Source organism: Bactrocera dorsalis, chromosome 2, assembly GCF_023373825.1.
Source record: "Bactrocera dorsalis isolate Fly_Bdor chromosome 2, ASM2337382v1, whole genome shotgun sequence".
Classification (NCBI taxonomy): domain Eukaryota; kingdom Metazoa; phylum Arthropoda; class Insecta; order Diptera; family Tephritidae; genus Bactrocera; species Bactrocera dorsalis.
In genome coordinates, this window is record NC_064304.1 from 68,137,361 (window position 1) to 68,281,539 (window position 144,179).

The 144,179-nt window shown below is 37.2% G+C and overlaps 2 protein-coding genes and 3 pseudogenes across 2 annotated transcripts; all 5 read left to right on the forward strand.

Moving 5' to 3' along the window:
* Positions 1-16,090: 16,090 nt before the first annotated feature.
* Positions 16,091-95,125, forward strand: LOC105226328 (fork head domain-containing protein FD4). Its single transcript, XM_049450162.1, has 2 exons — positions 16,091-21,585; positions 95,051-95,125. The coding sequence occupies exon 1, from the start codon at positions 16,357-16,359 to the stop codon at positions 17,458-17,460; it is 1,104 nt and encodes a 367-aa protein (XP_049306119.1). The 5' UTR covers positions 16,091-16,356; the 3' UTR covers positions 17,461-21,585; positions 95,051-95,125.
* On the forward strand, positions 45,639-45,780 carry LOC125776892 (small nucleolar RNA U3; annotated as a pseudogene).
* On the forward strand, positions 45,793-45,968 carry LOC125776971 (small nucleolar RNA U3; annotated as a pseudogene).
* LOC125776144 (uncharacterized) lies at positions 88,086-90,227 on the forward strand (annotated as a pseudogene).
* A 6,427-nt stretch (positions 95,126-101,552) lies between the features above and the next one.
* On the forward strand, positions 101,553-110,788 carry LOC125776622 (uncharacterized). The gene is made up of 2 exons (XM_049450027.1): positions 101,553-109,256; positions 109,319-110,788. The coding sequence occupies exon 1, from the start codon at positions 105,895-105,897 to the stop codon at positions 107,515-107,517; it is 1,623 nt and encodes a 540-aa protein (XP_049305984.1). The 5' UTR covers positions 101,553-105,894; the 3' UTR covers positions 107,518-109,256; positions 109,319-110,788.
* Positions 110,789-144,179: the final 33,391 nt, after the last annotated feature.

A 144,179-nucleotide genomic window follows, 5' to 3' on the forward strand; every position in this document is an offset into this window, starting at 1 on the left:
GCTACATATTATAATATGCACAATTTTAAGTAGAAACTTTTTTTTTCAGATGGGCAGCTAGCTTCACGTTGAGGTCGGTTATTTATCAGACAGCCCTCGTAATATACCCTGTTCAGGGTGTAAAAATTTGTTGACAAATTTTACAGAATCAGTTTAGTTATGACTATATCGATGGTGGTAACGACAGGACCAATTATTACTTTGACGCAAATTACATTCCGGCAATAAACGGGAACGTCATAATCTGGAAAAACTTTGGACATATGAAACTAATTCAGCCTCGAATTACATATGAGAAAACGTATAAACGCTAACATAAATCAGATAAATAAATTAATACACGATGAATACCCTGTAAAGACAGGCCAGAATCCTAGACCCACCAGGCACTTGGTAGCAACACAGAGAGAACTCAGACTACTTTTTCGATAAACTTTCATCAAGAAATACGACAATGATAACAGATCTTAATAATATTATCACATCTATAACATTTGCAAAAATTGGAATATTAAATCCTGTCTTACAAGACAGTAATGAATTAAAATTAATAAATAACAATAAACCTTTATCTGATGTAATAGCGACAGCTTAATGTTCCCACGTGACAGCAAAACTTCTTACAGGATCATCAAAAGAAAACAGAAAAAATAGTTCATGAGAAACCCTGACAACCAAATTTGAAAACACAGGTTAACGAAAAACACGCTTAAAGTTTTAAATGACTACAAGTTTATAGCTGGAAGTATTCTATAGGTATTTTAGAATTAAATAATAATATAAGCTTTTTTTGAAGCCGTAAAACCAATGCTTCAATTTCGCAAATAAGCGATGGTGTAGCCGTCATCAATGACCAACTGGCTGTTACACAGTACAACAGCTAATCAACAGCTAATCTGGGGGGCGAGAAATTCCAAGTCAATGTGATGGTACTAGGTCAGTATAGTAAAACCCTCAAAGGGTTTGGCGTTTGTATGTGTCAGTTTTTTTTTATGACCTTTTAAATTTTTTCCTTATCTTGATGTTTTTTCGTGAACCACTTGTCCGATTTTGATGAAACAAATTTAGAAAAATTAAGAATTACAATTTCTATTTGTTTTTATTTGTTTTTATTAAAAAAAGTGTCATTTATCGCCTTAAAAAAAAAAAATTAAAAAAAAACTACATGAACTACTAAAAAAATAAAGTAAACATTTTTATAATTTTTATTTTATTTATTTATTTTTATTTATTTTAATAAATATTGCTAAAAAAAATTTATAAAAAAGGCGATAAATGACACCTTTTTGAATAAAGACAAATAAAAACAAATATAAATTATAATTCTTAATTTTTCTAAATTTGTTTCATCAAAATCGGACAAGTGGTTCGCGAAAAAACATCAAGATAAGGAAAAAATTTAAAAGGTCATAAAAAAAACTGACACATACAAACGACAAACCCTTTGAGGGTTTTACTATACTGACCTAGTACCATCACATTGACTCCCCAGACAATAATCCCAAAAATGTTCCACAGTGTTATTGAGGGATGCAAAAAGGTACTTACCTGATGGTTTTCAATGACAGTGAAAATCAATGATATAATTGCTTTGATTAAATTAGACGAAGCTTCTAAACTCGAAAGAAATATTAAGCGCCCTATATCTCCACCACGTGAATCTACAACACATCAATCGTTTGCAACGATCAATGCAATAGGGTTGTATTGCAAAATTTATGGCTGTTACCGTTTCATTAATTATGGGACCTATATTTTACGAAAGACCTTTTTATTATATTTAAGGAAGGCCTTTATAACTGTCCATTGATATGGTAATTAGGAACGCTTGTGCGAGGATTGGGGACGTTAAATTTTAAATGCCGGGAAATAGGCGTTATTGTAGCCGGATTTTGCTCATTTTCGCACAGGAACTGGAATGTCAAGAAAATATTACATACTGAATTTGGTCGAGTAGGTCTTGAGATATCCATCGCCCAATTTTCGCCCCGCTTCCTGTAATGTCCTCTCTTGTGGTGAAAAATTTAATATATCTGACACATTTACTTTTTGATTTATCGCACATTCAATAGCTTTTTAGAAAACCGTTATATCCACTCCGCCCAACGAAAACCTTTATAGTATCATAACTAAGCACAAAATTAAGATATAGAAATGTAATTTTGCATAGGAGTTCCCAGTGGCGAATGACAACTATGGGAAAACTTTTTGAGAAAGTGGGCGTGGCTCCGCCCTCTTATAAGTTTAATGTACATAAATATCTCCTAAACCAATAAATCTACAATAACTATATTCGCCCAACACAAATATATGAACTCCTACCGTCTGAAAACGAATGAAATCGGAAGATAACCCCGCTCACTCCCTATATAACGTTACTGTTTAAAACTATTTAAACCGCAATAAATCAATAGCTAAATACACCAGAGATATTAAATTTTATATCCGAGATGGTATGAGAGGAAGTCGGTGTGAAAAGTGGACACTGGGTGTGGCACTGCTTAGTGAAATCCCATGTCCTGGGACTCGAGCGACCGATTTCAACAAAATTTAGCACGCGGTATTCTTCTCATATTCCTATGTTATAGTACGAAAATGGTGAAATCGGACTACAACCACCAACATATCCCACATAGCGTATTTTTAATTTTATTTGAACCTTTCAATTTCCAGTACACAAATCAAGAAACAATTAGTATAACGAATATAACTTTTCTCGAATAAAAAAATGACCAAAACTTGTACAAATCCAACAGAAAATCTTGAAGTCCCTATGTACCGAATATTTGGTCCCCAGTAAAATATTAATCAATGTGTGAGCTATATAATTGAAATTCAGAGATAATCCTTCTCAGACAATGGTGTATCTGCATGTTAAAAATGGGTTGCCTCAGAACAATACTGCCCTTATCCCCCATCTTCCTAATATAAAGATTTTAGAATTTCCGTATTACTTGTTCCGCAATTGTCGGCCAAAATGAGAGTTATATCAATGAAAATGAGCTCTCTCAAAACGCATCTTACTCATAGCAATGTAACTTTGTGTCTAAAATATATAAATTTGAACGAAAACTTGACCTAGTTCCTATGTAACTAATATCAGGAACATTTCGAACATCCGGCTGTCTTTACTTTTAGGTTTTTACGTTTTTAGTGTGGCATGTTAATAGTAGGTGGTAGTAATAATTGGGTCAATACTACCCCAACTCCCATATACTGTACATAATGATTTTTGTTTTTCTAACAAACTTTATGCCGAATAAGCCGGTCAATGTATGAGTTATATTTATAAACTTACTTGGATTTTGATCCTTTGGTTGACGTTTTACACCTGAAAGTATTTCCTTGTCTTTGATTATTGCAAGTTGCAAGAGTAGCATTCCTTACTTGTTTAATATAAAGTTTTAGCACCGCAAGAGTATGAAATGTTAATCTTAACTTAGCCCCTCCGGACATGTTCATAACCGTTTTTATTACCTTCATCTATATGCATGTATGTACATACTATATGTTACTTTTGTTTGTGCAACCGATAATTTAAGTAAAAGTTTAGATACATATATTGATGAACTAATGCGTATGTACCTGTATATTCCTTGACAAACAAGGGCGGTCGCTGTTGAAGATGGGTGTTATCGGACTCATGTCACGCTCACAAAACGCTATTAACTGAATTAAGATACCGAACTATAATTTGCTACAGGCGATCCCGGTAACAAGTTACACCTGTTGGCTGAAATATTGTTTAATGTGGGGGTGGTCCCACACTGAACTTAAAAAAACTTGCTAAGAAGAAGTATTTTCGGTACTTCGGAAGACCTCCACTCCGATGAAAAGACCAAGTGGAGAAAGACTTGGCTTCGCTTGGAATCTTCAATTGACGTCACATTGCAAAAAGAAGAAAAAAACGCGCGCCTAAATTAAACTTCAAGCCATTTTGGATAAAACCGCTAAACGTTTAATTGAAGCGCAAAGTGAAGTTTTCAAAGAAAATATATCTCCTAAGTCGTCATTCACATTAATCAGCAAATGGGGATGTAACGGAAGCTCCGGCCATAGCGCTTATCGTTTGGATATAAAAAAGTGGCAAGCTAAAAGCGATATAGAAAAGACTAGTAAAACAGCTTTCGGAAGAAGTAGGACAAAGGTTTAAAAACCAGATGGGACTTATAGTAGACATACCGAAACCTGGATATGGGAACTCTAATGATGGAAATACGGCCCGCAGGTTCTTTATGAATCTGGAACTGAGTGGGCAGATTACCGGATTGGATATTAAGCAATTATCATTTTATTGAGAATGCTAGTCTCCGGCTACGATATTGATTGCAATAAATTCGAAAATCTTTGTTCCAAAACCAGAACCTTTTATCTTAATTTATATTCGTGGTACTATATGCCAGTCACCGTGCATAAAATCCTGGTACATAGTACGGAGGTAATTAGAACTTGTATTCTTCCAATCGGACAACTTTTGGAGGAAGCTAAAGAGGCCCGTAAAAAGGACTGCCGTAGATTTCGTGAACACCATATCAGAAAGCTGTCACGTATAGCCACGAATATAAATTTACTACATATGCTTTTAATAACATCCGATCCGGTAATCAACTCACTCAGAGAAGTTCCTAAAAATAGAATAGATAAATTACCGGAGGAAGTTCTAAATTTAATTGTCCCGCCTTCAATACCATCAAAAGTACCTCGTCAGGTAACATGTGACCATGACGATAAAGATTATCTAGTATCTGATTCTGATTAATGATATCGTAGTATTAACATTTTGTTGTTGTGTGTTAATGTTATTTTTATGTTATTGTTATTATTAGGTCTGTTGGTAAAAATTCCCTTACTAATCATCGCGTTTTTCATTAGTTGAAATGTAATGGACTTATGTATTAGTACGTATTTTATACATTTAAGTAAATGTTATTGTATGTTCTGAAATTTAAAAAAATAATTAAATATATTTTTTACACAATTTTTTGTTTTCTATTCGTAAATCTAAAAAAATATATTAATTTTTCATTGAAACTTAAAATCATTAATCAACACGACCAAAAAAAATAAATTTCAAACTAAAATATTTTTGTCCTCCTAACTTGTATTAAACGATACACTGTGCTACCGTGTGATAGACCTATTCTTCATCACATATAAAAAAATGTGAAAAATCAGTGTGGCTTTAGGCTACAAAAATCAACAATTTACCAGATATTCACCATGCGCCAACTTTTGGAAAAGACCTGACTTTCCTTGGAATCTCGAATTGGGGCCACGTAGCAAAAAGTAGAAACGGCTGGCACGCCGCTGGTAACTCGGCTATAACCGCGTGAGCGGTGTCTACGTAAAGAAGAAGATGAACTTTCATATATGTTATAATGGCGACATAATTAAAGGTAATTAAAGCTAAGGTCAGGCCTCTTTTCAGGGTCGCGTTCACTCAGTTCTGCATTATGGAGCCTCAACGTGAACTTTTGGCATTCTCCTCTTCCATACTGTTGATGCTTTCAATGTTTCTTCATGGATTGTAACACCTCTTTGTTACAAAACGAGTTTGGCGGTAGCCCTGCCCTTCAACGTTGGTCGCCTTGCCGTGGAGAAGAAGTTCAAGTAATAGTAATGGGCGCATCCCATATGGGAATGCTCATTACTCTTACGAGGTAAGAGGGATACGTCCTAATTCGGACAATATGAAGAATGATTGAGTCGGTTTTACATCAATCCACCTATTGTGGGAAGCGTGAGTACACACCAATAGTGACAGAAATAAAAACAGAGAGTAACAGCCAAAGTACCGTGAACTTAAATATGTATCAATATACACTAGTTGCCAAAGTAAAGAAAGCGTAAAAGCGCAAAAAATTTCAAAATCAACTGAGGGAAAGCAGGTATCAAACTACACTTTATGCACTCGGGAAAATAGTCAAAAATCAGGTTGCGGGCACCTCGGTTGATGTCGAGGAGATAAAACGCTTAACGCAATTTGTGGAGAAGTACGAAAGCTTCCTCAAAAGAAAGCCATCGCAATCTCCTGCGGTAACCATAAAACAGAGCAGCTCGCAGAAGAGAAACGGGTTCCCACAACGACTCGCTGGAAACCCTGCGACAGCCTTTAAGTAACCATCATAGACAAGCCCTGGTCCTGGTCCAGTAAGGGGGATGGAGTCATTTGTAGAAGTTCACGCAAGTGAGGAAAGTTCTCTGATCGCCATTCACTTGGGAGTGGCCAGAAACGATTCTTCTACATATGACTCAAGCAGCTCACGACTTCCGGTCTTTGACCAAGTATCCTCTGGGTAACCTAAGAACATCCGTTTGAAGGCGAGCTAAAGTGAGAAGGCGAAACATCTCCTACATAGGGTTGTGCGCTGGGTTTGGGGCCCGCCACGTAAAAAAACACCCCCAATGAAAAAGCACGTCGCCGTACTACTGAATAATAATTTACCGCATATAATTCTACTGTCCCATCATAAAAATAACATTACGGCTACCGTCAAGCTGATAACAATACAGGGATGCCATCCACGGTCCTGTTAACATTCGATAAATAAGACGAAATAAATGGGGCTCTGTTCTCGAAAATCGCGTGACGACACACCAACGACCAAAATCTGAGTCTACCATACCCGCAAAGGCTGAGAGTAAAGAAAACATTGATGACATAAAGAGAAAGCTGACAAAAGACCTGCAACGTCCGTTATGTATCCTCCTCTTTAAAGGTTTAATATTCTCTATTTTAAAGATTCATCAAAAATTCAAAGAAACCAGACGCTGTTCTTTCCTACAGATTGTAATTGACAGCTGCAAAAAGTCAAAAATGGGGGAGTTGACTCCTACAAAGCCTGAAAGCTTGTACATGACCTCAGTCAACGAATTTTCGTCCTCTTGTTAGCCGCAATTTTCCGAGAGATTTCTGAATATTCTATATTGTGCTTACTGTTCTTGGAAACTAGGAACTTGTTTACTATATACTTTGCATTAAATTAATTTATGTTTTCGGGGCGTAGACAAAGTATCTTACGATGCCATTATTAATTTAACTTGAATTTAACTGAACTGAAATTTTTGTCTAATTTCAAAGATCTTTCTTCATTTAAAAAATTAAATACATATACATATTATTCAAACTTTTTATTAATCCAATGATTTTGTGAATTCTTAAAAAGAAAATATTCCAAACTCTGCTATTACGATGTCATTTCCGGCAGAGCATCGGAAAATGGGTACCTTTGCGTTGACAGCAGAACTTCTTATTTGTTATAGAATTAAATAAGACAATAATTTTTTGAAGCCATGAAACCCATGTAATCTCTTGGAAAATTTGTCATTCTTGTTTTACATTCGGGAATTCTATACCCTTGAAGCGTTACACTGTTAAGCTTCTCCCATTCCGTCATTACTTAAGCCACCACTACTGTTATTATTTATGTGGCTGCAAGCTATTAATTTGGTGAAGATTAGAGATTGCGTTTCCGTTTAGCTAACGTCCAACCGACGATCAATTTCAAAAAAGGGCGATCCATTTACGAATTCGAAAAATTACTCTCTGGCATTAATTTTATGAAGATTATCTCTTTCAAATGTTGGCCGCGTCTTTGTCTCAGATGGTCCATTGAGTCCAATTTTTGATGACTCGTTTCGAGCATTACAACTGGCAACTAGTGATGTTCTGTTCCATGACCATGCGTGATGTTTTGCTCCATGACCTGAATTGCAGCGGGATTGTCCGCATAGACTTTAAACTTTACATATCCGCACAGGGAAAAAAGTCTAGCACTGTAATATCGTAGCGAAAAGAAAAAAAAAATCGTGTAAGCGGTGTCTCCACCAGTAAAGAAGAAAAAGAAGCTGCTTAATTCGGTACACCTCAGTAGTATGTTGCGATTTTTACAATGAATAAAAATATCGAACAAAAAATTTGTCTCAATTTTTTTTTTTTTTTTATCAAATTTCGAGTGCGTACTCGTTGCAATTGTTGGAAGAGACTTACGATGGTTCAGTTTTATCAAAAACACAAGCTTATGAGTGATTTAAGGCTTTCAAAGACGGTCGAGAGGTCGTTGAAGACCTACCTCGTTCTGGGCGACCTTCGACCTCTTCAACTGGTGAAAATATTAAAAAAGTGGAGGATATGGTGCTTGAAAATCGTCAGTATTATAGAGGTGGCAAGAGAGCTCGGTATCTCTCGCGAATCCCTTCATTGATTTTTGAGGAAATTTTGGGTATGAAACGTTCCAATGAAGCTAATAACGGGTGATTTTTTTGAGGTTAGGATTTTCATGCATTAGTATTTGACAGATCACGTGGGATTTCAGACATGGTGTCAAAGAGAAAGATGCTCAGTATGCTTTGACATTTCATCATGAATAGACTTACTAACGAGCAACGCTTGCAAATCATTGAATTTTATTACCAAAATCAGTGTTCGGTTCGAAATGTGTTTTATCGACAAATTTTGTTCAGCGATGAGGCTCATTTCTGGTTGAATGGCTACGTAAATAAGCAAAATTGCCGCATTTGGGGTGAAGAGCAACCAGAAGCCGTTCAAGAACTGCCCATGCATCCCGAAAAAATGCACTGTTTGGTGTGGTTTGTACGCTGGTGGAATCATTGGACCGCATTTTTTCAAAGATGCTGTTGGACGCAACGTTACGGTGAATGGCGATCGCTATCGTTCGATGCTAACAAACTTTTTGTTGCCAAAAATGGAAGAACTGAACTTGGTTGACATGTGGTTTCAACAAGATGGCGCTACATGCCACACAGCTCGCGATTCTATGGCCATTTTGAGGGAAAAACTTCGGACAACAATTCATCTCAAGAAATGGACCCGTAAGTTGGCCACCAAGATCATGCGATTTAACGCCTTTAGACTATTTTTTGTGGGGCTACGTCAAGTCTAAAGTCTACAGAAATAAGCCAGCAACTATTCCAGCTTTGGAAGACAACATTTCCGAAGAAATTCGGGCTATTCCGGCCGAAATGCTCGAAAAAGTTGCCCAAAATTGGACTTTCCGAATGGACCACCTAAGACGCAGCCGCGGTCAACATTTAAATGAAATTATCTTCAAAAAGTAAATGTCATGAACCAATCTAACGTTTCAAATAAAGAACCGATGAGATTTTGCAAATTTTATGCGTTTTTTTTTTAAAAAAAGTTATCAAGCTCTTAAAAAATCACCCTTTATATTCACAAGGGTCTCTTTGAAAAAAAAAAAACGAGAACATCGTTCGAAAACGGCTGGAATTGTGGTAAAACAATTCATGGATTTTATACGATGATAATGCACCATAGCCATGAGCCGCGAGCTACGATTAATACCATCGATCAATCACAGTATTCACCAAATTTGGCTCTATGTGATATTTTTTGTTCCCAAAACTAAAATTGCCGCCCCATGGAATCCGTTTTCAATCGATGGAAGAGAGAAATTTTCATAAATGAAATCAACAAAATTGTTTCGTATTTATTAAATAGATCCTTAAGTTTATTGTCATTTATTAATTATAAATTCGTAGCTAAAAAAATATTGCGTAGAAAATGAGTTACAAGCCGTTCGCGCAGATGTCGTACTGGAATCATCTGTTTATAAATTTGCTGAATGGCAGTTCAGAGTATTGTTCACAAGTGTACAAAAGCGTTTTGCCAAAAGTGAACGCAAAAAAAAGTGAACACCGAAGCAGCAACAAGTAAGACTTGAGAGAGCGAAACAGTTGCTTCGCTTGGCCGAAAGCGGTCAAATTCTGAACATTGTGTTTTCTGACGAAAAAATTTTTCAAATTTAGCAATTCGTAAACTCTCAAAACGATCGGGTTTACTTGACCGACCGTTCATACAAGAATTTAAGCCATCGGTTGGCCACCAGGAAGTAGCACCCGCCAATAATAATGGTTTGGTCACCGCAGATGGACCCTCTCCAATATTATCGGGGAAGTGTGGAGGCTGCTTTGAAGCCGTGGGCAAACAAACATTTCGGTCGCAAACCAGGACGTTTCAACAAGACTCGGCACCGTCTTACGTTCCGAACTTCATTACGACCACACAATGGCTCCCGAATTCACCAGATGCGAATCCAATGGATTATTCTCTCCGGGCCATTTTTGAGAGCAAGGTCCGAAGTAAAAAATAACCCAGTCTCGAGATGCTGAAGAAAGCCATTGTCCGTGATTGGCCAAAATACCGGCAAGTCACATTCGGGCACCTTGCGATTCGTTTTTTGACCGTCTCAAGACCATAGTTAAGGCAAAAGGTCGTCATATCTAGCAAAAGTGAATTGGTCCTAAATTTATGCTTATTTTCACACATCTTTTACTTTGCAATAAATAAAAATAATTTTCCAAACCGAATTTATGGCTTTTTTAATTTGTTACACTTCAAGTATCGGGCCCTGTAGAGTGTTTTGAACACCCACGTCTCGGCGAATTTTAATTTGTAATTTTTTTTAAATTATTTTATTTATTGAATCTGCTTTTTTTTAAATCCAAACAATAAGTTATAAAATCTCAAATCTATTTAAAAACTAGACAGGCACGAGCAAGTGATTGAGCTGTTTTGATGATACGTTGCTCTTTAGTACACAGGCATATCTCTTCTTTTAAGGCGTCGGAGCTTAAATATATATTTAATTCTGCTGTATTCTACTTCTTTCGATACATAGGAATACCAAGGTCGGTATTACGCATTGCCATGGTGAACACGTGATTGTCCTAAGCATTTTCGATTAAAACCTTTGTATTATATCAATATTAGTTGCACAGGTCGTTCCCCACAGTTGAATGCCATACATCCAAATCGGATTTATGACCGAATTATATAAAAGCACTTTGTTGTCTAGGGTAAGTTCAGATTTTTCATTTAAAACAAAATTTAAATTTGCTGCTCTAATCTTCATGTATGTTATTTTATTAGAGATGTGTTTTCTGCAAATGAGCCTTCTATCTACCAAGATATGTTACTTCTTTCGCTTGGTTTACTAAAATGTTGTTTATTTTTACTGCCGGGCACATGTTTGGCCTTAGCGGAAACGTAACATGCTTACACTTTTTTATTCATTTTTATACACCAGTTCACTAGCCATTCTTCGACAGACCTTATATGCTCCGCTAATATTCTTGATGCTAAAATGTGGCAATTGTTACGGCTCACTATAGCTGTGTCATCCGAAAAAGTTGAAGTTAATACAGTGTTAGCTGTTGGAAGATCTGCTATATGTATATAATATATGATGTATAGAGTCTTTCATCATATATGACATTTCTTACTTTCACCATAAATTGTCTGTTATTTAAATAAGACTACAATGTTTTATACAATTCTAAATGTAGAATTTTTGTAATCTTATATAAAAGGCCTTCATGCCACACCTTATTAAACGCCTGAGCCACATCTAGAAATATTGCTGAACAGTGTTTCCTGTGCTCAAATGCTTTCATTTTTTTCGTTAGTAATTCTATTTACTTACTCTATTTAGCCATGTTTCGCACGAAATCCGAATTGATGGGTTGGTATTGTATTATTTTCGTGGAGGAAAGGAGACATCTTTGATAGTAATACTTTTTCAAATATTTTAGGAAGACAGGGTAGACTCATTGATCTGTATGAAGGTGGTTGTGGATCTGTAAGCTAAGTGCACGAAGTGGACTACTATCAAATGAAAATACAAAAAGTTGTAGTCCGGTAGATATAATATTTGAAAAAAGTTCCGAATTTTGCCTATTGTGTTTTTTGCTATAAAAAAATCGAGATATTCGAATTTTTTACTTTGATTTTGATCATTCCATGCGTTACTGAGAAATTTCATGTCATTCGGTCAAACCGTTTTTAGATACGATGGAGGAAAGTTTGAAAAAAATATTTAAAGTTTCAAGTCCGCCACTCAGCGCTTCACACAGCTCCTGTTTCTAATTCATGTATCTTTGAAACGACTTTGAATTTTAAAAAATCCTTCCACCTTATTCTAGACTTGTCAAAAAATAATTTTATGAAAAAAATAAAATTGATATTTTGGGCCTATGGCATTGGATGACCCTCTTAATATTTAGAGGAATTAAACTAGTGAAAAAACAAAAACATGGAATTACATTCGAAAAAAGTAAAGAATCAGCTCCCATTTTCTTGGCCCATAACGGCCAATGTCGATGCCGATAAATCAAGCAGACACTACGCGTAGCTACTATCCATTTCAACATAGCCTCATCAGCAATTTTGTAAAAACGTAAAAACAGGTGCGAATCCTTTTACATTTAGAAAACATACAAGTGGTTTTTGGAAAACTGCATGCAATACTAATCTATGTAGCTTCTGGATTTTTTATAATGCTAACAATCCTCTTGTTACTATAATAACTTCACGCCGGAAGGTTTCCGCCTACTGATATTAAAAATCTTCCAGTAAATTAAAGATTGACAAAGCTGGCTTCTATTTTTTTATCATTAGATAATAATAACTAAGTACATGCACCGAATATGCAAACATCAAGTTGGATATTATAATTGGCGAAAACTGAAAAACTATTGATGGCAATAGTACAGATGTTGAGAGTATAACAGAAGAAATTAATTAAATTTTCTAATATGGAACTGCTTTGATTGCTATATCAAATTTAAAGATTTTTCAGCGACTCTTCAATCTGTTACAAAAATTGGAGATCCATTTGCAGTTGTTCGCTTAAAAAAAATCAATTAAACTTGCCGCAATCGTCAATTCCCAAGTTTTTTGAGCAATAAGTTAAACATTTTTAGTTTTACGATATATGTATATATTTTCAATAAAATATTTATTTCTTTTCCTGTTATTGGATATGTAAATGGATCTGTCGATGTAGTACGTATTTAAATAGATCATTGACCTTTGTTGCAGCGATATAAAGCAATTTTTTATTTGGATGATAAAATATTTTAAATGAGCTATTTATTCACTCGACGGCAAGTTTTTGCCTAAAGTGGGTTTCACTGTATATGGTAGAAAGCATGTGGGATATATTCAACCTATTAATTAAGATGGCAGTAAGTCGAACACTTATAAATAACATTGAAACACTAAAGTCATAAAAAGCCTTTGAAATGATAAAATGAAATCCTTAGTAGTATAAAACTAATTGGAAACGAAAGGTAAAATAGCAAGAATTAAAGGTTAAATAATTTTTAGTGAAAGTTAAAATTTTTCGGTTTTAACCCGAAATAAGGTTTCCTGCATAAGATTTTAAATTTAAAAAATGCAGAGTATTTGGGTCAGTAAGTTCACTCCAAATTTTGTCAATAAATTTATTTTTTGCAAATAAAAATAAAAACCTAAAACTTTAAATAATACTTTCAATTTCCACATATACACATAAATTTTAAATTTATTTCAAAAAGGTATTAATGCAATAGTCGTTTATGTTTTTATTACCTTTGAAAACGATCTTAATTTTTGATACTTTATGTTTCCAATGGAATTCATCCCACATTGATTGTTTTTACTTTAAGAAATTATCTATTTTGGTCTATTAGAATAATGTTTTAGTTCAGTTTTACAATCTCAAATGTCAAGGTACAAAAGTAAGAAAATATATATAATTTTTACCATTTTAATTTATATGGAAAAAAGTTAGGACAGGCGCCACTAATATAAATAGACCCAATATTGTCGAATGCACCCCTCAGAAAGCCAAACGGATCCTGGGAAGAAGCGAAAGTATTCTCAGAGAAACTAACTAAAACATTAAGTCCTTTTGCGGTCAATGGTACTCTACCACAACTGGAAAAATCGCAATAAGTGGGTGAAATCCAACCAACAACAAATAAAGAAGTAGAAAATATTATTAAAAGTAGATTTAAACCAAAAAAGGCTCCCGGCTTCGATTTGGTGACTGCTGATGTACTAAAAAATCTAACCGGAAAGCAATAGCAAAACTTTCGACAATAATAAACGCTTCCACAATAGATCAAGTTCATCGAATAACGAGCATAATTAAAGATGCGATGAAAAAAAAGCACAATTGCACAGCTGTTTTCCTTGACGTATCGCAGGCGTTCGATAGAGTATGACCCCTTACTTCTTAAATTAGGACTTCACTTTCTACAGTACCTAACCGATCTAGTTGACTCTTACCTCAACAACCGCTACTTCAGAATCAAGCAGGGAAAATCATATACTACGTTACGGCCGATAAAAACAGGTGTACCCCAAGGAAGTGTCCTGGGTCCACTCTTATACATTTTATTTACTAGCGACATGCCTACGCCGCCAAACTGCGCAATCGCCACATTTGCAGATGATACCTGCATCATTACGACCGGCAAACATGAAGTTAAGTCGTCGCACAGAATGCAATCTTCACTAAATTAAATTGTAGAATGGACACGGAAATGGTACATAACTTTAAACGAGTTGAAGTCTATCCATATAAACTTCACTAACAAAAGTGCTACATACATCCCCTTACATATTGGAAATGAAGTAATCCCGTATTCAACCTCGGTGAAATATCTTGGTATGACGTTGGATGCAAAGTTGAATTGGAAGGAGCATATACAAAAAAAAAGTTTCAGAACTAAAACTAAAATACCACAAAATAAACTGGTTGATCGGCAAGAAATCACCCTTAACAACATGAAATAAACTCCTAGTCTACAATGAAATTGAAACCTATTTGGGCATATGGAATTCAACTATGGGGATGCGCCGCCCCGTTATACATCGAAGTAGTTCAAAGATTCCAAAACAAAGTTCTGCGAAAAATTGTAAATGCCCCGTGGTACATACGCAATTCGGATTTGCATCGTGATCTTCATTTAAAAATGGTTCGGGAAGTCAACATGATATATTACGAATCTAAGAAATTTAATATAAAGTTTAAGTGTTCAAATTTTTAGAGACTTAATTGAAACATAAAAACTTCCCAATATAACTCACTTAAATCTATACATGTAATATGCATATATTACATATATTGGTTTATCAAAAAAGTCTTGCGGTATTTTTATTGAATTTTATTTATTTTGATTTTATTTTATTTTTTTCTACTATGCCGGTCTCTTTCGACCAATTCAGCGATTTTATCGCAATTTCGACGGCAGGCCTTCCGGAGCTTGGCGCATCTTCGACTACCTCTACACCAGAACGAAAACGTTGAAACCATCGTTGTGCGGTGGAAATGGAAACTGTATCGGGTCCATAAACTGCACAAATTTTATTGGCGGCTTGAGATGCATTTTTGCCTTTATCGTAGTAGTGCTGTAAAATATGCCGTATTTTCTCTTTATTTTGCTCCATGTTTGCGACGCTATAACTCACGAACGACTTAAAAGAAACGACAATCATGACCCGATGCGACGGATAAAACTAGAACTACGCGCTTTCAGCGCCAACTAGCGAAAATACCGCAAGACTTTTTTGACAACCCATTATTTCGCAAAATATTTATTATTTTTAACGTGCCGGTTTTAATTTTTAAATTCTCATTTTACTACAGCGGATAATATCGATCAATTGGCCATAACATTAGTGTTTTCAAAGTATTCTGCCTTTTTGGTACTTTAAGGTTACCCATACTAAAACGTTTTCAGGATTCCCCTAAAACAGTTCATTAACTTCTCTTTGATTTCTAAGAATTATACATTCGACAGACAACCGAAGCCAGCTGTTACCTCTGTAATCAAACTATGTTGAAGTAACTATAATCATAACATCTACATTCTACTAAATATTTTGTTTTTACTAAATAAAAACTCCATTAAAAATTATTCAATAGAAAAATAATGAAGAAGCCATGCCAAAGAAGAAAATGTTTACTAATAATTTCTAAGCTAGTGAAACTCCTCCCTTGAACATGTTAAAGGGTGGAATAAAACTATCCATTTGCCTGTCACATAAATGAATACAACCTTATTTATAGAGGACTTGTTTTGCTTATTGTACATAAATAAAAACATATGCAGAGGGGGTGTGAATAAGAACCCATAGAAAAACGAGTATTGTGATACATCGAACTTTGTGCGTTTCTGGTTGGTTGCGTGGAATCGTTTTTGAATAGTTGCATTGGCGTTACACATAACTGTGTATGTGTGTTTGCTTCTTCTCGCTGTCGTCAATGTGTCTGAGATTTTGTTTTCGTTAACAGTTCGGCTTCGTTGCTCTTAGTGATATTCGTACAATCGTTTGAATTTCCGCGCACAATGAATGTTAAGAGATAAACGTTGTTTAAACGTGTTGTTGTTAAAATTAAATTTGATATTTCACCGTCGGAGAACAAGTGTAAATTATAATACACAACCAATAAAACAAGTGGATGTTTTTGTTGTCAATAAAATGTATTTTCAATCGAAATAAGCGAAACCGTGTTGTATTAATGTTCAGTTTTCTATTACTGAATTATGCCAAGACCACCGAGAGAATCATATGGCGATCAAAAGCCCCCATATTCATATATTTCCTTAACGGCTATGGCTATTTGGAATTCACCCGAAAAAATGTTACCTCTGAGTGATATTTATAAATTTATAATTGATCGTTTTCCTTATTATCGGAAAAACACACAACGCTGGCAAAACTCCTTACGGCATAACCTCAGTTTTAATGATTGCTTTATAAAGGTTCCTCGAAGACCAGAACGGCCAGGCAAAGGTGCTTACTGGGCTCTTCACCCACAAGCAATTGATATGTTTGAAAATGGTAGCTTACTACGGCGTCGGAAACGCTTCAAACTACACAAACACGATAAGGATTATTTGAAAGAAGAACTAGCTACATGGGCAAATCTTAATCGTTTCTTTTTTACTCCACAAAATACGTCAACATCAGCAGAATTACCATTAATTAATGACTCTTCGCTATATTTAACTAATGTAGCAAATATAGCTAAATTAACACAATGTTCTGTTGGAAACACGCATCCTATCACAAATTTTGCATCTACTGCTATATCATTAGGATATCCACAAGTAACAGTGTCAACAAATAGTGATACAACATTCTCAAATATATTACATAGTTCCCAAGTAATATCATCAATGGATGGATCAACCCTTATTAACAAATCTCGACAAAAACGTTCTTTTACTATTGAAAGTCTAATAACGCCCGATAAACTTGATTCAAAGTCTATAAAAGGCATTAACAGTTACGATAAATCTATTACCGAAAGACTGGAAACAGAAACACTAAAACAGAATAGTGCCACCTTACACAGTCCTATATTCAGTGCTGAAATGAACCATCAACCCCTTCCTCCGCTGCACACGATTACTGCAAGTACCCACATGCCCCTTCTGCATTATAATAGGTCAGAAGCTAATTGTATCAATTTGGATCCTTGCTTAAATTCAACAACAGTTTACGATATTCCGCTGCATCCAATATTAATGATGAAATCTCCGCTTGGAAATTTACAACCGTTATATTTTGCAAATGTTGAAATACCAACAGACCAACACACGTCATCTAATTCACGACAGAGTTCCAGCCTGCGAACTGCATGACATCATTAGTTGTAATCGCCTGTAATTGAAATAAACTGGAGTCATCTTCTTTAGTTCCTAATGGCTGTTATGCACATATGTAATGTATTATTTTTAAAACAATTTTTAATATATTTCGCTCTGTATATAATATTTAATACTAAAAAACCAATCATTAAAAAAACATGATTTTAAGAAACAAATACTCGCTAATTAAAATTTAATTAAAGCATTTCTAGTCTACAAACATATTAGTTATGTGAGTATATTAAAAATTGTAATGTTTCTAATGTTTTTGATACGAAATTCGAATATATTAATTAATCCCATTTTTGAAATAGTAAAATAATTTCTGTCTAAAATACTGATTATTTAGCCGACGGCAAATCAAAATATCAGCATTAACAGGCGTAATTAAAAACTACAGTATTATTTTATGAAGATTAGCAAATATGTTAAATATTGTACATCTTAAAGTTATATTGCGGATTTTGAAAATATAGGCGCCTTTAACGGCTTGTTTAATTCTTCAATATTGTAAAATCTCAGATAAAAATTGACTAAAATTATATACAACACGCGAATATATTCTCATAAATTCAGATAATAAATACTATTAATTTGATTGCTGATTAAATGTTTGCAACGTTTTTTAAATCAGAATAAGAACACTACGTTTCATTAAGAACTGTATTTTAAAATTAGAATTTAAAGTACATCTTTTTTAAAAGTACATATTTTATATAAGTGTATATTTCTTCTGGTGCTGTTTCACTAAATTTTTTAAGGTTCGTAGATTGTCTACCATTAAGTTAACTTTGTCCTTATTATTTATTTATTTTTTATTAGTCCAACTAATTGGGTGAACTTAATATGAATATCAAACTTTCTAAGGATCCGGGAATTTGTACTTTTTTTATTTATAATTAAAAAAATATTAATACATACATATATATTTAGGAGAAAAAATTTATCATTTATAAATACCTCTAAAACTAGATAATTGCTAGCAATTACTTGTTTTACTTAATATTGAAGCGAATAAAATTATTTTTGGTCATACTAACGTAATATGAAAACTTGAAGCAATGAACTCCATCGTTTTCTGAAGTTTCTCCCTAGTAAAAATCCCCACTTTTTGCAAGTTCAAAATTATGTAGAGTCATCATTTTTTCAAATCTTTTCCAGAATAACATTTAAAACATATAAATAGTTATACAAATATCACATAATATAGTGCTGAAAATGTTTGTTAAGCTCTTTTTTCAAGTTAAAATAATTTGTATTTATAAGACTGTCCCTTGAAATTGCTTTTCATTAAGCCCTTCAAATTTTCAGCAAACTTGTAAGTCGTAAAAATTATAAAATTTGCTGTTAACACTTAATGCCTCTTTTTTAAAATCATATATGCTCTTGCGACATGTTGCTACAGAGTATCTTAATTTTGTTAACCTTATGGTTGAATGTATCACCTAAAACAAATCGAGATAGATATGGGGCTATATATACATATAAATGATCAGGATGACGAGCCGAATTGAAATCCAGGTAACTGCCTCTCTGTCCGTCCGTACGTTCAAGCTCTAACTTGCATAAAAATTAAGATATCTTGATGAAATGGTTCTTTGACACCATAAGAAGTTTGCTATTGTAAATAGGCGTCATCGGATCACTGCCATGCCCATCAAAAACCATTATGAAGTATGAATTGTCATAACTAAGAAAATTAAGATAACTCAAATTTGGCAATACAGTGAGATACCTGTGGTTTGAAAACCTTTGAAAAGTGGGCCTGTCCCTGCCCCTAGTAAGTTTAAGGCATATGTAGTATATTTTCCAAGCCGGTTTTCTTAAAAACTCCTAAAAGTGCAATAAATCAATAACAAAATTCGTCAGAGGCGTTAATTTTTACACTTTAGATAGTACGACAAGGCTTTATTGAGCTCAAACTACATGTGGATGAAAATACATATCTCGAGATATATATTTAGTACTCTACCAAATTCGGTATATTACATTCTTCTGACATTCCTGCGTTATAATACAATAATGACTACAAAGAAAGCATCAATTAATATAATGGGATAAAATTTTGCATGAATAATGCCTTTAAAGTTAGCAATTTCATAAGCAAAAAATTTTCAAATCGATCTGAAACTGTTTAAGTTCGAAAATACCGTATATGTGTTTATAGTCGATTTATTACCGAAAATATCGATCAATGTACCAGATTGTCTTATATATCTCGATTCGTTTTAGATGATACATACAACCGTTAGGTAAACAAAACTATTAATCTCGGTAGCAACATGTTGCAAAAATATAAAAACGTATTAAGTTTAATTTTTTTCAACGGCCTAAACTTATAACAGAACTTACTAAGAAGGAGAAGATCGAATTTCAAAGTTTCAATAGCATTTTGTTTTATAATTTTAACCCCATAAACCTCATACCAGTTTCTTGTAACTCCAACTTTCGATGGTTCAGTAGTACTTTAGGAATATACCATATATGTATGTATGTTGCTAAGTAATCACAAACTAAAACATTAACAAGTAAGGAAGAGCTAAATTCGGGGCCCTCTCGTAAGGTACAATTCCGAGGAAATTCTTTCAGGTGTTGGCAAAACTTTACAAGTATATTAAACAACGTTGCGTATAATTCAAAATTCATTATTCTACGATAGGGTGGATCGATTCCGGACTTTTTTCGATTCGGGATTTCTAATAGTGCGGAAAAGTTGCCTTAGTACTTCCTGATTCCAATGCAACTTTTTGTTTTGAGATCGGATTGCATCTTCAACCCCAACTACGGCCTTGAAATTTCGGAAATTCGCCTAAAATCGTGAAATTGTCTACCTAGCGCCTGAAATACGCATCTCATGGCAAAATGTATAAAACAAAAGTTATTTGTCACGTCATTTGCTACCGAAATGGTATCATGGCCGTAGGACGAACCGTTCCCGAGATACGAGCGAAAATGCGGCGCGCCACCGCGCAAGGTGAAAATCGGCTTGCGGCCACACTTCTTGACGTTGATTTCGCCGAGTGCTATCACTCACATTCATTCTCCTACGCCAAAGGACACGTTCGGATAGGTCTCCACACAAATATTTTTTCATCGAGTACCTTCACTCTTGTCGGGGATTTCGCCGAGTTCTATCACTTACATTCATTTCCCTGCGCCATACGACACGTTCGGACTGGTCTCCACATAAATATTTTTTCATCGAGTTCCTTCACTCTTGTCGTTGATTTCGCCGAGTGCTATCACTTATATTCTCTCAACAGAACACAGAACTCAAAATGTCTGTATCTAAATTAAAATTTAGACAGAAATGTCCTGTGTTTGGCATATATCCGTACAATCTCTCTGAGTCCCATTTACCTACTTACCAGGATGTTCTTTTGTGTTATCAGTTTGAAAGATTTCGTATAGGGCGACTCCGAGGCGACAACTATGAACCTAGGAGTAAAGAGGTTAAAGAAATAGTTGCAAAAAAGGTTGAAAATAAAGTAATAAAGTAAAACGTAAAAAAAGTAAGTAGTCGATTTCACTTATAATTTTTTTTTTTTAATTTATTTTAGATATTTTATAATTTTGGTAGCTAGAAATATTAACAGTGATAATTTTTTTTACATTAGAGAAATGATTTTATAGTTTTAGTTAAAAGAAATATTAATCTATACAAACACATTCCTTTTAGTATTTTGTCAAACCTCCTTTGCTTTTTATAACGGTTTTTATACGCTCGGGCATTGAATTTATGAGGTTTTTTTTATTGTTACTGCTCCAATACCGTTATACCATGTTTCTTCGAGAATTCTATCCAACTCTGTTAAATTCTTTGGTCTCTTCTGTGCTACCTGAGCATTCATTATAAACAAAAGGTTCTCAATGGGATTGAGATACGGACTGTTACCTGGCCACTCCAAAGTCGAGACCCCGATTTTTGATAAATAATTCTTCACCTTAAAGAAAAAGGAATAAGTATAAAGTTTGTAATTAAAATTATAGCATTAAACTCTTCTTCTTCTTTACTGGCGTAGACACCGCTTACGCGATTATAGCCGAGTCAACAACAGCGCGCCAATCGTTTCTTCTCTTCGCTACGTGGCGCCAATTGGATATTCCAAGCGAGGCCAGGTCCTTCTCCACTTGGTCCTTCCATCGGAGTGGAGGTCTTCCTCTTCCTCTGCTTCCCGCGGCGGGTACTGCGTCGAATACTTTCAGAGCTGGAGTGTTTTCATCCATCCGGACAACATGACCTAGCCAGCGTAGCCGCTGTCTTTTAATTCGCTGAACTATGTCGATGTCGTCGTATATCTCGTACAGCTCATCGTTCCATCGGATGCGGTATTCGCCGTGGCCAACGCGCAAAGGACCATAAATCTTCATTAAACTCTAGTTGTACAAAAAAATGGATACTTACTATTTGGCACTATGGCAGAGCGCAGAGTCATAATGAAAAATAAGGACATCCGCTTGTGAAACATGGTTTTCAATTGAAGGTATAAAATTTGATTCAATTATCTCCTGATACTTATTCATATTGACGGGTCCTCGTGTTAGGGCTAGTTGCCCAAGGTCATAGTAAAAAAGCAACTCCAAACCATTCGGCTGTTTCCCTGCTTAACAGTTCTTTGAACACATTCGTCCTTGAACCGCTCACCAGTTCGCCTTCTCACGTAGGACATACCGTCGCTGCAGAAAAGGATAAATTTGTACTCATCTGAGAAGATTACATTTCGCCAATCAAGTTGAGTACAATTTTGATGTTCTTTTGCCCATGGTAAACAGGTTTGACGAATTTTTGAGGTTAAAAGTGGTTTTTGGCCGTCCGACAAGCGTTCAAACCAACCTCCTGAAGCCTTCGACGAACAGTTGTTGCGCTAACTTCCATACCAACACCTGCAAATAACTCTACTTTAATGTCCTCAGCAGTTTTGAAGCGATCCCTCAAGCTGATGCCTTCTATAACCCGATCTCCTCCAGAACTTGTCTCCTTCATTGCTCCAGAGCCAGTTTTTCTCTTTTCGAAACTTTTTTAAAATTCTCCGATGGAAGACTTGCTGAAGCCAAATCTATCACTAATTTCACGAATGGTCAGATTTTCTTTACGCAAAATCAAAATATTACCTTTTTGCAATTCGAACATTTTTTTTTTAAATTTGGAATATTTAAGCTTTAACGAAGCAAGAGCACAAAAAAAACTTTGAAACTATTGAAACAAAAACTAAAAGTTGTTATGAAACGGGTACAGAACATAAATTTATGTGAACGAATAAACCTTTCGGTAGAAAATTACACTTGTCGGTTACAATCGTGCTTTAAATAAAAACCGAAAGGTTGTCCGGATTTCACTGTCCGCTACTGTATAGTATATAGTAAATGAAAAACAAGCAATTTAAAATTCATACAGTGAATTCCAATAGCTTTTAGATGATACGTATGGAGACTCTGCTCCGTCCGGGCGGCCGTCAAAAATACGCGAGTTTAACGTAACAACTAACGACTACCATTTGTTCCATGCGATGAAGAACCAAGCCGGCGGCATTTGGAATGGAATCCACAAATTGTCAGAAAGAAGGGGTAAATGTTATAACTACAGAAGGGTTTTTAATTATACTATTATTCGTGTTCTTTTTAAATAAAATGTTGAAGTTTTGAAAAAAACGGGCAGTTATAACCTCCCCATGGAAATTACCATTATTGATATATGTTAGTTATGTTAGTTATGAAATAATTACAATAGGACAATAAAAAACGAAGATAATAAAGATGTCATCTATAGTAATGTAACTTTTATATTTTCGAAATATATTTTGACCTCATGCCGAAAGTCAAAGCCTTGAATGAAGTAAAAGCGGCACAATAATTGCGGGATTATATTTTGATCGTAAGCGTTCGAAGCAAATTTGAATATGAATAGGAAAAACAGTGATTACCACTGACTGTTTTGTTTAATATCACTATCATTTCTTTCAACACGATTTTTGGGTCTGACATCTACATGTTAAATTTTAGTTTCTCCTATGACAAAAATAAAAAAAAAAGTTTTTTTCCGGTTAAAGTTGGCTTTCGTAGAAATTAGAGCAATTTTTCGATTTTTTTCTTACGTTTTAAAGTATTTTTACAATTAACGCAGGCGAAGTGAGGTACCCAATTTTCATTTTGATTACTGACTTTTAGGTTAAAATAGGCTTCATAGGCTTCGCAAAGTTTCAAATTTGTTGGGAAAGCAAATTTTTTACTTCTATCTTTAATAAATTCACCGCAAATAAAACAGAATAAATCAACATCATTTTTACATTGACTTGATGCCATTTTTTAACTGAGTAATACACTAATATTTTTGTTACAGCTATAATAAACAGGTTAACATTCACTACTGTGCCTCTTACAAATAATAAAACTTAAAGAACTAAAGATTAATATTTAAGTGTTTTTCAATGTCTAGAATCAGAATTCAAACATGAGAACAGAAACCCCAAAAAAAATATTTTTTTTGTTGACCGGTGTAAAAAGTGTAAAACTCGCAAAATCATCGAAACTAGAAACTTGACATTACAATATAAAAATAACAATAAAACCCCACTCCAGGGACAGAAAATAACAGTTATATAACAGGTATAATTTTTACTAAAAAAAATTATGAACTAAGGGTCGGATATACATATGTATATGATGTAAAAACAGAAGTTTTTTTTGAAGTCAATACAAATATGTCAAAACTTCTAAAATTTTATTTTTTTATTTTTGCCCACGATATATTTTGATTTCTATTTTTCACTTACATAATAAGAGTTATTTGATAACAGTAATAAATCACTCAATAATCATATAATAATAGTTATGCAATATGGTAGCAAAAATCCATTGAGTTATGTCTAGTGAGAGATAAATTAAAATCATCTTGTAACTAACTAAGAGCACAAAAATTTTACTCAAATTCTTACTTTGCGATCTGAAAGTAATACGAGTACTCATCACACAGCTGTTATTCGTTGATGGAAAATATAAGTTAGCGTCAAAGTATTATTGGCGAAGGCAAGCTTACTCTTCAACTCTTCACAAGAGTTAAATAAAACTCACTGCATAACTGTGAGCAATAAATAACTGTTATTAAATAACTCTTATTAAATTGAACAATTGTAAAGAATGGGTTAGTGACACATTTTTGCGATTTGCAGGAATCAAAGATTCCTTCGGTGCTGACAAAACTGTATATTAAAAAGTTTTGCGAAAGAATTAAACAACCATTGTTCGATGAAATACATGATGATACACGACCAACATTTTCGGCATAAATTTTGCTAGAAAAGCTAAATTCATTATACATACATAAATAACATATGAAAGTTGGGGGTAGTATCAACCCGATTTTAATCAATTTCCGCTAATTACCACTAAGATACCACATACTAAAAAAATTTCCCTGGATTTCATTAAGGTCCCTCTCATACCCACACCAATTACATGAGCCGTACATTCGTGAATCGTGATATTAGTTATATTGGAGCTAGTCAAGTTTTCGAACAATTTCATCCATTTGTGGCACAAAGATATTCAGCCCTATCACGCAATCCATCGTAGAGTGTTTTTTCGGGAAAGTTACGAAACTGCTATCATGCAATTCGAACAGTTCCGAAAGTAAGTTCGAAATTCGTAGAGTTGCGTTCACTGAATTCACTCGGAACGGAAAATTTTTAAGTTTAGCGGAATTTTTGTACGACAGGTTTGTGCTAACGGAGAAATAAATTTCCATATGTGAGAGTCATGATTGCTGCCAGGAAACTGAACATTCACATAACGTATTTTCATTTTATTGTCAGATATCTGCAAAACATTGATTAAGATGTTTGAAATGCGAATTTGTCACCAAACTTGCAATCATGGCATTGATACTAAAGTATCCTTTGCGGTTATAATAGAGAAACTTATCTTTAGTTGGGGCAACGATTTTAATATGTGTCTACACATAAAATCGCGCCTGGAAATCCGTATTTCTGAAAAAATCCTTTTTCGCTTCCCTTTTTTCAACATCACTTAAATCGAGGTTTATCCACTGAGGGCACAACTGGGACTGAAGAAATCCAATACTTCTTTTAAGATGCAACAAAATGTTGACTGAGCCATTGGAATATCGAAGTCTTTAGCCACTCCATCCTGATAGCCTCCTTCAGCTAAAAACCGTAAAACTGAAGACAATCGACGAAGTAAAGATATAGACGACGATCTTGAAGAACTTGCAATTCCTCTAGAACATCGAGGACATACGTAAAGGCCGCCTTATTTAAGCGATAGTTTTTAATAAACCTGTGTTAGAAAAATAATTTTAATAAAATTTAACAATGAATTTTTATGGATTTATGAACTGTACATTGTTTCGTTCACATCGAAAGGGTTACTTCTGTCCCTCAGTGATTTTCGGTGAATTTTTATATCACGCCGACTTCTCTCACGTTCTTCCTCAAGCAACATAAATGAAAACGTTAGCGAATACATATTTTTTGTTCGTAAAATCAATTTGAATATAAACGTTTCCACTTTTATTAATCCTAATTTTTATTTTTTCTTCTACACAGCTGATTTCGAAATGCAAAAATTCAAAATTAAGTCTGGCAACAAAAGTTTCGAATTCACATGAATTCAATGATAGCAAATTGTTCGTATTCGTAGCGGGCATTCGTATTCGTAGCTTTGCTACGATGGATTGCGTGATAGGGCTGATTATTATGTTAACTCAGATGTTGACCGTTACATGCGTTACGGCACGATATTTTCGGTGAAAATTTAACAATAGATACAGAGGACCTTACATTCAGTTTTGGTTGGACTTGAACAATTTTTGCTCATAAGGTGGCATACTATATTTCAAACATATCATTCGTGCACACTTGTATCAAGTAATATATCTAAGCTATCCCCCGACTTCGCCAAGTTCAAATTTTGTTGACATCAGTTGGGAGGGTCTGGTGATTTCACCGAAATCGGGCTGCTGCGCTCATTGTTCAATTTTTACCTCGACTCCTATAAATACGTATCATATTATCTCGAGTGTAAGTTTGTATGTCTATGCAACATGTTATTGAGTTATTGCACTTTTAGTAAATTTAATAATGCCGTTATATGGGAGGTGAATGGGTTATCTTCCGATTTCATCCATTTTTACACAGTCGGTAGGGTGCTTAAGAGATTTGTCCTGAGTGAATTTGGTTATTGTAGCTTAAACAGTTTAGGAGATAACTCTTTCTTCTCTACTGGCGTAGACATCGCTTACGCGATTATAGCCGAGTTAACAACTGCTCGCCAGTCATTTCCTCTTTTCGCTACGTGACGGCAATAAGAGATTCACCTGGTCTTTCTACCAGAGTGGAGGTCTTCCTCTTTCGATATTCGCAGTGGCCAACGCGCAAATGACCATAAATCTTTCGCAGAACCTTTCTCTCGATAACTCGTAACGCTGACTTATTAGATGTTGTCATCGTCCATGCCTCTGCACCATATAGCGGGACGGGAATAATGAGTGACTTATAGAGTTTGGTTTTTGTTCTGCGAGAGAGGACTTTACTTCCTTATTGTCTACTCACTCCAAATTAGTACCTGCTGGCACGAGTTATTCTGCGTTGGAATTCGAGACTGACCTTATTGTAGCTGTTAATGTCGGTTCCAAGATAGACGAAATTATCTACAACTTCAAAGTTATGACTGTTAACAAGGACGTAGGCGCCTAGTCGCAAATTTGAGGGCTGTGTGTTTTATGACATGAGATATTTTGTGTTGCCCTCGTTCACTACCAGACCCATTTGCTTTGCTTCCTTATCCAGTCTGGAGAAAGCAGATCTATCATCAACTTACGCCAGCAGCTGTACACTCTTATAGAAGATTATACCTGCTCAATTAATTTGCGTTTCTTTATATGGCCACTGTAGTGAATACCACAAGGACCTACTCGCCTGGTCCATTCCCTCAAATCGTAATCTTTAATTCGTTTGTCATGTTCGTCATCAAAGTCTGAGTCTTTCATCCGAGACTGATTGTTAGTTAGAAGATAACTATGTTAATTAAATTAGAAGACTGAACTATGCCCACCTTTTTTCAAAATTTTTAGCACAAGTGCTATTGCAATGCCTTGTGCCAAATTACAGTGCTGTATGTTAATATTTAATGGCGTTTTGAGGGAGGTGCGGTAGTGTCCGCTTATGGTCATTTACAAACTTATACTCTGCAAACGAAGAAGTGAATAAAGTTTCATTACAAGATCTTAATTTTTATTAAAGTTGCAGCTTGCACAGAGATACGAACGGATAAACAGATATGCTGTTTCAACTCAGCTCATCATCCTGATCCTTTATATATTTATACATTAGCTTACATCTACCTCGTAAAGTTTTCAGTGATGCAAACAACCGTTAGGTGAACAAAACTATTATACTCTGTAACTACATGTTTTTCTGCCCATTTACTCATAACTTTCGCGGTCTTTGACCCATTCAAGTAATATTTGTACAACCTTATACAACAACGCCCGAGTCACCAACTTCGCCGGACATGGCTCGGTATGGCTTTTTCCTGTTTCTAAAAAATTGAGTTTGAGAAGTGTTTCGACAATTGGAAGAAGCGCTGGTACATAATATCGAATAAGGACTACATTGAAAGCGACAACATAAATGTAAATGAATCTATAATGTTTTTTAGTAAAGAAATTTACATTATTTTGATATCGAGTCATACATTTTAAGCTTGCGCGTCTCAAACATATAGAAGGCTAGCCCTTGGAAACAAGGGTGGTTTAAGAGGATCTAGCCTCACTGGTGTAAGCGATAATGGCTTGAAGCGTAAAATATTTAACGAGTACGATCGGTGTCAAAACTTATTTAAAGATATTAAATGGTCCACCTACAAAGAGTAAAATAGATGATTGCCCCGAACAGAAAAATTCCAAAGTAAATAAATACTCGCTTGCTCTCAACTCGAGGGTTATATACGTATATATTTTTGTACACTGGACCTTCGGATTTTTATTTTTTTAAGAGATATTTCATTACAGTGATTTATTGATCTCAGAATAACACTTACTCGCTTAGTCTTACTTAGCCCTTAAGCAATAAAAGTTAAAGAGTAAGCTCTTCACACTAAGTTATATTTTTTCATTAACGCACAACAAATGAATATTTTTTTCATATCGCAAAGTAAGAATTAAATTGTTAGTAAAAGTTTGCGCTCTTACTTAACATCTAGTTATAAGATAATTTTAATTTATTGTAAACTAAATATAACTCATTGGGCTTTTTGCTACCATAACGCATTTTTATATGGGTTGATAAATGAGAGGGTGTAAATGGAATTGCTTATTGTAAAAGTTTGATATTGATTAACATTTTTTAATAATTGGTAGGTACAAAAGCGAGGTGCGTAAGTAAAGTGCGGTTTACTAAATTTAATTGGAAGTCCGAAACTTGTTTTTATATGGAAAAGTTCACTCAGTTTCTAAAATCTGTAAAAAAATGTTTGAAGGTAATTATATCACCATTTTAATAAATCATGTAAAAACTGAGGACAGTGATGTATAAGAATTTCAGCGAAATAAAAATATAAAAAACTAAGTGCCAAGAAAAATAATAAACTTTTGCGATAAAAACTTTTAAAAGTGAATTGCAAGATACATTACACATGTAACAACGGAAAAGTTACCATTTTGTTTTCTGGACTCCAAGCCATTAAAAATAAATATTAACAGAATACAATGCAGCCAATATAATACATATAAAGACATAAGTTTTTGAAATTAAATTAAAAATAAAAGCCTTACTCTCCAGCGAATCGTTTGTGGTGCATTCCTGCACTAACATGTTTTCTGACGCATGCGCAATATTTCTACAATTATTGGTAAGAGCCTTTAAAAATCTAATCTTCTAATATATCCAAAAGAAAACTTGGTAGCTCTGAAGATACTTTAATGAGGTATTTGTATTTTCTCTTGCACGAATTCAACTCGATAACCTTGTTAACGTACTTTTACTTGTCATTCTTTTGACATGAGACCAGAAGCTAGCAAAGACATTGCGATTCCACAACTTCTTCTTCTTCTTTACTGCCGTAGAAACCGCTTACGCGGTTATAGCTAAGTTAACAACAGCGCGCCAGTCGTTTCTTCAAAATCAGGTTCTTCCAATGGAGTAGAGGCCTTCCTCTTTCTATGCTTTAGCCGCTGGACCATAAATCTTTCGCAGAACTTTTCTCTCGAAAACTCACAACGTCGACTCATGATGTTGACATCGTCCATGCATCTGCACCATATGGCAGGACGGGAGTAATGAGAGTTTTGTTTTTTTTTGTCGAGAGAGGACTTTACTTTTCAATTGTCTACTTAGCCCGAAGTAGCACCTGTTAGTAGGAGATATTTTGCGTTAGATTTCGAGGCTGCCGTTGTTGTAGATGTTAATGCTGGTTCCAAGATAGACGAAATTATCTACGACTTCAAAATGATGACTGTCAACAGTGACGTGAGAGCCAAGTCGCGAATGTGAGGGCCGTTTGTTCGATGACAGGTGATATTTCGTCTTGCCCTCGTTCACTGCCAGACCCATTTGTCTTGCTTCCTGGTCCAGTCTGGAGAAAGCAGAACTAACGGCGGGGGTGTTGAGCCCGACGATATCAATATCATTAGCTTATGCCAGCAGTTGCACACTCTTATAGAAGATTGTACCTTCTCGATTTAGTTCTGCACATCAATCTATTTTCTCCAGAAGTAGGTTAAAGAAGTTATACGACAGAAGGTCGCCTTGTATGAAACCTCGTTTGGTATCAAATGTATCGGATAGGTCCTTTTCGATTTTGACGGAGCTTTTGGTGTTGCTCGACGTCAGTTTACACAAGCGTATTAGTTTTTCGGGGATACCAAATTCAGACATCGCGGCATAAAGACGACTCCTTTTCATGCTGTCAAAGGCAGCTTTGAAATCGACGAAGAGATGATGAGTGTCGATTCTCTTTTAACAGGTGAATATCTGGTCAGATGTTGATGATGCAGGTCTAGAGACACCAATAAAGTCTAATCAATTTGTTGACGGTGGGTTTTGATCTTTCACACAATACTTTCGATTAAACCTTATACGCGATGATGAGGACGCTTATGTTATCCAACGGTAGTTAGCGCAGATTCTGAGGTCTCCCTTCTTGTGGATTGGGCAGAGCACATTTAAATTCCAACCGTTGGGTATGCTTTCGTCCGACAATATTTTACAAAGAAGCTGATGCATGCTCCTTATCAGTTTTTTGCCACCGTGTTGGAATACCTCGGCCAGCAATCCATTGGCACCTCCGCTTTGTTGTTCTTTAGGCGGTTAATTACTGTTTAAATTTCTTCTTGGTCGGGCAATCAGCTCATCGTCACTGATTGGGGAATCGAGTTCGTCTTCTCCCGTGTTATGCTTGCACTGCCATTCAGCAGGCTGGAGGAGTGTTCCCTTAATAATTTTAGTATGCTCTGGGCATTACAAGATCACCTCCTTGGGTTCTACAAGAGTATGCTCCGGTCCTGAATCTTTCTGTTAGTTGCTGCATTTTTTCGAAGAATTTCCAAGTCGATCAGCCTCAACCAATTTGGAAATGTTTTCTTGTGAAAGCTGAATTTACCGACTGTTGTGCCAAAGATACCATCCTTGTCCACCCTGGCGTTAAAGTAGATGTTCATCTTCCGGGGTGAATGCTAGAGTTCGGCGTCGGAGTCTATCTCTCACTACGAATCCCATACCGAATTTGCGTGGCCATAGCCATTGTAGTGAATGCCAAAAATACTACTCGCCTCAGTCCTTGTCCTGTCTATCGCATTTCTTGGACGGCGGTGATGACAGTCTTCAATCTAACGAGGACATCAACCGTGTCCTCAAATCGTAATTCTTTTTTCGTTTTCTATGGTCGTCATCAAAAGGGCGGTCTCTCATCCGAGGCTGATTGTTAGATTCCATTGGATGCCTTTTTAACGTGACGGACCTCAAACCCAGCGCACAACCCTGTGAAGGGGATGCTATCGAGAGGATATCGAGAGGATACTTGGTCAAAGACCGGAAGTCGTGAGCTGCTTGAGTCATATGTAGAAGAATCGTTTCTGGTCACTCCCAAGTGAATGGCGATCAGAGAACTTTCCTCACTTGCGTGAACTTCTACACATGACTCTTTTCTCCAATGATAATGACAAAAACACTTCAATCACGAGTTACGTTATCAAACGATTCTGCCATTCCTACACTATTACAACCTATTAAAATAATATAATTTTTAAGTAGCATAATTTATATAAGTTTTAAGTTATAAAATGTATCATTACAACTTGTATATGCACTATACATTGTATGGTAATATGATATTTGGTTACTCAGCCAAAGGCGCGAGCGAAGACTATTGCTTGCAGTAAGGACAATGTGAAAAATGAGCACTTTAGCACCAATAGCAGTATTACGCCGGATGCGCGTGTGACTGTTTTGTACTTACGAATTATTTATGGTTCAAATTATGGCGCTGATTCCACGAATCGTATTCAACTGTTTTATTTATGTGAAATATTAAAATGTTGAATTGGCTGAGCAGATTCCCGGAATCTGATTTGACTTTAATTATTGAAACTTTATTAATTTATTATGTCTTAACTCCTCGTCCATTAAATTCCAGCATCCTAGTTCGATGGAGTTGAGCAAAATTTTGGTAAATTTTTTTATCCCAATTTCATTAGTGTCTTGGTTAAGGTTTGTTTCTTTATTTATTTTTAGTTTCTTTTGCTTAAGTTTAGTTACAATTACCACAGTTCTCAATCGACTACCGAACAGTAAACACGTTCTTAGTGATTGTTTTTCTCCTATTTCGTTCGCCCTCAACAATTTTGTTCTTTTCAAGTGTCAATTTTATAAGATAGTGACTTTCTCTTAATAATTAAACTTATAATTAATCAATGAATTTTGTGTAATTTAAAAAAAAAAATATTTGTGAATCAATCATGGCCTCCGATCCTGGAGGTGGTGACCAAAACTACTTTGCAATCTTGGGAGCAGAGCCATCACCCAAACGTAAAACTCCAAACCTCAATAACCCACTTGACTTCCCACATTTAAAGAAAAACAACAAAACCCTGAACCTCTCCCTTCCTCTTGTCCCAAATTCGTAATAATTAAAAACAAAGACAGTCAAAAACCTTTAAAATCCATTAACATATTCCTTCTCCAAAAAGTACTAGAATCGATTACTTATGAACCACCGAGTTCTGTCTCATTTACCAGAGACGGAGATCTCCTCATCCTCACCAAAAATAACCAACAAACAAACAAATTCCTCAAAGCAACAAAATTGTCAAACATTTGTGAAATTTTCGTTAATTTACACCCAACACTAAACACGGTGAAAGGCGTTATATATGCAAGCTATCTTGCTGGCCTTACTGAAAACGAAATAGTGGACGGTCTACGCCAACAGGGTGCAACAGAGTGCAAAATAATTACGAAAATTATAGATGGTAAAACTATAAACACCCCTCTTCACATAATCTCCTTTAACGCATATGAATTACCCAAAGAAGTTAATGTCGCTTGGCTTAAAGTTAAAGTTGAACCTTATATTCCATCCCCAATGCAGTGTAAAAACTGCTTTGTTTTGGGCCATACAGCCAAACATTGCAAATCCGATCCGAAGTGTAACGTTTGCTCCTCCTCAACCCATAACACCACTCCATGTAGTAAAGTAGAATGCATTAACTGTAGACAACAACATCGATCAGACCACAAACTATGTCCCACCCTACTTAAAAGGAAAAACATTCTAACATATAAAACACTAAATAAATGTAGTTACAAAGAAGCAACTGAAAAAATAAACAACAAACGCAAATAATACGTCTCACCAACAGAAAATTTAGAAGAAGCAATAAGTAAAAATATCAGAAAACCAATAGAACAAAAAACAAGCAACAGCCAACAATTCCCATCATCTGATACTTCTCTTACTATTAACTATAGCAACAATAACATCAATACTCCTTACCAACAATACACCCAACAATCCAACTACACAACTGATTCAAATAAACACCCACATAACATATCCTCTTCCAATTCTTCTTTACCAAACAACAACAATAACCCAATCTCCCTTTTAAACGCACGCACTCTTCTCACACAACACTTAAGCAATAATACAGTACTACAAAACACCGAAGACAGAACTGCTATCCATAATACTCTTCTAGCTCTCTCAACAGATTCTCTTAGCTCAGAAACTGTTGACGATATAGTTCTATAAACAACTCTTACTATTAAATATTTCTTTAATAGTGAAGTTTCCTCTCACCTAACACTCATTGATTCTTTATGGTACTTAAGATTCTGCAGTGGAATCTTAATGATTACTACAACAATTACAATGAGCTCATTTTACTTCTAAAAGAAAATCTGTTTCATATAGTTGCTCTCCAAGAAACTCATTTATTTAATAACCCACCAAACAGTATGATACCGGCAAATTTTTCTATTTACACAAATAACGACATAGAGCGCGATACATTTGCCAAAAGGGGAGTAGCTTTATTAATTCATAACTCAATTGAACATTCCAATCTTAACATAAATACTAATATTCTTTCAGTGGCTGCTAATATTAAATCCACCACTACTTTCACAATAATTAACGCTTATATATCGCCAACCGACAATCTAATAGAAGCCGATTTATCAAATCTCATTAACACTTCATCACATCCTATTCCACTTCTTGGCGACTTTAACGGGTGGAGTCCTCTATGGGGTTCCCCTAATTATAACAAAAGAGGTAAAATCATTTCCAGCTTCATACAAAATAATAATCTAATACTACTTAACGACAAATCCCCTACCCATTTTCAACACGATCTACACAAACACACATTGATCTTAGCATCTGCAATCCGCCTCTCAATATTGCTGCCACTTGGAAGACCTTTGACCAACCACATGGCAGCGATCATCAACCCATCTTCATATCCCTATTTGGGCTTAACCGATGTCAGAATATGAACCTCAATAGGGGGTACAATCTAAAATTTGCTGATTGGATATTATATCAAAAAACTATGGTGAGACTTTTAGCTGACTTAACCTTCAACATTAACAATAGTAACCAGGCAGCAGCAGCTATGTTAAGAAATATAAAACAAGCTGCTCACTTGTCCATACCAGTTAACAAGCCCAGGTTTTGCAAACGCTCAACTTACTGGTGGAATGAGCAACTTACTTCCCTCAGGCTTCAGAAAGTGGATTTATGGAAAATTACTAAGCGTAATCCCACAAATTAAAATATTTTAAATTATAAAAAAGCCAATGCAAAATTTAAAAGAGAAGTTAAAATCTCAAAACCGACCGTATTTATAGAATTTACGAGGGATATTATTTAATTACCAAAGCAGTTCCCAAATTCTCTGGAGAAAAATAAATATCATCCATGGAAATTTCCTTTCAAAAAATATCCACACAATTAAAAATTTTGAAAATTTAAGCACATCCACTCCAATAGAAATAGCACAGGTTTTTGCCAAAACCTGGTCGAACTATTTAAAAAATAGCAATTTTAGCGATGAATACGTAATTAGAAAAAGTCGATATATTAATTCTGTCCATATTAATTACCACTTAAGTCAAAAAGCAAAGCAAATAGATCTTCCTTTCTCTACACTTGAACTCAATTCTTGTCTCTCTACACTGAAAGGTAAACTCCAGGCCTATTTACAAATAGCGTAGTTCCTCAATTTTGGAAAACAAGTCTCACTATCCCCATACCAAAACCCAATAAACCAAAAAACACCACTGAAGGTTATCGCCCAATTTCACTTATTTCGTGTCTATCAAAAGTAATGGAAAAAAAATGGTAGCAAGGAGATTAATGTGGTACCTCCTAAATAATAATCTACTTTCTAATCGGCAAACAGCATTTAAGCCTGGTCGCGGTACAATTGATGCTCTTCTTACCTTAGAAAACCATTTTTCAATTATTTCAATTGACATGGAAAAAGCTTTCGACCGAGTAGGTCCATACTATATTAGCACAACTAACCATTTGGAAACTCGGTCCAAAAATAATTAACTATATACGGCACTACCTTCTCAATCGAAAAATTCGCGTAAAAGTTAACGGTGTTATAAGTGAGCAATGTCCAATTGAAAACGGTATTCCACAAGGCTCTCCTTTGTCCGTAACACTTTTCCTTATAGCTTTCGATCATTTAAGCCGTATAATAAATGAGCATAAATACTTTAAACATTTACTATATTTATAGTAAATCTAAACACCTACACATATGTAACAAACGAAATTGTAATAATATCTCATTAAGCATCAACAACTGTAATATTTTAGATGTAAATAAACTTAAAATCTTAGGCTTAATATTTAATCATAAGTACACATGGAATGATCACGTAACACAGTTCATCAATGCATAATTGATTAAACATAATCAAGTGCCTCAGCAATATAAAATTAGAAAGTAATTCCAACACACTCACTGAAATAGTTAACCTTTTCGGGACGGAGTTTTATTTGGAAAATGGGAATAGCCACAACCAAAATTTATGCTTATATCTATATATTGGGCTAAAAAATTATGTTCTGCATACTCAAAATTCCCAAAATCGTCCTTTTATGCTGGGACATATAATCCCAATAAGCATTTTCTGTGGGATATAAAATCCCAATCATTTTTTTATCCGGCTTTAAAACTTCATAAAAGGAATAGATAAAAGTTGTATTTATAAAATATAAAAATAATAATTTTACAGAACCAACAACGTGCATAGTAAAGAAAATACAGAAGTTCGAAATTTGCTGAGATGTATTATCCCAGTAGTCCCGAAAGGGTTAAAGCAATAATTCTGTCAAAAATTGATTATGGGTTCCCTATATTCTGCAAAACATCAAAAAGAAACTAGTCAAAGATGGCGTCAGCATACCACACTGCAGCCCGACTCGCCATTGGAGCTTTCCGTACTACCGCTATAACAAACATTTTAGCCGAAGCCGGGTTACCTACCATCACCAGAAGCATGATTACGAAATTGATGGATACCGAAGGTTCTCCTGTTAAAGCCGTACTAACAAACAGGCTACGCCGGAAAAGAAAAACCAGGAAAACCTCAGCCTTGCAAATGCTAATTCATGCTGCAAAGAAAATGAACGTTCTTTTAAAGAATCCATAAAGAATGCGTTATTCTGGATTTGGCTAAATTTAAAAAAGAAATTACACCACCAGGCGTTTACTTAAAATACTTCTCAGAAATAATAAGTTCTCACAAATATTGGGATACACTCTACACAGATGGATCAAAGGATTATAATAATGTGGTCTTCAGTGTCGTTAAGGATAACTCTGTAATCATGTCAGCCATACTACCTCCTTTGCTTCAATTTTCACGGCAGAAGCAACAGCCATCCTGCACGCTTGCCTAATAGCGAAAAAGAGTAGACGTAAGCATCTCATCTTCAGCGATTCTTTATCGTCGCTCCAAGCCATACTAAACGTAAATTATGCTGATCCAACTGTTTCTCAAATTAGAGATATCCTCATCAACAATATTAGTAAAATTAAGTTATCGTGGATACCCAGCCACATTGGTATACAAGGCAATACTCTAGCCGACTCCCAAGCCAAATATGCGAAATGAGCTCCCTTAAAACTTATAAATACCAACAATTAAAAAGACATTAAAAATCTTGCTAAAAAGTACAGGGTAGGCCATTTAAAGTTGACCCATCTGGCAACGCTGTAACTTTTAACAGCGCTGACAAATCGGCTAATGTCATACCGCGTTAGAAGCGTCATTCGAAGACAATTTATACCATGGAACAGTACACTCCAAAAGAACGCGCTGAAATTGTTCAGCTTTATATTTAAAATAACTTTTCAATTGTGTTAACTCAACGTGCGTTTCGCAAAAAAAATAAAGTGAAAAGTGCTCCAGTTAAGAACACAATTAAGTCTTTATACGCAAAATTTGTGAACACCGGTAATCTCAGTAATGCCAGTCATGCATCCAGACAACGCACAAGACGTTCTGATGAAAATATCGAAGCTGTACGAGCCAGTATTGAGGAGACTCCATCGACATCGAGTTATCGCCGCTCTCAGGAATTAGACATCTCTCGCACCACTCTCCGACGCATAATTCATAAAGATTTGAAGATGTTTCCATATAAAATTCAAATGGCACAAAAACTAAACCCAGCTGATTATCCGTGACGCCTTAATTTTGGCAAATGGGCCATCGAAATGGCTGAAAACGAACTTGACGAAAAATGGTGATGTTGACTGGCCACCGAGATCACCAGATTTGACGCCGCCAGACTTTTATTTGTGGGGTTATTTGAAATCCAAGGTATACGCTAATAAGCCAAAGACCTTAGCTCAACTGAAAGCCAACATTCGGCGTGAAACAGCCGCCATATCATCCGAAACATTGGCCAAAGTCATGGAAAATGTCGAAAAAAGAGTGCATTTAGCTGGCAAAGCTAAAGGTGCCCATTTACGCGATCTAATTTTTAAATATTAGCTGAAACAAATCCCCTTGGACCAAAATAAATTATTTTTGAAATGAACAAAAAACATTGTTTTCTTTTGTTCTTTTTTTTTAGAAACAAATGGGTCAACTTTAAATGGCCTACCCTGTACTATCGTGAGGCCGAAAATGAACACTGGAACCGATACTCCCACTATTACAAAATAATAAATCCTCAACGAAGATCGCCTCTTTTCCCTACAACTATATCCAGAAGTCATTGCATTGTATATACTCGCTTTCGGTTGGGTCACACCAAATTAACACACAAACCTATATTGGAAAACTCCCAAACACCAGTTTGCCCATATTGTAATACCGAGAATCTCACAACTCAACATTTAATACAAAACTGCACATCATTGGAACACAACCGTCTCAACTTAAACTTAACAGAATTACTAACAAACGTAACATATACTAACATAAAACAGTTCATTAAATTTATATGTACACTAGATATCTATTTTGAAGTGTGATACTCCAAAATAACTAAACCATTATATATTAGTTTATCAATATTTAATATTAAGAAGCTGATGGCCTTAGTCGCTAATGCTGTAAAGTTTTTAGAATGTTAAGGTGTAATTGTATTATCCTTTTCAATAAAATAATAATAATAATAATAAAGGGTGATTTTTTAAGAGCTTGATAACTTTTTAAAAAAAAAAAACGCATAAAATTTGCAAAATCTCATCGGTTCTTTATTTGAAACGTTAGATTGGTTCATGACATTTACTTTTTGAAGATAATTTCATTTAAATGTTGACCGCGGCTGCGTCTTAGGTGGTCCATTCGGAAAGTCCAATTTTGGGCAACTTTTTCGAGCATTTCGGCCGGAATAGCCCGAATTTCTTCGGAAATGTTGTCTTCCAAAGCTGGAATAGTTGCTGGCTTATTTCTGTAGACTTTAGACTTGACGTAGCCCCACAAAAAATAGTCTAAAGGCGTTAAATCGCATGATCTTGGTGGCCAACTTACGGGTCCATTTCTTGAGATGAATTGTTGTCCGAAGTTTTCCCTCAAAATGGCCATAGAATCGCGAGCTGTGTGGCATGTAGCGCCATCTTGTTGAAACCACATGTCAACCAAGTTCAGTTCTTCCATTTTTGGCAACAAAAAGTTTGTTAGCATCGAACGATAGCGATCGCCATTCACCGTAACGTTGCGTCCAACAGCATCTTTGAAAAAATACGGTCCAATGATTCCACCAGCGTACAAACCACACCAAACAGTGCATTTTTCGGGATGCATGGGCAGTTCTTGAACGGCTTCTGGTTGCTCTTCACCCCAAATGCGGCAATTTTGCTTATTTACGTAGCCATTCAACCAGAAATGAGCCTCATCGCTGAACAAAACACGCGCGCGAAACACATTTCGAACCGAACACTGATTTTGGTAATAAAATTCAATGATTTGCAAGCGTTGCTCGTTAGTAAGTCTATTCATGATGAAATGTCAAAGCATACTGAGCATCTTTCTCTTTGACACCATGTCTGAAATCCCACGTGATCTGTCAAATACTAATGCATGAAAATCCTAACCTCAAAAAAATCACCCGTTATTTACAATTACAGTTATGATTACAGACTTTACAATCAATACAGATGACTTCTGCTACTCTGATGGGGCATTTGTTACTGCTAACGAGAGCTGTGTCATCCGCGAAAGTGGATGTCAATACGTTAGTAGCTGTTGGAGTATGTGCTGTATATATTATGTACAGAGTTGAGCCTAGCGCGCTACACTGAGGTACACCAGCCCTTATTACTCGTTCTTCTGATATGAAGTCTGCTACTTAAACTGTAAATTTCCTGTTACTTAAATATGACTCCAAAGTTTTATGCAATTTGTAAAGCCTTTTTTGAATTTCCATAAAAGGCCTTCATGCCAGACCTTATCGAACGGCTGTGCTAAATCTAGAAAAATAGCTGAACAGCACTCTCTATGCCTGAATTCTTTCCTGATTTCGTTCGTTATTCTATTTACTTGCTCTACAGTGCCATGTTGAGCACGAAAACCAAACTGGTGCGTTGATATTATATTAGTTTCGTGGAGGAAAGGAGTCATCCTTGATAAGAGGACTTTTTCAAATATTTTAGAAATACAGGATAAGAGACATATTGGTCTGTAGGAAAACGGCTGTATTAGGTCTTTACCAGGTTTATCTATCATGATGATCTGCGACTTTTGCCAAGAAGTTGGATAGTATCCGAAACCAAGAATTGCATTAACCCCTTCAAGATCAAGAAGAGTACTTTTATAGCAACATTTGGAAACTCAGTTATCATTTTTGGAGTAATATTATCGTGTCCTGATGCCTTTTCCGGATTTAGCTCTAATATACATAAGCGCCTCGTTAGCGGTATTGGGGAAGGTTAGCAACTTAAAGTTGTTCTTTGGGCAATTGGGTTGAAATACCTTTTCTAGGTTATTAGCTAAGCAATTTGTCTTTTCCTCATCTGTCTTAGAGATATGGTGGAATCTACTGGTGGCTTGAAAGACTTTTGGGCTTTCCAAAGGGAGTTTTGCTTGCTAGAATTTGGACACAAAATTTTTCAGTGTTGCGTTCTTCCTCACAGCGCTTTTTTAACTTACATACAGCAGATTTCAGTTGAAGCAGAGTTGAAGGAGAGCGATTTAACTGCCATTCACGTCTAGTTCGCCTTTTCTCATTTACAAGGTTTTCTATTTCATTATTAGTAATCTTCCTAAAATGCTGCTGATATATTTTGTACGGAAAAAAACGTCCGCGAGTTGAACTCGGTCGATTTTTGGAACGCAACCATGAATGATATGGTTCAAGTAAATGCATTATACGCGTGGCGCGCAAATTCAAAACGCTCAAGTAGACTAAAACGCTGTGATGCTCACATTTTTTCAGCGCTCGCTCAAAAAAAAAAAATAATTAAAAAAAATCGCCGATTGAGGTGGAAACTAAGGAAACAGTGCAGAGAAAATCAGGGAACTTTCACGAAAATCAGGGAATCAGTGAGAAGGTCAAAATCAAGGAATATGGTAACCCTACGTATTACAATGTTTGATCAAATATGATTCATTTAATTTTATATTTTCCTTTTCAAATTTAACATATCCATTAAACTCATTTACAAATATTATATTGTTTGTTATTTGTTCGATTCTTTAACAGATGTGCTATGCAAGTGTCATTCGTAATGTCAACCATTATACTCCTTGGACAAATAGACAAATTATTAAACGATTTGCAATTGTGGATTTTTGCATAAATTTTATTTTCCTATACTAATAGAATTGTTTTGTACTCAATTTTATTTATTAACCCAGCAGGGCCGATAACTATTTTTTTTTAGTAGGAAGGTGAAATTTTGAGGGCTTGTTAATGTTGTTAGAATGTATTAAGAAAATTAATTTTTGTGGTCATACTTTATCAGATAACGGTACAATGACCTGTGACCATATGGTAACGCTAGGACCTACAGCGTACAGGTTTACATTTACCTTAAAAATGTAATGTGCTATAAGAAAATAAGTTAATTAAGCCAAGTAATGTGAATTAAATAATGAACTTTATTGAAATAGTTAAAAAACATATTTATTTTTGGTTTTCGTTGTCAATATGGTACTGAGCGAAGCACTTGACGCATAAACCTACATTGCATTTAATGCATCGAGTTCTCACAACACTTTTACAAGTTTCACCTAAGCAGCGACTAAAAGCGAATAAAATACTGCAATTTCACATCTAAACTCTGATTGCGAAAGCTTCTTCGAATTCTGCAACGTCAATAAGCCAAGTAAATATTGAAGACCACCACATCTTTCCCCGGTATGCTATTCGGTACATATTTGCGTTTTGATCAACACCGCACATGTATTTATTATACTCCGTTATCACGCATGGACGTGGAATGGCTATCTTTTTCCCAGCTTTTTTGCAGTATCGCGAAGCTGATGAAATTGGCGAGCTACCGTAACAAGTTGAAGCGGCACACACAACGGAGTTATCAACCCACTTAGTTAGCTTTATTCCAATATTTTCTATTGTAGCAGTTTCGAATGAACTTCTATTAAACATTTTCATTGCCACTTTTGTTTTCAAAGGGCAGCTGGAAGGAATACGATTTTCTCTAACCGTTCCTGTTCCATTGCACCCCATCAACTTCAGATATGTCAGTAATGGAAAACTTGTAAAAAGGTTGGCGAAATAGAAAGAAAATGATAAACTCCTTGTGTTTTCGTAAAAATCATTTATCATGTTTATGAGAGGTGCTGCACACTTTCCAAAGCACTGTTCGTATTCCGTGTTTGAACGTGGATTTCTTCCTTGGTATATGTCGAAATTGACTAGGTATCCGGACGGAGTGCATAAAGACCAAACTTTGTAGCCGAAACGGATAGGTTTGCTTTTTAGAAACTGCTGGCATCCGTGGCGACCGTAGTACGCAATCATACTCTCATCGAAAGACAGTTGTTGGCATGGATAGAAGTGCTTCAACATATTGGCCTTTAAATGGTCTGTCATAGGTCTCAACTTCCAAAATTTGTCTTCATTATCATTAGGCGCAACCAGGTTAGGTTCAAAATGTAAGCACCTACAAATTTCTTTAAAACGGTCTCGACGCATTGCTTGTACAATTAGTTCGTTGCGTAAGTCCTCTGAGCTGTTCCAATACATCTTCACATTAGCAGCGGTGTTGTAGCCGGTTATTAAAAGTATACCAATGAATCTACGCAATTCTGTAAAAATGTAAATATGTATTAAAGGTCAAGAGGAAAAGGTGTATACAGTTACTAACTCACCACGAATATTGATATTCAACACAGGTTTTTCAAATTTCTTTGTGGCATACAATGATGAACATTGCACGATATTCTCTAATAAAGCGTCATCAAAAAAAAATTCAAACAACTCGTGAGGCTGCAAGCCACGACAATCATTGTAGTTTGCTTCCGGAAATAAAGGCATTGGATCATTTCTCCAATCCTTTGACCAATTAAACACAGTGTCTTTATTTGCTAACGGGAGAGGTTTTTCAGACGGGGTACCTTCTACTCTTCTTAACCTGCTGGATACAGGCGCTATGGGAATATTTTCATCTGATAGCTGTCGTTGTTTTCCTTCTGTACTTTCCTTGGTGGTCTGTGCGCTTATGGACTGTGGGCAGATTGATTACACATACTAGCATACATACATAGCTAGAGCTGCTTCAATATTTCCCTCTACGTCATATGAGTCCACCATTGAAGCAGAATCTACATGCGCACCATTTTTAAACACAAGTTCACACCCTTCGTTCAATTGATTTCGACACACATTGTCAATAATTCCACCGTCATCTTCGTTAGCATCGTCTTCGCCACTTAGTTCTCCATCTTCATTAGGTGGCTCAATATAAATTCCGTCTATTTGTTGGCCAAATGATGTGTAATCGTCGTCTAACTCATCCAAATAGTCTGCAATATCTTTTAGCGTGAATTTTCTACAACAAAATGGCGAATTACTCAAAATTTTTCTCAAAATTGATTTGAAACTCATTGCAAACCTGTACCCTGTAGGTCCTGACGTGACCATATGGTAACACATTTATTAAACCACCAAAAAATAAGACAAAAAGTGCATAAATCTTTAAAACTAATTACTGAGGGTGAAATGTGGTAATTTGACTTCAGATTTTGTGATTATTTATGGAATATATTTACAAATAAATACATAGCAATGAAACTTACTTTCTCCCAGATGCCATTTTGTAACTTTTTGCTCCGTAAATAAAAATGCACTTCTGAACGACCTCTCACAACAAATTGCGTTTAACAACTGAACAGCAATCGTTGCGAATTTCAAATTTGGAGCTTTAAGCTTCTAATAAAAGCTGGTTGCGCAACCTTCCATATAAATGTAACGCAAGGTTGCGCAACCTCGCTCCATCCATATGAATGTAACGCAACCTTGTCTGCATAACCAAATCATACTTAAGTCAGCGCAACCTAAGGGTCAATGGTGGTGTTGGTGTTAAGCGCCTAGAATGTCACGATGTGAACGCTAGTTCGAATCTCAACAGAATTAATTTTTAAATTTTTGCTTTTTAACATCGTATACTATACTAATAAATATTTTTCTTACTAATAGAAATTAAATTTATCACAGCAATATTATGTATATGTATATACATATTATCTCCCCTATTCTGTGCACTTGACAAATTCAACATATTTATAATTTGTCAAAATTTGAAATTTATCAAGCATTTCGTATTCTGTGTCTGAAATAAAAAGCTCTTTTCTTTATAAGTTGTTAAGATGTCATATGCTCTTGACAGTGCTCGTTATGAATTAAATATCTGTTTGTGCATCTTGTTGTGAAAATGGAAGATATGTTATTATTGTTAAACGAAGATGAAAATTGTGAGAATGGGAATCGCGCGCGGCATTTAAAATGTTTACATGATGATAGCAATCCATTTTCTTTGAGTTCTTTTCGATTAACTTGTGAAATTTGCCGTCACTACCTTTAACTGTAAGAGTTCTAGCAGCTTTGAACTTCTTTGGACACGGCTCATACCAGTAATGTGTAGGTAACAAGGCAAGTTGACGTGCCCATGAGTCAGTCGTCCATTTCGAGAAGTGTGCGGGCTGTAGCAAAACTTATTGTGAAAGTGAGGAAGAAAATTTTATAAAATCGGGGAAAGTATTAATAACATACTAATTTAAGTAAATTTATTTGAAATATATTCCAGATTATTTAGAAAATTTGGAATAAAAAGCATCATAGGAGCAATTAACTGCTATCAATATAATTTGAATAGAAATCAGCTGTTGTTATTTACATTATTTTGTTCACCACACGTGTGGGGAGAAGCTTTGCGAATTGAAGCTTTTACTCTTATCAGGATTGTCACAGAATACCTAAATATTTCTCGCTTGATAAATATTTCAGTTAATTGTCAATATTTTATTAATTTGTCAAATGCACAGAATAGGGGTGTATGTATATGTATATTGCTGTGATAAATTTATTGCGAAAGCAAATGTTCTACAAATGTATATGTATATTCTATACTTAAACCAAATTATTAGAACCATCGTATGTTTCTTGCATGCATAACCAAATCATACTTAAGTCAGCGCAACCTAAGTGTCAATGGTGGTGTTGGTGGTAAGCGCCTAGAATGTCACGATGTGAACACTGGTTCGAAGCTCAACAGAATTTATTTTTAATTTTTTTGAAGATATACTTCTTATACGACGCCGGAAAAGGTTGCGATAGATTCTGGTTGCGCAACCTTCCATATAAAAGTAACGCAAGGTTGCGCAACCTCGCTCCATCCATATGAATGTAACGCAACCTTGTCTGCGAAGATGTGCGAGCAGCAAGCGAAGCGGTGACAATCGGCGATCGTTTGCTCGTTTCTTTCGGCACAGCTCGGCCGACACAATAACACAACACAATGTTGCCATGCTTATGCTGTTGTTGTTTTTGTAGAACAATGTTTCAATTTTTGGTTGGTGACATATTCACATGTGTGCGCATATGTATGTTTGTATGCTTGTGCATTATTGAAGTAATACTTCTTTTTCTTTCGTTTGCCTTTCTGCGAATTCTCAACTATTTTGTGTGACTTTTAATTGAAATACTCTGCGTTGGCCTTTTAGAATCACACAGAATCATTTCTGTGGTTTTTGAAATCGACCCACGAGGACGAGGCATATCGTTTTATCTGGGAGCGTGAGATTTAAGAAAATCGCTCGCTTACAAGGGATAAAACAAGGGATAAAACGACTTCTGAGTGGCGATTTTAATGAATAAATTCACAGAATCATTTCTGTGCTTTTGGAAATCGACCCACGAGGACGAGGTATATCGTTTTATCTGGGAGCGTGAGATTTAAGAAATTCATTTCTAATTTTGTCTTTTGGCATATTAGAAATGTTTCTTCGAAAATCGCTCGCTTACAAGGGATAAAACGACTTCTGAGTGGTGATTTTAATGAATAAATTTCTTTTGGTTGAAAATACTCTGCGTTGGCCGTTAAGAAGTTAAGACTATACTTCTAAGGGATCACAGCAATATTATATATATGTTTATACATATTATGTATATGTATGTAAAGGGTGATTTTTTAAGAGCTTGATAACTTTTTAAAAAAAAAAAACGCATAAAATTTGCAAAATCTCATCGGTTCTTTATTTGAAACGTTAGATTGGTTCATGACATTTACTTTTTGAAGATAATTTCATTTAAATGTTGACCGCGGCTGCGTCTTAGGTGGTCCATTCGGAAAGTCCAATTTTGGGCAACTTTTTCGAGCATTTCGGCCGGAATAGCCCGAATTTCTTCGGAAATGTTGTCTTCCAAAGCTGGAATAGTTGCTGGCTTATTTCTGTAGACTTTAGACTTGACGTAGCCCCACAAAAAATAGTCTAAAGGCGTTAAATCGCATGATCTTGGTGGCCAACTTACGGGTCCATTTCTTGAGATGAATTGTTGTCCGAAGTTTTCCCTCAAAATGGCCATAGAATCGCGAGCTGTGTGGCATGTAGCGCCATCTTGTTGAAACCACATGTCAACCAAGTTCAGTTCTTCCATTTTTGGCAACAAAAAGTTTGTTAGCATCGAACGATAGCGATCGCCATTCACCGTAACGTTGCGTCCAACAGCATCTTTGAAAAAATACGGTCCAATGATTCCACCAGCGTACAAACCACACCAAACAGTGCATTTTTCGGGATGCATGGGCAGTTCTTGAACGGCTTCTGGTTGCTCTTCACCCCAAATGCGGCAATTTTGCTTATTTACGTAGCCATTCAACCAGAAATGAGCCTCATCGCTGAACAAAATTTGTCGATAAACACATTTCGAACCGAACACTGATTTTGGTAATAAAATTCAATGATTTGCAAGCGTTGCTCGTTAGTAAGTCTATTCATGATGAAATGTCAAAGCATACTGAGCATCTTTCTCTTTGACACCATGTCTAAAATCCCACGTGATCTGTCAAATACTAATGCATGAAAATCCTAACCTCAAAAAAATCACCCGTTATATTGCTCAACAGGATTTATTTTTAATTTTTTTTTTTAATTTTTTGCTTTTTAACGTCGTATACTGAACTAAAAAATATTTTTCTTACTAATAGAAATTAAATTTATCACAGCAATATTATGTATATGTATATACATATTATGTATATGTATATTGCTGTGATAAATTTATTGCGAAAGCAAATGTTCTACAAATGTATATGTATATTCTATACTTAAACAAAATTATTAGAAAGCGAATGTTCTACAAAGTATGTATATTTCTATACTTAAACAAAATTATTAGAACCATCGTATGTTTCTTACATGCATAGCCAAATCATACTTAAGTCAGCGCAACCTAAGTGTCAATGGTGGTGTTGGTGGTAAGCGCCTAGAATGTCACGATGTGAACACTGGTTCGAATCTCAACAGAATTTATTTCTAAATTTTTGCTTTTTAACATCGTATACTATACTAATAAATATTTTTTTTTCTTACTAATAGAAAATAAATTTATCACAGCAATATACAAATACATAATATTGCTGTGATAAATTTAATTTCTATTAGTAAGCAAAAAATTAAAAATAAATTCTGTTGAGATTGTAGCCCGTGTTTTAAAAGGAGGGAAAACAGTACAATATTATCGTGAATACCGAGCACGGAAGAAAGCAGAGCGGGAAAAGGAGAAATTGGAAATGATAGCTGGCAGCCAACCGAGGAAGAGGAAAACAGCTGAGGAATATCAGAGAGCGCGTAAAAAGATTCAACGTCTGCTGTTTCATCAATCTCTGCGGGAGCATCTATAACTACTGATGAATCAACGATCGTCAATTCACCGATAACTGTTCTGTGTTCATGTTCTGTGTTACCACACGGTAACGTCAGTCCCTCCTGGGTTAATTGTCTTTTCTCTATCGCCCTTACTTCTACGATCGTTTTTTTCGTTTGTTGGCAGACTTATTATATTAATTATGTTTTCGCTATTGGAAGCAATTTTAATTTCGGCAAACTCTAAAGCTTCGTCTACGTTTATAAATGGTATGTTTTTATTTCTTAAACATTATTTTGTAATTTCAATTTCTTTGTCTGCTAAAAGTAAAGAATTTATTATATTCGATTTTGCCCAATGGATGGCATAAGCTATGTTAATTAATTCTTCCTTTATTATTTCTAATTTGTACAATATTTAATTTGAAATATTAAATAGATTGCAACTTCTCTTTCTTCTATTACTAATTTCAATATTTTATTGATATTTTGTATTATTTCCTTAAGTTTTTCGTTTGCTAATTTATTAATAACAACTTGTTTCTTGCTATTTTCTAAAACTTTATTTATCTTTTCTATCCAAATATTGTAATCGCTATGATCAGGATTTCCTGCAATTCATTTCCAATCTGATCCTATGAAATCGAATGATATTTTTTTAATGTTTTTATTTATACCATTTGAATAATATTTTGCCTGACTGAGAAGGGTTGAAAGTATGGTTTTGTTTATTTTGTTGATTTGTTTTATTTTAAATTTATTGTTTATTATTATTTTTTTTTATTATCACTTTATAAGACTTTTGTAAACCACTCTGCTGATTCCGTTTTAGCTGTTGATGATTTGTTCTCGTTAACTATTTCTTTTTTGTAACGAGAAGTCGATTTTGTGCTATATCTTTTGTTAGTTTTTATATATGTAAACTGTCTGCCCTGAGGAGTAGTCTTTGAAACTCGATCTGTTTTTATTATGTAATTCCAAGTCTTGTTCGTGTTTGAGCTTCAGTCTTTGTATGTTGTTTTTTCTCATTTTTTTCGGTGTTTATGTAAACTTTGCGTCTGAAGTGGTTTTTGTTCAGTTGTGGAGTGGATTGTAAAATTGTATTCACAAACTGCTCTATCTAGTAATTATTCAAAATTTCTATCCATGTCTTCGGTCTTTAAGCATCTTAAAATTTTTGCAAGAGTTGAGTGAAACCGTTCATTTTGTCCATTCGCTTTGCTTGTGTGTGGTGGTGTTCTTTAGACTTTAATCCTTAATTGGTCCTCTAGCATGAAAAGTATGGAGTGAGAATTTAGTTATTTTTCGTTGTCAATAATAACAGTTTCTGGTATTGCAAATGTGAAGAGTGTTTAACTGAGCCCTTCCCGTATAGCTTCTGTTGATCTGGATTTAATTATTTTTGCCTGAGTGTATTTGGAATATTTATCTATGGCTGTTAGTATTAACTTTTTCTCTGCTATAAATATGTCGATATGAAGAATTTGTCCGTGATATACAGGAATTGGGGTAGGTTTTACCTTTGGTTTCTTTGGATGTCTCTCATACTTATTTTCTGAAAATAGTCTACATTCCTTGATTATTTTGTAAATTTAAGACTGCATTTGGGGAAGGAGAGTATTTCGATGATCTGTTTTTTATTTTCTATTGCATTTCTATGGGCTCTTCTATGTTCACTTGCTGTTCGTATGATTCTAAGCCCTCAACTGTTGATACAATTTCTGGATTTGGCTAATTATGTCTTCAGAAGTAAGTATTCCATTAGTTAGAGAAGGGTTTAAATGGCGTTTTAAAAGGTTATGAGGTCATCAGTAGATAAATGTAATTTATTGATTATATGTCTTCGGTATGTCGAAAGGGCTATTTTGATAGAATTCTCTTCTCCTGTAAGTAACTATATTCGGTTTTTAAATACATTGCTCTATCAGATTGTGTCCTAAACTTACATCGCAGAGCGTTAGTATTGTTAATGAGTTGAGTTCGGGTGGTCGGGATAAGCAGTCGGCTACTACGTCAGTTCTGCCTGGTTTGTATCTGATTTCATGATCATATTCCTCTAAGCTAGCCGTTTATCTTTTAAATATTGAATTGTCATTTTTGTTTCTTCATTCGTACGTTAGGGGTTGATGATCTGTAAATATTTTAATTTTAGCTGTGCCATATAAGTAGTTACGTAATGATTTAAGTGACCAAGTAATCGCTAGCATCTCTTTCTCGTTTTCTGCATAGTTCTCCTCTGTTTTCGTTAATGTTCTTGAAAGTGATTGGACTTTGGAAGTTGCTCATATAGTTATCTTTGATAATGACGTGAGTTACGTCTTGTGACAATAGTTGTTTTAGTTTTATTCGATATGAGTTGTTTATGGTCATGAAATTATCTTTGGTATGAATGATTGCGGATAGTTCTTTAAGAGTATCATTGCCAAGTATTGCATGAAAAGATGTGAGAGAAGAGAGAAGGTAAAACTTTATATTTATATCTGGTAGATTAAACAGGTTGGCGTACGTATGATGAGTGATTTCTATTCTTCCACCTACTGAATTTGAGTGTGAAAAAGTTCTTGTCATTTTCGATTTTCTTTTTAGCCAAATCTGGCTGTATGTTGTTTTTTGTTAGAGTCAATATCCATTAAAATTTGAATCATGTCACCACTGTACGTTCCACAATTAAAGTAAGGCAACGAAAATATTTTAAACCTTGTTGTTCTGATGATCGTATTCGTTAGTTTGGTATTCAGGATTTTCAACACAGTGACAGGAGGATGGAGTCATGTGTAGAAGTTCACGCAAGTGAGGAAAGTTCTCTGATCGTCATTCACTTGGGAGTGGCCAGAAACGATTCTTTTACATATGACTCAAGCAGCTCACGACTTCCGGTCTTTGACCAAGTATCCTCTGGGTAACCTAAGAACATCCGTTTGAAGGTGAGCTTAAGTGAGAAGGCGAAATATCCCCTACTTAGGGTTGTGCGCTGGGTTTGGGACCCGCCACGTAAAAAAACACCCCGATGAAAAAAAAAGAAGTCTCGGATGAGAGACCCCCCTTTTGATGACGACCATGGCAAAGGAAATAAGGACTACGAATTGAGGGCATGCACCTGGAATGTCCGGTCCCTTAATTGGGAAGGTGCCGCTGCCCAGCTGGTTGATGTCCTCGTGAAAATAAAGGCTGACATCACCGCCGTCCAAGAAATGCGATGGACGGGACAAGAACAGAGACGAGTAGGTCCTTGTGACATCTACTACAGTGGCCATATAAAGGAGCGCATGTTTGGTGTTGGATTCGTGGTGGGAGAGAGACTCCGTCGCCGAGTACTATCATTCACTCCGGAGAATGAACGTCTAGCCACAATCCGCATCAAAGCGAGATTCTTCAACATATCGCTGATTTGCGCCCACGCCCCGACGGAAGAGAAGGACGATGTGACCAAAGATGCCTTTTATGAGTGCTTGGAGCGCACTTATGAGAGATGCTTCCGCCACGATGTCAAAATCGTGCTTGGCGGCTTCAACGCCAGGGTGGGCACAGAAGGTATCTTTGGCACTACGGTCGGTAAATTCAGCCTCCACGAGGAAAAATCACCAAATGGGTTGAGGCTGATCGACTTCGCCGGGGCCCGAAATATGGTTATTTGTAGTACTAGATTCCAGCATAGGAAGATACATCAAGCTACCTGGCTGTCTCCGGATCAAAAAACCACCAACCAGATCGATCATGTTGTGATAGATGGAAGACACGCCTCCAGTGTTTTAGTTGTGCGTGCGCTCCGAGGTCCTAACATCGACTCGGACTACTATATTGTTGCAGCAAAAAACGCACGCCAACAAACACAAGGAAGGTTCGACGCGAGAAGCTGCAATCACAACAGACAGCCGAACGATTTTCTGCTCGGCTTGCATTCTTGCTTTCTGAGAGCACTCGTCAACAACTCGGTATAAGGGAACTGTGGGACGGCATTTCAAACTCCTTACGTACAGCTGCAACCGAAACCATTGGTTTTCGGAAAGTGCAAAAGAACAGCTGGTACGACGAGGAGTGCCGTGTCGCAGCGGAGAGAAAAAAGGCTGCCTATCTCGCAACATTACGATCGACCACAACACGTGCGGGATGGGATAGATACCGAGAGTTGAGGAGGGAATCGAGACGCATTTGTAGACAGAAAAAGAAAGAGTCCGAAATGCGTGAGTACGAAGAGCTTGATAAGCTGGTCGACAGCGGTAATGCTCGAAAATTCTACGAGAAGGTGCGGCGGCTTACCGACCGGAGCATACTCTTGTAAAACCCCCCAAGGTGATCTAGCCACCGATGCCCAGAGCATACTTAAATTATGGAGGGAACACTTCTCCAGCCTGCTGAATGGCAGTGAACGCACAACACCGGGAGAAGGCGAACCCGATACCCCAATCGATGACGATGGAGCAGACGTTCCATTGCCCGACCATGAAGAAGTTCGAATAGCAATTGCCCGCCTGAAAAACAACAAAGCGGCAGGGGCCGATGGATTGCCGGCCGAGATATTCAAACACGGCGGCGAAGAACTGATAAAGAGCATGCATCAGCATGTGTGGCTTCAGACCTGGTAAATAAACAACCGACCAGATATTCACCATGCACCAAATCTTGGAAAAAACCCGTGAAAGGAGAGTCGACACTCATTACCTATTTGTCGAATTCAAAGCTGCTTTCGACAGCACGAAAAGCAGCTATCTTTATGCCGCGATGTCTGAATTTGGTATCCCCGCAAAACTAATACGGCTATGTAAACTGACGTTGAGCAACACGAAAAGCTCCGGAAGGACTTCTCCGAGCCGTTCGATACCAAACGAGGTTTCAGACAAGGCGACTCCCTATCGTGCGACGTTTTCAATTTGCTGCTGGAGAAAATTATTCGAGCCGCAGAACTTAATCGAGCAGATATGTACAATCTTTTATAAGAGTGTACAGCTGCTGGCATATGCCGATGATATTGATATCATCGGTCTCAACACCCGTGCCGTTAGTTCTGCTTTCTCCAGACTGAAGAAGGAAGCAACGCGAATGGGTTGGAATATCCAATTGGCGCCACGTAGCGAAGAGGAGAAACGACTGGCGCGGTGTTGTTGACTCGGCTATAATCGCGTAAGCGGTGTCTACGCCAGTAAAGAAGAAGAGGAATATTCATTGTAATACGTTTCTGGATAAGGGTTTTCGGCGCGCTCTTCGCGCGTAGTTACATGAAGATTTCTTTGTTGTTTAGTTGGTGGGCTTGTTAGGTTAGATTTTTCCTGTATTTTCACTGCATATTGAAAATTCGACCTATTTGCGGGGTTACTGCTTCGTCCTTATGCTAAGATCGGTATCCATTGGCTTCGGTTTCGGTTGAGGTTTTGGTGGTGTTGGTCGTGGAGGCTTATTATAATATGGGCTTTGTTGTTGTGTTTGCTTAGGAGGGTAATCAAATTTTGTGTTTTGCGTTTGTGAGCTTTGCTGTGATCTCATAAAAGGATTTACACTGTGGAGGTATTTTTGGGGTATTGAGTGTATTTCAGTGGATCTATATGATTGAGCCGATTGCAGATATGCCAACTCCGGGAAGAATTGATGTGGTTTAGTATAATTCTTTTGTGGTAGTGGTGGCTTAAGGTTATAGACGTTAAACGTTTTCTGACTTGAGGCATAAGTGGAGTGCCTCTGGAAAGTCTCTTTGTTCCTTCATATCCAATAGTCGTAATATTTCAAGGGCTTTTCTTCTGTAAGAATCGGAAAGTGATCGGACGGACTGATTGTCGATCCTGAATTAGTCCAGTCATTTGGTATTCTAGAGTTCCTAAATATCTTTTGTCAGCGCAATGTATCGTCAAACAAATTGTAATCGCTTTCCAATTGAGAGGGGTATTGTCAGATTGCCTTGTTCCTTATGACGTTTAAGATTCCAAAATAGTTAGGGGTACCTTTAGTGTGCTCGTAAATTTGCAATATCCTTTGGACACTCTTTCTTCATGAACTAGACTCAGATGGTTTGCCTGAAAATTCCCTTAGAGATCTCACTACGTCCGGGATGTTGTCAATTTCTGATAAATTATTTATATTATTTCATCAAGGATTGGGTCTACTACCGATATTTGTTTTGTGTTAGTCCTAATTATATTCTATATTATGTCACGTCCTTCTGAGTTTAGCACTTAAGTGACAACATTTCTTATCATACTTGCTAACTTTTCGTTCGGTTTTAAAGCAGGTGATCTGTATAAGGATTGAGATCTGGAAGGTTGATGTTTCCTAACCTGGGTAGTTTTATTAAGTTATGTTAGTTTGCCATTTCTATGTTTTATTTTTAATTATCATTATTTCTACTTTTCAAAACTTATTTTTAATTATTTGGTTTGAAACACAGTGTCCATTTGTTGCTTTCAGTTTTTTTGACTTGCAATTATGTTACCACGTTAGTGTAGTGCTTCTCAGGTCCAACAATTTAACTTTGAAAACTTTTCTTTATACTGAGGAACCCACACACCAAGTTTCATTGAGATATGGCAATCGGAACAATAACAGCAAGATACAGCATAAGCACAAATATATATATAAAGGAGGCTTGTATAAAAATACAAAAAAAAAATCATAATTTTCCGGGTAAAATAAAAAACCGAGTAAAAGCAAAAAAAAATGCAGAACAAATAGTAACTCCATACTTGGCATCTTTAACGCAGATAACTGTATAAAATGTTGCAAATAATCAATAGAAACCCAACTCAATATTTGGGCAATTGTAAAACTAAACTAACCGTGCGATTCTGTACTGCGATACAGTCTCAAGTCTCTAAATTTGAGATTTTAAGTTAGAGACAATTTTTGAGACGATTTTGCTATTCTGTAAGTGGCAGTCACTAAGTACTTATTACATTTCATTATTCAGAGATGTTTTTTCACTTGAATGAAAATAAATATGTCGATAACAAATATACAATTTTCTATAACATAGTCAAAAAACATAATTATTAATAAAAATATATGTTGACTTTGTTTCATAATATTTACGAAATTTATGTAAAATAGATTTATTTTTAACCTTTTCGTGTTTGAGTTGATTAATATCTATGATAATCTCTATTCAGTTATTCAAAATGGCAGACAAGAGTTATTTTTTTTTTTAGTTTTAGTTTTGTGGCCTGCTAACTATCAGGTCTCAAATTTTGAGGCAATATTTTGAGACTAGCGCTAGAGACTGTTTAGTGAATAGCAACTAGTCACAAATTGAGACTTCACCTCAAAATGTCGCAAATAGAGACTCGAGACTGGTTACAGAATCCCGCTATAAGGCAGCATTACAGACCCACTAAAGATCAAAACATGATCACGAAAGAAGTTTCGCTACTGGTAGTAAATACTATAGCGAAATGAGGTAAAAAATAGTGCACTATGAAAATGGTTACACGATGAGAGAAATTTTATCGGGGATGCTTATTCAGTGAATAAAACAATTAGCATCAAAAACATTTGCATATATAAATAAAATATATAAAGCTATTTAATTTCTTTAAACAGCAGTATCGTCCAATAACAATTTGGTGAACGTCAAATAAATTGTTATGGACAACAATCGAATCAACAAGACAGCCATCGAGGTAAAGTCGTCCAAACTATTCAGGAGAGCTTCAAACAAATCAAAATGATTCTAATTTCTTAAGATCACATGGACCTGGACACAATGAGAAGAAGAGGTTTTCCACAAGAACCAAATACGATTCAAGAAATTTTTACAAAGTAGCCCCGAAATCTTGGGAACGTAAAATAAAAATAATATTAACATTTTTATGCCTCAGACTAAATCATAAGGGTAATGAAAAAATCTCACTTTGAACAAATTTTAATTCCACTACTTAAGGGTGAAAGCACTAAGTTGTATACTTTAAACGGAATAATAAAAACATCAATTATTAAATAAAAAGGTCTTGTTCAAAAGAATTCAAATATACGGATTACGCCAAAATGAGTTATTAATTGATTTTAATAAACCATATATAAAAAATATACAAACAACTGATGTCAGAAATTTGGCAATAATTTGAAAAATGGTGTGTATTTTCCATTTCACATGAAGACGATATAGGAGCAGTTCATTGGATACAAGTGAAATAAAGAACATAAACATTTATCATTTAAAATCAAATGAAAGAAAGAAAATTGAACAAGAAAGAAAGGGCTAAGTTCTATTGCAACCGGGATAAAACGTCAACCAGAGGATCGAAACCACAACAATTTTACTTTTACATACGATTATACTATGTATAACAAATACATAGACCGACATATTCGGCATAAGGTTTGTTAGAAAAACGAAAATCATTATACGAGGTGTGTTCAAAAAGTACAGCGAAAGTTTTGCTGACAGTTTTCTTCGATTGCAGGGGCGTGGTGCATCATGAGGTCTTGCCACAGGGAAGAACGGTCAATAAGGAATATTAGCTGCAAGTTATGCGCAATTTTTCGCAAAGCAATCCGCCAGAAACGCCCGGATTTGTGGAAGAACAAAAATTGGCTTTTGCACCACGATAACGCTCCTGCTCACACACATCGTTGCTTGTGCGCGACTTTTTGGCCAAAAACAACACACTAATGATGCCGCAGCCACCGTATTCCCCAGATCTGGCCCCCTGTGACTTTTTCTTGTTCCCTAAACTGAAGAGGCCCATGAAAGGACGACGTTACGCTTCTCTTAACGAGATAAAGACGGTATCGAAGGAGGAGCTGAAGAAGATAAAAAAAAATGATTTTTTGAAGTGTTTCGAAGATTGGAAAAACCGTTGGCACAAATGTATAATATCTCATGGGGATTACTTTGAAGGGGACAAAATAGATATTCATGAATAAATAAATAATTTTTGAAAAAAACACAAAATTCGCGATACTTTTTGAACACACCCCGTATGTAGTAAATGGGAATCCGTTTTTTATATATGTTTCCCAATACCAATACTTTTACCACGCCACTTACTAAAAAACCAATCATATACTTGTAGATTAACGTTAGCCGGAAATCGAAAATCCTGATATTAGTTATATGGGGGTAAATAAAGTTTTCGATAAAATTTATCTATTTTAGCCACAAAGATATACTTTTGTGAGTAAAGCACGCTAGCTATATGCGGTACAAAGTCACCCGGAAGTCCAAAAATCGTTATTTTAGGTATATGGGGACTAAAAGAAATATTGACCGGATTCAACCTATTTTTGACATAAAGACATACAATTGTCGGGGAAGGATTATCTCTGCAATTCAATTAACTTTTACACCGGCTCCCTCTCATACCATCTCGATGGTAAAATTTTATGGCTCTGGCATATTAAGTTATTGATTAATTGTGCTTTTAGTAGTTTTCAAAAATAAAGAAAGTTTGTATAATGAAATAAAATATATTCAAGAAAAAATCATATCTTTAACACCGTATATCAAAGGAAGAAAGAAAGAAAAGCGACTTGATGAATAATGGGGAACAGCCTACAAATGGATGTTTGGAGTTAGGGTTGATGATGACAGGAAATACATTGTGAAACATTATTGAAGAAAATAACCATAATGCAATTGTAATTTCAAATAAAGAAATAGTAATTAATGAACATTTTAATAGATCAATAAAACTGTTGAAAGGGACTATAGAATCAGATAGAAAGCAAATAATTTAAGCTCTAATCAAAGTAGAAAATATAATTGTAATATAATTTTTATACTCTCGCAACAAAGTTGCTAAAGAGAGTATTATAGTTTTGTTCACATAACGGTTGTTTGTAAGTCCTAAAACTAAAAGAGTCAGATATAGGGTTATATATACCAAAGTGATCAGGGTGACGAGTAGAGTTGAAATCCAGATGTCTGTCCGTCCGTCCGTCCGTCCGTCCGTGCAAGCTGTAACTTGAGTAAAAATTGAGATGTCATGATGAAACTTGGTACACGTATTTCTTGGCTCCATAAGAAGGTTAAGTTCGAAGATGGGCAAAATCGGCCCACTGCCACGCCCACAAAATGGCGGAAACCGAAATCCTATAAAGTGTCATAACTAAGCCATAAATAAAGATATTAAAGTGAAATTTGGCACAAAGGATCGCATTAGGGAGGAGCATATTTGGACGTAATTTTTTTGGAAAAGTGGGCGTGGCCCCGCCCCCTGCTAAGTTTTTTGTACATATCTCGGACACTACTATAGCTATGTCAACCAAACTCTATAGAGTCGTTTCCTTCAGACATTTCCACATACAGTTCAAAAATTGAAGAAATCGGATAATAACCACGCCCACCTCCCATACAAAGGTTATGTTAAAAATCACTAAAAGTGCGTTAACCGACTAACAGAAAACGTCAGAAACACTAAATTTTACGGAAGAAATGGCAGAAGGAAGCTGCACCCAGCCTGTTTTTAAAAATTGAAAATGGGCGTGGCGTCGCCCACTTATGGACCAAAAACCATATCTCAGGAACTGCTCGACCGATTTCAATGAAATTCGGTATATAATATTTTCTTAACACCCTGATGCCATGTACGAAATATGGGTGAAATCGGTTCACAACGACGCCTTTTTCCAATATAACGATATTTTGAATTCCATATGATGCCTTCTCTGTATGATATATACATTAGGAACCAATGATGATAGCGGAATGAAACTTTATACAAATACTGCATTTGAGCAGAGGTATCCCTTGTGGAAAAATTGTCGTGATCGGACTATAACTTTTCAAGGTCCCTGATATCGAACTCGAAGAACTCAGTGCCTAACCTAACCTAACCTAATTTTTGACCGAAAATATCGGTAAATCTCCCAGATAATGAAATCTCGATTATCACTTTATCATGCGAGAGTATAAAATGTTCGGTGACACCCGAACTTAGCCCTTCCTTACTTGTTTTATAATAACTAAGTGAAGAAACTAAAGTTCATATACAATGAAGTTCAAGAAAAAAAAGACAATATAGCGGCGGATAAGTTCAATATGATACTTCCAAGTATGTTATTGATCTGTGGCAAGAAAAGAAAATGGTGAAAAATATTTGAAAATGAACTACTTTTGAAATAAAATTAATTAGGAAAGCTTACCTGCATTGCTAGACGTGAGCTTGCTACTGTAGGAATCCGTTTGAAATTTATCAAGTCTGCAATTTCGTAGAATATTTTTTTTTTTTTTGGCATCGGTTTTGTAATCGCTTCTGCGCTAGCTCCAACATCAAAATATTTTGCGCTTTTCAGACTTATTTATGTTCCATATAGGATCCGCATAGTCCAGCAATATCCAGCATTTCATAAAGTAATGCCATGGGCCAACGGTTTTTTTAAGGATTTACATCTGCGTTGGCATAAGCAGTTGAAAGCACTAGCACATTTTTCTTCGAATGTGTTGGAAAGCTTACTAATTGCAAATTTAAGAAACAAAATACTGATACTAACACACTAATTGTCTTGCTTCTTCAGAGGATGTAAATAATTTTGGCAGTTGCGGCTTATTGCCCCTTATTGTGCCTATCAAGGGGGTATTCCGCACAAGCAAATCTTCATCGTGATATTCACATCCCTGTCTAAATATCGTTTGCTGATTCGCATAACAAGGTTGCGCGCAATACCAGACTACCGCAGTTCATTAATATATGTACATATGTACTTACTTCGCCTGCAAGTGGATAGTTGGTTTTTGCGTCAACAAGTGAAAATATTTGTATGCCATATATTCCAGGGTTAGAGGGAAGGCATAGATGGAAACAGCATCAGTTTCTTATTGAAAGTACTACTCATCAACTGTCAACTCTTTACTTGGGACGAATGGTATCATTCGCCAAGAATAATGTCCATGCATTACAAATAGGCACAGATTTATCGTGTTGTAATTTCTCAGCGCGAGTCCAGGAATCGTTAAAGCGTATAAAACGAAAAAGATTTTTAGCTTTAACTTAGTTTGCCTTCTCAGACCGGAGTATAAAGTTATTGCAATAAAAACATATAGTTCATCCCCATTTGTGTCTTGCCAATATATTTTTTTTGCAACTGATTGATGAACTTTTAGCATTCAATATTTCGTGTCAAGGGCAATATCTTTCGCAAGAAACGCTGCGAAAACGCGTATGAAGGCCCCTTTTTTAGATTCAAAACTTTCCGTGCATTGTGACGTTGGTTGTCTACGCATTTTCAATGCCAGTGCCGATCGCTATTTTTTAGTTTGGCTTGGCTTTGACCACCATACAGTTTGATTGTTTTTTCCCTGACCACAATATTTTCTCCACCATTAACCGTATTTGACAAATCATTCATATCTATAGCAACCTTCGTGTGGATATTGTCTTCGAAAAGTGGATTCCTAATGTGCTGAGTATTATCATCTCCGAAGGTCGATTGGTCACTGGGTATATATTCGTGGTCACCACCAAATTTCTTCCACCATCATCATCATCGCTATCATTAGCATTCAAATTATTTGAAATATTCTTCCCTTCTTCTTCTGTCAATTATCGCCGTAATTAGGTCAAATAAATCACTAATATTTCACTAATTTCAAAAACTTATGTTTCTAAAAACTAAAAATTAACTAATCACTTGACAATTTTACGTGAAAGTAATTAGAAATGCCCAATAATCACCCAAACCGTTAGAAAATAACGCTTCCCTATACAAAATACGAGGGCTGTCCTATAAATAACCGACCTAACCATGATGCACGCGATTTTTGTTTTTATTTTTCTACATAGTCTCCTTGTAACTCCACACACTTCTTCAAGCGATGTTCCCATCTCTGCAACCCTTCCAAATAGTACTTGGCGTCTTTGTCTGCAAAATACGAGTTCACGAAAGAGATTGCCTCCTCATTTGACGAAAATCTCTGGCCGCCGAGCGCAGTTTTAAGTTGAGGAAACAAAAAAAAGTCGCTTGGTGCTAGATCCGGTGAATAAGGTGGATGCTCAAGCAGTTCGAACCGCAATTCGTGGATTTTCGCCATGGCGACTGTTGAGGTGTGAGATGGTGCGTTGTCTTGGTGGAACAAGACTTTCTTTTTTTGCAAATGTGGCCGATTTTTCGAAATTTCTTCCTTTAGCTTGTCCAATAATGATGCGTAGTATGCTCCTGTTATAGTTTTTCCTTTTTCAAGATAGTCGATAAAAATAATTCCATGGCTGTCCCAAAAAACACTCGCCATCACTTTCCCAGCGGAATACACAGCTTTAGGTTTTTTTGGGGCTGGTTCCCCCTTTTTTAATCCACTGTTTAGATTGGATTTTTGTTTCGGGCGTATAATGATGAATCCAAGTTTCGTCTACAGTTATCAATCGGCGCCAAAACTCGGTCTTATTGCCTCTAAACTGAGCCAACAGAACGCTGGAAATGTTCATGCGCGCACGTTTGTGGTCTAGCGTAAGCAAACGCGGCACCCAACGCGCGGACAGCTTTCTCATGCCCAAATCTTGGTTTAATATGTGACAAACAGTTTCTTTTGACATCTTCATAATCTCAGCGATTTCCCTAACTTTAATCCGGCGGTCGTCTAGTACCAATTGATGAACTTTAGCGATGTTATCATTAGTGGTTAAAGTTTTTGGACGCCCAGGACGTTCATCATCTTCCAAGCTCCTGCGACCACGTTTAAATTCAGCTGCCCAAAATTTTACTTGGTCACCATACACAGAGTCCAACTCATCTTTGATTTGTGAAGGCGTATTGAGTTTCAAAAATAAAAATTTAATTACAGCTCGATATTCAATTTTTTCCATTTTGGAGAAATCACCGAAATAGACTCACAAAAACGACTGTCAACAGATAATTGCGCAAGATAAATTGCTGAAATTTTGGCGAGTAGCTATTATAATATGCACAATTTGAAGTAGAAACTTTTTTTTCAGATGTGCCGCTAGCTTCACGTTGAGGTCGGTTATTTATCGGACAGCCCTCGTACATGAAGAAATATTATGGGCACTGAGTGCCCCAAGTCACGTACAACGTACTCTCCATATGAAACGCCGTTACTTTCTTATTATAAGAGCTACATAACCTATATATACCTAAAATTTTCTCAACTTATGACTAAAATTATAGTTTATAGATGTGTTGAAGAAAGGTGAATTGGGCACTAAGTTCCAAACCGTTATATGGGAAGTGAGCGGGGTTATCATCCGATTTCATCCATTTTCACACTGTCGCAAAGTGGTCGGTGTCGGGGCACTCGACGTTGTGTTTGCCGGTGTGCCAAATGAAATAAAATTATTATATTTTAATATCAATACAAATTTGTTTATTTGAGTAAATATAAGATGTGTATGGGTTAAGAAATACAATTGGTAATTATGTGTGGGTGTGTACACAAGTAATTGTTATTTAACTTAAGGGTTATTTATAAATATAATACAAATTTTAAATAAAACCTGATGTGATTAATTTTTCTCGCATTGATGAGCTGATGAATCTTTCGGGTCGGGTTATTTATGGCTCGTATTTTGTTTCATTTGCCATCGTGTTTCACTTTGATCACGACTGTCGGTAGCCAAGCAATTGACGCAGAACTTATACTTAATGACTGCGGCAAACTTTTCGTTAATGTTCAGTTGCGTAAATATTGAACATGTTACCAGTCGATGATCTTTTTTGCACAATCCACAGCCGACGTGTTTGTGTGTGCGTTTTGCTGAACGGCTGATAGTACGCCGCGTGCGATGGGTACTTCCTCGCTTCTCTCAAATGGCGGAAAGGGTCGCTTTAAAGCGATATAGCGGTCTTGCCAAAGTCCCTTCGTCGGAGATTGAGCTGATGCTTCGGGTCACGCTGAGTGATCGCACGGTGAATGTGGGGCTACTTTGGCGGCTGCAAATTCGCTTCATACTGGTTTGAGGGGCCATATTACTATAAGGAAATAAGATTAGTTATTTGGTAAAGTGTTTATTTTGGTTATTGGACGGGTAATTGTTTCCCGAGAGGTACGTATGCCAACTACTCTTGTTTTATTGTCTGCACCGAGATATGTTTTTTCGATGCCACCACATCTTCACTCATTTGGGGGTAGTGTTTCTTGGCGTATAACTACCACATCGTGGACGTCTGTCGTTAAGATATTTCCACTTATATCTTTTATGGAGTTCTTTCTTCTTTTTCTTCTTATTTTTCTTTCCATCATTTGCAGAAGTGTTGATGGAGTATATTCAGTTTTTACCATCTTTTTGCGATACTTAACTGTGCATCTTCTAAGGTGGGTTCCGCTGGGATTAGTAAGGGATACCTATTAAGAAATGAACTGGAGTTAACGGTACTGAATTCATTGGGTATTCAGTTAATGGGCTTAAAGGTGTCGAGAATTCAAGCAATTTTCCATTCGGAATAAGAGGGTACCTAATTCTTCGAAAGTGAATCTCTGGTTCTGAGACACCTTTTTTAAGAGGCTCTTCAAACTTTTTAATATTGCTTCTCAGAGTCCACCCATGTGTGGAGCTCCTGGAGGATTAAAGTGCCAGTTGATGTTTTGGTGTACTTCACTAGTTGCTAATTGAGTTTTCAATAACTTCATGAATTCTCGCCGATCTTCAATTAAAAGCTTAGACGCTCCAACGAAATACTAGTGCCATTGTCCGAATAGAGATCGGCGGGACATCCGCGCCTGGAAAAGAAACGTGCGAATGCGGCCATGAATGCGTTGGTTGTGAGATCACTTACTGGCTCTAGATGTATTGCTTTGGTTGCAAAACAAACAAATCCGCATACATAACCTTTTGTGATCAAACACGCTCTGCCGGTGTAATTTTTTATGTCGTAGGCACCGGCGAAAGCAATTCCTGTTGCTCCGAATGGACGGGTAAAGGTGGTACGTCCGCGGCTGCCATAATCTGAGTAGTGTTGCGCTTTTGTGCAAAACGCAAGGTTTGAACTGGTGAATGGTAGAGTTGATAAGGTTTTTCAGCTTCGGTATCCAAAATTCTGAACGCATAAGTCGTAAGACTAACTGGTTAATGTCACGAAGGGTTATTAAGTGGGTAAATTTGGTGAGTAGTTTGGCTAATCGACTGCTATAGGGTAGTATAATCGGATAACGCTCATTGTATGATAATGCGGCTGAATTGCTCAACCGACCATTAACGCGCATTATTCCTTTGGGATTGATGAAAGGGTTTAGGGTCAAAATTGTACTTTTTTGGGGTATGCTGGTTTTTTGGGTTAAAGTTTAATACTCTTCCTGGAAATGCTTCTTTTGGGATAAAATAATCAGCTTCGTGCGGGTAGTGTTGAACTCTTCTGGAGTTATTTACAGCTTTGTGTATGACTGTTTTGATTTTTTGGATGACGTATTCGAGCAGAATCTGAAAAATATTCTACAACTCGAATGGTTTTTGGTAAGGATGAGAATCTATCCAACATATCTTCTTGTGTTGTGTTCACGAAGGCCTTGATGGGTCGGAGTTCCAGTGTTATATCGATTGATTTTTTGGTAACTGGCCAGTGTATCGGGTCAAGTGTTAGCCATTGGGGTCCGTGCCACCAGAAGTCATTGTTAACCATTTCCAGAGGCGTGCTTCCGCGAGTAGCTAGATCTGCCGGATTGTCTTTACTTTCGACGTGAGTCCAATTTTCGGTTCCAACCTTTTCTGTGATTGTGGCAACTCGCTGAGATACAAAGGTTGTCCATGTGCATGGGGGTTTGCTAAGTCATGAAAGAACAATTGTGGAATCCGTCCAAAGGTGAGTACAGTATTGGGTTATACTTAGTTGGGGTAGAGTCGCATCCACTAGATTCGCCAGAAGAACAACTCCGCAAAGTTCTAGCCTTGGTAACGATATAGTTTTTATTGTGGCCACACGAGTCTTGGATACCAAAAGGGTGTTCCAGGTATTTGTGTTTGTAGAAACACTGATATATATGGCAGCTGCGTAAGATTTTTCAGATGCATCAGAGAATCCATGAAAATTGACGATCGCCGATGTCGAAAAGTGGGTCCATCGATGAATTCCAATGAGATTTAAGGAATCGTAGTCCTTTATGAATATTTTCCATCGATGGAGAGTTAAGGTTTTTGGACATTCGTCCCAATCAGCTGGTTTGAACAATTTTGCTTTAATCGATAATACTTCTCTTTTAGTATACGAATTTTTATCCTGAATAGGGTTGATGAGAACGCATCTTTTTTTTGCATTCCATCTGATTCCTAGTATTTTTGTGTTATTGGATTCTGGTAAACTGAGTGAGTTGGTATCCAATAGGTGTTCTTGTGGGATTCCAGATAAAACTTTTGGGTCATTTGAGGTGCATTTGCGTACAAAGAATCCTGCGGACTTCAAAGAATAAGTGAGTTCATCTCGTGCCATTATCGCTGTTGGTACGTCATGTGCTCCTGAAAGTACATTATCAACATACATTCCGTTTCGAAGTATCTCTGCTGCCAGTGGGTGGGTTCCTTGTAGATCATCCGCTAATTTGAGGAGGGTACGGATAGCTAAAAATGAAGCACAGTTAATACCAAACGTAACAGTTTGTAATTCAAAATCTTCTATAGGGTCGTTAGGGGATTTCCAGGGGGCAGATCATATTGGTCATATAACCGAGTTCCAAATACTCGTTGATGGCCTTGTCGTATTCCGCTTTTATTTCGGGTTTTCTCGACAATGATTTTTTATTTCTAAGAAATTGAGCTAGAGCTATATGTCTTGAGTTGCCCAATTCTGTGTTTTCTGGGGTTTTAAATAGTGTGTTACCACATAGCGTCCGTTTAAGTTTCTGTGGGTTGTATTTTTATAAATTTGCTCACAAACTATATCTGAAGCCTAAGGTAAAGGCTTTATTGGAAATTCTTCAAGTTCCCAAAATTGTGTGAGCAACTTGTCTGGGGTCATCTTATTAAAAATTGCATTATTGAGGGTGAGAAGGGTTTTTCTGGTGTGGGTCCGGTTAGAATGGGCTAGGAGAGTTCCGAGTACATTTTCCCGTGCACCGCTGAGAATTATATGTGGATGTGGGTCACTTCCGATCAAGACGTCGACAGGTCTGGGTTTATAAAAGTGAAGGTCAATTAAACTAAAACCGAAATCTGTATTAGAAATGATCATATTAAGTGAGTGAGTGGGTAAATTATGGGTTAAAGTTTTTAAGATAATCGTTGTTATCTTAAACTCCTTTTTTGTCGGGGAACGAAGTGTAAAATCATAAATTTTCGTGGGTTTTGCCGAAACGGTGTTGTTTAATCCAGTCACTTGTGTATTTTTCTTGAACTCCACGTTGTGTGTCCAATTTTTTCTAAAACTTCTCTGATATAAAAGTGGCTTCTGACCCGGAGACGAATAGTGCGCGAGCTGTAATATTTTAATTTTGTATAAAACTTGGACTCTAGCAGCACCTAAGAAAATCTGCTTCCCACTGAAGTTTTGTGGGTCTTGGGGTTTATTTTTATTTGACTGTAAGAGGGTTGTGTAGGCTTGCGAATTTGTATTGGTACTAAGGGTTTGAGAGGTACTACTGCTGTTTGGGTGAATAGGCGGGTTAAAGGCTCTTGATTCTTGCGGAGGGGATTGGGAACGGTGTGTGGTATCCCTATGCAGAAGTGTATTATGTTTCTTTCTGCATATTCTACAAGTATATTTGTTCAATCTCTGAAACTGTGGGATAATGCAAGGCAATTGAGGCAATAACCATTATTTTTTATTGTGGTTATTCCGGTCTCAACATTCATTTGTAAGAACTCGAATGGAATATTGTGTTCTACATAGCTTACATCTTTCAATGTCTTGAGGTTTTTTTGCGAAGTTGTTGTCTCTAACTTGGGGTTCACTAGCGTGCTGATCTTGTGATTGTTTACATATATAGCCGTAAACATGTCTCTAAATGAAGGCCAGGCTACGAAATCTCCATAAAATATGTCCGTGTCACAAGGGTCCTATGTCCCGCGATGTATATTCCTCTGAAACTCGTTCCTTTATTATTGGGGTTGGGGTCTTGAGATCATCAATAGCTTGATTAATGGATCCTTAACATTTCAAATATAATTGATGACCTTTTTTAAATTTTTCTTTGATTTTTGCAAAGTCAATAGTTTCACCGGGTTTTTGTGGGTTCTACGAAAGCATCGTTTGCCATGTCGTATATCGCGTTGAGTTCAACTCTTTTTATTTCCAGAGTATAAATTGACTCATCTTCGGGTTGTGTGACGTGATGTGCCTCAATATATTCAAATAAATCGAAAATACAAAATTTGAATTCCCCCATTATTGATAAAAATTCACTTACATTTTTTTTTTTTGTTTTTTAAACCGGGTCGTATCAACTAATTAAATTGCAATGAAACAAATAATAAATTTGAAAACATATATCTTTATTTAAGTTTGTATTTCAATACGTGAATAAGCAGGCAGAAAAGAAATTTGCCACACACACACATTCTTCTTTGGCTGGTGGATGATGGTTACACCAGATCAAATAGATCCCAAACTATACGAAGGGGTAAAAACCAATATGTTCATGGACCTTGCGGACACCACATCCCTCTTCGGTTTGTATGTCTGACAATAAATGCAGGTACTAATGGAAGTACTATCTACATGCTTTTCTTTCGGAAACGCAAACTGGAAATGATGGATATCCATTATATCGGCGTGGCTCACCAGACGACATTGACAGAACATTCAGCATTCAATTTAGAAGAGTGAATATCGAAGTAGATAACACATGGATCGTACCATTTTCGTCATGTTAAGTTTGGTGAAATCGATCAAATTCGTTTGCAAATACAACACAAAAGAAAGCAACATGGCGGTTATTGGCCTTGAACGAGATGAAATCATAAAGAATCAAATGGGTCGATGCGTGAACTGCAATGAAGAGTTTTGTAAGATATTTACTTTTGCAATTCATGAACGTTTTTCGACTGTTGCGCATCTTGCAGTTCATTTGGAGAAGGCCAAAGAGTTTATTTCAACCCAGAGAATAGAGTACAGCCAACGGCAACACCGCCAACAAAAAAATCGACATTGACGAGTTTTTCTCAACTTGCGTCAGTGATCCGTTTGCGAGACCATTGCTCTATTCGGAAATGCCTTGATATTAATGATTACGCAGAAAACAAGGCCAAGCAGTAGATGGTCATCCACGTGTGTTTTCAACTAATGCATTAGTACTAATTTATACAATCCACCCAAAAAACGACGATTGCTTCTACCTTCGGTTGCTATTGATTAATGTACGCGGTTCAAATTCATTTGAGTCATTGCGTATTATTAATATTAGGTTGTGAAAAAAGTCTTGCGGTATTTTCGCTAGTTGGCGCTGAAAGCGCGTAGTTCTAGTTTTATTCGTCGCATCGGGTCATGCTATACCTTTTTGGAAAACTCATTTCACGCGCTAACACGTGTTTGATTGATTGTCGTTTCTTTTCAGTCGTTCGTGAGTTATAGCGTCGCAAACATGGAGCAAAATAAAGAGAAAATACGGCATATTTTACAGTACTACTAAGATAAAGGCAAAAATGCATCTCAAGCCGCCAATAAAATTTGTGCAGTTTATAGACCCGATACAGTTTATATTTCCACCGCACAACGATGGTTTCAACGTTTTCCTTCTTGTGTAGAGGTGGTCGAAGATGCGCCACGCTCCATGATAATCACTGGAATCAAACGATGAACTATGCGATAACTACTTATTATGCCACTGAAATTCGTACACTTTTCGCGATGATCTTATCGACATATCAGCCTTCAAATCCACGTCAATTATGGGATACGAACAATAATTACATCGCCGAAGACATTTTACATTGTATTCCTAAGAATTGGAAATGGGCAAATTTCGGTTAATACTTCCAGTGGTTTGATATCAATTCCACATACTTTTTGTCAATTCACTTCAGTGAAAGATACACTCATCACGAATGTTTATCCGAATATTGGCTAAATTATTGTAACTGCTATTGCTTGAGTGCACGTGTAATTTTAGCTTCCAAAAATACCGTTGTAATGACTTACACTGGAAGATTCAAAGTCAAATTCCGGAAGGTTTGCACTCATACAAATCCATCGATTGTCTTGACAATGAAGACGAAGCCGTGAATTATCGAGTGGGCTATCTAAATTCTTTGGAAAGGCTTGGTATGCCACCGCATTATTTGCGTCTCAAAGTTGAATCGGTCATTGTTATATTTCGCAATCGCAGTTCAAACGTATTCAGTTTTAAGGAAAATTACATTTGCGATGGCAATCAAGCTGACAAAAGATAAATGATTTTCAACACAATATAAAATCAACTTTCATTTCATTTCAAAACACGTAATTTCATGCAGGACAGTGCCTGCGGGGTTAGCTAGTCATTATAAAAATAAGTTTGTAAATTGTAAAATAAAACTTTTACAATGGGAATATAAAAACAAGGAAGAAAGGGTTAAGTTCGCGTGCAACCGAACCTTTTATACTCTTGCAACTCCCAACAATCTAAGCCAGGATGTGGTATAAAGTCACACGGAAGTTCGACTATCTTTATTAATATAAGGCATATGGAGCTAAGGAAAGTATTGGTCCGATTAAAATATTTTTCGGCATATAGACATACCATTGACAAAGATGTACTATCCCTGAGTTTCAAATATATATGTATATGAGACATTGACAGATATAAAACCATTATTCGTGCAAAGTTTTATCCCGTTACCTTAATTGCTTCTTGATTTGTGTACTGGAAACTGAACGAATCAAGGGGAATTCAAAACTGTGCTTTTTGGAAGTAGGCATTATTGTTGTCCGTTTTAGTTCATTTTCACAATGTTACATTAGAATGTAAAAAGAATGCTACGTAATAAATTTTTGTAAGCACAAATAGGCACCCTCATAAAAAAACACGCCGTTTTAATTTTATTAAAATAACTCACATATTGGCGGTACAAATTCTCTCCGAATCTTTATATTAAGTATATGGCGCTAAGGGAAGTATTGGTCCGATTCAACCCATTTTTGACATACAGACAAACCGTTATAACTAAATTAGTATCTCTTAATTTCAACTATACAAATATATATACGTATCACACATTGATCGACATTTTCGATCAAAAGTCAAATATAGTTACCGGGGTCTAAATATTCGGTACCTAGGGCCTCATTTCGATTTCGTTCATTTTCACAATGTGACATAAAAATATCAAAAGAATTCTACGTACTAAATTTTGTCCAAATCGGTTAGACGGGTCCAAAAAAGTGGGCGGTGCCACGCCTATTGTTCAATTTTCATACTGGCTTTCATAAGGTTTTCTTATACACCTTCTGTGGTGAAGTTTAATGTCTCTGGAGTATTTACTTATTGATTTATCACGCTTTTAGTAGTTTTTAACAGTACCAACATACTAAGTTTCATTAAGATATCTAAATTTTTACTTAATTTATGGCTTGCACCGACGGACGGTCGGACAGACAGACAGTCACCCACATTTCAACTTTACTCTTCATCCTGATCATTTATATACATACATATATACATATAACCCTATATCTATCTCGATTAGTTTCAGGTTACAGGTGCAATGGTTAGGTGAACAAAACTATAATACATTGTAGCAACTGTTTGCAAGAGTATAAAAACCGTGTACACAAGAACTCAGGAGAGTTCTAACAGTAACGCTGGGGAGTTGCGTCATCCGATGACTCCAACATTCCCACTCTTTCACAACCTAATATAAGAAGAAGTATTTCTTAAATAGCATATAAAAGAACATACATATGTATAAGCTATAAATTATAAATATGAATCATATAACCTTGTCCATAAATTATGATACCCGAAAATTGTAATTAAATTCCTCGCGAAAATGATATTTCCAAAAAGTAGATTTTCTCTAAGTTGGTTTATTTCAATGCCAAAATGAGCGCGATCTGTCATCCAATTTGTTTACAGCAACTGCTTAATTTGGTCAGTTCGTTCCGATTCAGTTTTATCAAAACCAATTGCCTACGAGTGATACAAAGTCTTCAAAGATGGTCGAGAGATTGTCCTTCGACTTCTTCAACTGATGAAAATATTAAAAAAAATGAAGGAAAAAATCGTCAGGCAATTGTTAGAGAGATGGCAAGCGAACTCGACATTTCTCGCGAGTCTGTTCGAATGATTGTGGATATTTTGTTGAAATTAGTTTTTGCTCGACTCGTCTCAATAAAGCTGAATTATTTTCAAAACGAATACCGTAAAAAGGTCTATTTGAATATGCTTGATCGTGCGAATTTCGGTCCTACATTCAAGGAGAGCATTATGTCTGCCGATGAGACATGAGTTTATGAGTTTGACATGCAAACAAGTCAACAATTATCGGAATGGAACCCGTTTGCAGAGATGAAGGATCTGAAGGCTATCCCAAAAAGTGCTTATGAAATATGTTTCGCGAACTGGAAAAATCGTTGACTTAAGTGTATTACATCTGGTCGGGATTACTTTCAAGGCGACAAAATAAATATTTTTGAATAATTAAATATTTTGCATTTTATTTAAAATTTTTTGTCACAATATACTTGTATATGCACTTTATATTGTAATATGCTATTGTTATAGCATAATGAAGTTAGATACCACAGGATATATGTACGTTATCGTAGGCTGCTATATATATTTCTGGCCTAGGCAACACTAAGTGTTGCCAGGTGCAATCTGACATTTCCATTGGAAAGTTTGACATTTTTTAGCATAACATCACTCAGAACGTTTTGTCATTTAATCGAGAATTGTTTTATTTACAGGGAATTAAAAAATTCATCTCTGCCAAAAAATGGAATTAACTCGTGAACATTTTCGTGCGATCATTTTTCACAACTTTCGACGTGGATTATCACGACAAGAGTGCATCGATGAACTAAAATCTGTGTATGGCTATGATTCAGATAGAGGCATGCCTATGCATTTCTCCCACCAGCATACATTCGATATTGCATGAACACCTGGCCGTAGAAAAGGTTTGTTCTCGTTGGATGAAGCACAATTTGACAATCGCTCAAAAAAAAAAGCCGGTGTGGATTGGTGTAAAGAACGTTTATAAGATCGTCACAGGTGACGAATCATGGATCTATGCGTATGAGCCCGAAACAAAACAACAATCGACCGTATGGGTCTTCCAAGACGAGCCAAATCTTACGAAAGTTATTCGTGGAAGAAGCACTTCGAAGCAAATGGTCGCCTGTTTCTTCAGCAAAACTGGTCATGTGGCGACTGTTCCGCTTGAGCAACGTAGGACGGTCAATTCTAAGACACCACCATTTGTTTGCCTGAAGTCTTCGGAGAAATTCGAAAAACGAACAAGAGAAGACGAATCATTGTGCACCTTGACAATGCGAGCTCTCACACATCGGCTCAAACCAGCGCCTTTTTGACCGACCAAAACGTCGAATTGATGGGTCATCCGCCGTACAGCCCTGACTTGGCACCCAATGACTTCTTTTTATTCCCACACGGTCAACGATTTTCGTCGCCAGAAGATGCTGTTGAAGCATTCAAAAACCATGTTTTGGAGGTGTCTCAATCGGAGTGGAAAGAGTGCTTCGAAAATTGGTTTGAGCGCATGCAAAAGTGTATAAATCTTGATGGAGAATATTTTGAAAAACAATAAAACCATTTTCGTTGATAAATATTCCTATTTTCATTATTAGGCCAGAAATATATATAGCAGCCCGTATATGTACAGGTATATGTATAAGAATTATATGTACTCGAAACAATTTTTTTGAATTTAAGAAGACGATTATTTATTTATGCTATTGTAATGGATTCTTTTGCATACGTAGGTATAAGTATAACTACTGTCATCCATTTGTTAGTGCATTATTAGCATCATATTACCACTTCGCTTACTAAAATACGTATTTAATTAAAGAACTAAATACGTAATTCGCATAGTTGCTCAGTGGGTCTTTATATGTTTTTTGCACCGCACGAGAGTGAAAATTAATGAAGTAAACCATCTCAGTCAATAACAAACGTTCGTTTTCTTTCCAGTGGTATAAATAGAGTTATACTTCTGGGATGAATCAAACTTTACTTGAAATGTTAAGTCTGTCGCACACAGTTTATTGTTTTAAAATTTTTATAGTAAATTAGCGATTTTCTTAAGAGTTAAGTAAAACTAACCGCGTAACTATTATTGTGTGAGAAATAAATACATGTTATCAAACAACTATTATTTTGTAACCGATAAATTAAAATCAAAATATAACGATTATTTTGTGAAGAAAAAATAAAAATAAAATTTTAAAAGTTTTTTAACATATTTGCGTAGTTCTCAGAAAAACCCCTGAAAATTTTACACTGATGGAATAATGTGTCTGCAACCAGTTGCTACAGAGTATTATAGTTTAGTTCATCTAACGGTTGTACCTATCACCTAAAACTAATCGAGATAGATATAGGGTTATATATATATATAAATTAACAGGACAACGAGAAATGTTGAAATGCAGGTGACTCTGTCTGTCCGACACTTGAGTAAAAATTGAGATATCTTAATGGAACTTAGTTCCTTGGTACAAAGGTAATTTCGAGTAGATGGACGTAATTGGACCACTGCCCCACACACAAATCGCCATTATCCGAAAACATATAAAGTGGCATATCTAAGCACTAAACTAAAATATAAATTTGTAATATGGCGTAGAGCATCGCAGTAGCAAGTGGCACCTGCGGGCCCTCAAATATGTGTACATATCTCCTCAACCACTAAATGTAAAGAACCAAGTTTGCTGTGATCAAATCTTGTAAGAACTTCTACCGACAGTGTGAAAATGGTTGAAATCGGAGGATAATCTTAAACTGTTAAAAACTACTAAAAGCGCGATAAATCAATAAGTAAATACTCCAGAGACATTAAACTTCACCACAGAAGGTGTATAAGGTAGCCTTATGAGAGCTGGTATGAAAATTGAACAGTAGGCGTGGCACCGCCCACTTTTTGGTGAAATCCCACATCTCGGAACTTGACCAACTGATTTGGACTAAATTTAGTAGGTATAATTTTTAAAACATGGGCAAAATCGGACTACAACCACGTGTACTTCCCATATAACACATTTTAAAATTTCATTTCATTCTTTCACTCTCCAGTACACAAATTAAGAAGTTAAAATTTTGCAGTAATAATTCCCTTAAAGTACGGCAACCTGCGGATAATGTTTAATTAGTATTGATTAAGCAATTAATTATTCAAAACGTATATTATCACAAAAATTATAACAGTCTGCTGAAATCAAAGCTTTTGGGATGTTCACACAATGGTATGAGTGCCAGACCACAGCGGAATCGCGGAGCACTATAAACCTGATGAGCTAGCAAGATGACACGGCTAGTTGAATTACGAATGACTGTCTGTCTATCCGTCTGTGCAAGTGATAAGTTGAGTAAAAATTAAGATATCTTAAGATATGGTTCACGTTTTCCTTGGCTAAAAGTGGCGTAATCAGGCACTATCTCGCCCACAAAATGCCAATAATCGACGTTACAAGAAATCGCATTAGAGAGGGGCATCTCCTGATTAAGAATTTTTGAAGATGTTGGAATGACAACCACCTTTGAAAGGTTTTATGCACATATGTTGAAGATATAATTACCAACTTGGCTCAGGACAATTCTCTTTAGCCACAGTAGGTGAAATGGTTGAAATCGGATAATTGTATGTTGGAGCGCGAAAATGGAGCGCTTGATATTACCCTTCTCCTCTTCTTATGATTTTCAAACTTCTGGTTGATTTATACCATCCAAATTAGTCAATATGTTAGCTATCTTAGTCGAATTAACTGAACAAAAATAAAGTTTTGCGTGAACAAATTTTTAAATGCGAATTTTGGATCGAACGACCCGTATACGAGTAGGATGTTTCATTTAATTTTAATTTATTTCTTCCCTGACACAATTTTTTTGTTTTTATGTTGAAACAAAGAAATTCCTGAAATTTTAATCCTTAGTTTTGACTTTAGCGGTTTCGGTTCAGACAAATTTTGGTCGTGCAAAGTTTTATCCCGATACGTGTTTATAGGCGCTTGATTTGCGTGCTGGAAACTGAATCTAAAATTATGGTATATAAGAAGTAGGCGTGGTTGTAGTGCCATTGCACCCATCACCGGATTTCAACTTGTCTCATCATTGCTTATAACTAACTCAATTACTTTTAGGTGATACAAACAACTGTTAAGTGACATTTTGCAAGAGTATAAAAATACATGTTTTAACGAAATTTTTATCTTTAAACCTTGTTTGAATGATAAAACCAGCCGGTATTTTAAATGAAAGACATGACAATGAAAAAGCAGTCACGTTCTCAAAACGCTTAATGAAATGGTACACAATATTGCTCTACGGTCCCAAATAATAGCTAACAGGGACAAATCTTTGATATCAATAAATTTTGAGGAGCTTTGTGGTAACCTTCACATTGAACACACGAAAGTACTGAAACGTAGGAATGATTAAGTAGAGCGCGCCAACTAATTTTATTTTTATTATTTTAAAACTCATCAGAACAACCGAAGGAACGATGATTTGGTATCTCAAATTATACTTATATTCCGTCGTAATGGTTTCAGGTTTCAGTCCAAATAAACTTGTTTTCGAGTTCACAGAGCAATAAATAATAACCAATCACTTAGAAGCAGTAGTCTACGATAATATTGATGACACCTATTCTACACAGTCCTCGGAAGAAGAACGTAAGCAAGTGGCAGTAAACATATAATATAACAGAAGTAACGATTCGATCTGCGTCATTAAATCTCAAGAAACATTTTGATGACGACTTTCTAGTTAATGAAAACGAGCCTCCTTCCACGAGTGAATCGGAAACTTTAAGCCCAAGTTCTGGGCCATATGCTGTACGTAAAGATCTAAGTAACGATCGCTCCTGATATATTGAACCAGTTGCGTAGAAATTGTCCAGAAATCGGTAAAGGATTAAATCAGTATGGGCCAAGTTGTCTCGCCAAACAAGTACAACACCTTCTGTCTGTAACCACATCTAATAACAGACACGCTGACGACATTAACGACAATTTTACGGATGCTATTCAGGTTATAATGATTTCAGTTTTTTTGTTGACTTTGGACTTACTCGTACAATTATTGTTTACAAATTAATCAATAAAATCAATATTTACAAAATCAAAGTCTGTTGGGTTCACTGCCCGCTTTACTTACCGCTTTATGTGCGCTTTATGTGTTCGAAATAAAAAAAAAACCTTTCGTTGTGCGCCACTTGCTGGTATATTCAATTTCACAATAAGAGTGAACCACTCGATTAGTGGGGGTTTCCTTTTTTGTTTACAATATAACTTAAACTATTTATAATGTTACATGAAATGCACTTAGTATGTGAATACGCTTATATAATGTTGAATTAAATTCACTTAGGATGCGAATACTAAATTGTTGCGTAGCGGTGGCGGACAAGCGACGTAGAGACCAAGACGATCGAATCGAAACTGATTTGTGTGAAAGCGGACCCTTTTTCCATGGAATGATGTGGTGTGTGTTTTAGTGTGTGGATCCTGCGCTCGCGCGTGTGGGTGGTGTTGATGTGAAGTGTGGTGATGTCGAGGTGAGTGTGGTGAGTGTGCGTGTTAATGATGGGTGTAGGTGTGGTGTGGGGCAGGCGACTAAGGCTCATTTAGCCATCCCGGCCCCCCTAGGCGAATATTTCAGCCTAGAATGCTTTGAAGCTGCTGGAGTGTGGCTACGACGCTGCTAAGGCCTGAGGCGCGGCGTGGACGCGGTCGTGGTTGCTGGCGTCGTGTTGATGCCCCATTGTGTGGCCGTCGGGCACGGGATGATGATGGCCCACTTGTTCGACGGGGCCGCGCATCCCGGCTTACTGGAGGTCGTCGTATTGCGCCGCGGTTGCGGCCGGAAGGTTGTTGACGGGTGTCATTCCGAGTGAGTCGGTGCAACATGGTGTGATGCGGCCGCATACAAATTTGGCACAGATTGCCCGACGTACACTCGTGCGTTTGGTGGACAGGAGTCAGGCAATTCAGACAATGGCCGTGCGTCTGCACGACCAACTGGCGTTGTGGAGGTGGCAATCCCTTAAAGATGACGCATTGTGGCAGCCGGTGGGGTCGACGACATAGAGGACATCTACGGCGTTGTGGGTCGACGACAAGCGCGGGTGTTGGCGGCAATGCTACCCTTCCATTCCGAGGCGCCGTTGGGGTGGTTGTTGGGGCGCTGCAACTGGGGCAGCCACTTGGCGTGGCACATTGGTGTCGGGGCTGCTGGCATGTCTGCATCCATATTGACCTGTTCGAAAGAGTGTAATTTCAATTAGGATTTGGTTGCATATAAGACATATGAGCATGGCTGCCACGTTATGCGGCATGCGTGGGTCGTTAGATTAATCGACTACATTTGTGTGGTATTTTAAATATATATATATGTATACGTATTTATATAAATTTTTATTTTATTTGGTTTTATATTCGGTTTATTTAAGCGGTTTATCGGTTTTTGTTTCGCGGTTATTGGCGATCGGTAAGAAGCATAGTTTGACGAGCGGTCTTGTTAGCTTTCCGGATTGCGAGCCTGGATAAAGCTTCTCTATGCGGCCCAGCCGCCATTCGGTAGGTGGCAGGCAACCGTCGTGAATCAGGACACAATCTCCAACTTTTGGCGCATTTTCTGTATTTTTCCACCGGTACCTCTTGTGGAGGTCCTTTATATAGTCTTCTTTCCATCGGCTACTGAAATTATGAAGGAGAATTTTAATTCTTTCCCATCTATTTAATAAGGAAAGCGACTCCACGCCTGGCTCAGGTGTGGCCAGAATGGGTGCTCCTTTTAAGAAATGCCCTGGAGTTAGGGCTGTGAAGTCGGAGGGATCTTGCGATAATGCTGTGAGCGACCATGAGTTGAGAACGGCTTCAATTTTAGCAAATAACGTCGTGAATTCTTCATAGTTAAATTTATAGCTGCCGGCTAGCTCCTTGAAATGAGATTTGAAGCTCTTTACAGCTGATTCCCATAAACCACCCATATGAGGAGCGCTTGGAGGTATAAATTGCCAATTGATACCTTGAGGGGCGTACTTTTGTACGATATCAGGGAACACTTGTTTTAAGAAATCCACAAACTGTTTTTCTGTGGCTCGTTGGGCTCCTATGAATGTTTTGCCATTATCGCTCATGATTTTCGAGGGGAAGCCACGTCAAGCGACGAAACGAGCAAATGCCGCGAGAAAAGCCAGCTCAAGGTGTACTACCTTTGTCGTGAAACATACAAAGACAGCCACATAGCCTTTCATGAGAGTGGGAGATCTTAGCATGGACGCCTTTATTTGAAAAGGCCCAGCAAAATCGACACCGGTGGTCGTGAAAGGCGAAGTGAAATTGCAGCGTTCAGGTGGAAGTGCTGCCATAATCTGAGTTCGCATTTTTTGCTTATGCATAGTGCAGATCTTGCACATGAAAATGCATTTCTTGATCTGGGGCTTAAGACGGGGAATATAATACTCTTGGCGTACCATATGTTGCATGAGGCGCTGCTCTGCGTGCAACATTAATATATGGATGTAATTCAGGAGTAATGTGGCAAAAGGAGACTTCTCAGGTATTATGATGGGGTGGCGTTCGTTGTAAGTCAGGCTTGAATTAGCGAGCCGACCATTGGCACGAAGCAGACCTTTCGTGTCAACAAATGGGTTTAGTAATAAGAGTGAGCTCTTTTTCTTCAATTGGCTTCGATTCTCTTAGTAACGATATGTCGCGACTGAAGTAGCGCGTTTGCGTTGAGGCGATAAGCGCGTCCTTTGCTTTTTGTAAGTCCTGGTGCGTCAATGTATCGCAATGGGTGTAAGTTACTCCTTTAACTTTAAGTTTAAGTTGCTCTATGAATTTGAGCATATATGCGACAACTCTGAGGGCTCGGGGGAACGATGAAAATCATTCAAGGATTTCGTTATCATCCACTACTGTATGATAGGTGTCGATTTTTCGACTTTCTGGGGCGATTATGTTGCGCATTGTCGATTGTGGCCAAGAATCTGTGGATTCAGTTAATTATCGGGGGCCATTCCACCAGAGCGTGTTGGTGGCAAGATCCAGGGGTTTGCACCCTCTTGTACCTAGATCAGCAGGATTGTCGGCACTGGCTACGTGTCGCCATGTGGCTGCTCCTACTAGGTCAAGAATTTGAGACGTTCGATTAGAAATATATGTTTTCCACGAGTGTGGTGGCTTTTCTAAACAGGCTGGAACGATTTCGGAATCGGACCATAGATATAATTTGCATTTGGTCATGTTCATGTGGGTCTGCACTATGGAAACCAGCTTGGCTAGTAGCAGAGCGCCACAGAGTTCAAGTCGTGGTAGACTTATCGTTTTTAGAGGCGCAACTTTTGCTTTTGCCACTAGTAGGTGGCTTGTGGTTGCGGTGTCGCTTTGTGCGCGCACATGGATCGTGGCACAATATGCCTTTTCAGAGGCATCGCAGAAGCCGTGTAGTTCCACTTTGCATTCGGGGGAGTAGTTTACCCACCGTGGAATTTGTATCTGCGAAATGTCGGTCAGATTATTAGCAAACCGGACCACTTCTCTAAGCGAAGAGGTTTCACTTGTTCGTCCCAGTCTGTTCTGTCTAGCCATAATTCTTGAATCAGGATTTTCGCTTGTATCATAATTGGCGCAAGCCATCCTGCGGGGTCAAAAAGTTTTGCCATTGAGGATAAAATTTGCCTCTTTGTTACGGCGGATAATGCGGTTATGGACTCTGTCGTGTATGAGAACTGGTCCGATATCGCATTCCATTGGATGCCCAGTGTTTTTGTTATACTTTCCTTTTCAAATATAAGGAAATTAGAATCCAATTTGTTATCGTTTGGTATATTTTTTAAGATACTTGGGTGATTAGCTGTGATCTTTTTTAGGGGAAACCCTGCGGTGTTGAGGGCCTTTATCACTTATGATAAGGACTCGTATGCTTGTGAGAGGCTGTGGCTCCCAGACAGGATATCGTCTACATACGTATGTGTTTTTAAGACTTGTGTTGCCAGAGGAAATTCTGACTTTGTGTCTTCTGCCAGTTCGTGGATTGTACGAATGGCGAGGTATGGGGCACAGTTTACGCCAAAGGTAACTGTTTTTAATTTAAAGTCGCGTAATGGACCATTGGGAGATTTTCGGAAAATAATTCGTTGAAAATATTGATCATCTTTATGTACGACTATTTGTCGATACATTTTTTCAACATCCCCATTGAAAACGTATTTGTATATACGCCAATTTACTATGAGGAGCATTAAATCTGGTTGGAGTGTGGGGCCCGTGAATAGAATATCATTGAGGGAATTCCCCGATATAGTGCATCTGGAGGCATTAAAGACAACTCTACCTTTTGTTGTTTTTTTGTCAGGCTTTACTACTGCATGGTGTGGCAAGTAGAATGAGTGATATTTGTCTTTTATAATTTTTTCGCATGGGCTTACTTCCTCCATATGATCTAAATGGAGGTATTCTTCTAAGACACCATCATAATGTTGTTTGAGCTCACCTTTTCTAAGTAGGTTTTTTTCCATACTTAGAAACTGCTGTATTGCAGAGGTGCGAGAGTGACCTATGGCGAGTGTGTCTGGAAATTGTTGTTTAAATGGTAGTCGTACGACATACCGACCATTTCCTGATCTAGTAGGTATGGCTTTGTAAAAGTTTTCACAATACTGATCTTCTGGCGTTGTAATGGTAAGGGGTGGGAGTTCTTCTAATTCCCAAAATTTCCTTAATTGTGAATTAAGGAATTCATTAGATATCTCTTCAACTTGAGTTGTCATGGTGGTAACTGGTTCTGTTACTAGTCCACTTAGTATCCAACCGAATATAGTATTTTGAGCTAGAAGGGTGTTTGAAATTTTCTCAACCCCTTCTAGAATAATTTGAGGTATAAAGTCGCTGCCTAATAGAAGATCTATTTGAGCGGGGGTGTTGCAGTTAGGATCTGCTAGCTTTAGGTGTGTAACCTTTTGCCAATGCTTGCTATTTATATGATAGCTTGGAAGCATGTTCGTAAGTTGCGGTAAGACTATAGCTTCTGCTTGAATGCGCTTATCCGCTTGGGGGGAAATAAGGGTAATGGGACAGATTTTATTTGAGTTTTGTACTACTCTTCCGCCCATTCCCGTAATTTCATAATTGGCATGTTTTGTGGGTACTTTTAGTCTATTTTGTGCCCTAGACGCTATGAATGATCGTTGTGATCCTTGGTCTATTAGGGCTCTCAGTTTGAAAAGTTCTCCTCGGTGTTCGATGGAGATAACTGCTGTGGGTGGTAGTACCCTACTTTGATTCTCGCTGTGAAGCGTTTGTGTTTTTAAAGCCTTTGAGCAGCATGGTGTCTCTTGGCAAATTTCGGGATTTTGTGTTTCGGGAGTTGCGGTTGCAACTAAACCCGTGGCTCTTTTGGAGAAAGCGCTACTTTGGGGTGTGCTAGGAAAGTTATTGAAATGCAACATTGAATGATGCCTCTTGTGGCAATATACGCAATTGAATTTGCTTTCGCAATTATTGAGATTATGTGAGTGGGACAAGCAGTTTGTACAGAGTCTTTTTGCTCTGACAAAGTTGTTCCTTTCATTGATATTAAGTTTTTTAAACTTTTCGCAAGCTTTCAGCTTGTGCCCTCCTTTACACAGTTCGCATGACGTTTGTTTGTATTGTTCGGATGTGAACGTTTGATTTTTAAAGAAGCTTTTGTTTAAATTGTGGTTGTTACTAGCTTGGGGTCTAATAAAACTTCGATTTAGGTCTTGTTGAACGTTTTTAGTTCTGACCATTTTTTTATCTACCCTTTCCGCAATTTCATATTGGGCAGTTAAGAAATCTTTCATTTGTTGCAACGTTGGGCATTTTCTTCGTGATGAGAGCGATTGCTCCCACAGAAGCAAAGATTTTTCCGGTAGTGCCGCGGAGCATATATTTACCAGAATAGGATCCCAATTGTGTGTTGGAATATTTAGTGTCGATAGTACCGATAAACAATTTGAAACAGTGGATTCTAGTTTCGTGAACTCTTCACTGGTTTCTCTTTGAATTTTAGGCAAGTTCATAAGTATCGTCACTTGCTTGTCAACTAATATTCTTTCATTTTCGTATCTTTGTCTTAAAGCTTCCCAAGCTAAATTGAAATTTTCGTCATTAAGAGCGAACTGTTTTACTATTGCTCCTGCTTGGCCTTTTGTTTTGTATCGGAGGTGATACAATTTTTGCGCTTGAGATAATTTAGGATGGTTTATGTACACGGCCGTAAACATGTCCCGGAGGGCGGCCATTGGTCATAACCTCCATGAAATTTTTCTGTATCGCATGCTGGCACTTTAAGGTGAATGCCGGAACTCGCCTCTTGGCTTTGAATTGGAGGCAGCTCTACTCTCGGTTGTGGAGTAGGTGCAATTGCTCTTATTAATCTCAATTGATCAGAGATCATAGCTCTCGTTTCCTCGTACTGGTCTAAACAGTTTTCGTATTTGGAGCAAGCCGAGGATTTAAAATTTTCCGGAAGATCTGATTCGTCAGATTCTAGAATTGCGTCATACGCAGCTTGGAGACGTGTCCAGAAATTGCCTAGATTATCTTTTTTGATTTCTAGTACCGATTCAGAATTGTCCTGAATCGGTGAAGATGAAAATCGAGTGCAGTATCGAATTAAACTGTCACTCTCAGCGATAAACTTAGTATATGAAATGTCTTTAATTTTTTTTTGCTTTGTAGCACCTTGCTTTGAGCGTGTAGCTTCAGCAGGTGTACATGGGCTCTTTTCTTCAGAAATCATTTTTTGTACTTTTAGATATTGAATCGATTTAGATTCCTTAGAATCTCCATTCATTTAGATAATAGGTAAAAATTTAAAATATGAGACAGAAAAAACTTCTCTCAGTGTATTTATGGTGGTAATAAATACGTTTGAATCTTTAAGATACGCGGTTTGTATGGTTGTTGTATACACAAGTATCTAATAACGAACGTGTATTTCGTTTTCCTTATTATAAAATTGTATTTTTGTTGTATCCGTATACGCAATGGCCGAACTAACGAGCGAGTGTTTCGTTTTCGTTATCCCTAATAGTTGCGCTATTAGTTTGTTTTGTTTTCTTTCTATTTTATTTATTGCTTCGAATTTCTAATAGTTGTGCAATTAGTTTGTTCTTGTTTTTTCGATTTTATTTATTGCTTCGCACTCGTTCGTTTATAATTGCGTATATGGGCGATAATAAGGAAAGAGAAAAGGGTTAATGACCTTTGTATATAAAAGATTTTTCCCGTTTGCAATCCTGCTTGCTTGTGCTTTAGCAAGAACAAGAGGTATTGCTTGAAATATGCCGATTTGGCCTTTGGATATATAATATAAAATGAAATGTTAATATGCCGTATATATTTGTAATTTTTTTTTTTTGTTTTAATTGACAGAATGTAATTTATCCTTATTAAACGGTTGCATTTACCGCACCGAAATGTTTTTTTTTATTTTTTTTCGAAATATTTAAATTGTAAATTAAGATTTTATTTAATTATGTACCCTATGTACATACGTTATATATCTATATCGGCATAAGCAAATTGTATGCCGTGTATATTATTTTGCGGTACGAATAACGCGGGAAGAGAAAATGGCAAAGTGCAGGTATGCTCTTTTAGCGCAAATGCAAATTTGTGGAAGTTATAACTTTTACTTTGTTGTTACTAGCATATGTGTGTATGCTAATTTATCTTGTTGCCAATTGTGGTAATATATATAATGTATATGTAATGTATATATATATACGTTGTTAATATTGTGCATATATGTATGGTTGATATTATTCCTTTTATTTTAATTTTCGAAATTGCCTTAGCTTACTTAGCGCAATCCTGCTTATACTGTTTTGAGTATAAGGGGTATTGCCGGAAAATGTTGTCAAGTGAATACTTGAAAATGTTTTTTTTTTTTTTTATAAACTTTGTGTGCTTGTGAACACAAGTGTAAGCATAAGTAGGCTTTTAACAGATATGTATATGCCAGTATATATATAATTATATATTATACTATATACTGTTTATACATATATTGTATGTACATATGTAATGTACCAAACTGTTTTCGGTTTCCCGGAAATCAACCGTAAGTTCAAACAGTTTGGTAGCAACCGTTTTATTAAAGTATACAGTTGTTAGAAAAATGAACTGTAACTTTCACCATACATATATGCCACTATATAAAAATTTTATATGAATAAATGGAGTCGATACACTCACTTTGAGCCGCTTCAAGGGTATTTGAGGGCTTTAGTATGCGGTATTTGAGGGTTTTGGGTTGTTTGCATTTGTCGCTGTCCCAGTTGTATCCTATTTGTTTCCTGTTGCTGCTGATGTTGATGTTGTTAGGGTTGGTCGCTGTATCCCTTTCCTTTTGAGCTCTTCCTGTGGTTGTTTGGTATGTGCAGATGTATTTTATTTCCACCAGTAGTAATTTTATTATTTATTATTTTTGTTTGAAATTTATTGCACTTTGGGTTTATTGTTTTTCTTTCTTGTTAGGTTGTAAACTTCGCGCCCGTTTAGAATAAATTAATTTACGCGCCCGGCTTTTTTTTTGTTTAGTTGTTCAGCACAATGTTGTATGTAGGAAATTAATATGTATTTATATGTCTCAAACGCGTTTTAAAATTTTTCGTATTAGCATAAAATTTTTATTTTTTTTTTTGATTTTGATTAAAAATTTTTTGATTTTTTTTGTAACGGTAGGAAACCGTTTTGTGTTTTCCGTTTTCAACTTCTTTTTTTTTTTGGATGTATGTATGTGTTTGTCACTTCTTTTTAATTTCACTTGCAATAAACACTTTGTATATACATATGTATATTGCACTTAATTTTTGTATATTTGTATATGTGTATGTATTTATATGTCGCCTTCCACTTGTGAAGTGTGGTGATGTCGAGGTGAGTGTGGTGAGTGTGCGTGTTAATGATGGGTGTAGGTGTGGTGTGGGGCAGGCGACTAAGGCTCATTTAGCCAAAGTCTTTTTTCCCCAAATATGAAATATCTTTTGTAAAAGCGAACGCGAATAAACAAAGACATTTAGTGTACTTGACAATACTGATGGCCTGTGTTTTTGGCGATAATAGTTTTTGCTACTGTACTAAGATAAAAGCGGTGATAAAACACAGCCTTGCCTTACAATTTAAATAAATTGTAAACTTAAATTTCGGCGCAATAACTCAGATAACTTTCTTTTTCCAAACGGCATTTTGCGCTCGAGTACAACTATTTTATAATGAAGGTTATATTTCTTGCCGCTCCTCTGCATGAAAGAGCACGCCACATTGTGTAATGTTTTAGAGTGAAATTATAAGTATACGAGTATGTACATATTGTTTACTTTATACATACATATGTTATTGCTGTTAGCAATTGGTGGCGTTAACTGCCCCACCTCTAAATCGAAGTGTGCCGTCTTCGAATATATGAATATACATATGTATTATATTAACATTTTCTCGTTTTCTTTTGAATTTTGAATTTTAATATTTATTGTAATATATGTTAATACTTTTGTAATAAAATAATATATTATATTATCAATAATAAAGTACTAACTGTCCACCAAACAGGACTTTTTTATTTCTTGTTTTATTAGAGTTAACATGCTAAATTTTTCCAATTTTAAATCAATATTTGTCAATATATTTTTTTACAAAAAAATAGCTTAAATTTTGCTTCTTTTAAGTATTTAAATTTTTTTCCAGTGCGACGTTCATATTTTATAACATCCATTATTACATTATTTTCAAAAGTTATCAAATATATCAATAGACGAACTATTGATGATTATTCACATATGTTTTCCGGAAACTATTATAGAACCGTCTTTAAAAATATTTGTTACTTTATTTGCATCATTAGTCTTTGTACAATTAGCATGTTTATTATTTAACATGTCTGATAAACAAGTATGTATTATTTCTTTTTATCATACAAAATGCATTATTGAACTCTTTTTGGCAAAATTAGACTGAATAAAATTTATTTTCGCATTTTATTGTTTCACTTTCGATTAGTGCTTTTCCATCTTTTTGTGAAACGGGTGTTACTTTAAATAACTTACAAATACTTTGAACTTTTGGATATTTAATATTAGTATACTATTAGTAGATCATTTTTTTGTGTAATTTTAAATTCTGAAACAAGATCTGATATTGTTACGACGACGAGTGATGAAAGAATCCCACATTATTTCTTTGGTTTCTACCATATCTAAAATTAAGGGGTTTAAAATTCCCAGTTTTGATAATAGGCGTGTTTTGTTTGACCAGCAAATTAACCTATTATAGCTTAATTTGTATGGAAGACTTAGCCAACATAATTATGTTGGCTTGTTATAAGCTATCATAGCTTGTATATTGGGCTAGAGGCATTGCCAGTTAAAATGCTTTTTCATTGACAATAGCTATGATTTTTCCCAAAAAAAGTAGTTGGCAATAGCGACAACCCCCATTTCGACAGATAAAAATGTAAACAAATTGGAAATATATATATTAAAAGTATAGAAGTGCACGAAATGGAAAATTTTATAAAAGATGTGGTAAGTAGGGATTTTAAATTAAAATTAAGACAAAATTAAATTAGTGTGTTTTCTAGTTGCTTGATACTAAATTCAAATGTTGAAGAGGATAACGAAATATTGACCATCCTAGTTCGTCATCGGAGGATTCAGAACAAGAACAGATAGAGCATCCAATATGCTCTAATTTTGTGGACACCATTGATAATTTTGAAGATGAGGATTTCAAATCTCAATTTCGTTTCAGCCGCACCACTTTAGATTACTTAATAGGTATCCTTTGTTTTTGTTATGATACTTTTCTATATGAGTATTTTTTGCAGGAAGATATGAAGAAAGTGAAAAAACCCGTTTTGCTAGGAAGGCCGGAAAAGCCAAAATTCCTGCTAAAACAATGATGTACATGTATGTATGGTATTTAAGTAATAGCCTTGACAGACGACAGCGTTAACCCTGATTAACTGCGCACTTAATCAGATCCAAATTTATAGGTGACAGATAGCAGCAATGCGAGTTAGCGAACAGCTGATTGGCATATTAATAACATTTTCAATTTGATAAAACAAAAATGGATAGAAGACAAGCATTGCGATTGTTAGCCGCACACATGGTGCAAAACCACAATTTGTTAAATAAAAGAATAAATACATTACTATTAAAATTGCTTCAAAAGATTAAATTGTTGAATGAATTGACAAAAGCTATACTGGAAACTAGTACCAAAGTGGCGTCTTCAGAAATAAGGGAAATAATCGCCTGGAAATTTGTAAGTTTAATGTATTATATATTGAATATTAATATTTTATACACCTCATTTATATATGTCTGTTATTAATAAAAGAACCGCAATGGCACTTTTTGGGAGTACGATGTCAAAAAGATAGATGACATCCGATTTAAACAAAACTTTCGAGTAAACAAAGAAGCTTTTCACAAAATATGTGAAAAGGTTAAGGAAATCGGAAAGTCCAACAACAACATGCGACTTTGCATTCCACTTCAGAAAATATTTCTGGCCTAATAATGAAAATAAGAATATTTATCAAGGAAAATGGTTTTTTTTTGTTTTTTTTTCGTTGGATTTTGCTCGTCTTGGAAGACCCACACGGTCGATTGCTGTTTTGTTTCGGGCTCATACGCATAGATCCATGATTCGTCGCATGTGACGATCTTATAAACGTCTTTTGAAGCACCGCGATCGTATTTTTTCAGCATTTCTTTACATCAATCCACACGAGCATTTTTTTGAGCGATTGTCAAATTGTGCGGGATCCGACGAGAACAAACCTTTTTTACGGCCAGCTGTTCATGCAATATCGAATGTATGCTGGTGGTAGAAATGCATAGGCATGCCTCTATCTGAAGGTATGTTACATGACGATCTTGCATTATCAGTTCACGTAGGGCATCGATGTTTTCTGGCACAACCGCTGTTTTGGGACGACCTTCACGGAATTCGTCTTTGAGCGAGCGTCGGCCACGATTGAATTCGTTGTACCAGTTTTTCACAGTGCTATAGGATGGTGCTTCATAGCCATACAAAGAGTTTAGTTCATTGATGCACTTTTGTTGTGATAATCCACGTCGAAAGTTGTGAAAAATGATCGCACGAAAATGTTCACGAGTTAATTCCATTTTTTGGCCGAGATGAATTTTTTAATTCCCTGTAAATAAAACAATTCACGATTAAATGACAAAACGTTCTGAGTGATGTTATGCTAAAAAATGTCAAACTTTCCAATGGAAATGTCAGATTGCACCTGGCAACACTTAGTGTTGCCTAGTTCAGAAATATATATAGCAGCCTATGTATGCGTTAGGTTCTTCAGGTTCTTCAGCGGAATACAGAACTGTAGCAAGTTTATTTGGCGTAGGATGCACCACAGTTGGGGAAATAGTTGTGGATTTCTGCAAAGCTGTGTGCACAAATTTATCGGATTGTATCAACTCCTATCCCCCAAGCACAGAAGAAGTAGAGCGAAATGTACAAGGTTTTGCACACCTATGTTTTCCGCTATGTTTTGGAGCAATAGATGGTTGCCATATTGAGGTTCAGCCGATAAAGGAAGATGCGATCGATTATTACAATTATAAGGGGTGGTATTCGGTTGTTCTGCTGGCAAGTTGCGACTATAGGTAAATCTGATATATAGTACTTATTGGAAATATTTAAATAAATTCGTTCACTATATTATAGATCAAAATTTATATGTAAATTACATATTGGGTTAACTGGAAGAAATAACGATTCTTACATTTTTAAGGTAGTTCCTTAGAAAAATTTCATGAAACCGCTGATATTTTTGCTCAGAGCATCAAAATGATTGGAGATGTTAACGTCCCCGTATTACTTATAGGCAATTCAGCCTTTCGATTGTCGCGCTACATGATGAAACCTTTTCCATACTAACCAAATCAACCAGTGTTAGAAAAAACATTTAACTATCGTTTATCCAAATGTCGCAGAGTTATAGAGAATGCTTTCGATCAACTAAAAGCCCGATGTAGAAAAATTGGCAGAGGTTTACCGGTAGCTCCAAAAAACGCTAACGTTATTATACATGCATGCTGTATTTTGCACAATTTTCTAAAAATTGAAAATGATGAAATTCCTTCTTCGTGGATCCAAGATGCTGCAGAAATAATTACAGAAATTCAACCACATCACACTGCAAGAGCTGGGGAAAATGATGTAACAGCATCGGCTATTAGAAATGCAATAGCTCTGAGTTTTCGTGAGTATAGATGTATAGAGTAGCAGAAAAAAAAATATTAGTAGACATAATTACAAACATCCCTTTTTTAAAGAGATCATTTTTTGTTACATTATATAATGTTCTAAGACTAGAAAATAACAAGACATTTCATTAAATAATGGTTTAGGACTAGAAAAAACGATAAAATTATTTTAAACTTAAAGTTTCTCTGCGATGTTCTTCATAAGGGTTAAAAATCTTTCCGACAAATTATTGTGCTGTCGAACAGTCTGAATTATTTCCTCTGAAACGTGCTTTGTTTCATCCGCAACCCTTTCTAATATGTCAGTTTGTTTATTTAAAACCTTTACCAAACGCGGCGCTAAAATTACGTTTTCTTGTTGCAGATGAAGGTGATGGTGACGGCATCGGACATGTTGCTGATGGTGACGACAGCGAAGGTGGCAGCGGACATGATGGCGATGGCAACGGAGGTGAACTGGTGGGTCGGACGGCGGCAACAATTGGGTTAATGTTGAATTCTAAAAAAAAATTAACTTTATAAATGCATGGGTTTATATAAACAAAATAAATTCGTTTTTTACCTCGGAATATGTCTCTATGTACAAAGCCGAATTAACGGCAGTACACCCTACTATGCTATTCACAGCATTATAATGCCTCCAAGGCGAGAGACTACCACCAGAAGGGCCAATTTTGGTTTTCTCCTCTCTGAAAGTAGAGTTATTAATGTGTTAAAAGAAGAAATGTAATTATTGAAAAAACTCACCTGTATTTCTTTGTCATGTTTTTCACTTTGCAGTGAATTTCCTCGGCGGTGTATTTTTGTGCCATTTCCTGCGAAATATCATTGTATATATGGGCATTTCGTTTTGCACGCCGGAGGTCGTGGGAACGTGCCTCCCATTTTTCCAACAGCTCCAACTCATCCTTTAAGGTCCACCCTGAACGCTTTTTTCTGCCAGCCATCCGAAATTAAAACATAGATAATAATTTTCATTCCATGCTAGGTTCAAGGCAATGCAAAATACCAAAAATTACTTACTTTTTATCTTTAATCGTCGCTTTTCAAAATAACTTTGTTTACATTTAAACGTAAAACTGCTGTCACTGTTCTTATTTTTCATTCACAATAGAATACAGCTGTCAATTATTAACAATGTTGCCAACAAAATCTCTCAAACTCCCTAAAATTTTGAGAGTTATGTTTGGATTCAGCAACAGAGTTAGCTGTGGTAACTCCTGAATTAATCCCGAAAAATGCAATTAATCCGGTTTAACGCTGCCGTCTGTCAATGCTATAACACAATTACCTACAGACAACTAGCCGTATTTTTTGGTGTAACGAAGTCCACAGCATGGGCGATTGTTCGTCGGGTTGCCGCGTGGGTTATCTCAACTGGAGATACGTTGGAAGAAACAACTCGCAAGTTTTTACAAAGGAAACAAATACCAGGTGTTATTGGTGCTATTGATTGTACCCATATAACAATTAACGTACCAATAAAAGACAAACATATATATTTTGATCGAAAACGTAATTATAGTGTTGTTCTACAGGCCATTGTCGATGCTGATAAAAAATGTATTGATATTTATTGTGGTGAACCCGGATCATATCATGACTCTAGAGTGCTAAAAAGGTCAGAATTTTATAGAAAAGCGGAAAGTGATATGGAAAGTTTATTTCCAAATTCTACTTTTATTCTCGGGGACTCTGCATACCCTTGCAGAAATTACCTTATACCGGTGTTTAAAGATTATGGTTCGTTAACGCCTAATCAAATCAGATTTAACAAAACACATTCTTCAGAAAGAATAGTTGTTGAAAATGCATTTGGGGCACTGAAAGGACGTTTCCGAAGGCTTCTTAAATTTACGGAGCACAACATTTTTGTGCAATTTCGAATTTAGTTGCAAGTGCATGCATTATCCACAATATATGTATTATTACAAACGACGATACAATTATTGACCATCAAATTGAAAGTGCCGAACCGGAGCCAGAAACTGATAATGAGCTGGCGAGTGAAGCAAGTGGAGATCGCCGGAATCAGTTGCTTACAATTTTAACACGAAGAAATTAATAAATTTTAATTTTTTTAATTTTAAAATACACTTTCAGAGCAATATTTTCCATTTTCAATCTCAAATAATAAAATTATTTATAATTTTACGACATATTTGTTTTAGATAACCACGTACATATACGTATGCATTTGTTCAAGATTTGTATGTAAAAAATGTTTATTTTATGATAAGCTTGATTATATATTTCCGTTAAATAAAACAATATATATTCGTTATGAAATCAAGTAGCTTTTCTAATTTTTATTCATAAAAGACTGCTTTAAAATTTTTAATTTTTCTTCTTCAATTTTTATTTATTTTTGTTCAATTTCTATTAGAATATTTTGTTTTTTCGGCCAAATCCTGCATTCGTTTTTCTATATTCGCGTAAAACTTCGCCTGCACTTCAGCACTTTTCCTTTTTTGTTCGATTTTTTTATCAAAATATCGTTCTTTAGCGCTTTTCCGATAACGTCGATTTGGAACAGGATTTGCTGCGTTCGGCTCCTGTGAATTCACAGCATTTGGTCTGCATATGCTACGGCCTAGTGCAGACCGGCTCTGCTTCGAAGTACTTGGCATATCGTCGAGCATTGTTTGAAAATCAGTTGAATCCTTTAACAACTCCTTACCTGATTAAAAATATAAAAAAGCGAATGCAATATAAGCAATATATAATGAACATTTAATTTTAACTAACCACTAGGCTCAACCAATGCCTCTTCAGGATCTGTTCCAATGTTTAAAGTGTAGTTGTTGGACACCGAGCAAAATTTCGCCAAAAATTTCGTCCATCCCGCGCATATATGGTACTGTGCACGGAGAAGTGCCAGTCTGTTTCTCGTTGTCTTTCGCTGCTTTGTAGGCATTCAAAAGCGTTCGCATTTATGAAACAAGGGCAGCCGCATTAATTGTTGTATCCTGTGGAAACAAATGTAATAAATTTTTACAAAATACCTTTAAAATATTCTTACTGTAAATCCTTGATATATCATGTCCTTCTTGCCCGTTTTCATATGCGAACTGTTTCTTCCGCGCATGCAGGAACTTATCCTTCCTCTTATTGTAGCACTTCAGGAATAGAAGCATATTTAAGCGAAAATGTGAAATAAGCTAAATGCGTTTTATTTGTCAATGGTTTAGCTATTAGCTTATGATGGTCAAATAAAACACGCCTAATATTATTTGACCATCAAAATCGATTGGCTAAATCATGTACAAATAAAACGCACATATGTAGCTTATTTCATATTTTCGCTTAAAAACGAGGTGTGTTGGCAATGCGGGCGATAACAGTCAGCTGATATTCAATTTGTTTCAAAATGTCTGAGGTAAAGAAAAGGTCAATTTGAATTCTTCAATTTGTAAACGGGATATTAAATTACTATATAAACATATTTACTTTGTTGATTTGATGATATTAATGCAAAAAAGACATAACAAATGTTCATATTTGTATTAATTTTAACTTAAACAAAACACAACATTTTGTAATTTTGTTTCGTTTATATTTTCATCTGTCAAAATGAACTTTGCCATTATTGCCAACTACAATATCATATATTTTCTTGTTTCATGTATTTGGTATTCATCGCTGCTCTCTACAGAATGTGGGGTTTTTATTATAGAATTGTCTGAGTGACTTAGTTCACCTGAATTTGTTATTGCAAAATTTCCAAAATCCAAATCCTTTACTGAATAAAGATAATGTCGTAATGTTTTTAATGCCCATACTATTGGCGAATAATTAATTTTCATTAGTTGCTTAAATTTGCTGGGAATAATTTAAGGTTTTTGAAATGAGAATTTGGATAATTCTTTATTGTTTCTATTTTTTTGCAATCCGTTTTTATTACTTTTGTGGGATACAATGTATCCTAAAAATTCAACCTTGGCTGCTGTAAACGTTGATTCTTCCTTGAAAATTTTCATATGAGCTTTTCAGGTATTTGTACAATATATTTTAAATGAAATATATGTTCTTTTAATGTTTTTGGGTATACTATAATGTTGTCAATATAGGCGTGCCAAAACTTTCCGATACATTCGTGTAGAATATTTTTCATTACTCTTTGAAATATACTTGGAGCATTTTTTAGCTAAAATGGCATACTTAAATGTTCATATTTTCCATTATTCATGGAAAATGAAATTTTTTCGATATCATATTTTTCCATCAATATTTGATGAAATCCAGACTCAAGGTCACTCCCAAAGACTGTAGAAATGAAAGAGGATTAGGCATTGGATATCTCTCCGTTATTGTTTTTTCGTTCAATTTTTTAAAATCGGTGACGATCGGGTAAGGATGTATCGGGGTCACAGCTGGCAGATTGTGGACGCCAAGTAGGTTAGCTGCGAATAATGCGCCCAATGAACCACCGGCGAAGTGGCGAGAAGATGCCGCCTTTAAATAAGCGGGAGGCAATAAAGCGATGAGGGGACCATACAGCGAGCAGCATCAAAAGTGCACAGATGTTGACGAAAACTCTTGGCAAGCGCCCATCAGAATCCAGAAATTAGGTAAGATTCTGATTATGGAGAACTGGAAACCCGGAACGGATTAGTTTGACTAAGGGCTGGCGAGGGCAGTATTCTATCACTTCAGTAGGCAAGAGTGACTTCTTACCGAAATGGCTGGCAGTACATTCAATGCATGTCGCCATAATTATTTGGCCACGCAGGCTCAGTTGAGACGACCTCCAGATTCGTGCCCGAACCTTGCGCTGAACATAAGCTCCCATTAAGACTTGTCTTAACCCTTGCGTGGCCTCCTTGCTTGCATAAATAACCACGGGGTTCATAAGGGACAACTGTTACAACGGCAAACAGTGCGGAGAAAGCGGCTTGAAGCACCTAACACAAGAGAGCAGGTCAGGGCATATATAACGTTCGATAAGGATAAGACCGACGTACTGATGCAGTACTAGTGAACATGTACAACGCTTGCCTTGGAAACGGAATATTACCTGAACCATGGAAAAAGCAACGGCTGGTGCTAATCAGTAAGGGAAAAGGAGACCCCAATTCGCTATCAGCATACCGTCCACTATGCTTGCTTGATACAGAGTGAAAGCCTACATAAACCCAGACTCGAAGCAGCTATCAACGAAGCTGGAGGACTGTCTCCTAGAAAACATGGATTTAGACCCGCCAGATCAACTACAGGAGCTATGAAATGCGTCATTGAAAGCACAGCGTAGATGGCATAAATATAAACGATTAGTGTTACTGACGACTCTAGATGTCCGAAACGCCTTCAACAGCGCTAGATGGGGATATGATCAACACTCTCGAAAAAAGCTTCAAGATACCCGACTACCTAAGGGCAGTTGTGCGGAGCCACCTTAGCAATAAAAAACTGTTGTATGAAACTAGAGAGGGATCACGACAGATAGCGGTTACTTCTGGAGCAGCGCAAGGATCCATTCTAGGCCCAGACTTATGGAACATTATCTATGACAGGCATATCATATTTAATTGGCTACGCGGACGGCATTGCGACAGTAATCACAGCAAGAGATACAGAAGAAGAGCGAAGAAAACTGAACCAGGTCATGATCCGGACAAGAGCATGGCCCGACTCACACAGCCTCCAGCTCGCTACGGAGAAAACAGAACTACTACTGCTAACAAACAAGCACTTACCTCTCGAGATAAGCATGCACACAACTACGGATATTCTTAGGACACAGAAAGCAGTAAACTACTTAGGCGTAAAACTGAACCCCATACTAACCTTCTGGGTACAAATCCAGCACGCCGCAAGAAAGGCAGGGAAGATCACCGCTCAACTTAGCCGATTAATTGTCACCATAGGAGGCCACAGCCAAGAAAAGAGAAAGCTCCTAATATCGACTTTCAGTCAGCGTCTTATTATACGGAGCCGAGATCCAGACATTCTTCTTCTTTACTGGCGTAGGCACCGCCAATCGTTTCTTCTCTTCGCTACGTGGCGCCAATTGGATATTCCAAGCGAGGCCAGGTCCTTCTCCACTTGGTCCTTCCACCGGAGTGGAGGTCTTCCTCTTCCTCTGCTTCCCGCGGCGCGTACTGCGTCGAATACTTTCAGAGCTGGAGTGTTTTCATCCATCCGGACAACATGACCTAGCCAGCGTAGCCGCAGTCTTTTAATTCGCTGAACTATGTCGATGTCGTCGTATATCTCGTACAGCTCATCGTTCCATCGGATGCGGTATTCGCCGTGGCCAACGCGCAAAGGACCATAAATCTTCCGCAGAACTTTTCTCTCGAAAACTCGCAACGTCGACTCATCGGTTGTTGTCATCGTCCAAGCCTCTGCACCATATAGCAGGACGGGAATTATGAGCGACTTATAGAGTTCGGCTTTTGTTCGTCGAGAGAGGACTTTACTTTTCAATTGCCTACTCAGTCCGAAGTAGCACCTGTTGACAAGAGTAATCCTGCGTTGGATTTCCAGGCTGACATTGTTGGTGGTGTTAATGCTGGTTCCTAAATAGACGAAATTATCCACAACTTCAAAGTTATGACTGTCAACAGTGACGTGAGAGCCAAGTCGCGAGTGCGACGACTGTTTGTTTGATGACAGGAGATATTTCGTCTTGCCCTCGTTCACTGCCAGACCCACTTGCGTTGCTTCCTTGTTCAGTCTGGAGAAAGCAGAACTAACGGCGTGGGTGTTGTGGCCGATAATATCAATATCATCAGCATACGCCAGCAGCTGTACACTTTTATAAAAGATTGTACCTGCTCGATTAAGTTCTCCAGCTCGATTAATTTTCTCCAGCAGCAGATTGAAGAAGTCGCACGATAGGTAGTTGCCTTGCCTGAAACCTCGCTTGGTATCGAACGGCTCGGGGAGGTCCTTCCCGATTCTGACGGAGCTTTTGGTGTCCCTCAACGTCAGCTTACACAGCCGTATTAGTTTTGCGGGGATACCAAATTCAGACATCGCGGCATAAAGGTGGCTCCTTTTCGTGCTGTCGAAAGCAGCTTTGAAATCGACGAATAGGTGGTGAGTGTCGATTCTCCTTTCACGGGTCTTTTCCAAGATTTGGCGCATGGTGAATATCTGGTCGGTTGTTGATTTGCCATGTCTAAAGCCACACTGATAAGGTCCAATCAGTTTGTTGACAGTGGACTTTAATCTTTCACACAATACGTTAAGGAGGCTAATCCCACGGTAGTTGGCGCAGATTGTGGGGTCTCCTTTTTAATGGATTCGCTATAACACACTTAAATTCCAATCGTTGGGCATGCTTTCGTCCGACCACATTTTACAAAACAGCTGATGCATGCTCCTTATCAGTTCTTCGCCGCCGTGTTTGAATAGTTGGCCGGCTATTCATCGGCTCCCGCCGCTTTGTTGTTCTCCAGACGGTTAACTGCTATTCGAACTTTTTCATGGTCGGGCAATGGAACGACTGCTCCATCGTCATCGATTGGGGAATCGGGATCGCCTTCTTCCGGCGTTGTGCGTTCACTGCCATTCAGCAGGCTGGAGAAGTGTTCTCTCCATAATTTAAGTATGCTCTGGGCATCGGTGACTAGATCTCCTTTGGGGTCAACTCTCGGTATCTATCCCATCCCGCACGTGTTGTGGTCGATCGTAACGTTGCGAGGTAGGCAGCCTGTTTTCTCTCCGCTGCGACACGGCACTCCTCGGCATACCAGCTGTTCTTTTGCACTTTTCGAAAACAAAGGGTTTCGGTTGCAGCTGTACGTAAGGAGTTTGAAATGCCGTCCCACAGTTCCCTTACACCGAGTTGTTGACGAGTGCTCTCATAGAGCAGGAGTGCAAGCCGAGTAGAAAATCGTTCGGTTGTCTGATGTGATTGCAGCTTCTCGACGTCGAATCTTCCTTGTGTTTGTTAGCGTGCGTTTTTTGCTGCACAGAGGCGGAAGCGAATCTTGGCTGCAACAAGATAGTGGTCCGAGTCGATGGTATGACCTCAGAGCGCATGCACATCTAAAACACTGGAGACGTGTCTTCCGTCTATCACAACATGATCGATCTGGTTGGTGGTTTTTCGATCCGGAGACAGCCAGGTAGCTTGATTAAATTTCTTATGCTGGAATCTAGTACTACAGATAACCATATTTCGGGCCCCGGCGAAGTCGATCAGCCTCAACCCATTTGGTGATTTTTCCTCGTGGAGGCTGAATTTACCGACCGCAGTGCCAAAGATACCTTCTTTGCCCACCCTGGCGTTAAAGTCGCCAAGCACGATTTTGACATCGTGGCGGGGGCATCTCTCATAAGTGCGCTCCAAGCACTCATAAAAGGCATCTTTGGTCACATCGTCCTTCTCTTCCGTCGGGGCGTGGGCGCAAATCAGCGATATGTTGAAGAACCTCGCTTTGATGCAGAATGTGGCTAGACGCTCATTCGCCGCAGTGAATGATAGTACTCGGCGACGGAGTCTCTCACCCACCACGAATCCAACACCAAACTTGCGCTCCTTTATATGGCCACTGTAGTAAATGTCACAAGGACCTACTCGTCTCTCTCCTTGTCCCGTCTATCACATTTCTTGGACGGCGGTGATGTCAGCCTTTGTTTTTGCGAGGACATCAACCAGCTGGGCAGCGGCACTTTACCAATTAAGGGACCGGACATTCCAGCTGCATGCCCTCAATTCGTAGTCCTTATTTCGTTTACCATGGTCGTCATCAATAGTGGGGTCTTTCATACGAGTCTGATTGCTACTTTTCATTGGGAGTGTTTTTTTACGTGGCGGCTCCCAAACCCGGCGCACAACCCTATGCAGGGGATGATTCGCCTTCTCACTTTAGCTCGCCTTCAAACGTATGTTCTTAGGCTACCCAGAGGATACTTGGTCAAAGACCGGAAGTCGTGAGCTGCTTGAGTCATATGTAAAAGAATCGTTTCTGGCCACTCCCAAGTGAATGGCGATCAGAGAACTTTCCTCACTTGCGTGAACTTCTACACATGACTCCATCCTCCCCCCACTCACTCCTTATATAACAGTACTGTTAAAAACTACTAATAGCGCAATAAATCAATAAATTATTTATTTATTTTATTTATTTATAATAATTCATGTAACAAAAGGAGTTTTATTATATAAATACATAAACGCAGCACTGGCTACGAGGCCTTCAGCCGCCTTGTAATTATAACTAGGTAAAAAGTTCTATTTGCTAAGGGTTAGTAAAGATGTAAGTTGCTTAAATATGTTTTAACAAATCGTTGGTTTTTAAGAATCTATAAACAATCATAACGTTTTTTTCTGAAGGTTCACTTAGTAGTCTTATGAGATCAATGTTGCCAGAGTTGTGGGCTGTTGGGTAAAGCATCGGACAGAGTGTGAGTAAGTGTTTGATAGAAGCGGTGTCATCGCAAAGGGGCAAATGGATGGGCTTTTACCCGATAGTAAGTGGGCGTGTGTTATGATAGTGTGTCCAATCCTTAATCGAGTATATGTCTTCATTGCGCTAGTTGGAACTGTTGACGAGTAGATTATTCGATTTTTGGCTGGGTTTATGTCCGCGTAGTGATGTTTAAATGTTTTCCATTCGCTTGCGTTTTTTTGATGCCTTCTGTGCTAAATAAGGTTAGAAATGTCTTGTTTTAATGAGGCATAGTATGTTAAGGCAGGAGTCCTGGCTACATTTTTCGCAGCGAGGTCTGCAAAGTGGTTGCCTGAAATACCAGCATGGCCAGGGATCCACATTACTTGGATTTTCTGAGGGGCACCAACGACCGCGTCCCTGATAACTTCTATTATGGGATTGCGATTGGAAGGAGACATTATTGCAGACATACACGATTTGCTGTCTGTACAGATGAGGAACTTTCCTTTAGTCTTTTTTGCGTGATTAACTGCATGAAGGATGGCAGATCCTTCAGCGGTAAATACAGAGCTCGTTGAGGGGAGAAGCCAATTGCAAATAATTTCTCCTGTGGCAGTGACAACTGCTAACGAAGTGGAATCGATGGACTTGGAGCCATCCGTAAACAATAGCTTCCAGCCATTATTTGTAAAATTAGATTCCAGTTCAGCAAAGGTTTGTTGAAAGACTTCGTTTGGTGTGTTTTGCTTGGACAAAAACATAAGCTTATTTTGTGTTGCGTTACGTAAAATATTATTTTCTTCAGCGAAACTTAAGCATCTCGAAATAGCCGATTGTATTCTTGGAATTTTTCTTTTTTTCGTGGCTTGGGTGATAGTTGTATTTAGTAATGGGTTAGTGATCTCAGCCGTTTTCGCAAGAATTTGGAGCGAAGAATCTATAATTTTATTTTGAAAAGTTGGTAAACCAGATTCAGCCATTATCGTTTTTATTGGCGAGGTTGGAAACGCCCGGAGACTTCGCCGTATTGCGCAATGGTATGGTGCATTTAAAAGGTTGATACTGCTTTTGGAGCAATTGCCATAGATGGGGAGCCCATAATCTATTTTTGAAGTTAGCAAAGCTCTGACAACATTGACTAGTGTGTTCGGATGAATAAATGAATGCTTAGACGAGAGATATTTAACAATATTTAATCGTGTCATTAACGAGTTTCTGACATATTTACAGTGAGCATTAAAGTTATACTTATGTCGGTATTCTGCGTGAGACGATTGTCTCATGTCTCTAATAGTGACTATAGTAATTTAGTGATTCTGTTAGTCAGGAGTCTCAGTTTGGTATTCTGGCAGTTACAGTATAGTAGTATACTGTAAAGTAGTATACTCTATTTAGAGTCAAAAATTAATCCTAGTAATTTCAGCTGTGTTTTACATTCGATGTTAGTTTGGTTGTGGGTAAGTGAAATACCGTTGCAATTTTGCTTCCTACATACATGAAGGATATGTGTTTTGTCTAAAGAAAGTGAAGCACAAGACTCCAGTGACCAAGTCTTAAGTCTGGCGAGTATATTAGGAAATAAGGATTGAGCTAAATTAACGTCAGAGACTTTTGTGTAGATTAGGACATCGTCAGCATAGATCTGGTGCTCAACTCCTTTGTAATTTTTTATCATCCTACTAATATCATCGAAAGCAATGATAAAAAGGAAGGCTGAAAGAGGTGAGCCTTGCGGCGTACCATTAGAAAGCGGGAGTGTTGAAGAAAGAAAACCATTTACGTTGACTTTGAGTTTTCTGTTTGTGAGAAAGTTGGTAATAAAACGTATCATATTCTGGCCTATTTTCCATTTTCTAAGTTGTCGAATAATAATATGGGCTCCAATTTTGTCGAAAGCTCTGTGGAAGTCCAGAGATAGTACGGACACGTGGTTTTTGCTGGACAAAGGGTTAGTAATAAAGTAGTCAAGTTGGATTAAAGCGTCTAACGTGCCTTGACCTTTTTTGTAGGCGACTTGATTCGGTGATATGAACTTGTTTCGCTGAGCATACCACATCAAGCGGTTTGCCACGATCTTTTCCAAAATTTTGCCCCTACATGGAAGGAGGGAAATCGGCCTATAGTTAGCAAGTTCATCGGAGGATTTGTGTGGTTTAAGTATTGGTATAACACAGGACGTTTTCCAAAATTGGGGGTAGGTACCAGTATTGAAAATTTTGTTATAAAGCTTTACCAATCGGAGCTTGAGACTTTTCGGCATATGTCTGCATATGTCTGATAATTGGATAAGAAATTTTATCTTGCCCCGGCGACTTACCCTTAACGGTAGATGCAACGAACTCGAATTCAGACAGTGAAATGCTGGTTTCTATTTGTCTAGCAGAAAAAGAAAGAGGGGAGACAGAGTAGGAAGTGTCGGACAGCGTGGTGGTTTTAGAGGTTTGAAACAGTGTGCTGGATGAAATATCTGAGCTTGTTTCAGAATAGTGCTTTGCAAATAACTCGGAAATTTCGGATGGATTGGTTACCAAACCTGTTGGCCCCTAAACGCATTGAATGGTTAGATTTCTAGGCACTCCAGAAAGTTTTTTTAAAGCGTTCCATATTAACTTAGGATTAGACGAAGGATTTAGTTTGCTTGTGAAATCCTGAAAACATTTTCGCTTGGCCTGTTTCGCGGAACGACGGAAAAGAGCATTGGCTTTCCTGAAAGATATTAAGTTGACTAGTGTTCGAGCCCGTTTGTACTCATACCAAGCTGTCTGTTTTTTTGCCCGCAATTCAGCGATTTCTTTATTCCACCAAGGAACACTCTTTGAACTTGCTGTTGGCTTTGTTTGAGGAATGCTTACATTCGCTGCTGAACGAATAATTTTTGTTAAACTCGCACTTTCTTGGAAGATTGTGAAACATGCCAATGTACTGCTTAGGAGTAAAAGCCGACAAGTTGAAAGAGATGTGAGTTTCATTTAAGAGTATAATAGCTGGGGTATGATCTTGTATTAATAATTGAAGCTCATTGTAATTATTAGTGTAGCCGTTTAAATTCCCTTGTAATATTCGAATCATAAGATCTATGTAGGAAAAAAAGAAAAAGGGAAACAGAAGAGAGCTAGAATTTCAACTCCTATGAGCAGTCAGTTGAAGCTGAGTGTCACCAATTGAGTACTATTTCAAAAGAGAGTAAAAGCTAAGCGTATTTATTCAGAGTCGATTTCTATTTGTTCAGTATGTTCAGTAGAGTATTGATTATCGTTGGAAATGCTTGTTGTTGGAAAGAGATTTTCGTGATTAGGTGGATTAGATTGCACAGTAATGTTGGTAGTAATATTTTTGAAGTCAGTATATTTATTAAGCGAGTTTAAGGAGTTGTTTAAGTTAGAAATGAAAGAGGCTGTTGTTGGACTGAAAAGTTTGGGTTTTAAGAAAGAGTCTTGTTGGATACAGTTGTCGCTGATATTTTTAGCTGAATGTGAGACGTTGTTGTAGTCAGAACTGATCGATGTAGGCTTGTTGATGGAAGTATGCTTATTGTTGGCGTTTGATGAGTGATTTTTGCTAGTTAAAGATTTTAATGATGAGTTGGGTGCAGAGGTGACCTCTGCGTTTTGTTTTGATGTAGTAGGCAAGTCATTGTCGGCGGTTCTATGAGTATTTTTAAATTTTGTGGAATTGTTGATGGCTGAAATTTTTGTTGGTGTGGTGGTTACAGAGGGTACCTCTTTTGAAGGTTGAAGCACATGTGCAAAGCTAGCAGTGAGGGAAGGGAGGGAAGTATTTTCTCTATACTTTTTGAGGGCTTCGTGCATACTGCACTTTTCTAGTGTCTTTATTTTTAAAATTTCTTTGGTTTGCATATACTTTGGACACGTATAGTCTGAAGAGCGATGCTCGCCAGGACAATTCGCACACATAACTCGGATGCAGTCATTATCGTGTGGAGAAGGAAAATTGCAAATTTCGCAATGTTTTTGTGTATGACCCAATTTCTGGCATGACCTGCAGCGCATTGGATTAGGCACGTACGGTCGCACAGAAGTCATCTTCCATGCGATGTTTATTTTGTTTGGAAGGGAATAACTGTTGAATGATATTAGCATAACACCAGTAGGCTTTATAACACCTTCAACTTTGCGAGTGAACTTATAAACCGCGGAAACTTCGTAAGAACTCAGTCCTTCTATTATTTCGCTTTCAGGCACATCGTTTAAGAACGGTGCATAAATGGTGCCTTCGTTACAATTAAGATGTTGATGATAGCTAGCGCTAACAGCGCCAATGTTGAAAAGACATTTCGTTTTTATAAACTTTTCTGATACTTGCTTATTTTTCATTAGCAGTAATAGGCTGCCGTCGCGTAATTCACTAATTTTGTTTATATCTTTACTCACGGTAAGTAAGGCATTGTAAACACGAAAACAAGAAACCTTCGAAAGCGGTGTAGTATTCTCATCGGATTTAATCACTATATACTTTGGGGCATCACTTTTTATTGGCGGTAAGTCAGGAAAAGCATCTTGCAGTTTTTGATACGATTTTTTACGTTTTGGTTGGGGACCTTGGGCCAGCGCAGCAAACCTGTTGTCCCCGAACTGGAAGCCCACCGGGGGCATAATGGAAAAATTATAATACACTTATATAAGTATTGGATTATATTTCTCACTTAAAATAAGTATTAATCGCGTTACTTAAGTAAGCAGATCGGTGTGCAAAAAAAAAACACCAAAAGAGAGCTATATGAATAGCTGTAAACTCAGAGAAAGACGCTAACTCAATAATCAATAAATAAATACGCCAGAGACATTAAATTTTACCTCCGAGATGGCATAAAAATCAAAATTGCACAATGAGCGTGGCAACTCTCACTTTTTGATGAAATCCTATATCTCGGGACTCGACTCGACAAAATTGAGTGGCATAGTGGCATTCACAGTACGTAAATGGACGAAATCGGACAGTAACTATGCCTACTTCCCATATAGAACACTTTTAAGTTATTAATTTTCCAGTACACAAATCAAGAAGAAATTAATATAACGGGGTAAAACTTTGCACAAATGATGCCTTTAGTGTTCAAGCCTCTCTGTCAATAGTATGTCTGTGTATCAAAAATGGGTTGAATCGGGCCAATACTTCCATTAGCATCCAATATACCTAATACATATATATTTTCGAACTTCCAAGTGACTTTGTACTGCATATAGCGGCCAATATGTGAGTTATCTCAGTGAAAATCAGAGAGCGGGTTTTACTCATAGAAGTGTATCTTTGTACCTAAGATAGGTAAATTTTAGCGAAAACTTTACCTAGTCCCTAAATAACTAATATCAAGATTTTTAAACTTTCGGTTGCATTTTCTTTATATTATTGGTTTTTTAGTACTTGGTATGTGAATAGTTTGTAATATTGGAAAAAATAAAGAAAATCGGGTCCCAACTCCCATGTACTACATTTAATGATTTTTGTTTTTCTAACAAACCTTAAGGGTTTGTCAGTGAATATATAGTTGCGAGAGTATAAAACGGACTTATCCCTTCCTGACTTGTTTTGAGTAATCTTATACATGGTAACAACTTTCAAACAAACGTTTCAATGTATGTACATATATACTATTGCCTTATTCCAAAATTTCAAACCACCAGAACATATTTAGGCCGACAAAAATGGTGCATAGATATACAACAACTTGTAAAATCTGCAAATACATCGGAATACAAAAATAAATTTTGAATTATTAAATTTATATCATCACAAAAAGTATTTTGGAATTGCAGCTACATGGAATTTCTGCGCCACACCCTAATGTAAGATGGGGAGGAGAGTACTGACGCGAAAGCCTAGTATGCAGCGTATTACGGCGAATCACATACGAGTACGCAACTCTCAAAGTTTTTCCGAATGGGCAGAAAATGCATTTTCGATAATACTTTTTTTTTCAATATTTATTTATTTATTTATTGGATCTGTTTGGTAAAGCCAAAGTATTCAAATCATAAATCTAAGCCTCAGTTCGTGAGACTTTCCTATTTTTCAAGGTTAAGTCGACATGAATTGATTTGTTGTCGTTTAATTTTATGCGCCACTTAGATGCCCACTTAGTAATTGCGTTGAGTGCTGTTTGCACTCGTCGACTAGGTACTAAAATTGTCTCTCCAGATGCTAACAAAGCTGTGTCATCTGCAAAGGTCGCTGTCATATAACTAGAATCAGATGGGAGGTCACTGGTAAAAAACAAATAAAGCATTGGCCCCAACACGCTTCCCTGGGGAACACCCGCTTCTATTGGTTGCAAGTTTGAATATACATCCTCTTGTTTAATGCGGAAGTATCTATCTTTTAAGTACGAAGAATTATTTCACAAAATTGTTTGGATAGCATTTTTTTCCATTTGAGCAGTAGACCCGTATGCCAAACTTTGTCAAAAGCTTGAGACACGTCTAAAAAGGCCACCGTACAAACGTTCTTTTTATCGATTATATTTTCAACAAATTTAAGGATTCGGTGTACCTGCTCACGGAAGCCAAATTGATGTGCTGGTATTAGGTCTTTATGAGCGATTATTAGTTTGAGCCTATTTATGAGTATATTCTCAAAGATTTTAAATAAACCTGGCAGCAGAGAAATTGGTCTATATGATGTATCATCGTGTACTGGCTTACCCGGCTTAGGTATCATTATGACTTCAGATACTTTCCAAAGCGATGGGCATTTTTTTTACACCTGTCTTAAAACATTCATTCATTCGTTTTGGCCCATGCAGTTTGTTTAGTTTTAATGGTGCTATATATTTTATTTGTTTATTAATATTTCTTTCAGCTTTCTCGAGAGAAAAGTCGGTGGACTTATCAGCTGTGAGTTTAGACAGATAAGTTTTGAAGGAAAAATTTTTAAACTGTTTAATTTGTGTTCTTAGTTTCGCTGTACATTTATTAAGCTCTGTTCTAAGCGCAGAGGACCTAGTTTGCTGCCATCTCCGTCGTAGCTTGCGCTTTTTACGAATACTTCCTTGATTTACGCGGGTATTTGATGTACTTTTTCACGCAGCGTTTTGAATTATTTTTGGGAAATCTTCAACCTCACAATCCATCTCAATACCAATCAATATGTGCTTAAGCTTAGGGTCGACTTTATTCACTATACTATTAAATTTATACCAATTAATGTGTTTATTACATAACTTTGGCTTGGCGGCTGAAATAAATGGCTTTTCATACAGAATTAGTATCACTGGTGAATGGGCAGAGCTTAGGTCTGGGCAATCTTTAATACATAACTTGAGTTTGGGTAGTTTATTAATTATAAAGAAGTCAAGAAAGTCTGGCAATTTCTGTCTATCTATAGGCCAATAAGTGGGTCTTCCTGTAGAAACAAAATTGCATCAAACTGCTTGATGACGACAAGTTACCATTGTAGAAGGATTGTGAAGCTACCTTAAATAGACGGTACCAGCACCTATCAGCTGAAGGCGCATGATCTTCGAGGACGAGACCCATAGCAGCAGCCAGCGCGAACCACGTGAAGCAGCCTCATATGAATGGAACGAAGTCCGCTTTAGTTGCAGCGAATACAAAGCAGCCGACATGCCAGCAGTGTAAATCGAAGGACCACTATTTAACAGCTTGCCCCACTTTTAAAACTCTCTCTGTTCAACAGAGATTTGAGTTTGTCAAATCGGGACATACGGTATCCAAATGCAGAGCGGATCGATGGCGCGTGTGTAATCGGTCCCACCACATATTACTGCACCAGCATCCTGTATCCGTCGCTGCTGAACCTCATCCGCAACCAACAACAACTACACACGCAATGCATACAATAAGTCTGCCTGATCAGGTAATGTTGGCAACAGCAGTTATTCTGGTGAGATCAAGCTGTGGAGAGTACCTGCCCGCAAGAGCCTTGCTAGACTCAGGAAGTCAAGTCAACTTCATGACGGAGGATTTGGCCCAAAAACTGCGGATTCGACGCCAAAACAGGCCATTAAATATCATAGGGATTGGAAATTCAAGTACAAAAGTCGGGGCCAAATTAAGCGCATTTGTTAAGCCGCGCGTAAATAATTACGAATTTTCGGCGGAATTCTGGATTATGCGATGTATTTCGGCTAATCATCCAGACCATACCATTAATATTAATGGTTGGAAAATTCCGCACAATATTAAATTGGCGGATCCAGAATTCCAAAAATCTCAAAAGATCGATATGTTATTAGGGGCGGAAACCTTTTTCGATTTGTTAGCGGTTGGTCAAATTAAAAGTGGCCCTAATCAACCAACGCTACAGAAAACTCTTTTGGGATGGATTGTTTCTGGCAAATATGTCAGCAGTCTTAGTCCTCCTCCCGAAGTAAATAGCACATTATGCCAAACTGAAGAAGACTTAACGTCAATAGATTCTGTAGTCCAAAAATTCTGGGCTCTGGAGGAACTTCCTTCAGAAACAATTGGCAACAAATTCACACCTGAACAAAATGAGTGTGAACAATTTTTCGTCAATACAACTGAAGTATTACCTTCAGGAAGGCTTCAAGTCAGAATGCCCTTTAAAGCTGACCGTAAGTTACTCGGTCACTCCTATGAAATCGCAGTTCGGCGGTTTCAGGCCCTGGAGAGGAAAACATTGAAAGATCCAGAACTTCGAAAAATGTATCTGGACTTCATGAATGAGTATAAAGCGCTGGGTCACCTGAGCCCAACAAATAATAAGATCCCGAGTGAACCACACTATTTCATTCCGCATCAGTGTGTTTTGAGGCCCGAAAGCACAACAACAAAATTACGAGTTGACTTTGATGCGTCGAGTCGTACTTCTTCTCAAATTTCATTAAATGAACTTTTGATGGTAGGCCCAACCAACTTGTACTCAACTCTTTTTCGTTTTCGTTTACATAAGTACGCTTTAACGGCAGACATTACTAAAATGTACCGCCAAATAATCCTACATGAAGAAGACAGAAACTGTCAGCTCATTGTGTGGAGAGAGCATTCCTCAAAGCAAATTCAGATTTTTCGACTTAACACCGTCACTTACGGCACTGCGCCTGCACCATTTCTTGCAACTCGGTGTTTACAAATGCTCAGCGATGCTAATACAACTAAATACCACTCGGTTCATTGGCCATTAAAAGAGACTTTTACGTTGACGACTTGTTAACAGGATCTGACAATTTTGAGTCTCTAGATCTTATAAGAAGTGAAGTAATTAAATATTAAACTCGGCCGGATTCACCTTAACGAAGTGGTTTTCGAACCACCCTAAATTTTTCGACATTAATTGTACTGAAAAGTCATTAAGCTTCAATGACAAAAACCCAACTAAAACACTAGGAATCTATTGGTTGCCGAAAGAGGATTTGTTTCGATTTATTTTGGATGCTAATTTTAAGGAACTGCGAGCTACTAAACGAAACATATTATCAGTTTCTGCCCGCCTTTTCGATCCTCTTGGATTATTAGCCCCACTAGTTACCAAAGCAAAAATCATATTGCAGGAGCTTTGGATCCAAAAACTAGATTGAGATGAGTCGATTCCATTGCGCCTTGATACTAGCTGGCAGAATTTCAAAGCCAACCTACTGCAGCTGCCATCAATTAGCATTCCTCGATACGTAAATCTAGAGTCGAGTGCTATCTGCCAAATACATGGTTTCTCTGACGCTTCAATAAGAGCGTACGGATGCTGCAAATACATACGAAGCCAATCTGCTAGTGGTGTCAAATGTACGCTGCTTACTGCAAAGTCTAGAGTGGCTCCGCTGAAGACCAAGTCTCTTCCGCGTCTCGAGCTCTCGACAGCACATCTTCTTGCCAAATTATGGTCACGAGTTGCGCCAATGTTGAATCGACAATTTTAAAAAATTATATTTTGGACAAACTCTGAAATAGTATTGCATTGGGTAAAGACGCATCCATCTTCATTACAAACCTTTGTTGCAAATAGAGTGTCTGAAATCCAAGAATTGACTGACAATATAAATTGGCGACATGTGCCAACAAAACAAAATCCTGCGGAGCAAGTGTCTCGGTGTTGCAACGAGGATGAATTGAACAATTCAATATGGTTTGGCGGTCCACACTTCCTCCTAGAAGACCCCGCTTTATGGCCAATTAACACTCACTTCCAGCTCTCCCCAGACGATGAAGCATTAGAGAAGAAGAAAAATACTTTCACACTAGCCATAAATGTGAAAGAGAACTCACTATTGAACCTTATCGAAAAATTCTCTTCTCATCAAAAATTGCTTCGTGTGGTTGCCTATCTATTACGGTGGATTAGACGACCAAAAATGCCTACAGAGGGAAGGGACCTGACATCTGGCGAATTACACTTGAGTTTCTTGAAAATTGTTAAGGTGATTCAACATTCGGAATTTGCGAATGAAATCCAAAAACTGACGAAAGGCACTACGCTACCCGCAAACTTGCAAAAACTCAATCCGTTTTTGCATGAGTTCTCGGAAATGTCGCTTTCATTCAAATTAATCCGAGTAGGAGGTCGTCTTTTAAACGCACCTCTCCCATACGATGCCAAATTCCCATTATTACTAAATAAGAATTCGCACTTCGTTATCAGTTATTTACGGTTCCTGCACTTCCGAAATCACCACGCCGGGGCCAAAGCGTTGGTTGCGCATCTTCGAGAACGCATATGGGTGATTAATGCAAGATAGGCATGCAGTAGAACCGTTAGAAACTGTACACACTGCTTTCATTATAAGCCGAAGTTGCAAACCCAAATAATGGGAAACTTGCGGGTAGAAAGACTTCGAGCGCTACGACCCTTTCTTATATGTGGCGTAGATTTTTGTGGTCCAATTTATACTACATTGAAAATACGTACGTCCGACCACCGTAAAAACCAATATCGCAGTTTTCGTTTGTTTCACGTCTAAAGTAGTACACTTAAAATTAGTTTCTGACTTATCAACTAATTCATTTATTCTCGCCCTAAAAAGCTTCATTGGTCGCCGAGGGATGGCACAGACGACATACAGCGACAACGCAACGAACTTTGTCGGCGCCGATCGCAACAGGCGTTTCTGTTCCAGGAGGCGACAGTGAAGTCCGCCAAACACCCCGCCGTGCGCACAATGGGCAACGCCATCCTCAACTCGTGGCCCCTCGCACCGTTGAGACAGGATCCCAACGACGGCGAAGTATTGACTCCAGCACACCTACTAATAGGGTGCTCCCTCTGAGCCTTACCACCGACACAAGTGTCAACGGACCCAGTTCGCTATTGCGAGAGATGGCAACTTGTTTGCTGTGTCAAGCAACAGTTTTGGCGACAGTGGTCCAAAACGTACATTACCAGTCTTCAGGAGCGCAACAAATGGCTGCACCCGAAACGCAACCTGCAGCCCGGCGATCTCGTCCTCGTCCACGAAGACAACACGCCACCGCAGCAGTGGGCACTAGGACGAATCGCCGCAACCGTAGAAGGACGAGACGGAAAGGTGCGAGTGGCAGACCAAGGCAGGCACCATTAAGCGCCCTATTCACAAGCTCGCCCTGTTGCCTGTCGAAGTTGAAGGATCATGATCCTGTCAAGGTGGCCGATATTGCGTCATGCGACTTTATAAATCAAAAAAATATTTTTTAAGAAATAAATTTGTTAAAATATTTGTATACATTATAAAATGTTTTACATCATGTAAAATACTTACAATTTTTGTAATATACAAGTATAACCATAACCATCATCTACTACCTATGTATTAGAATAATCTATTACAATGGACTTAAGATTGCTGAATTGAATTAGAACTACTTACTTACCCCTTTTTGTATACATACTTACCTCTAGTCTAAGCCGTTAGGTTAAGATTTATAGCGGGATTCTGTAACCAGTCTCTAGTTGAGACATTTTGAGGCAAAGTCTCAATTTGAGACTAGTTACTATTCACTAAACAGTCTCTAGCGTTAGTCTCAAAATAACGAGACCTGGTAGTTAGCAGGTCACAAAACTAAAAAGAGCTCTTGTCTGCCATTTTGAATATACTGAATAGAGATCATCATAGATATTAATCGATTGTCGTTTCTTTATATTTTGTAAGCAACTCAAACACGAAAAGATGAAAAATAAATCAATTTTACATAAATTTCGTAAATATTATGAAACAAAGTCAACATTTATTTTTATTTTTAATGATAATTACGTTTTTTGACTATGTTATAGAAAATTTAATATTTGTTATCGACATATTTATTTTCATTCAAAAAAACAAAAAACATCTCTGAATAATGAAATGTAATAGATTTTGTGACTGTCACTTACAGAATAGCAAAATCATCTCAAGTCTCAAAAATTGTCTCTAACTCAAAATCTCAAATTTAGAGACTTGAGACTGTCTCACGTTACAGAATTGAATGGTTAGGCTAACTAATGAACTGTTTAAATAAAGAATGCTATTAAATTAAAGACTATATCCGCGAACGGACGTTTTTCAATTTTAATCGGAATTTTGTAAATTCGAATTTAGCACAGGCAATTAGCTCTTAGTTGCGCATCTCAGTGAGTCCAACGTGTTTAACTTTAATCTTAAAAACGCTTAAGATTTTTCAATTGCGTTGAATAGTTCTTCAGTCGCGGTTGATTTATTTTGTTTAATGCGAATTGTAGTAATTTCCAGAATGGTTGACTGCAGCCATTCAACTTGAGCATTCGATGTTGAATGGTTTGCTGCGGTCATTGAATGTTCAATATATAGCCGTTGGAACAGAGCTTTTGCGGCTGTGCTTTAAATATAGTCTCGTTATCTGTCATTAGTTTATTACAAAATGGGAATATTTGTATGAGTACTTCCTCAAATATTTTGTAGAATTCTCTTTTGTCGTTTAATTTTCTCATATATGCGTATTTTGAGTATCTATCTATGCATGAGAGATACATTGTTCCATCGATTTCAAATATGTCCATTTGTATTTGTGTGCCTATACCTTCGGGTATGGGTGTTTTTGCAAAAACTTGTGCTGCCGGGTGGCGTTCGTATTTGTTCTCTTTACAAATGCTACAATTTCTAGTTAGTCGGATTACATCATTTGTTATATTTGGCCAATAGCAAGTTTCTAGTATCTCCAATGTATTATTTTTGCGTTTCTAAGTGCTCTTTCATGCGTATGTTTAATTACTTTTTCTCTATCCTCTTCACTCGTATTGTCCTTTAACAGGTTTTGGAAAAAAAAAACCTTTTTCTCTATATTAAATGAAGAGTTTATAGTATCATGAATTAGGTTAGGTTTGATAATTTTCGTTAGTGTATCTATCAAGTCTTGTGGTGTGGCGTAATTAACATAAAATTTCTCGTGGTTTGCAAAAATTGTTGCTCTTTCTAATGCATTTTGTTCACATTTTTTTATCACAATTTGTGTTGTTTTGATTCGTGCAAGTGTATTGAGTCGTTGTAGTTACGTTTACTTGACGGCTGATTGCGTCGGCTACTACATTCTCCTTTAATATATTTAATTTTTGCTCCGTATACTTCTATAAAATTTTTCCATCGTTTTAATTTTAAATTTGGGTTGTCCTCTGATATTGAAAAAATTTGGGATTAATGATTTGTGTAAATAGTAGTATTACTAGTGAGACCATACAGATAATTCCTAAGTTTCTTAAATGCCCAAACGATTGCTAACATTTCTTTTTCGTTTGTTGAGTAATTTTATTCAGTTCGCGTTAATGTACGTGAAATGAATGCTATAGGTTTCTTGCCTTGTGACAATACAGCTCCAATCGCATGATTGCTTGCGTCTGTAGTCAAATCAAATTCTTTTCCAAAATCTGGTTGGAATAATTCTAATTGTTCTTTTAGTTTATTATTTAGTGTCTCGACTGCTTTAAGTGCTTCGTCATCTAATTTTACATGTACTGAGCTACTTTTATTCTTTGAAATATTACCATTCTCTCCTCATAGGTAGAGTGTTAATTGTTTCGTTATGGATGCAAATCCTTTTATAAATTTTCTATTATATGAGGTCATTCCCAAGAAAGATCTTAAGTCTTTCAAATTTGTAGGGGTTTTGTACCTATCTATAGCTTCTATTTTTCCTGGATCTACTGTAGTTCTACCGTTTTTAATTATACATATGTCCTAAAAATTCGGTCTGTCCTTGAAAAAATTTGGACTTTTCATCCGAGACTTTCATGTTGGCTGCGTGTAAAAAGTGTATTATATTGGTGATATCTTTCATATGTTGTTCAGGGTTAGCTGAATATATTAGGACATCATATATATACACGTATGCGCATACTCCTATGATTGGTCTGAGGATGTCGTCAACGCATCTTTGAAAGATCGACGGTGCGGTTTTCAGTCCAAATGGTAGTCGTATAAATTCATATTTGGCATTATTTATTAAAAAAGCTGTTTTTTCCTGTCTTCTTGTTTTATTTTAATTTGATGAAATCCAGATTCCAAATCTAACATCGTGAAGTACTGTGCTTTTCCTAAGTTTTGGAGCATCATGGTGATGTCCGGAATGGGATATCTATCAGCGATTGTTTGCGCATTTAACTTTTGGAAGTCAATAACCATGCGTCTTTTTGGGTTGCCTTGCTCGTCATTCCCTTTTTTAGAAACTGTTCATATGGGTGAATTGTACGGGCTTTTGCTTAGCTGTATTATTTCATTATCTAATAATTTTTTTATTTCAGTTTCTACAAATGCTCTATCCGCTTGGGGGTATGGATACTGTCTGACCCAAATAGGATTATTTGTTTCTGTTCTGATTTCTGTCTCTACTATAGTTATATAGTATCGAGTTCTAAAAATTCCATACTGAATTCCTATTCTATTCACTTTCTTTTTATATTTAATTAATGATTTACCGTATAAAGTAGCCGCTTGTTTTTCACTTTCTACTTCTATCCTTTTTGCTATATATTTACATACACTGAGTTACCTTCTTCTGTGGTCCTTACAAGCGTTGGTAACCCATGTCTTAGAATAAAAAAATATTCTTCCTGTTCATATTCTGTATTTGAATGTTGACCGTGTGTAATTTGGCTGGTCCGTTGATTCTTCGGTTGTATATTAGCATGACTTGTATTATCTCGTTCTCGTTTGTATCCCAATGCTCCTACCACTTTCTTAGATGGATTTTGATAATTCTGTCGAGGCTGCGTATTTCCTGGTGGTTGTTGCTGATTCTTGTTGTAATCTTGTCTCGTTGGTCTACGGAATATGGTGGATGAATCGATATCCATTGGTTCCACTAGGGGTTGTTGTTGACAAGAATAATTATTCTGATGTTGATTGCTGAAATTATTATTCTGATGATGGTTGTATCGTGGAATGTACTCGAGGTTCTGATGGCGTGAATCATGTTGCATTGTATGGGCGATACTGTAGGCATCTGCTAATATTGTGCAGGCTCGTGCATAGATGGCATTCTTGACAGCTACACTTCTCAGTCCAGTGACGAATGCTCTGATTGCTTTAGCTTGGATTTTTTGTGTTAATACTTGGACTATTCGTTCTTCTTTGTGTGTCATCTCAATCTTGGATAGCACTACATTCAATGCTTGGTTCACATTGTCATAATATACATGCAGTGGTAGTTTTTTTTGTTGTATTTTCGTCATCTCTTCCTCCAGAACGTATATTGGTCGTTTGTCGGCATAGGAATCGTCTAGCCTATCGATGATGTCTTGGAAGTTTTTCTTTACGTTGCGGTTGATCAGGATCTGTGCTGCATTGCCAGTAATTTTTCCTCTGATCACTATTAATGCTTGGGCATATATATTATATCCTTCGAATTGTCGTATGTCTTCCATTAATGTGATTGCTACTTTCCTCCAATACCTATATTCGTTGTAATCATCATTAAATTGTGTTATTGATTTAATCATATTCAGATCCACTTCTTCTGGTCTGGTGTAAGAACGTTCGTTGTGGAATGGTTGCACTTCTTTCTAATTGTAGTTCGGATAACTGTAGTTACAGATCGGCGACTGCGTTGGTTAATGCAATTAAATTTGCTTGTTCTGTCATCTTGCTGATTTATTTGTTGATTTATTTTACTAAAGATCGGTCTCCAGTTGTATTCTTGGAGCACATCTTGATATGGTATTCTTTCTATGAAAGCGTGTTGTTTGTCAAGGATGGTATATTTACTTTACTTTCCTATACTTTCAATTTGTTGTCGTATTAGGATTTTTATGTGAATCCCTTTTGATTGACGTTGTGTGGGATGATGCACTGGTAAATTTCTTGGATGGTTTAAATAAATCTTGTTTTGTTTCCAGGGACTAGGTTCTTCCCTTTCAGGCAGACTGACTAAGGATATTATTGATGATCCTTTTTTGTTGCTGCCCCACGTTGGGCGCCAGTTAATTTATTTACTCGTTAAGAATAAAATAAATATATAATTTTAAGTCAGCCAATGAGATTGGTTTTGACTGATCCTTTATTTGTATAATATTTCACCGTATTCACATGTACTTCAATATTGAATATATTACACTTAAACTGTACAATTGGTAACTTGTTACTCGGCAGTCGATAATGATAAAGTGACCTCGATGCTATTGTTCCAGTTGCTTATATAAGCTATGCTTATCGCTGCTCGTACTATTGAGATCCTGGTTGTTTACTAGTAAATAACTATTTGGGTTGTTATTGTTTGTTGTACTGATAGTGCGCTTCTATTGTTCTAAGATAAAGTTGTTTTGATGATTTTTCTTTAATGTTTACTGAAACATAAGGTTGTGGTTAAAGGTTAAAGTATTAACTAGTGCGACGACTGTTTGTTTGATGACAGGAGATATTTCGTCTTGGCCTCGTTCACTGCCAGACCCATTTGCTTTGCTCCCTTGTCCAGCCTGGACATTAACGGCGCGGTTGTTGAGGCCGATGATATCAATATCGAATTCGAATTATTTTCTCTAGCAGCAGGTTGAAGAAGTCGCACTATAGGGAGTCGCCTTGTCTGAAACCTCGTTTGGTATCGAACGGCTCGGAGAGGTCCTTTCCGATCCTGACGGAGCTGTTGGTGTTGCTCAACTTCAGTTTACACAGTCGTATTAGTTTTGCGGAGATTCAGACATCGCGGCATAAAGGCAGCTCCTTTTCGTGCTGTCGAAAGCAGCTTTGAAATCGACGAAGAGGTGGTGTGTGTCGATTCTCCTTTCACGGGTCTTTTCCACGATTTGGCGCATGGTGAACTTTATATGCGATGTTGGGGAGGCTTATCCCACGGTAGTTGGCGCAGATTGTGGGGTCCCCTTCTTGTGGATTGGGCAAAGCTCACTTAAATTCCAATCGTTGGGCATGCTTTCGTCCGACTATATTTTACAAAGCTGATGCATGCTTCTTATCAGTTCCTCCCCGCCGTGTGTGAATAGCTCGGCCGGCAATTCATCGGTCCCCTCCGCCATGTTGTTCTTCAGGCGAGTAATTCGAACGTCTTCATGGTCGGGCAATGGAACGTCTGCTCCATCTTCCTCGATTGTGGGATCGGGTTCGCCTACTCCTGGCGTTGTACGTCCACTGCCATTCAAGAGGCTGGAGAAGGGTCCACCTCCATAGGGATTGGTGGTTTAGGATTGGTTGGTCTGGGTGGTGGCGGTGCTTGATTTAGCATGTTTTATTATAGATTAAATTTTTTTCGGCAGGGTTTAATACCCTTGGTACAAATATTGGTTTTGGATTCATTTGATGGTTTTGTATTTGATTAGAGCTACTTCCATTTTTTTTATTTATTGAATAGTTTCTTAAGTTAATGTTTTGAATTTCAAGGCTGTAAGCGTATGCTTCGGATAGGTTGCTGGGGCGTTGAATGTCTAGCATTCTAGACAATTCGCCGTTTAGGCCTCTGATAAATATATCAAGGGCTCGATTCCTATAGGTTTCCAGTAGAACATTATTTGTTTATCTTGAATAATCATGACTCTTTATTTTGTTTATTATCAGCGATAGTTGGTGATTGACTCTTGCGTAGAATTGCTCTACGCTGAAGTGTTTTTGGGATAAGGTTCCTAGTTCGTGTTCTAGAGGCCTAAGGTCGCGTTTGTCTGCATAGTGTAGTGACAAACAATTTTTGATTGTTCCCAAATCATCATTGAATATGTTGTAAGAGATTAAGGCCGTATCTGCAGGGCCTTTAATTTTCTGCCTAATATGTCGTAGGATGGCTCTATACAGTGGCTTTGTTCTAACTACTCTGTAGTCCTGCAAAACAGTTTCGACGTTATGGATCCAGGATATGATTTGGATCGGATCTCCTTCGAATGTTGGGAGGTTCTTCACGCAGTCAGGTAATCTGCTTATTTCTAGTAAGTCTGACTCAGTTAAGTGAATATGGTTATTTGAAATAGAGCTTTCGTTATGGGGACTAAATCTACTTTCTAACTGATTTATCCTACTGCTCAATATTTTTGATTGTTCTATTTGTGCATTAACAGCACCTGTTAGGTGTGTAATAGCTTCCTGAATTTGCTCCATTACTGTGATTTACAATTTCGACTAATTATTGCTTTAACAATATGATACTTTATATATATTTATTGCTATTAACAATTTTTTAGATTTTTTATATATCGGGTATAAATTTTAATTGCTTATTAAGATATTGTTACAAAAAGTAGTATTAAGTTGTATTTGTATTACTATATGCATCCCTGATTATGAACAATAGCTGTAGGTATATGGAATAGCATTTGTCTTGTTGTAGACATCTGGCGCCGCACTGTCTGCTTGTCTAGTTAAACAATTGCTGAGTCGGGCGCCGCGACTGTCTGCTTGCGTCTGGCGCCGTATAGCCGTATGTTCTGGTAATTTCCAGACGCGATATTCTAGAAGGACACGTCGGCATCAGCGAGAAGTGCGTGGCTATATAAGCCGTGGCAGCGCCAACGTAATCAATCAGTGCTAAGAGTAAACTGCTATAGTGTAGACGAGTTGTGAAATAAAGAGTTGTTGAATTAAATTAAACAGTGTTGATTTTATTTGTCAATCCAGAGATACGAACCTAACAAAGTAAACTAGCAAGAGTAAATTCGTAACAATTGGTGTCAGAAGTGGGATTGTCAAATAATCCAAATTCAAGATGGTTAAATTCGGAGAATTGAGAATTCAGCAATTAAAAAAGGAACTGGAGGAGCGTAATTTGCCGATAAGCGGGCAAAAGGCGGATCTGCAGGCACGATTACGTGAAGCAATGGAAGCGGATGGAATTAATGTGGACGAGTTCGAATTTGTTGGGCCAGAAACTTCTACAAAGGTAGAAGAGAAAGTAGAAGAACAACGAACATCATCAAGTGTAGACATTAAGCAACTGGCAGAAAATGCAGTGCAAACAGAAAATCGTCTGGCACAGCAAATAGCTGAAAATACATCGCAGTTAAAGTCTTGCCTTACACAACAAATGACTGAAAATAATACGCAGTTAGAAAAGCGTTTGGTACAACAGATTACAGAAAAAAATACACAAGTGCAAGAGAAATTTTCAAAATTTGAAGACGAATTAAGCACAATAAAAAATGACGAAGAAAATTTAAGATCAGAATTTCTTCAACTGAGTAATCGTATGCGAGAACTGCAACTGCATGGCCCTGCACCATCAACAAATAATCCAAGATTGAAGGCACCCACATTCGATGGAAGTATTCCATTTCAAATTTTCAAACTTCAGTTTGAAAAGACAGCAATGGCCAATAACTGGAATGCAGCGGACAAAGTGGCGTCCTTGTTTGTATCATTGAAAGGACCGGCAGCAGAAATCCTTCAGACTATTCCAGACTGTGAACGGGACAACTATGAGGCATTGATGAGTGCGATAGAAAGACGTTATGGTAGTGAGCACCGGAAACAAATATACCAGATCGAACTGCAAAATAGGGGTCAGAAGATGAACGAGTCATTGCAAGAGTTCGCAACTGAAATAGAACGACTGGCTCATTTGGCAAATGCAGATGCACCTGTGGATTACATTGAGAGGGTAAAAATTCAATGTTTCATAAATGGAATTCGTGATGTGGACACCAAACGCGCCACATATGCATTGCCAAAAAGAACGTTTGCTGAAACGGTTTCGCACGCCCTCACACAGGAAACAGCTTCCCTACTAAGTAAACCAGCACACAAGGTACAAAGGGTTGAAATGGAACAACCGGCGCTGATGGAAGAAATATTGAAGACTCTGAAGACAATTGCTGCACCGCGAGTAAATACAACAGGAAGATGTTTCAACTGTGGAAAAGCGGGTCACTTTGCCCGAAATTGCAATATAAAAGTAAACCCATCAAAACGGAAACAACCAACAGATAATGAGGACGAAGCATCCACATCTCACAAGTCGTTAAACTAAAACGGAACAGTTCAAAGGGGCGTGAGCTGGTTCCCACAACTATTTGCCCCGCCATCTCGATATCACAAATAGGTCGCCATGACAACAATCTTACTATCAACGGCATCGTAAATGGACGACTGTCAACGCTTACTTTGGATACTGGTGCCACACATTCAATTATCCGACCGGATGTGGTAAGAGGAACGGTTGAACCATTAGTCGGTTGCAAGCTTCGAACGGCCACCGGGGAGGAAGCAGCTGTCGCGGGAAAAGTGTTTTGCAAAGTGATGATTGGTACCCTGGAAGTTAATCACACCTTCATCGTAGCAGAAATCACGGATGAAATTATAATGGGAGTAGATTTCATGATTGATCACGGGGTTACTTTGGATTTAAACAAGCAAATGCTGTTTTGCCAGAACATGGAGATGCCTATAAACACCGGATATGTGACCAACGTTGAAAGTAAGAGGGTGATTGTTGATGATAATCAGAGTATTCCACCAAAATCTGAGGCGATTGTATGGGCTAAAGTGAATGGAGGAGGTGGGACTGAAGAGTTGTGGATTGTGGAACCAACAAAAATAGATACACCCATATTGGTAGGAAGAACGCTTGTGAAAACTAGAGAAGACGCCACCATTCCGGTGAGAGTAGTGAATGAATTCAACACGCCTATAAGGCTGAAGAAAGGAGCAGTAATTGGACAGTGCCAAAATATAAGTGCAATAGCACGATGCGAACGGTCACAACAGAAGCCTACTATTGAGCCACAGCAGATAAGTCCTACACTCCTAAATAATGTGCTGAACGAACTGCATGGAAATGAAAAATTAAAAGCAGAAAAACTATTAGAAAAATACGCATCCATATTTGCAAACGAAGGAAACACAGGAAGAACCGGCATTGTCAAACATCGCATAAATACTGGAGACGCTAAACCAATCCGACAAGCTCCGCGTAGGGTTCCACTAGCAAAACGTGAGGATGCTAACAAAATTATTGAAGACATGCACAAAAACGGTGTAATCGAACCTTCAATAAGTCCATGGAGCTCACCTATCGTCTTAGTTAAAAAGAAAGATGGTAGCACCCGTTTCTGCGTAGATTATAGGAAGTTGAATGATGTCACAAAGAAAGACAGTTATCCTCTACCAAGAATCGACGATACATTAGACACCTTGTCTGGAGCGAAATGGTTTTCTACATTAGATCTACAAAGTGGATATTGGCAAGTCGAGATTGATGAATGTGACCGTGAAAAGACCGCTTTCAGTATGGGCGACGGGTTATGGGAATTCTCTGTGATGCCATTTGGGTTATGTAATGCGCCTGCAACGTTCGAGCGACTGATGGAACATGTGTTAAAAGGACTCAACTGGAAGACATGTTTGGTGTATCTTGATGACATTATTATCATGGGAAAAAGTTTTGATGATCATCTGAAAAATCTAGAGGAAGTCTTTCAGCGAATAGCATCAGCCGGATTACGCTTGAATCCCAAAAAGTGTTCATTATGGAAGAAGCAGGTCACATATCTCGGACATAAAGTGTCAACTGAGGGGATTCACACCGAGGAGGGAAAAATAAAAGCAGTTAAAGATTGGCCTCAACCCACCAACATACATGAACTCCGCAGCTTCCTCGGCTTATGCACGTATTACCGCCGTTTTGTACCTGGATTTGCGAACGTGGCTAGAAGTTTACATGATTTAACAAAGAAGAATCGCCCGTTTGTATGGCAGTTGGAACAAGAAAAAGCGTTTGAGCAGCTTAAGGAACTACTTTGTACGGCGCCGATGTTGGCTTATCCAATACCTGGAAAGAAATTCATCCTGGATACAGATGCGAGCGCTTATGGAATTGGAGGTGTCCTGTCTCAGCTCATCGACGGACAAGAAAGAGTAATTGGGTATTACAGCAGAGTGCTCGGGAAACCAGAGAAAAACTACTGTGTGACGCGAAAAGAACTACTAGCTGTGGTGGAATGTGTAAAACATTTCCACAAGTATTTGTATGGACAACGATTCTTGCTGAGGACTGATCATGCAGCATTAAAATGGTTATTACAGTTTAAGAATCCGGAAGGCCAAATTGCACGATGGATCGAAAGATTACAGAATTACGACTTCGAAACGGAACATCGAAAGGGGATTCACCACAAAAATGCGGATGCATTATCACGTCGCCCTTGTCCACTGGAATGTAAACATTGCTCCAAATCAGAAGGAAAAGAAGGTATAATCGACGTGCGATTACTGAATATAGAACCTGAAGATGATTGGACTCCTCACCGCATCAGAATCAATCAGCTGGAGGACCCTGATCTTGCAAAGCTGGTAATGGCCAAAGAAAATGGGGTACGACCACCAAAGGAACAAATAAGTAGCGAGAGTCCAACTGCAAAAGCATATTGGGCCCAATGGAACAGCATAAACCTCGTTAATGGATACCTTCATCGTACCTGGGAAAGCGAAGATGGCAAACATTCTCGTCTGCTGATCATAGTACCGAAGTCCATGATCCCAAAAGTATTGAAAGAATATCACAATGGACCTAGTGGAGGGCACCTTGGAATAACAAAAACTATAGAGAAGATTAAACAACGGTTCTACTGGATCGGTTGTCGAGATTCCATAGCAGAATGGATAAGTAATTGCGTAGAGTGCATGGCAGCTAAAGGTCCTAAAGCCAAAAGTCGCGGTAGGCTACAACAGTACAACGTGGGATCACCATTTGAACGAGTCGCAATGGATATTGCAGGTCCGTTCCCAACCAGTACGGCCGGAAACAAATATCTACTGGTTGTCATGGACTATTTCAGTAAATGGCCAGAAGTATATGCCTTACCAAACCAGGAAGCGAAGACAGTAGCCGAAGCGTTTGTAGAAAATTGGATAACAAGATTCGGAGTGCCCGTCGAATTACACTCAGATCAAGGCAGGAATTTCGAATCTTCCATTTTCCAAGAAGTCTGTACATTATTGGGCATCCACAAGACACGGACAACAGCGTTACACCCACAATCAGATGGGATGGTAGAGAGATTCAACCGAACACTCGAAGAACATCTGCGGAAAATCGTTAATAAAGATCAACGGAATTGGGACAAGTGCATCCAGATGTTCCTGCTGGCGTATCGTTCAGCAAAGCACGAGACAACTGGTTACACGCCAGCAAAGATTATTTTCGGATCTGATCTGCGACTCCCTGCTGATCTTAAGTTTGGTACGAATCCTACAGCTGTAAGAAATGATGGAGATTATTGTTCTGCCTTAAAGGAAGAAATGAATGAATTGCATCTAATGGTAAGACAGCATACGCATCTGATGAGCAATAAGATGAAGGACCGGTTCGATCAAGCGGCAAATTCAAAAGGTTTTGAAGAAGGTGATCTGGTCCTGTTGTACAATCCACTTCGAAAGAAAGGCTTGTCCCCGAAACTGCAGACAGCCTGGGAAGGACCCTATATGGTGATGAAACGACTTAATGACGTGGTATACCGCATACAAAGAAATGGAAAAGCACGATGTAAAATGAAAGTAGTACATTTGGAGAGGCTCGCCCCATTTGGTTCAAGAGGATTTGTGCCTAATCGGGACGATTAGGCTTTAGTGGAGGGCAGTGTTACAAAAAGTAGTATTAAGTTGTATTTGTATTACTATATGCATCCCTGATTATGAACAATAGCTGTAGGTATATGGAATAGCATTTGTCTTGTTGTAGACATCTGGCGCCGCACTGTCTGCTTGTCTAGTTAAACAATTGCTGAGTCGGGCGCCGCGACTGTCTGCTTGCGTCTGGCGCCGTATAGCCGTATGTTCTGGTAATTTCCAGACGCGATATTCTAGAAGGACACGTCGGCATCAGCGAGAAGTGCGTGGCTATATAAGCCGTGGCAGCGCCAACGTAATCAATCAGTGCTAAGAGTAAACTGCTATAGTGTAGACGAGTTGTGAAATAAAGAGTTGTTGAATTAAATTAAACAGTGTTGATTTTATTTGTCAATCCAGAGATACGAACCTAACAAAGTAAACTAGCAAGAGTAAATTCGTAACAATATTTTATATTTTTTATATATCGGGTACCTATTATTGTAATACTTAAAATTTGTTTGACCGATATTTATTGCTATGCAATATTTTTAATATATCGGGTAGTTATAATTTTTATGTAAGCTTAATATTAACTTACAAGAGTATCAGCATCAACTTTGTCATTCTCTTTGGACGGTCCACTTGGTCCTGTTTGAAGCGTTAGTCCTCTACTAGGGGGTGGATGACGTCACTCCAGCCGTTGATTTGGCGGCTTCTTGTTTCAGGTGCCCACTTTATAAGTATTTTTAATTTGATTTGTCAAACACTTAGCTTTATTGTTTAACAAATCTTAAGATATGTCCGGACACTTGTTTGCGGCGTTTTTTGCGTACACTTGTAATTTAAATTTCCGAACAAGTTTTTAAATACTGTTTTTAATGACTTATGTCAAACTCGACTGCACTTTCTCTAAAAATTAAATTCCGTCGTTTATCCTTCTGGATAATGATATTTGTGCGTACGGACTCACTTTAATACTTTTGATGTAGGCAACTTCAAGTTTTTTAAAGTTCTCGGGCGCCAGCTATTGGTTGCCACCAGATGATTAACAACACGCTGGTTTGAATGGTGAAGTTGAACTCAAATTTCTTTATTAAACACATTTCTTTTATACAAAATTTGCTTATTTACTATAAACTTACATATGTACGAATTCTTACTTACTAGTACTTATTTCTATATACTCTATAATGATAAGTAAGCAATAATTATAGCGAAACAGCAAGCCTCAGTTTGGACAAGAAACAGCTTACTTTGCTGTGGCTCGGCTTCCGCTCTGGTTTAGTGCCGACGAAATGTGCTGTTGTTGTAATTTTTGGAAATTAACTTTATTGAGCAATGATATTGTATATTAACAGAATATTGCTGAATTGAGTAATATCAGTATATTTTGCTGGCTACGACAACTTTGTTGTTGTATATTTTGTTAGCTATGCTAGCTCTGATAACTTACATACACTCATAGTCCCCAAAACCCCCTGGCGGAAATCAAAGTGAGTTGTATCGATTCCCATTAATATTTATATATTCGCTTTTATGTATGTTCCAAAAGCAAAAAATTAGAATTGTATTTCTAACCAAAATTCCGTTGGTATAAAAAAAAAACAAAAAGGAAAAAACTATCACCAAACTGTTTTAGTTCGGTTTATTTGCCGGTAAAAACCGAAATACTCCTAACAAACAAAATAGTTTTGTAATATATGTATACATTATTGATGCCGATAAATGCCTACAGTTGTGTTAAACACACACAAAATATCTCAACAACAACAAAAAACGTTCAAGTATTAACATGCAATATGTTCCGACAATACCCCATATGTTTAAAAAACAATAAGCGGGATAGCATAAACCTAATAAGCAAAGGCACAAACATTAATCAAAATTATAACATATAAAACAAAGTAAGAGAGGCGAAAAATACAAACCTAGCGCCTTTAATTTTTTTTTCAATTCCGTTTCTGCGCTCTCTTCTCGAACATATGTACATATGTATATAAATATATTTGTACATATAATCATACTTAAAAATCTCAAAATATTACATATTAACACATATTCAAATATTCAAAGTCCGTATTGGCTACTATCCGGCAATACCTCTTGTTCTTTGGCAAACAAAAAGCGAACTGATCTCTTTATCGAGCTCTCAATTGCTTAAGATAACCATACTCATAAACACACAAACAATTCGTGCATACTTATGTAAATAGCACATTAATCTCCACAGCGAGCTAATAAAATAAAATTTCAACATATTGCATATTAGTACAAAGACATATTCAAAGTCCACGTTTGCAATAATCCAGCAAAAGCAAGCAGGATTACATGCAAAAAAGCAAATTGATCTCTCTGACGAGCTCTCAATTGCTTAAGAATATAGGAATATAAGAATAATCATAAACACACAAACAATTCGTGTATACTTATGCAAATAGCGCATTGATCTCTTCAACGAGCTCTCAGTCGCACAAAACATGACTACATACATACCCATGTAAATACAAGTCCAAGTATTAGGGTGTACCTAAATACTAACATAAGGACGTAAAAGGTGGTAATAAAGTAAAAGTGCGGATATTTTCAAACTTAAAGCTAAAATAAAATAAATAAATAATATTATTTCGCAAAAATGGTTAATAACGACACTAATCAAAATACACCTGCAGCAGCTACACGCTCAAAACAGGTTTCTAAATTTATGTCAGAAAGTGACAGTTTTTTAAGATACTGCACTAGATTTGCATCTTCACCGATTTACGAAAACTCGGAATCGTTACTAGAAATAAAAAATCAAAATCTAAAAAATTTTTGGACTCGCCTCCAAGCGGCTCATGACGCCATGGTAGATTCTGACGATTCAGATCTACCACAAAATTTTAAATTATCTGCTTACGATGTTTACGAAAACTGCTTGGACCAATATGAAGAAACGAAAGCTATGATCTCCGATCAATTTAAGCTCATTAAAGCAATTGCACCTACTCCCCACATTAGAGTAGAGCTGCCACAAATAGACAATCAGGAGGCAAGTTCAGGCATCCAACTCGAGGTGCCTGCATGTGATACAGAAACCTTTTACGGAGGTTATGAAGAATGGCTGTCCTTCCGGGACATGTTCATATCCGTTTACATAAACCATCCACAACTATCAAAGGCACAAAAACTGTATCACCTCCGATACAAAACAAAAGGTCAAGCAGGCGAAGTAGTTAAAACGTTCGCATTAAATGACGACAATTTCAATTTGGCTTGGGAAGCTCTAAAAGCTAGATTTGAAAACGAAAGAGTCCTGGTCGATAAACAAGTAACGACACTAATGAACTTGCCAAAAGTTAAAAAAGAACAAGTGTAGAATTCATCAAACTAGAATCCACTGTTTCAAATTGCTTGTCGATTCTATCGACACTAAATACTCCCACAGACAGCTGGGATCCTATTCTGGTAAACATTTGCACCGCCGCATTACCAGAAAAGTCGTTACTTCTATGGGAGCAATCGCTCTGATCACGAAAAAAGTGCCCAACGTGGCAACAAATGAAAGATTTTCTCACCACCCAATATGAAATTGCCTAAAGGTTAAAAGAAAATATAATCAAAACTAAGAACATAAAACACGACCAAAACCGAAGCTTCAATAAACCTCAAGTTAGTAGCAAAAACAATTTAAACAAACGCAATCACATAATGCAATCGTTTATATCCGAACAGAAAAAGCAAACGTCATGCGAACTATGTAAAAGGGGGCATAAACTTAAAACTTGCGAGAAGTTTAAAAAATTCGACATTAACGAAAGGAACAACTTTGTCAGATCAAAAAGACTCTGTACAAACTGCTTGTCCCATACACACAATCTTAAAAGTTGCAAAAGCAAATTTAACTGCTCATATTGTCATAGAAGACCTCATACAATGCTTCATTACAGCAGATATCCCATTTCCCCTCAAAGGAGCGCATATATACAAAAAGAACCACTGGTTCAATTGCAAAAGCAAATACCGACAGTCAAAATAATAAAAATTGCCAAGAGACACCATGTTGCTCAAAAGCACAAAAAGTTCAAACGCTGCACAGCGAAACACAAAGTGGACTAGTTACAGAAATAGTTACCACCATGCCAACTAAAGTTGAGTATAAAACAAACCTTAATTCACAATTAAGGAAATTCCGAATGTTAAGGAAACTTCCCCCTATAACAAACAAAGTCCAGAAGATCAGTATTGTGAAGACTTCTTTAAAGCCACAACTCCTCGATCAAATAATGGCCAGTACGTCGTACAACAACCAATAGAGCCACAATTTTCTAATACTCCACAAACTGTTATAAAAAACAAAGTCAGAGTTACCTCTGACAGTCCAAATTATTAAAAGCACATACAACTTTTCGGCCCCGCAGGATGGCTTTCGCCAATAATGAAAAAAAAAAAGAGTTCTGAACAAATCCGAAAGCGGTGGCGGAATACTAAACGCCAAATTAGTGCACGTACTAGAACATAAAATACACAGTTGTATCAAAAAGTCGAAAAAGCCACATTTTCATTAATTTTCAAAAATAAATAAAATCACAAAAGGAAGTTAAGGGATCACCATACTCCCAATGCGATAAAGAGACGCACCTATACTTACAAAAAGCAAAGGTCGCTCTTATCGCATTTATGCAAGCGCTCCTCATATGGGTGAGTTAGGGAAATCAGCACTATAAAGCATCAACTTAAGTAATTATGAGAATTTTCTATTCTTTAAATCGAAGCCGTTCTTCATTCACGGCCATTCTCTCGTAAGATACCTCTAATTTCATAGTCCTAAATCTAGGGCTAAGGAGTACCCATTCTGGCCACATCTGAGCCAGGCGTGGAGTTACTATCCTTTATAAACCGATAACATAGAACAGGCAAATAATAAACAACCGGTATACCATACCGATGAAATAAGAAATTTACATACCCGTTAATAAAATGAATAAAAGCAAACAACGCTTCTACTTGTTTACTATAATAATAAGTCGGATAAACCCGCAAAATATAAGACCTAGCCATACGCACTTAAAAGTAAATAAATAAAAAATATTATGTTTAAAACCAAAGGCTTTTTCAGGATTTACAGCATGTATTCTGCGCCCTCGGCAGTACGCCGAAATACATGCAGTAGCATATACATACGCAATACTAGGCAAAATATTTGCCTAGGGGGCCCAGGATGTTTAAATGAGTTAAGTATCCGCCCACTCTACCCGGAAAAACTGGCGCACCTTAATAAACCAGCTCAGTTCACCACAGCAGATGACACAAAAAAACAACTCACCACATCAGTAAACCAACCCACTCCGCAAAAAGGATGGACAAGGTAAAAACAGGTCATTTCGTTTCATACAGTCCGCAAATCAACATACGCACATTAATTCAGATCAATCCTGCACTAGCATTCAACATTATTGTTTTTGATATTTCCAGCCACCAGTTATTTACTTCGTGGTACATCGATCCTGTGCGCTAGGTTAAGCCGATACTAACGTTATACGACGACGAGCCTGCGCGCTAAATTCTTTGGGCACCCAATTCGGTTAAGATCGGCATCCGCATTTTTAATAACTTTAAAAACCGATAACTTGTGTAAAAGACATTTGCACATTAAATAAACATTAAATTAAAACAATTGTTCATTTTAAATAAGTTGGAGTTTTCTTTGGCGATCAGAAAAGTGGTTTGTACTCCCGTTTGCATATTTAAGCAACCCTCGTAAACAACACGAGTAAACACGAACTTATCGAGATGTGCGAGAGAGCGTTTTCTGTAGTCAACACATTCCGATCGCTTTCTTAGCTAGTCGATGACTCGTTTTTCAATATAAATAAGTTTGTTGCCCAAAACATGCTCAACTTCTTTTGTTTTTTGTTCTACCAAAATTATTTGGGATTTAAGTGTGTTAACGATAGTGTCCAAAATAGGAATATGATCATTAGCGTTCTCTTCTTGAGAGTGAACCATAGCCATTGTGAAAAATATATCATTTTGTTCGTTTATGGCATTTATTTCACTTTTACTAGTATCTATTCTGCTGAGAAAATCTGCAATATTGTTGTATTTTTCATTTATAAAGTTATTTTGGCGTCATATTCACCTAATTGCATTAGCCAATGTTGCAATCGAAGGTTTATATCTTTGCTATTATATTGAGCGTGACGCCACTTAAGTGGTTACGGTATAAAATATTGTGTCGACCAGACGATAGCTGAAAATTCCTTTTCAATAGCTGAGTAGCTTTTTTCATGGTCATTGGTTGTTCTAGAAGTATAACAAATGGGGTGCTCATCTTTTGATAGTGCAGCACCTAATGCAAAATTACTTGCGTCCGTTGTCAGCTTGAATCGCTTGTTAAAATTTGGATAATGTAGAACTGGATACTTTGTTATTAATTCGTTTAATTTTTCAAATGATTATACATAATTTGGGTCACTTAGATTTATCTTTTTTAAGATAATAAATCAACATAGCGTAATCACGAATAAATTTTCAATAATAAAGGGTGATTTTTTAAGAGCTTGATAACTTTTTAAAAAAAAAAAACGCATAAAACGCATTTACTTTTTGAAGATAATTTCATTTAAATGTTGACCGCGGCTGCGTCTTAGGTGGTCCATTCGGAAAGTCCAATTTTGGGCAACTTTTTCGAGCATTTCGGCCGGAATAGCCCGAATTTCTTCGGAAATGTTGTCTTCCAAAGCTGGAATAGTTGCTGGCTTATTTCTGTAGACTTTAGACTTGACGTAGCCCCACAAAAAATAGTCTAAAGGCGTTAAATCGCATGATCTTGGTGGCCAACTTACGGGTCCATTTCTTGAGATGAATTGTTGTCCGAAGTTTTCCCTCAAAATGGCCATAGAATCGCGAGCTGTGTGGCATGTAGCGCCATCTTGTTGAAACCACATGTCAACCAAGTTCAGTTCTTCCATTTTTGGCAACAAAAAGTTTGTTAGCATCGAACGATAGCGATCGCCATTCACCGTAACGTTGCGTCCAACAGCATCTTTGAAAAAATACGGTCCAATGATTCCACCAGCGTACAAACCACACCAAACAGTGCATTTTTCGGGATGCATGGGCAGTTCTTGAACGGCTTCTGGTTGCTCTTCACCCCAAATGCGGCAATTTTGCTTATTTACGTAGCCATTCAACCAGAAATGAGCCTCATCGCTGAACAAAATTTGTCGATAATAACACATTTCGAACCGAACACTGATTTTGGTAATAAAATTCAATGATTTGCAAGCGTTGCTCGTTAGTAAGTCTATTCATGATGAAATGTCAAAGCATACTGAGCATCTTTCTCTTTGACACCATGTCTGAAATCCCACGTGATCTGTCAAATACTAATGCATGAAAATCCTAACCTCAAAAAAATCACCCGTTAGCATTTTGCCCATAAAAATGACTTAATTTGTTTTTCAGTGGTGGGTAGTTTAATTTTTGTATTATGTAGATTGGATTGTTTGTTGTTGTAACTATTTGATGTTGACCATTGTGTGCAAATGTCAGATTATCACCTCCTTTATAGATAATAATTAATATTTTCTTACTGATGTATTTTCTTCACTATTTAATTCTGAGAAGTCTAAATTTTTAATAGCTGTTTTATTGATATGTGACAAATGATAAATATCTGTAATTTTATCTGATGCATTTATTGTACAAGTATAAAAGAAAATTGGGGTTTTGAGACTATCTAATTCAAGATTATTAAGAGTGTTCGGGCCTATTATACTAATGATGGCCCCGAGTCTTTAAGGTATCTGATCTTTTGGTTGCCTATGGTTAAAGAAATTATTGGTAATCTTGATTCCGAGGCTCTTTGTTTCGTCATTTTTACATTGATCTTCAATATTTTGGATATTCATTCGTTCAGTCGGATCAATAGTCATATAAGACATTTTTGTTTAAGTAGATTTTGCGAATTATAATGTTTTTCAGGTTGTTTGATTTATTTTCATTCAATATGTTGTTGCTAAGTACTAGGTTTTATATATGGTGTGATTGAGTTTTTGTTGAATTATCGAGGTCTTGGAGTTTTAATTGTAATTGCTCAATAATGAGTGCTTGTTGACTTATCATCAGTTGAAGATCTTCAGTTTGTGCACCATCCATTTATCTCTTCACATCAAATTTGTGTGTTTTATATATAAAATGTACGTACATAGGTATATGTATATAAATGCAGTTATATTAAAGAATTCTTTCCAATATCTATATGTATGTAAGTGAGTATGTTATGCATACAAAGTTATTGTTTGATATTAAAACAGAATTCCGAAAATATTTTCAATTGAATTGTTGTTGCTGTAGTAAATAATTTTTCATTTAACTTTTTGTTTAACACATTTTAGCAATTTGTTGTTATTGCATTCGTTTTTTGTAACTAATTTCTATTGAAATAGCAGCTGTTTTTGTTTGCATTATTTTGTTCAACACATGTGTGGGGAACAACCCTGCATACTGAACTTTTGTATTTTACCAAAAAATGTATTTTTTGACAAAAATTTCAAAATATTAACAAAGTTTTGTTAATCTTTCAAGTTCACAGACTAGGGGATATATGTAAATGAATATTTGCTAGTTAGAGACGACAAGGCTCGAGAACGGCTGGACTAATCTTGAATCGTCAGAAATTGTTCATTGTGGATCCGGGAAGATTTAGAAATAGAAACACCTGAGGAAAAGGGAAATTTCCAAAAAGTAACTTTTTTACATACAATTTTTTTGTGTTTGTTTTATTTTTCAAATATATCTTTTTTAAAAAACTTGTTTTTTTCAGATATATCTATCACAATACACATTTTTTTCTAATTGATTAACGAATTTGTTTTAATGCTTGCCTGCTTCACTTACCACTTGTTAGCCTTAGGTATTTTAAATAAAAAAACTCGGGATTCGGCTGGAACAATATGATCGACCACCGGCTGGTATTTGATTTTAAATTGTATTTACAATAGATTTGGTTTTTTACAATAAACTGATATTTGCTTTCAAATTGTATTTACACTCGATTTGGGTTTTTACAATAAACTGATATTTGATTTCAAATTGTATTTACACTCGATTTGGGTTTTTACAATAAACTGATATTTGATTTCAAATTGTATTTACACTCGATTTGGGTTTTTACAATAAACTGATATTTAATTTCAAATTGTATTTACACTCGATTTGGGTTTTTACAATAAACTGATAATTGATTTCAAATTGTATTTACACTCGATTTGGTTTTTTACCATAAACTGATATTTGTATGTTAATTACTTATACTTGAGTACGCTGCGTAGCGGTGGCGGAAAGCGGTGTGGTTTCGAAAGCGGTCGAATAAGCACTGATTCGTGTGAAAGCGGACCCTTTTTCCATGGAGTGATGTGGTGTGTGTTTTAGTGTGTGGATCCTGCGCTCGCGCGTGTGGGTGGTGTTGATGTGAAGTGTGGTGATGTCGAGGTGAGTGTGGTGAGTGTGCGTGTTAATGATGGGTGTAGATGTGGTGTGGGGCAGGCGACTAAGGCTCATTTAGCCATCCCGGCCCCTCTAGGCGAATATTTCAGCCTAGAATGCTTTGAAGCTGTTGGAGTGTGGCTACGACGCTGCTAAGGCCTGAGGCGCGGCGTGGACGCGGTCGTGGTTGCTGGCGTCGTGTTGATGCCCCATTGTGTGGCCGTCGGGCACGGGATGATGATGGCCCACTTGGTCGACGGGGCCGCGCATTCCGGCTTACTGGAGGTCGTCGCATTGCGCCGCGGTTGCGGCCGGAAGGTTGTTGATGGGTGTCATTCCGAGTGAGTCGGTGCAACATGGTGTGATGCGGCCGCATACAAATTTGGCACAGATTGCCCGACGTACACTCGTGCGTTTGGTGGACAGGAGTCAGGCAATTCAGACAATGGCCGTGCGCCTGCACGACCAACTGGCGTTGTGGAGGTGGCAATCCCTTAAAGATGACGCATTGTGGCAGCCGGTGGGGTCGACGACATAGAGGACATCTACGGCGTTGTGGGTCGACGACAAGCGCGGGTGTTGGCGGCAGTGCTACCCTTCCATTCCGAGGCGCCGTTGGGGTGGTTGTTCGGAGCGCTGCAACTGGGGCAGCCGCAACTGGGGCAGCCACTTCGCGTGGCACATTGACAGCCGAACGAGTGATTGGTGTCGGGGCTGCTGGCATGTCTGCATCCATTTTGACCTGTTTGAAAGAGTGTAATTTCAATTAGGATTTGGTTGCATATAAGACATATGAGCATGGCTGCCACGTTATGCGGAATGAGTGGGTCGTTAGATTAATCGACTACATTTGTGTGGTATTTTAAATATATATATATATGTATACGTATTTATAAAAATTTTTATTTTATTTGTTTTTATATTCGGTTTATTTAAGCGGTTTATCGGTTTTTGTTTCGCGGTTATTGGCGATCGGTAAGAAGCATAGTTTGACGAGCGGTCTTGTTAGCTTTCCGGATTGCGTTCGGAGATCGACTACGCGAATATGACCGTCGGAGCCTGGATAAAGCTTCTCTATGCGGCCCAGCCGCCATTCGGTAGGTGGCAGGCAATCGTCGTGAATCAGGACACAATCTCCAACTTTTGGCGCATTTTCTGTATTTTTCCACCGGTACCTCTTGTGGAGGTCCTTTATATAGTCTTCTTTCCATCGGCTACTGAAATTATGATGGAGAATTTTAATTCTTTCCCATCTATTTAATAAGGAAAGCGACTCCACGCCTGGCTCAGGTGTGGCCAGAATGGGTGCTCCTTTTAAGAAATGCCCTGGAGTTAGGGCTGTAAAGTCGGAGGGATCTTGCGATAATGGTGTGAGCGGCCGTGAGTTGAGAACGGCTTCAATTTTAGCAAATAACGTCGTGAATTCTTCATAGTTAAATTTATAGCTGCCGGCTAGCTTCTTGAAATGGGATTTGAAGCTCTTTACAGCTGATTCCCATAAACCACCCATATGAGGAGCGCTTGGAGGTATAAATTGCCAATTGATACCTTGAGGGGCGTACTTTTGTACGATATCAGGAGACACTTGTTTTAAGAAATCCACAAACTGTTTCTCTGTGGCTCGTTGGGCTCCTATGAATGTTTTGCCATTACCGCTCATGATTTTGGAGGGGAAGCCACGTCGAGCGACGAAACGAGCAAATGCCGCGAGAAAAGCCTCCGTCGTCAGATTAGTACACAGCTCAAGGTGTACTGCCTTTGTCGTGAAACATACAAAGACAGCCACATAGCCTTTCATGAGAGTGGGAAATCTTAGCATGGACGCCTTTATTGGAAAAGGCCCAGCCAAATCGACACCTGTGGTCGTGAAAGGCGGAGCGAAATTGCAGCGTTCAGGTGGAAGGGCTGCCATAATCTGAGTTCGCATTTTTTGCTTATGCATAGTGCAGATTTTGCACATGAAAATGCATTTTTTGATCTGGGGCTTAAGACGGGGAATATAATACTCTTGGCGTACCATATGTTGCATGAGGCGCTGTTCGGCGTGCAACATTAATATATGAATGTAATTCAGGAGTAATGTGGCAAAAGGAGACTTCTCAGGTATTATGATGGGGTGGCGTTCGTTGTAAGTCAGGCTTGAATTAGCGAGCCGACCATTGGCACGAAGCAGACCTTTCGTGTCTAAAAATGGGTTTAGTACTAAGAGTGAGCTCTTTTTGTCAATTGGCTTCGATTCTCTTAGTAACGATATGTCGCGACTGAAGTAGCGCGTTTGGGTTGAGGCGATAAGCGCGACCTTTGCTTTTTGTAAGTCCTGGTGCGTCAATGTATCGCAATGGGTGTAAGTTACTCCTTTAACTGTAAGTTTAAGTTGCTCAATGAATTTGAGCATATATGCGACAACTCTGAGGGCTCGGGGGAACGATGAAAATCGTTCAAGGATTTCATTATCATCCACTATTGTATGATAGGTGTCGATTTTTCGACTTTCTGGGGCGATTATGTTGCGCATTGTCGATTGTGGCCAAGAATCTGAGGATTCGGTTAACCATCGGGGGCCATTCCACCAGAGCGTGGTGGTGGCAAGATCCAGGGGTTTGCACCCTCTTGTACCTAGATCAGCAGGATTGTCGGCACTGGCTACGTGTCGCCATGTGGCTGCTCCTACTAGGTCAAGTATTTGAGACGTTCGATTAGAAATATATGTTTTCCACGAGTGGGGTGGCTTTTCTAACCAGGCTAGAACGATTTCGGAATCGGACCATAGATATAATTTGCATTTGGTCATGTTCATGTGGGTCTGCACTATGGAAACCAGCTTGGCTAGTAGCAGAGCGCCACAGAGTTCAAGTCGTGGTAGACTTATCGTTTTTAGAGGCGCAGCTTTTGCTTTTGCCACTAGTAGGTGGCTTGTGGTTGCGGTGTCGCTTTGTGCGCGCACATAGATCGTGGCACAATATGCCTTTTCAGAGGCATCGCAGAAGCCGTGTAGTTCCACTTTGTATTCGGGGGAATAATTTACCCACCGTGGAATTTGTATCTGCGAGATGTCTTTTAGATTATTAGCAAACCGGGACCACTTCTCTAAGCGAAGAGGTTTCACTTGTTCGTCCCAGTCTGTTCTGTCTAGCCATAATTCTTGAATCAGGATTTTCGCTTGTATCATAATTGGCGCAAGCCATCCTGCGGGGTCAAAAAGTTTTGCCATTGAGGATAAAATTTGCCTCTTTGTTACGGCGGATAATGCGGTTATGGACTCTGTCGTGTATGAGAACTGGTCCGATATCGCATTCCATTGGATGCCCAGTGTTTTTGTTATACTTTCCTTTTCAAATATAAGGAAATTAGAATCCAATTTGTTATCGTTTGGTATATTTTTTAAGATACTTGGGTGATTAGCTGTGATCTTTTTTAGGGGAAACCCTGCGGTGTTGAGGGCCTTTATCACTTATGATAAGGACTCGTATGCTTGTGAGAGGCTGTGGCTCCCAGACAGGATATCGTCTACATACGTATGTGTTTTTAAGACTTGTGTTGCCAGAGGAAATTCTGACTTTGTGTCTTCTGCCAGTTCGTGGATTGTACGAATGGCGAGGTATGGGGCACAGTTTACGCCAAAGGTAACTGTTTTTAATTTAAAGTCGCGTAATGGACCATTGGGAGATTTTCGGAAAATAATTCGTTGAAAATCTTGATCATCTTTATGTACGACTATTTGTCGATACATTTTTTCAACATCCCCATTGAAAACGTATTTGTATATACGCCAATTTAATATGAGGAGCATTAAATCTGGTTGGAGTGTGGAGCCCGTGAATAGAATATCATTGAGGGAATTCCCCGAGCTAGTGCATCTGGAGGCATTAAAGACAACTCTAACTTTTGTTGTTTTTTTGTCAGGCTTTACTACTGCATGGTGTGGCAAGTAGAATGAGTGATATTTGCCTTTTATAATTTTTTCGCATGGGCTTACTTCCTCCATATGATCTAAATGGAGGTATTCTTCTAAGACACCATCATAATGTTGTTTGAGCTCACCTTTTCTAAGTAGGTTTTTTTCCATACTTAGAAACTGCTGTATTGCAGAGGTGCGAGAGTGACCTATGGCGAGTGTATCTGGAAATTGTTGTCTTAATGGTAGTCGTACGACATACCGACCATTTCTTGATCTAGTAGTTGTGGCTTTGTAAAAGTCTTCACAATACTGATCTTCTGGCGTTGTAATGGTAATGGGGGGGAGTTCTTCTAATTCCCAAAATTTCCTTAATTGTGAATTAAGGAATTCATTGGATATCTCTTCCACTTGAGTTGTCATGATGGTAACTGATTCTGTTACTAGTCCACTTAGTATCCAACCGAATATAGTATTTTGAGCTAGAAGGGTGTTTGAAATTTTCTCAACCCCTTCTAGAATAATTTGAGGTATAAGGTCGCTGCCTAATAGAAGATCTATTTGAGCGGGGGTGTTGCAGTTAGGATCTGCTAGCTTTAGGTGTGTAACCTTTTGCCAATGCTTGCTATTAATATGATAGCTTGGAAGCATGTTTGTAAGTTGCGGTAAGACTATAGCTTCTGCTTGAATGCGCTTATCCGCTTGGGGGGAAATTAGGGTAATGGGGCAGATTTTATTTGAGTTTTGTACTACTCTTCCACCCATTCCCGTAATTTCATAATTGGCATGTTTTGTTGGCAGTTTTAGCCTATTTTGTGCCCTAGACGCTATGAATGATCGTTGTGATCCTTGGTCTATTAGGGCTCTCAATTTGAAAAGTTCTCCTCGGTGTTCGATGGAGATAACTGCTGTGGGTAGTAGTACCCTACTTTGATTCTCGCTGTGAAGCGTTTGTGTTTTTAAAGCCTTTGAGCAACATGGTGTCTCTTGGCAAATTTCGGGATTTTGTGTTTCGGGAGTTGCGGTTGCAACTAAACCCGTGGCTCTTTTGGAGAAAGCGCTACTTTGGGGTGTGCTAGGAAAGTTATTGAAATGCAACATTGAATGATGCCTCTTGTGGCAATATACGCAATTGAATTTGCTTTCGCAATTATTGAGATTATGTGAGTGGGACAAGCAGTTTGTACAGAGTCTTTTTGCTCTGACAAAGTTGTTCCTTTCATTGATATTAAGTTTTTTAAACTTTTCGCAAGCTTTCAGCTTGTGCCCTCCTTTACACAGTTCGCATGACGTTTGTTTGTATTGTTCGGATGTGAACGTTTGATTTTTAAAGAAGCTTATGTTTAAATTGTGGTTGTTACTAGCTTGGGGTCTAATAAAACTTCGATTTAGGTCTTGTTGAACGTTGTTAGTTTTTTTATCTACCCTTTCCGCAATTTCATATTGGGCAGTTAAGAAATCTTTCATTTGTTGCAACGTTGGGCATTTTCTTCGTGATGAGAGCGATTGCTCCCACAGAAGCAAAGATTTTTCCGGTAGTGCCGCGGAGCATATATTTACTAGTATGGGGTCCCAATTGTGTGTTGGAATATTCTGTGTCGCTAGAACCGACAAGCAATTTGAAACAGTGGATTGAAGTTTTATAAATTCTTCACTTGTTTCTTTCTGAATCTTTGGTAAATTCATTAATATTGTGACTTGTTTGTCGACTAATATTCTTTCGTTTACGTAACGAGCTTTTAGAGCTTCCCAAGCATAATTGAAATTTTCGTCATTAAGAGCGAACTGTTTGACTATTACGCCTGCTTGACCTTTTGTTTTGTATCGGAGGTGATACAATTTTTGCGCTTGTGATAATTTAGGATGGTTTATGTACACGGCCGTAAACATGTCCCGGAAGGACGGCCATTGTTCATAACCTCCGTGAAATATTTCTGTATCACAAGCTGGCACTTTAAGGTGAATGCCGGAACTCGCCTCTTGGCTTTGAATTGGAGGCAGCTCTACTCTCGGTTGTGGAGTAGGTGCAATTGCTTTTATTAATCTCAATTGATCGGAGATCATAGCTCTCGTTTCCTCGTACTGGTCTAAGCAGTTTTCGTATTTGGAGCAAGCCGAGGATTTAAAATTTTCCGGAAGATCTGATTCGTCAGATTCTAGAATTGCGTCATACGCAGCTTGGAGACGTGTCCAGAAATTGCCTAGATTTTCTTTTTTGATTTCTAGTACCGATTCAGAATTGTCCTGAATCGGTGAAGATGAAAATCGAGTGCAGTATCGAATTAAACTGTCACTCTCAGCAATAAACTTAGTATATGAAATGTCTTTAATTTTTTTTTGCTTTGTAGCACCTTGCTTTGAGCGTGTAGCTTCAGCGGGTGTACATGGGCTCTTTTCTTCAGAAATCATTTTTTGTACTTTTAGATATTGAATCGATTTAGATTCCTTAGAATCTCCGTTCATTTAGATAATAGGTAAAAATTGAAAATATGCGACAGAAAAAACTTCTCTCAGTGTATTATGGTAGCAATAGATATGTTTGAATCTTTAAGATACGCGGTTTGTATGTTTGTTGTATACACCAGTATCTAATAACGAACGCGTATTTTGTTTTCTTTATTATGATCTTATATTTTTGTTGTATACGCAAGGTAAGAACCAACGAACGAGTGTTTCGTTTTTCTTATTATAATATTGTATTATTGTTGTATCCGCAAGGTAGGAACCAACGAACGAGTGTTTCGTTTTCCTTATTCCTAATAGTTGCTATTAATTTGTTTTGCTTTCTTTTTGTTTTATTTATTTATTCGTCCTCCTAATAGTTGCTATTAGTCTGTTGTTGCTTTCTTTCTACTTTATTTATTGATTCGCACTCGTTAGTTTATACTTGCGTATACGAGCGATAATAAAGAACGAGAAAAGGGTTAATGACCTTTGTATATAAAGATTTTTTCCGTTTGCAATCCTGCTTGCTTGTGCTTTAGCAAGAACAAGAGGTACATATTGCTTGAAATATGCCGATTTGGCCTTTGGATATATGTATGTATGTGAAAACAATTAAAAATATCAAAACGTATGTAAAGTATGTGCTGGTTTTGTCTTTTATTATTATTATTTTTTTATTTTTGATTTGACCGTATATTTTCTTGAGGTTAAATTGAAATATTTGTAATTGCAATTAGCGGTCCGATTAGCTTTATTAAATTTTCAAATTAATTCCCGGAAGTTGAAAATAGTTTTAGTTTAAACGTAGGAAATACAGTCAAAGGCAAATTGTATGCCGTATGTCTGTATGTAAGATTTTACAGTACGAATGATGCGGGGGAAGAAAATTAGTGAGATGCAGGTATGCACTCTAAGTACACATTGGAATATGTGCAATTTGTAGAAATTGATTTATTATAATATTTATACATACATAAGTGTGTATGTTATTTTCCAACATTGGTTGGTACTTATATGTCGATATATGTATAATCTTAATATATAAAAATCACGTGTCACATTGTTTGATTTCGATGGACTCCTAAACTACTGAACCGATTTTAATGAAATTTTTAACACTGTGTGCAGTTTGGTCCAACTTGAAAGATAGGATAGTTTATAACTCTCCTTATAGTCGCATTATTTATTTATTGCAAATTATTTGTTTATTATTAGCAAAGAGCTATCCACCAGTTGGTGGCGCTAAGTGCGGTATGTTACAGTAGATGGCGCTACATTTCTTTCGAAATTTTCATGGATTTAGGCTGTCATAACAAAAGCTGCCACTTGCTAAAAACATTAAATGAAAATGCGTTGTTTGAAGTTTATATTATTTGTGGTAAAGTTATACGAATCTATGACTTCCAATATTCTAAATTTAAGGAAAAATCACATACAATCCGTGAAATAAATAAAGTTATGTACATACATATGTATGTATGGTCAGACAAATAAGCAATGCTGCCACTCTTTTCCCGTAAATCTTCCTCGAATTTGGGAGATTTCAGAGGAATTTAGGAAATCGCAGAGCTGATTTCTGCATGTATTTCCTGTAAAAAAAAATTTCATTTAGTTGCATTTATGTATATGTAGAATTTTGTATGGCTAATGCCCGGTTTCACAGTCCATACATAAGTTGTGCCTAAATAAAATCTTAGCTAAGTATTGTTGCCAACTGAGTAGTCGTTTGCGTTACACAGTCAATGCTTAATTTCTATAAAATTTTATTATGATATATGGCAACGTTATGGGCAACATATGTTTTACAAATGTCATTCATAAAAATATGTTTGAAATATTTAAATTATAACAGACAATACATAAATTTGGGAGCAAAATTATATCAAAAATTGATGAAAACAACAAAAGAACCCCAAATTTCATCACTAGCGAGTCGGAGCACCTATGGGAACTGAAGGAAAAATATAAGCTGATATTGAGTGCAAACGAACGGACACTTGCCCTACGCTACGAAAGATGTCGCTGAAAATTCAAAGCAAATTCAAAACAAAAATCAGCTGTTATTTAAGCATGGCCTCCCATTTTCAGTGCTTAAGAATAGTAAAAAAGAACTGCAACCAAATACGCAGTGAAATAGATTATCACTGGCTCAGTAATCAGTCGTTGAATATGTATTACGAGTATACCACGTGCATTCCAAAAGACTGATGTAACCTTTCCAGCGCACTTTTTCGTCTTTCTACGCCTGAGAACCGGTTCCTCATGTGCAGTCCACTAAAATGACTGTCAATTGGACTCCAGTAGGAGTCCATCATATCACTTGAGCTATGTATCTATAGTCACACACCGACGCAAAAATTCGGTTTTATTCCGATTAAAGAGCACTCAAACACTTCTCAGAATCAGTTATGCGCTGTTTTTGTTAGATTATGAACTTGCGAGGCACCTACTTTGCACAGAGCTTTCGCCTCTTTAGGGCATCGTCCAGGTTAGCAAATATCTTTTCAACGATGGATTTCCCTGAGCCCAAATTCAACAGTATTTTCCCCAAAAAGCCAAATGCTTTATTAACACACGAAATGCTTTAAGATCCATTTTTTTGTAAACTAACAAAAGTTGCTTCACAAAAATGTTATAACTCATGGAAAAGAGCTATCCACCAATAGTTATAATCCAACTAATAGAAATCATATAGATCAGCCACAGTGAAGCGTGGACGGGTCCTCTAGTTAAATATAAAATATGAATATAAGTATTTGCATATATGTATGTTGTATTTTATTATTTTTATTTTTTCTTTTACGGATCGAATTTGTCCAAGCTTACTATTTGCGCAATCCTGCTTATACTTTTGGAGTATAAGGGGTATTGCCGGAAACGGGGTCAAGTGTATACTTGAAAATTTTTTTTTTTTTTTTTTTTAAATTTGTGTGTTTGGATACACAAGGGTAAGCGTAAATAGGACCTTTTGTATTAGATATGTATATGCCAGTATATATATAATTATATTATAGTATATACTGTTCATACATATATGTGGATGTACAAATATATATAGCGTACCAAACTGTTCTTCGGTTTCCCGGAAATTAACCGTAAGTTGAAACAGTTTGGTAGCAACCGTTCTTTTGAAATGCTAACCGACTTGAATACAGTTTTTATGTATATAAACTGTATCTGTTAACCAACATACAAATATGAAATATAATTTTTAAATAAAAAGTGGAGTCGATACAACTCACTTTGAGCCGCTTCAAGGGGCTAAGGGATGTTGCTGCATATAAAGTGGAGGGTATATGCCGATGCCTGTGCTCCGTTTCCTTCCGTTGTTTTTTGGTTTTTGGTTTCCAAACTGCTTCTTGTTGTGTTGCTGCCGATGATGGTTTCCTTTTTATGTTATTTATTTATTATTTATTATTAAATGTTGTTTCTTTTGTTTAAATTAATTTTCTATTGTTTTCGCGCCCGATTATTGCACTATCATTAAACGCGCGCGTCTTGATATTTGTGCCACTTTTATTTTTCGCGCCTGGTTTTTGAGGATTTTTTTTTTTTTGTTTAGTTTTGTTTGTTTGGCAATTGCCAATTGGGTTTTTTGCACAATTTTTAAAATATTTTATGTGTATTTATGTATTTCACACGCTATATTTGCGTTTCACCCGCGATTCAAAATTTTGAATAAGCATATAAATATTTTTTGATTCTGATGTAAAATTTTTTTTTTTTGTTTGATTTATGATGTAACAGTACGGAACCGTTTCGTGTTATCCGTTTTGACCTGTTTTTTTTTGTATGTATGTATGTATTTGCCACTGCACTTTGATTTCACTTGCAATACTTTTTTTTGTATATGGTGTATATTGCACTAAATTATGTATTTGTATGTATGTATGTATATGTCACCTCACTGCACGAATTTTGCAAGTTTTATATATATATTTTTTTCAATAGTGCCGTTCTTTGCGGCTCGAAGGACCAATGTTTTAATGCTTGCCTGCTTCACTTACCACTTGTTAGCCTTAGGTATTTTAAATAAAAAAAACTCGGGATTCGGCTGGAACAATATGATCGACCACCGGCTGGTATTTGATTTTAAATTGTATTTACAATAGATTTGGTTTTTTACAATAAACTGATATTTGATTTCAAATTGTATTTACACTCGATTTGGTTTTTTACAATAAACTGATATTTGATTTCAAATTGTATTTACACTCGATTTGGGTTTTTACAATAAACTGATATTTGATTTCAAATTGTATTTACACTCGATTTGGTTTTTTACAATAAACTGATATTTGATTTCAAATTGTATTTACACTCGATTTGGTTTTTTACCATAAACTGATATTTGATTTCAAATTGTATTTACACTCGATTTGGTTTTTTACCATAAACTGATATTTGTATGTTAATTACTTATACTTGAGTACGCTGCGTAGCGGTGGCGGAAAGCGATGTGGTTTCGAAAGCGGTCGAATAAGCACTGATTCGTGTGAAAGCGGACCCTTTTTCCATGGAGTGATGTGGTGTGTGTTTTAGTGTGTGGATCCTGCGCTCGCGCGTGTGGGTGGTGTTGATGTGAAGTGTGGTGATGTCGAGGTGAGTGTGGTGAGTGTGCGTGTTAATGATGGGTGTAGGTGTGGTGTGGGGCAGGCGACTAAGGCTCATTTAGCCAGAATTAATTGAATTCGGTCGTTTGTTTTCCTTATTTCAGCTATTCAAAAGGTTAATTATTGAAAATTATTCAGTGAAAACTTTATGTATGTTTCATACAAAGTGATCAATTAGAGATTGAAATTTGTTGCGATGTCACGAAGAGGTCACATTAATATCAGTTGGCATTCCCGCCGTACAATGAACCAACGTAATTATACAACACGTCGTCCGGTGGAGGACATGCGCGACAATCACAAGAGGCTCACGAAGCTTACAATGAGCAACATCGATTGAGAAGAAGTTCATGCTCAAAAAATTCATTTACCGTCGAGATGGTATGACAAGGCCTAATATTTTGACGAGCGAAATGGGACAATAACTATGCTTACTTCCTATATAGCACAATTCTAAATTCCACTTGATTCGCTCAGCTTCCAGTACACAAATCAAGAAGTAATTAATATAACGGGACTAAATTTGGAACGAACAATGCCTTTGGTGTGTGCTACATTATAACCAAAAATTCAAATCCAACAAAAACTGTTCATGTCCTGTTGCGTCAAGCGACAAAATATATATTTAAACCTAAAACTAAAATTAAGTAAATTGAAGTATAAAAATTATAAAATATTGAATTATATTATTGTATACTTACCTTAATAATCCATTTGTAATACTAATATATTACTCACCTTACTTACCTCAACGTAATCTTTTACAATAGTTAACGAAAGTTAAAAATTATTATACTAACCCCTTTTTTTGTAATACATATTAACATTACCACTAGTTTAAGCCGTTAGTTTTAAGATTTAGGCTAAGCAACTAGATGAAATGGAATAAAGAAGGAATTGTTATTTGACCGTAATCGAGAACGCACGCGTTTCCCTTTTTTTCGCTAATTTTTCGTCGCAATATCCGTAAGTTCAAGTGTCCGGTACAGGCAATTGGTTAAATTCTGCTAAGTGAATATTCTTTAAAAACAAAAAAAAAAAAAACTCAACAAACACGCATCACAAAGCAATTTTAAAACAATTTTATTTCTCAAAGACGCTTGAGAATTTTCATGGCGCCCGAGCAGTGACAAATGCGTGTTTAAAAAAAAAGTTAACTTAAGATTTACACTCAGTGAAATAATAATAGTGCAAAAATTCTTTTTGAAACCAATTGCCAATTTGGTTCCCTTTTCGGTGTTCGGTTTTCGGAATTCGGTGTTCACGGTTGTGAAGGTGAAAAAACAACAAATTCTAAAACAAAAAATAACACAAAAAAAAATTATGAAAAGGATTAAAAATCCAAATATACACATATGTATATACAAGTAGATATCGATATATAAAGTACGTGCAGTGAAACCTGAAAAAAATAATAAATACATATATACATATGTACGCGAAAACCAGTCGAAATCTATAAAAAATTATATAGATACAGTGCAAAGTGCAGTGCTGAAATACTTACCTA

What these genes read in the sequence shown, in the direction of transcription:
- LOC105226328 (XM_049450162.1), top strand. Translation starts at nt 16,357, where the DNA reads ATGCCAAGACCACCGAGAGAATCATATGGCGATCAAAAGCCCCCATAT.
- LOC125776622 (XM_049450027.1), top strand. Translation starts at nt 105,895, where the DNA reads ATGAATGGAACGAAGTCCGCTTTAGTTGCAGCGAATACAAAGCAGCCG.